The 131246-nt window shown below is 41.8% G+C and overlaps 5 protein-coding genes across 16 annotated transcripts; 2 read left to right on the plus strand and 3 right to left on the minus strand.

The window, feature by feature from the left end:
- Positions 1–7611: 7611 nt before the first annotated feature.
- Positions 7612–9972, minus strand: NAT8 (N-acetyltransferase 8 (putative)). 2 transcript variants are annotated; one of them, XM_047854540.1, is made up of 2 exons: positions 9165–9972; positions 7612–8467 (listed from the first exon to the last, which is right to left on the minus strand). In XM_047854540.1, exon 2 carries the CDS (start codon positions 8450–8452, stop codon positions 7757–7759), a length of 696 nt encoding a protein of 231 aa, XP_047710496.1. In that variant the 5' UTR covers positions 8453–8467; positions 9165–9972; the 3' UTR covers positions 7612–7756. The 2 variants fall into 2 exon arrangements, with proteins under 2 accessions (XP_047710496.1, XP_047710494.1); XM_047854538.1 differs by having other exon boundaries at positions 7612–8533.
- A 6076-nt stretch (positions 9973–16048) lies between these two features.
- On the minus strand, positions 16049–24037 carry TPRKB (TP53RK binding protein). 8 transcript variants are annotated; one of them, XM_047854547.1, is made up of 6 exons: positions 23757–23906; positions 21176–21256; positions 20702–20861; positions 19226–19348; positions 17720–17896; positions 16049–16259 (listed from the first exon to the last, which is right to left on the minus strand). In XM_047854547.1, exons 3-6 carry the CDS (start codon positions 20840–20842, stop codon positions 16173–16175), a joined length of 528 nt encoding a protein of 175 aa, XP_047710503.1. In that variant the 5' UTR covers positions 20843–20861; positions 21176–21256; positions 23757–23906; the 3' UTR covers positions 16049–16172. The 8 variants fall into 8 exon arrangements, with proteins under 8 accessions (XP_047710503.1, XP_047710502.1, XP_047710505.1 ...); XM_047854546.1 differs by lacking the exons at positions 21176–21256; positions 23757–23906 and adding an exon at positions 23913–24037; XM_047854549.1 differs by lacking the exon at positions 21176–21256 and having other exon boundaries at positions 20702–20801; positions 23778–23906.
- Positions 24033–64196, plus strand: CA3H2orf78 (chromosome A3 C2orf78 homolog). Its single transcript, XM_047854531.1, has 6 exons — positions 24033–24089; positions 46416–46546; positions 51905–52040; positions 56196–57561; positions 60557–61318; positions 62173–64196. The coding sequence occupies exons 4-6, from the start codon at positions 57465–57467 to the stop codon at positions 64089–64091; spliced, it is 2778 nt and encodes a 925-aa protein (XP_047710487.1). The 5' UTR covers positions 24033–24089; positions 46416–46546; positions 51905–52040; positions 56196–57464; the 3' UTR covers positions 64092–64196.
- Positions 34318–52358, minus strand: DUSP11 (dual specificity phosphatase 11). 2 transcript variants are annotated; one of them, XM_047854537.1, is made up of 9 exons: positions 52120–52358; positions 50370–50445; positions 47348–47479; positions 43345–43468; positions 39221–39281; positions 36683–36729; positions 36096–36171; positions 35682–35864; positions 34318–34790 (listed from the first exon to the last, which is right to left on the minus strand). In XM_047854537.1, exons 1-9 carry the CDS (start codon positions 52218–52220, stop codon positions 34595–34597), a joined length of 996 nt encoding a protein of 331 aa, XP_047710493.1. In that variant the 5' UTR covers positions 52221–52358; the 3' UTR covers positions 34318–34594. The 2 variants fall into 2 exon arrangements, with proteins under 2 accessions (XP_047710493.1, XP_047710492.1); XM_047854536.1 differs by having other exon boundaries at positions 35682–35867.
- An 861-nt stretch (positions 64197–65057) lies between the features above and the next one.
- On the plus strand, positions 65058–102673 carry STAMBP (STAM binding protein). 3 transcript variants are annotated; one of them, XM_047854532.1, is made up of 10 exons: positions 65058–65218; positions 78930–79147; positions 89022–89097; positions 89381–89476; positions 90552–90918; positions 93253–93377; positions 94256–94393; positions 99656–99768; positions 100549–100648; positions 102012–102673. In XM_047854532.1, the coding sequence occupies exons 1-10, from the start codon at positions 65141–65143 to the stop codon at positions 102066–102068; spliced, it is 1368 nt and encodes a 455-aa protein (XP_047710488.1). In that variant the 5' UTR covers positions 65058–65140; the 3' UTR covers positions 102069–102673. The 3 variants fall into 3 exon arrangements, with proteins under 3 accessions (XP_047710488.1, XP_047710489.1, XP_047710490.1); XM_047854533.1 differs by lacking the exon at positions 65058–65218 and adding an exon at positions 77023–77085; XM_047854534.1 differs by lacking the exon at positions 65058–65218 and adding an exon at positions 77076–77159.
- The last annotated feature ends 28573 nt before the right edge of the window (positions 102674–131246 follow it).

Consider the following 131246-nt stretch of genomic DNA (forward strand, 5'->3'; position numbering starts at 1 on the left):
TTAGTGGGGTCTCTGTCTGTTTTTGGAATCAAGGTAATGCTGTCCTCATAGAAAGAGTTTGGAAGTGTTCCTTCCATTTCTATTTTTTGGAACAGCTTCAAGAGAATAGGTGTTAACTCTTCTTTAAATGTTTGGTAGAATTCCCCTGGAAAGCCGTCTGGCCCTGGGCTCTTGTTTTTTGGGAGATTTTTGATTACTAATTCGATTTCTTTACTGGTTATGGTCTGTTCAAATTTTCTGTTACTTCCTGTTTCAGCTTTGGTAGTTTATATGCTTCTAGGAATTTGTCCATTTCTTCCAGATTGCCCTTTTTTTTTTTTTTTTTTGCGTATAATTGCTCATAATGTTCTCTTATTATTGTTTTTATTTCTGCTGTGTTGATTGTGATCTCTCCTCTTTCATTCTTGATTTTATTTATTTGGGTCCTTTCCTTTTTCGTTTTGATCAAACTGGCTAGTGGTTTATCAATTTTGTTAATTCTTTCAAAGGACCAGCTTCTGGTTTCATTGATCTGTTCTACTGTTTTTTTTGGTTTCGATAGCATTAATTTCTGCTCTAATCTTTATTATTTCCTGTTTTCTTCTGGTTTGAGGTTTTACTTGCTGTTCTTTTTCCAGCTCTTTAAGGTGTAAGGTTAGGTTGTGTATCTGAGATCTTTCTTCCTTCTTTAGGAAAGCCTGGATTGCTATATATTTTCCTCTTATGACCGCCTTTGCTGCGTCCCACAGGTTTTGGGTTGTGGTGTTATCATTTTCATTGGCTTCCATATACTTTTTAATTTCCTCTTTAACTTCTTGGTTGGCCCATTCATTCTTTAGTAGGATGTTCTTTAGTCTCCAAGTATTTGTTATCTTTCCAAATTTTTTCTTGTGATTGATTTTGAGTTTCATAGCATTGTGGTCTGAAAATATGCACGGTATGATCTTTTTGTACTTGCTGAGGGCTGATTTGTGTCCCAGTATGTGGTCTATTCTGGAGAATGTTCCATGTGAACTGGAGAAGAATGTATATTCTGCTGCTTTAGGATGAAATGTTCTGAATATATCTGTTAAGTCCATCTGGTCCAGTGTGTCATTCAAAGCCATTGTTTCCTTAATTTTATTTTTTTAAAGATTTTATTTTAAAATAAAATAGGAGGTCTGGGGCAGCCTAACCTGAAACCAGGGAAAGGGGGAGATGAGACCAAGAGAGCCTCCACTTATATCAGGAAGTCACATCAGGGAAACCCAAGGGTGCTAAATGCACTGGAAGAATTTTGAATCTGTCTCAAGTCATCCAGAGAGACTTTGGAAAGCCAGCCTTGAAAAGAATAGAAGATCTACTAAAGGGCACCAAGGAGACAACTTGAAAGAGAAGTGGAGGGGAGGACAAGGCCAGCCTTCTGTATGAAGTGACCCTCTCAGCACAACAAAGTAAAAGTCGTTGTTACAAAAACAAATTTTGATTAAATTAAGGATGCAAAGAAAATAGATAAAAATCCAAAAAGATAGAAGTTTACAAGCAGTAATTGAGAGTTAAGGGAAAAAAGAAATAAAAATCAACTATTGTATGATCCATTTATAAGCAGTACGTAGAACAGGTGAATCATAGAGACAGTAGCATAGTGGTTACTAGGGACTGGGGGAGGGGGAACAGAGCATTGGTACTTGGTGGGCCAAGAGGCTCACTGGGTTAAGCATCTGACTCTTGATCTCAGCTCAGGTATTGATCTCAGGGTCACGGGTTCAGGCCCCACATTGGGCTCTGCACTGGGTGTGAAACAAACAAACAAACAAAAGATAAATAAATGTCAACAGAAGAGAAATTTTTAAAGGCATGATTTTTTTTTAAGAAATAAAATAATTTTCAAAATATGTGATGAAGCCAGGAGTTTATAAATTAAGATAGTGTACATAGAACAGACTTTTTAGAAGAGGGAAAATAAGAATGGTCACAAAGCCTAAAAGAAGGAAAATTAAGCTAAAATAATTCAATAGACAAACCACAGACTGTCAGCGTGAGGACAAAGTACACTTGAAATCATTTGAAAGGAAAACAAGGTAGCAGTTTGAAAATATATGACAGAAAGAAAGAAAGAGAAAGAAAGGAAAGAAAGAAAGAAAGAGAAAAAAAGAAAGAAAGAAAGAAAGAAAGAAGAAAGAAAGAAAAAATGAAAGGCATGCTCTATAGGGGAGCAGTCAGAGAGAAGGGGCAGCCTATGTGACCTCCCAGATAGGAATGTGTGTGGTGGGCAGCACCAAGCCCCCAGTGACCTGGTCCTGTTCACCCTTCTCTGGTCAGCCCCTCACCAGGCAGGTATGTGCTGCTGTTCAGCTTCCCACGCCCATGGAGTCCCTCATATCCAACTGAAGTTCAGATTCAAAGATAGCAAGGTTATGCAGCATCATTAAGGATCCAGACTGCCTCTTGATGCTTCCAAGGAGAAGCTACTCGTGCCTTCAGTGGTTTGGGGAAAAGGACCCACCCCCTTGTTGCACCCAACAGACGACAGACCCCTTCCTCTTCCCCTCCCACCTCTCAAAATGCCCCATGGAGAGAGCTCTGCTGGGGACCCACTGTCCTGCCAAACATCACTCCCCTGAACCTCCAGGCTTCTCGTAGGATCAGAGCTCCAGCCCCTCATGTGGGTGCTTGCTCTTGCCTCCTGTTTCCTAGACCCACAAAGCCATGAGGGTGCTCACTTTTTCCCGTGGGCACTTTTCTACCTCACTGAGCATCTACTTCAAGCAGCTGGTGCGTCTCTGCTCTGCTTTCCACCCCAGTGAGTTAAGATGGCCCCATAGGGGAGGTGTTGGCTGGAGAAAGGAAGCTTCAGGTTCTGCTCTCCCCTATGGGCCTTCTCTAACCATAGCTCTAGGTGACTCGGCCTGCAGTGGTAGTGCTCCTGTTTAATTTCCTCTAATGCTCAAAGTCGATGCCATTTTGTCCAGTCAGCTGCTGGCTTTAAAACCCCAGTCTGTCACCTGATCACAAGTATGTATTTCCTGCATAGTTGTTCTAAAATAAACTTTGTAGGGGTGTCTGGGTGGCTCAGTCATTTGAGCAGACGTCTGACTTCCGTTCAGGTCATGATCTCACGGTTCATGAGTTGGAGCCCCGCATTGGGCTAGCTGCTGTCAGCCCAGAACCCACTTCATTTCCTCTGTCTCCCTCTCTGTCTGCCTTACTTGTGTTCTCTTGCTCAAAAATAAACATTTAAAAAACTAAAATAAAATAAAACTTCATATAACAAGACTCACATCAAAAATCTAAATTAGGTTATCCTCAGTATACAGAGCGGAGCATTTTCATACTGATTTTGTTCAGATGGTAACCACCTGGCTTGTAATACATGTAAAATTTATTTGTGAACCTCCCTGATGCTCACGATGCCGCCGCCTCCCCACCCCCCGTAGATTAAATGTTGTTTTTTCCTGCGTGGTTTTAAAAACAAATTAACTCTGGTCAAAAGGTGGAAACAACCCTAATGCCCATCAACAGATGAATGGATGAATAAAATGTGTGTGTGTGTGTACACACACACACATATTACTCAGCCTTCAAAAGGTAGTGAAAATCTCATACATGCTACAATATGGATGAATCTTAAAAACATGATAAGTGAAATAAGCCACACACAAGAGGACAAATAGTGTACGATTTCACTTAAATGAGGCACCTAGAATAGACAAATTCCTAGGGACAGAAAGTGGAATAGTGGTTGCTAGGGATTGGGAGGGGGGTGGGGAATTATTGCTCAATGGGTACAGGGTTTCTCTCCTGGGTATTGAAAAAAGTCTGCAAATAGTGACGATAATTGCACGACATTTTGAATATAGTTAATGCTACTGAACTACACATTTTAAAATGGTTAAAATGGTAAATTTTATGTAATGTATATTGTCACAATATTAAAAATATGAGAAGAAGAGGCGGAAGAAGAGAGGGGGAAGGAACACAGGCCAGCAGACCTTCCCACATGTTTTCAACTCACATGTGCACATGTGCACATGTGCATGTGCCAGGCAGAGGCATGTGTATGGCAGGCAAAACCAAAAAACAAATTTACCTACTTTGACCAAACTCATGTCAGTAGCTCCACTGTTACATAAAAGGAAACCTTGATGTCCTTAAAATTTTACTGAGTTCAGAATAAAACCTCATCCTTCAGATTGAACAAGTAACTTAGTAGCTGAAAAAAGGTGAAGGGAAGTTTAGAGTCAGCATTCTAGGGGTTTTTTTTTGCTGCTGGGTCCAAGTCACTGACCTGTAAAACTATCTTGGACCACACGCTCCCTCCTTCCTACTTTCTACAAACCCACACTTGCCCAAAGGGGTCCCTGCACAAGTCACAAATCTGTACTTTGCAATTCCCTGTAAGCCATGGCCTCAACTCTGCCTGCATTCCCATTGGCCCAGTTCAGGAAAAGCACTTTCCCTTCCTCCTTCTCTTCCTGCCCCTTCTTCTCCCCTCTCCCTCCTCTTCCTCTTTCCCCTCCTCCTTCTCCCGCTCCCCTTGCCCTCCTCATCCCTCCTCCTCTGTCTCACCGACAGTCAGCAATATCAAATCTCCACCAGAGTTCAGGCCCATAGGTACTGACTGTGACTTTTAGATTCCTCAGGAAAGTGTCAACCATCAGCTCTTTCTCCAGCAGAAGGGCACATAGGTGTCAAGCCTTCTCCATCAGTGGGGTTGGGGTCGCAGGTGGCTCCTTGCCCACCCTTGGTTGGGGCAGACTCACTGCTGGCTAGCCATAACTTCCATAATGACCTCTCAGCGTCTCTGCTCTCTCCAATCTTTTGTATCTTCCCTTTGGGTTTTAGAGCCATCTAAACTCTTCCTTTTTTTTTTCTATCTCTCAAACTTCTTTACAAGTGAATTTCACATAACATAAAATTAATCATTTTAAAGTGTACAAGTCAGTGGCATTTAGTACATTCACAATGTTGCCCAACAACCACCTATATCGAGACTCAAAACATTTTCATTGCCCCAAAAGAAAATTGGCAGCCATTAAGTCATCACTCTCCATTTCACCTTCCCCCCCCCCCCAACTCCTGCTAACCCCCTAAACTGTCTTGGTAACCCCTTTGGAATTTCCACATTTGGGTCTCAGATCTTATTTCTTATCTGTCATATCTGGTGCTTGGTCTGAAGCTCCAGTTTAACTTCCCATTATCCTTAGCCCACTATCTTGACCTAAATACCTAAATACCCTCCCTGCAATTCACAAATGCAGACACGTCACTTCTACGGCTTTGAGGCCCTTTCCTGAACTCTGCAGAAAAGCACTGCTTAAAACTCCACTGACTGTGAGTGTGGATCCTGTCTGGGGAAGATGAGCAAAGGCGTTATCATCCAGGGAGGGCCTGGCTTCTGTTCCTGGCTGTTAGAGCACCCTCTGTGAAACAGGCAATAGGGAGCAGAGGGGTCTCCTGACTTCCTCCGCCTGAGGTGGAGCCAGAGGCTCATGGGAGGGTGACCACCATGTTACATTAATACTGATGTGCTAATACCAATCTAGTGTGCGTAATAAACTTGGTATTCACAGTTTCTTTTAACAAGCTTCCAGGCAATGTCCTGCTGATCTGGGGACCACTCTTTGAGTAACAGGGACTAAACAGCAATAACTGCCAGAAAAAAAGTAGGATGAACTGCTTCTTACCTGCTCAGAAGTTATCTTTCCAACCCAATTACCCCTGCCACTCGGCTGAAAAGTGGAGAAGCACTTTTCAAACAAAGAGTATAGGTGGGAGAGGTGGAAGGCAGAGGAAGCATGTGTGGAGGCCTTAAGCAGAAAGACAGCTTTGGTTTATTGAAAGAACTGAAAGAACCTCAGGGTGATTGGGATAGTGAGTGCAGGGAATTGGAGCAAGTGATGGGCAAGCTCCATTCCTGGTTCCAAATTTTCAGGGGCACAAGCCCTGTCCCCTCTGGGAGACCCTCCCCCACTCTGTGGGGTAGGTGTCCTTTTGATATTCTTTGTCCAGTATTTCCACCATCCCCACACTTATGACAACATCACTGCACTTGCTCCTTCCTTGGTCTCTCAGCATCCATCCCCTGGCCTGTAAGCCCCTGGAGGGCATGGACTATATCTACCTGGGATGAGCAAAACCATTTAGTTGTCACTTAAGAAAACTTTCAAGGCATTGGGACCACTGTGGACCTCCCCCATCTCCAGCACCAGCTGGTGCCCACTTGGGAACTCCTCCTGAAGGGCTACATGGCTGAGCCTAGGACAGCTGGTGAGGGCTGGTGCCCTCCTCTTCCTACCCCTCAAAGAGGCTGGGCCCAAGGCCCTGCCATTAACTAGAAGCTGGAACACAACTGAGAGGAAACAGAAGCTTGATTTAAAACAGGGGGGAGGGGGGGGCACAGTGTAACAGGAGATTCTGACGGTCTTCTGAGAAACACACAGGGAAGGTACAAAGGCAGCAGGCCTGGAGGAGGTAGAATGCCTGGCAGAAGGGACTGAGCATGACCCAAGGCCAGAGAGGAAAGAGACTGAATGGAGGGCAACACAGTTGAGGCCCACGGTCTTGGGCAATAAAACATGAGTATTTGCAGTCACCCCATTCATTTGATGGAAGGTCCCCAGTTAGCTAAAATGTGCCTGTAACAATGCCAGTTGGCAGGTTCAGGCCTGATTTGTGGCCTGACTGACCCTTCACAGGAGATAAGCTATGGGCAGGCACCTTGCCAGAATGGGAGATGCCCCCAAATACCGCTGTGTCACAAGACCCAGACTGAAAGGGTGCCTGGACTTCCTGGGTCATCAGGGGACTCACTGGCTCCCTGGACTCAGCCTCTGGGTTGGGGGAGACCGGTGCCAATGATAGGCTAGCTGGGCAAAGTGCATAGGGCTGCATACACCAGCATGGGGCCTAAGCCCCACTTTGCCACTGTATCACAGGTTTGGGGACAAAAGGGTCATACCTGGGGCTTCTGTGAAAATCTTGAGTCTCTGAGCACTTGGGGACAGGAGGCAGGGTCCCAGGTGTGGTAGGTCTGGGAAACTCAGCAATCCCATTTCCTCTTGGCCAGACACACACATTCTCAGTTTCCCTTCAGGCCTGTTCAGGACATGTGACTGGGGCCTGGCCAGTGGGCCAGGCCCACTCTCTGTCCCAGGCTGTCTTCTTCCCTTTCAGTGTAGACAGTGGATGGGGGCCAAAGCAGGCTGATGGCACCGTCGGCCCCAGTCCCTCTCACAGAATTATCCTCTCCGTCTTCCTCGGCCCTTTGCTGTGTGCCTGCAGCTCCTCTCACTAAAGAGGCAGGGCCCATTTCTCTCCCTGGGTCTGGGATGTCATAGATGTGACACCCAGGAAGCTTGAAGACGCATTTGCCTTACTTTTTGCCCCTCTGCAATTACCTTAAAACCATGGCTGAGCTCGCCTGTTGGAAAATGAGAGGACCCAGTGGCCCTGTCACTCCAGCCCACCCCATGACATGTGCATTAGGCTATCTGAGACCAAAAGAGCTGCCAGTCAAGTCCAGCCTAAATTGCTGACCACAGACGCATGAACTAAAGAAATATTCGTTGGCGTTCGTTTTTCATTAGTTTGTTTTAATGCAACATCTCATGGCACTAGGTAAAGGAAACAGCAGCAACCCCAAAAGACTGAATGAGGGGCCACCCACTGCCAACTCCACTGGGTTCCCACGTGACCGAGCAGTAAGCTTTCACTGTGCTGTCACATTGAGACTCTGGGGTTTGCTTGCTACCTCAGCAGAGCTGGCCCTCTCCGGGCTGAGCCACAAGGAACCAGATCACGGGCCCCCTCCCAGACCCTGTGCCTCAGAGTCCCCAGCAGAGGGGAGGTGGTAGACAAAGCCAACTGTAGGAACAGCGACTAGCCTCCAGCTCATGGAGGAGAAGAATTGGTGTGTTTTCTGGAAGCCCATGTGCTGGTAGAGGGCCCGGGCCGAGTGCTGCAGCATGGAGGTGATGAGGATGACTTGGCTGTACCCCTGGTCCCGTGCGAACTGGAGGGCAGTCCTGACCAGGGCCTTCGCTATCCCCTGGCCTCGGTGCTCTGGGGCCACACACAGGTGAAGCAGCTGCAACTTCTCCTTCTGCAGGGTGGCAGGCAGAACGCCCATAATGCCCACCACCTGCCCCTCAGCTTCAACCACCCAGAAGCAGGAGCCAGGCTTGCCCAAGTAGGTCTTGGTGATGTCAGACATATCTGTGCGCAAAGACATGACTATAAACTTGGTCCAGGGGTATCTGGAGAGGAATCTCAGGGCAGCGAGGAGGATGAGGCTGGCTACAAGGGCCAGGACCCAGGAGCCAGAGAGCAGGAAGAGGGTGAGGGGCACCCCAAGCAAGAGCACCAGGGTTCGGGGCAGCTTCAGGATGTGGTAGAAGGTGGTGGGGATGTGCTCATTCATTCCCTGGGAGAACACATCCAGGACTCGTGTGCGGTCGTTCTCCCGGTATTTGCGGATGTGATAAGGAGCCATGGAAGACTGCTGAGCCTGAATCTCAAAGTCCATGAGAGAAAGAGAGAGAGCTAAGTGTCCCTGCACACCTTCTGGGCCACCCTGGGGAAGAGAGAGGAAGTCAGATGAGTGTCCCATCTCTGCCACCTCCCAGGAGTGGGGGAGACCCCTGCTCATGGGCATTTCTTTCTGCTTTTGCCCAAAAGGATGTAGGCCACAGCCACTGGGAGAAAGTGTAGGGTCAGGACGATTTGCATATGATCCTGGCTCCGTCCCTTTCTAGCTGTGTGACCTTAACATATTACCTAACTTCTCTGAACCTGTTTTTTTCATCCATAGAACCGGATCAAGTAAAAACCTGGCTTCTGGGATTGTTTTGAAGATTTAATAAAGTAACATACAAAGCTCTGATATACAAAATACCCTCCTCTCCACCCTCTTTCCCCTTTTACTGGCTCACTTAGCTTGTTGGCACTTTGGGGTGGCACCATGCAGCAGCCAGACCATGTGTCCCCAGACCTTCGGTCCCTCTCCAGGAACCATACGTTGTAGGAATCCTGTGTTCCCAAGTAAAAGTTTCAACAGACTCCTTCCCCCTTGACTGCAGATTTTTAGGCTGCTGGGGTTGTGTAAGAGTCAATCACCAAAAAAGGGGCAGCCTGGACATCCAGAAGAGAGTCTGGGGCTCCAGGCCTCTCTCCAAACACTGTCCTTTCTACCCGCGTCCTCTCACCTGCTACCACAACGGCCTTGAATGTCCAGAGCAGCCTCGAAGTGGCCTCTGCTCTCAGCCTCTGCCTGGCATCCAGGAGAGACTGCCCAGGGCCTGCTCCACCACCAGGGACCAGGCCTTCCCTGGATGGCCACCTCATTGGCTGGTTCTTGCACCTGAGAGGCTGGACTCTGACCGAGCAGGAAGCGCATTCTCCACTCACTCTTGTGATCATCAGAGACTCAGCCTGGAGTGGGGAAGCGGGGTCTGGAACAGCTCAGGGGGCCTTGCCCTTGCAGATGGCCTTCACTCTTCCTCCCGTGGTGGTTAAGGCCTGGAGTATCTCCCAGCAGGCACCTTGATGTGCTCTGGTGTCCACCCTCAGCCCCTCCACACAGCTCCTAGAAGCCTGGGGTTGCAGGCCTCACCGTGTGCTGTCTTCATGAGCTAGAGTCCAGGCTGAGCACGCAAGGGGCGCTCTCCCTGCCTAGGCGTCACCTGGTCTGAGGAAGACTGACCATGGGCAGTTCCCTGCACTCATCTCACTAGGCTCCATCTGCGTTCGTTCGTTCGTTCGTTCATTTATTCATTCACAGTACTATTATGTATGATGCAACTACTAGGTGCCTAGCGTACGTGCCTAGGATGTGTGTCCGATCGTTAGAGCCTGTGCCATCACAGCTGTTAAATAGTTTGCGCTGAGGTGAACTAAAGCAGGGAAAAACAGAAAATCCCTTCTCCGTGGAACGGATATGCTGTCGAGGGGGCTGCTTCCCTCCCCAAACTGAGTTTGCTCCTCTCCCCGCGTGCCCTCACCCTGCGGCCCAGCTAAGCCCCTCCCTCTATATTCTCACTGCTTCCTGAAGCCGAGACCACAGATCTATCTATCTACTCAAGCATTTGTCGGTAGTGTCATCAAATGCTGATCCGGCCACGCGCCGTGGGGGCGATTGGGCTACGGCACAGCGCCCGGCAGACCCTGGTTTCCCGTCCTCGAAGCTCCTCGCGAGATTCCGGGGATTGCGCGGCGCGCGCCACCTCTCACACCTGTGACGCGCGCGGGGCGGAGAGGTGCGGGCCGCAAGAGAGGATTAATAGGGGTTCCCGAGGAAGGACCCTTAAGTCGAGACCGGAGGGAGAGGTAGGCCTGAGCAGGGCTGAGTGAAGGAGAGCGTTTTGGGCTGAGGGAACAGAGGCGTGAAGACCCTGAGGCAGAACAAAGGCAAGGTTTCCAGGGAAAGGTGGCCAACATGGCCACGGAGAGAGGGAGGGAGCGGTGAGGGTGGCAACGGCCCGTGCGTGTGAGGTCTGTGCCCCAGTTGTGGAGTTTGGACTCTACTCCGAAAGCGACGGGAGGCCATTGGTCAGCTAAAAGCTGGGGAGTAACCTAGGCAGGCGCGTGCACGTGTTGCTGTGGCTACAGGTGGAGAGTGAATGGGAAGCGACAGTGGGAGCGCGCAATCCCCGCCCCCCACGGGCTAGTGCGGCACCGCAGCTGATAAAGGAGCCTCGGGGTAGAGATATGCAGGATGCAAGCAAGAGCTTCTGACCAAGGAGGGCTAGTGGGAACAAAAATAGAGCCCTGCTCCACTCGCCAAGCCGTCAGCGCCCCCCCCCCCCCCCCGGAGCTGAGTCTGGCCAAAGGAGAAGGTACCTATTTCTTACTTGCTCAAAGACATGACTCCCACTGAACTGTGCATCCAACGGGCAGCATCTGTATGAAAGGGGTGCCTTGTTCTGTGTTCACCAGGAAGCCACGTGGGCTAGCAGAGGCCCTACAAGAGTAAGTGGTGACTTGGACCAGAGTGAGGGGATGGTGAGAACCAGCCCACCTGTAGGTGCATCTGGGGACAGAAACGGCAGGAGTTTGTAATGATGGAGATGGGAATGAAGATGAGGAAGGGGTCAGAGATGATAGTCACATTTCTGGCAAGAGCCTCTAGAGGATGCTGGAGAGCGAGACTTGGAGAGAAAGATCATAACTGGGGCTGGTGGTACCATCCTGAGGCCTTCTGATCAGAAACCAAAGACGGGCAGGCTGGGATCCAGGCCCAGTGGATGGAGACTGCTGATGGTTCTGGGTCTTTGGCAGAAGGGTAGAGTTTAACGTGAAATCTGAGTGGTGAGCCATGAGTATTTGCTACATTTGTTTCATACATTTAATGTTTAAACATTTCAATGTTAAGTAACATTTGAACTAAGAATCAAAACGGGGGACAGAGAGCTCCAAAGTACAGTTGAGTTTTCCTACCAAGTCTGCTATTAACCAGTCAAAAACCTCATAGTCAAGCTGAAGGGTCAAAGGGCTGTGGTCTGTCCCCACATTCTCTTTCTCTGTATTCTCTCTGGTCCTCTGTAGCATCCTCAAAACCCAGTGACCTTGGTTTACATCCAGGCTTTTCATCCTCACAGCCATGAACAATGATCATGAGGATTTATTGACATGAAAAAAAAAAAGTCAAAATGTAACTCCAAGAAATAAAGGATTATAAAGCCGTAGGTTTTAACTCATTTTGGTGAAAATGTAACCTGAAAATAATGTACAGACACAAGCATGCAGAGAGAAAAAGTCTGAGTGATCATACCAGATGCTGGCAGCATCTGTCTCTGGATGGAGGGCCTGTGGCTCATTCTCTGTGTAAAAGATGAAGCCTGGAGTGGGCTGAGGTTCCAGGCTCTTGCTTTCAGATGATGAAACAGAGGCTTGGGAATCTACCTGGCTCTGCCTCAGCCGGATCTGGGAGCCTAGAGGGACCTATCTAAGATCATGAACTCCTAAATTGAAGGCAGAGGTGCTTATTCTATTAGTTCATGTTTTAATTAACTTTTAGTGTATATAATTCAGTGGCATTTTGTACACACACACTGTGTCGTATGGCCACCACTTCTGACTCCAAAGCCTTTTCACATCCCAAAAGGAATTCCCTTGCCCCTGTGCAGTCACTCTCTCCACCTGTTCTCTCCAGACCCTGGCAACAACTAACCTGCTTTCTGGATGTTTCATTGAAATGAAATCATATGATATGTGAACTTCTGTGTTCAGCTTCTTTTACTTTATGTCTTCAAGGTTCACCCATGGTGTAGCATGTATCAGTACATCATTGCTTTTCTATGGCTGAATAATATTCCATGGGAGGGATAGACCACGTTTGTTTATCCATTCATCCAGTGATGGACATTTGGGTTGTTTCCACCTTTTGGCTGTGGTGAGTAGTGCTGTTAGGAATGTTTGGGTACAAGTTTTTGTTTGAGCACCTGTTTTCAGTTCTATTGGTTGTATACCCAGTAGTGGAATTTCTGGGTCATATGGTAATTTTATGTTTAACATTTTGAGGAACTGCCAACATGTTGTCCAAAGTGGCTGCACTGTTTTACTTTTCCACCAGTAGTGAGCCCTATTTTATTTTACTACTTGCCTCAGCAATACTGCCTGGTACATAAAGGGAAGAGATTGTTGTTATTCACTGAGAAATCCGATGCCTGACACTGTGACGAAGCTATTTTCCTGTGCTCTGCTATTTGATGTTCATGACAACTAAGGACAAAGGTTGGTATTAATGTTCCCATTTTACAAATGGGAAACCAAGACCAGAAAAGCTGAGATGTCCTAACCAAGACCTCACAGAGTCACTGTTATTCCAAGAGTTGTGGATTGGAGAACATGTCACTAAAACCCCACACTTACATCTATGACACACATTCCCTACTACACCAGCGCAGCCCAGAAATGGGCCAGTGAGATGGATGATGGTAAATGAGTGGCATTACATTTTGGAAGTCTCAGGGAGAAGAGAAAATCAATTCAATTACATTTTAATTGAGTTGGCAGAATCTCCTCTAACCTCTCGTCGGGGCTCCCAGTAACCCAACATCAGGCCAATGCCCTGAACTTTTACTGAGAACTCATCACTTAAAGGAGACAAGTGAAAGAAAATAGTAGCAAATCATTTCAAGGGGAAAGAAGTAGGTAAGAGCATCCTTGGTAAGATGCTCAGAAATCCTAGGTCAGTGATTCCAGCTCTACAGAAATGTTCTGTAACCTTTCAATTCTCTGAGAAAGTGAGAAGGTCTCAGGCCCCAACACTCAAATTAGGGTAACTCCAGCAAATTTTATGCAGATGATGAAAGGGACTAACTCTGAAGGTGTGGGTGGGTAGAGGGGGATGAGAGATGGTGTGGGAGCCAGGTATGTTATTGCCCAGAGGCCTGAAGCAAGGTGGGAGGGTGGGGTGACAGGAGCCTGACCCAGGAGTTGAAAGGTTCAGAGACAAAGCCAGTGCACCTGACCTTACAGGGAGGGGTCAGGTTAATAAATACACTGGCCTCACTCTCTTCCCCTCTCCAATCTCAGCCTGGCCTCCCAGTGGCCAAACCCAAGCAGAAGCCAAGAGACCTCTTGCTGACATACAGGTCAGCCACCTGGAACACAGAGAAGAGGGGGTAAAGGTGAAGAGAGATCTGGAGGGGAACATGGGAGATCAGCGGCACAAAGGACTGTGAAAGCATCAATGACAGGCAAATTCGATGACTACAAACTGCTTATTCTAAGACTGGCCAAACTAGGTCATGCTTTCCTCATTATTGTGATGTGACTGCAGAGTGGCTGCCTTCAGCAAAGCCAAGAGCAGGGAAGTGGCTGCAACGGGGGGTGCAGAATGGCACCTTTCTGCTCTGAAGCCTTTAATGAGTTCAACTCTTCATCCCCAATAATTCCACTGTAGAGAAGCTATGTTAAAGAGAACCATGTACAAATGTTTATTTGCAAGTGAAGTGAAACATTGAAAGCAACGTAAGTGCATAAAAATAGAGGAAGTATGTATGTGATGTATTTCACATCAATAAAAAGAATGTGAGCATGATGGCAAGGGAGGGACAGTGGACTGAGGTGTTAGGATCTGGGGTCACATAGATTGGAGTTTTAATCCCAGGCAGGGGAAGAGAGGTCTTTGCAATGGAGATGTCTGGGGGAGCACCACCTTAACCGAGGGACCAATCTTTGTATCACCAATAATAGGGCCAACTGACATTGCCTCCTGATGATATGCAATGGCAAGGACACAAAATCTAAAATATTTAAGTTGACTTAAATCATGAACAAATCCAAACTGTGTGGAAAAAGACATCTAGGGTAGGTACTCTTCAAAAAATGTCAACATCATTCTTAACAAGATTGTTGTAGTGAGATGACAGATAAACACTATAGGCTGAAGAAACATGTCTGCAACGCACTTTCAAATCTTGCAGCAAAAGTGTGTGTGTGTACACAACCCTGAGCTCAGGAGAGCACTAGCAAGCAAATGTAGCAAAATGTTAACAACAAATAGTGAATTCACATGAAAGGTACATGGACTTTCACTGTATTATTGTCAGTTGTTCTGTAGGTTAGAAATGGAGTTCAGAGACTAAATCTGTTTTCTTGCTGGTAAAAAATCTCTTGGGATTGTAGTAAGGACTAAATGAGGTAGTGCATATACAATGCTAAGCACAGTGCACATGAGAAATGTTAGCTATGTACATATGTACTTTATTATTTATGATCATGATAGAAATCACTAAGTACTTCTACCTCCCTGCTTTCCAACATGGGGCAAGATCACACTTCTCCGTTCCTTGTGAGGTTGGCAGGGCCATGTAACTGGCTTTGGAGAATGAAACATGAGATAAGCAAACTGGGTTCCTGAGTCACTATCCTGTTTACAGATTCACACAATCTGGCTATGTAGACTGAACAAGACACAAATTTTTGTCGTGTGAAGCCAATGAGCTTTAGGGACTGTAATCAAAGCCTAACCTAACCCAGATATCCACAAAGCAAGGCCCTCAGGTCAAATCCTGTCCACCACTTGTTTTTGCCCATAAAGTTTCACTGAAACACAGCCGTACTCATCATTTATGGTCTGTGGATACCTTTGCACTATGATAGCAAGAGTTGAGTAGATACAGTGGAGACTTTATGGACTGCAAAGCCGAAAATATTTACTATTTGGCCCTTCACAGAAAAGTTTGCTCACCCCTGACCAAGCCTGTCTTGACTGCTATGATCAAAATATAAAGTAAAAAAAGAAAACCCAAAGCATTTATAAAACATGGCTTTATACTAGCTCTATGACCTTGAGCAAGTTACTTATTGTTTCTATAATCTTTTAGTTTCCTGGGTGTAAAATGGTGGTAATATTAAGTGTTTATAACATTATGATGAGTAAATTCTTGTATGTAAAATACTTGGAACCGGGAGGCTTGGAAGGGAAATACTAGATTAGCCAGAAGTAAGGGCAGGAATATGAGCTGATGAATATAAAATCACTAAGGCAAGAACCTAGTAAAAATCCAGTTATTCCAGTTAAATAAAAATAAACCTGAATAGATACAGAAGACTAGACAACAGCAACAAATAATAGCAACAGTGGTTATCTTTCAAGATATTAAGAGAGAGGACTAGGAATGGTTTGTTATACCATTCTGTGTTTTAAAATTTTCCATAATTGAACACGTTTTATTTTTTTTAATTAAAAAAATTTTTTTAACATTTATTTTTGAGAGAGAGAGAGAGACAGAGCATGAGCAGGGGAGGGGCAGAGAGAGAGGGAGACACAGGATCTGAAGCAGGCTCCAGGCTCGGAGCTGTCAGCAGTCAGCACAGAACCTGACGTGGGGCTTGAACCCACGAACCGCAAGATCGTGACCTGAGCCAAAGTCAGACACTTAACCAACTGAGCCAACCAGGTGCCCCTGTTTTTTTCTTTTAATTTTTTAATGTTTATTTATTTTTAAGAGAGAGAGAGAGGCAGAGTGCAAGTGGCGGAGGGGCAGAGACAGAGGGGTAGACAGAATTGGAAGCAGGCCCCAGGTCCTGAGCTGTCAGCATACAGCTAGATGTGGGCCCAAACCCACGAACTGCAAGATCATGACTTTAGCCGAAGTCAGACACTTAACCGACTGAGCCACTCAGGTTCCCTGAACATACACATTTTATAATCAAGAAAGAAAAATCAATGTTTTCTTATGAAAAATCTTAATATTTCTGTCATTTTACAAAACATCTTTTGTTGACATTCTACAAATGATACCATCCAACAATGTTCCAATACTTTCTTCTTGTGAAGACAGTTTATATATCTGTGAAAATAAAAGATGAATTATGACATGCTAATATATTCATGCACTACTAGTTTCCATTATACAAACATATATAAGTGAAATCATTTATCATTCAACTACTGGGATAATGACATGAAATCACAAATCACAAATGTGATTAAAATATGTAAAGTAGATGGCAATTCATCATTTATGTCAAAAGTTCCCTTTAAATTAGTTATGGTAATAACCCTCTACACATAGAAACTGAATCTGTACCAATTTTTTTTTTGAATCTGTGCCAATTTTTAAAGCATATGTCAAGATATTAAAGATCAAGCTTACACAGTATATTTGAAATGTAAAATAAATATAAAATATTCTGCACTTTTTTTTTTCTTCAGAGAGGAGACAGCATGAGCGACAAGCAGGGGAGTGGGAGAGAGAATCCCAAGCAGGCTCCATGCCCAGCACAGAACCCAATGCAGGGCTTGATCCCATGACCCTGGGATCATGACCTGAGCTGAAATCAAAAGTAGGGCACTCAACCAACTGAGCCACTAACGTGTCTCTGAAGTGATTTATTTATTTTTTTTAATGTTTGTTTATTTTTGAGAGAGACAGAGCAGAGTAGGGTCAGGGAGAGAGAGGGAGACACAGAATCCAAAGCAGGTTCCAGGCTCTGAACTGTCAGCACAGACCCTGACACAGGACTCAAACTCGGGAACCAGGAGAACATGACCTGAGCCAAAGTCAGAAGCTGAATTGACTGAGCCACCTAGGCATCCCTGAAGTTCTTTATTCTTTTTTTTTTTAATTTTTTTTTTAACGTTTATTTATTTTTGAGACAGAGAGAGACAAAGCATGAATGGGGGAGGGTCAGAGAGAGAGGGAGACACAGAATCTGAAACAGGCTCCAGGCTCTGAGCCATCAGCCCAGAGCCCGACGCGGGGCTCGAACTCACACATACCGCGAGATCATGACCTGAGCCGAAGTCGGACGCTTAACCGACTGAGCCACCCAGGCGCCCCTATTTATTCTTAATTAAAGAGTGCTTTTATCAACTAAATTTCTAACTAAATTTTACATAAACCAGCATCTTTAAAAAAAAATTTTTTTTTTAATGTTTATTTATTTTTGAGACAGAGAGACAGAGCATGAACGGGGGAGGGGCAGAGAGAGAGGCAGACACAGAATCCAAAGCAGGCTCCAGGCTCTGAGCTGTCAGCACAGAGCCTGACGCGGGGCTTGGACTCAACGAACTTCGAGATCATGACCTGAGCTGAAGTCAGATACTCAACCGACTGAGCCACCCAGGTGCCCCTATAATCCAGCATCTTCTAATTCTTTGCATCTGTAACTATTTCTCAAGTAATTTTTAATTACATTAACCTTTCTTAAAGAAAAACAAAAACCAGAAGGATCAGTGATCAACAAGCAAACAACATCAGTATTATTCTTCATCTATCACACTTTGTAAAAATACAGATTTACAAACCTTTTTGACTTCTGTAATATTTGTTATGTCAGGTAGATTTTTCAGAGAAACTTGATGACCTTCTACCTGAGATATTAAGTCTTCTTGATTTATATGTTTTTCTCCCTCTTCAATGTAAACAATTAGAATTGAAGTGTCATTTGCTGAGATACCAAATTTTTTCAGAGCTTCTGAAATCTAAGGAAAAGAACAACAACAAACAATAACCAGTAGCTTCTGTGTCTGAAACATCCCCCCATGGGCCTCCTTTTTCCTTGGTCAGGTTCTTATTTTTCATATCCTAATGATTCTACCTACAGTGTTTCTCTTCAACAACCCTTCTTGACACCCACCACATCTGCCTCTAGAGTACTCTCTGCTCAAAACTGTACCTTATTCCTGCACAATCAAGCCTACTTCTTGGCATTTCTTAACATCAACACTCCCTCCCTCTGGCCCCAAGTGACCCTCTAGCCATGCACACCCACCTTCTACCCAGACTGGACCATATATGGGTGTCCACCATTTCATACATTTTTTCCTATGCTCAAACTTTGTCCTCAGCCTGGAGTGTCCTCATCCCTCAAGGTCCAACACTAATGTCACTAATGTCATCCTTTCTCCTTACAGGAGTTGCTTCTTTGCTGTTTCCATTGGTTTGAAGTATTATTCCCATTATGTCACTTATCTTAGTGCATTTGATTTCTGTCTTGTTTACCTGCCTTCCTCAGGAACATGTTTCTCCTGCCCTAGAACTGTAACTGTAAGAGGGACAAGCCCAGCAGATGTTTACCGAAGTGAAGTTTCTCAAATTATTTCAAATGATGTCAAAGAAATTATAATTATCTGGTAATTTTTTCTCCAGGTACTGAAGAATTCTATTATCATGCATTCTATAAACTTTATAAAATTTCAAACATTATTTTAAACCATGCTACGGGTTTCCTAATTGTCCTTTGGATGATGTTAGTACCTGGTTGTGTTAATAGTAGTAGTAATACTAAAACTTCATCAGCAAAATTTAAGTTATTTTTTTCACGTGCCACAGGTAGAATATCTTTAGCTCAATAACTTTGATTACTACCAGTATTTCAAACCACAAACTCTTCCTGAGCCCTGGGTATATGAGTGAGCCTGTGTTAAAGGCTGTTCCAAGTACCAGGCAGGCTTCTGGTATATGGAAAAGACATGGATTCTATCCTTAAGGAGTTATAGGGAGAGTAAAAGATGTGCATGGTAACACACAAATATCCATGCTTAATGTTTTGCCATTTAAATTTATATATCATTTAGAGGGTTCTTCCTGACCCTATATGGTAAGAAGGACAGATAAAACTATCCTCATCTAATGTAGCTAAATTTTTCTTTACTCCTATGTGAAGTGACTCCAAAGCTTATTTGTCTAGGAAGAGGCAGTGCTAAACCTCAATCTTTCCAGAACACTCTTCACTATTACAGTCCAACACTGGGGAACACACATTAGCACAACACAATCAACATAAATAAAGTAAAATCCATATTAATTACATTGTTATTTGGGGAAAGGTTGAAAATAATTTCAGTTGATAGAGTTTTTGTCTTCATTTTTCCCAGTCTGTAGAGATGAACTGCTTTGTTTGAGGCCACAAGTATCTGAAATGGATCAACAATCTACCAAAGAGAACATAAAGAATCACACACGGAGAATCTGGAGCACTTGGGAGACACATGCCTTCTCTCTTGGTAACTCCAATGTCAGGCTGTTTGACTTCATCACAGTTTCTATGGACTATATTTTCAAAATTGCTGGGTGTTCAGTAAATCATAGAATGTTAAAGCTGCAAGGAACTTAAATAGTAAAAATTTAAAAAAGAACATTGGGGGGGCGCCTGGGTGGCTCAGTCAGTTATGCGTCCAACTTCAGCTCAGGTCATGATCTCGTGGTTTGTGAGGTCAAGCCCCGCGTTGGGCTCTGTGCTGACAGCTCAGAGCCTGGAGCCTGCTTCAGATTCTGTGTCTCCCCCTCTCTCTACCCCTCCCATACTCATGCTCTGTCTCTTTCAATAATAAATAAATAAATATTTTTTTAAAAATTTTTTAAAGAACATTGAGCACTAATATGGGGAAAGGCCATAGTCTAAACATTTTACCTGTATTATTTTAATTCTTAAAACTACCCTATGAAATCAGTATTATTATTCACACACAGTAGATGAGGAAGCCAAAGCAAAGAATGTTTGGGTTTGAATCCCAGCTGTCACTTCCTACTGAGGGACCTTGGGCAGATCCCTTAGTTTTATCTGTTGGATGCAGATAATCATAGTAGTTACTTCATAGGGTTGTTGTGAAGATTAAGTGAGTTAGTATACGGAAAGCACTTAGAACAATGGCAGGAACAGAGCAAGCATGGTACAAAGGTTGCCTACCACTTGCTCAAAGTCATAATAAGTGCCAGAGCTGAGATTAAGTCCTAGTAACATGGTTCCACAGTGTGTGCTCTTAACCACTACGGATGCCTCCTGTGCAGAGATTTTTCTAGTTCCAATGAGTAAATGAAGCTCCGGGCATTTGCCATTACATCAGAGTCAGAATACAACCTTTCATATCTCCTGGGAAGGGCCTAGCACTTTGGCTTCTATTCACTATTAAATTCAAGGTTGGCTCAATCTGACTCCACAGTTTAGACAAGAACTATTTATCCAAAGATGACAATTTTAGGCTAACCTGTAACATCATAAAAAATTAACATATTATTGGAGTGCCTGGGTGGTTCAGTTGGTTTGGCATCTGACTTCGGCTCAGGTCATGATCTCTTGGTTTGTGGGTTCGAGCCCCACAGTAGGCTCTGTGCTGACAGCTCGTAGCCTGGAACCTACTTCAGATTCTGTGTCTCCCTCTTTCTCTGCCCGTCCCCCACTCATGCTCTGTCTCTCAGTCTCTCAAAAATAAGTATAAAAAAATTTTTTTTAATTAACATATTCTTAAATGCCCCTTTATAGCTCATTTGTTCTTACTTGTACTTACCACCTTAGGGTTTATTAATGCACCATCAATAGCACCTTCCATGGCCTTTTTTCTCAAGTCTCCAGCATTTTTTACATCTTTAAACAACAGAAGGGTCACCCTGCATTCGGGAAACAGGTCCAGCTGATGCGTTAACTGCATTTCACAGACAAGCACGATTCTAAAAGACCAAAAGACTTCATCTGTTTAAAAGCTAATGGTATAATTCAACTAATAAACATCCTCAGTAACAAATATAACAAGATGACAGAACTGTTATACTAGAAGAATCCATCCCAAAAGCACATTTGGCATCCCCATGAGATGTCTACCAACCCTGCTGAGTTGTTCCTAGCTTCCTTTACTGAAAGACCAAGGTTGCTGCCTGCTTCTCTGGTTGTGCAGGCAGGCAGGCTTTGATGCATGGCTGAGGGGCAGCTTCTCTAACAGACAAGTAGGAGCAGAATGTCAGGAATTCTTTAGGCCACGGATTACCTATGGTGTTAACGAAACCTCACTCCAACTTAGCCTTTTCAGCTTTCTCATCTTCCCATTTTATGTATATTTTAGCAGAACCTAGACACAAATATTAAGAAAATTTTATTGAAGTACAACACTTGACTCAAAGATACTCATTTCACACATGACATTTAAGTAGAGAGGGGGTACAATTATTTTTAATGTTTTATTTATTTTTGAGAGAGAGCGTGAGCATAAGTGGGGGAGGGGCAGAAAGAGAGGGAGTCACAATCTGAAGTGGGCTCCAGGCTCAGAGCGGTCAGCTTACAGTCTGATGTGGGGCTCAAACCCTCGAACCATGAGATCATGACCTGAGGCAAAGTTGGATGCTTAACCAACTGAGCCACCCAGGTGCCCCAGGAGGGGGTACAATTATTAAAAAATCAATACAGGCCTTTTCTTAGACATAAGTTTAATAAGGAAAGGACAAAGACATAAAAGAAACATAAAGGACAACTTGACTAACTAGAAAGACAACCATATCCTTGAACTGAAAATCTAAGTATTGCAAAAATTTGATCTTTAAAACAATTTCAAAGTGTTAGTAAGTTATTTGGGGGTGGCAATTTGGTAAGTTCATGTTATCCTTTTACTTGGTAGTTTCCATTTCTAGGACTCTTTTCAAGGAATAATTAAAAACCTGAAAATTTACGTAATAAGATGCTCCTCTCATCATCCTAATAGCAAAAAATTGAAAACAAACTAGCAAATAACAGATTTGTTGCAACTAAACAAGCATTAAAAACTGTCATCTTGGAGACCAGTTAATTTGTGTGAAATAGCAATAAATAACATTAAGTAAAAACATCTGATTGAAAAACAAAACACAGGAGCACCTGAGTGGCTCAGTCAGTTAAACATCTGAATTCAGTTCAGGTCATGATCTTACAGTTCCTAAGTTCAAGCCCCACATCAGGCTCCTCCCTGGCAGTATGGAGCCTGCTTGGGATTCTCTCTCTCCCTCTCTCTCTGCCTCTCCCCCACTGGCATGCATACTCTATCTCAAAATAAATTGTAAAAAATACATAAAAAAAGAAAGACAAAACATAAAATGTGGCATAAACTGTGGGCTTTTCAAAAAGGAGCATAAAAAATATTGAAAGGAAGATACACCAAAAAGTTATCTCAGACTTGGTGGAATTACATCTGACTTTTTGTTAGGATAAAAAAATATATGTGTGAATAATATCCTGGCACACAGCAGTTCAAACTTTATTGTCATAGTAACATCCAATGGGGAAAAAAATGATACAGAAAAATATAATGAATACATTCCCAATTACACAAAAAGATGCACACAGAAAACAAAAAGATGAAACACACCAAAATATGGCCATCTTGGGTGGCAGGATTATTGGTAACGTTTATCATCTTCTATAAAAAAAAAATTGCACTGAATTTTCTACAGTAAGCACACAAAATAAGAGTACAGATAATCAGCAAGGAAAAAAACTTTCCATTATGTTTTTATACTAGGGGAAAAAAGGTCTCCTTGATGAGGTTTTGGGGTGATAGTGGGGTTCACAGCTGATGGTCAATAAAGAATTCATGAAGATGTCTTTGGTACAAAAGTGATTTTATTAAAGCATGGGAACAGGAATCCAGGGCAGAAACAGCTGCACAGGGGTTGTGCAGAGTGGCTTGTTACATACTATGAGTTTAGGGGAGGTAAAGTCAGAAGGGAAGTTTCCAGAGACTTTCTTATGCTAAAGACTCACAGATTACGGGAGGCCTAGCTATTGTCAAACTAAGTTGTTGTTTTTCCCCTCTAGCAAATCATTAACATTAAGACAGCAGGGAGTTCCAGGACTTTAGGCTATTGATGGGATTACGTTTCTTTTGTAAACTGGTAGAGACTCATCAATTTAACCATTTGTTTTCTGTCCTTTCCTTTGTTCTTGGGTAGACAGGGGTGTCCATAGAATGTCACACAGATCCCACTGGGGTGGGGGTGTGCTAGCTTATATTTTGCCCTCATCCCGCCTTATGGTCTCTCATCAGCCTAGCAAAAGTCAAAACATAATTCCCTCACTTGGGCCAGAAACTTAGAATCATCGTTGCTCTCAATCACAGCAAATCCAGTCATACTCCTAGCTCCCATAGTTACTCTCTAGTCTTGACGACTTTACCTCTTAAGTACCATTTTGACCCGTCCACTTCTCCCCAATACCCACTGCCCCCAGCCCAGGCCGCATGTCTCAACTACAGCTGTGGCTTCCTAGGGGTGGTGGCCTCGCAGTTCCAGCCCTCCTTCCATCCAACTTCCACCTGGCAGTAAGAGCGATCCTTTCAAAACGTAAACCATATCTCCTCCTTCCGCCGCTCTTGTGATAAAGCTCCCACTTAATGGCAGGGCGTTTCAAACCCTCCAGTCGCAGCCCTCTCGCCTGGTGCTGCTGCCAGCGCACCTGTCTCCGGACCGCGGTCTTTCCGCTACAGCCCAGTGGCCTCCCCAGTTTCAAATGCCCAGGCTCGCTCCCCAACTCTGCCCCTCCGACAGGTACAGCCCCTGACTTCTTCCTCCCTCCCTTCAACTCCGTTTAAAAAGTCCATTTACCAGGGTCCCAGGCCCTCTTACACGTGCTCCTCAGCCCTTTTCATCGGTTTGATGAATCCTCATTCAGCTGTGTAGCACTCAGAGAGCACGAGCTTGTCACTGCCGTACTGAGCCCCCGGGGCTGGCCCTCCGCCCGCCCTGCCGGAGAGGACTCACCTGCGCACTCTCGGTCCTCCCGGAAGGCCTTCCCCTCGGAAACAAACCCCTCACTTTCCGGAAGCTGGGCCGCAACCGCGCAAGTCCCTCCCGAGAAGCTCCTTCCTCAGCTTGAGAGACGCCGGCGGACGCAAATGGGAGCCAGGGCCCCCTCTGTCACTTCCGGCTATGGGGACGGTAAGGATCCGGGGACCGGACGCTGAGGTTTCAGGGCGCGACTCAGCCTTTCTCCAACGCGTTTTGGGCGTTGGAGGAGACATCGGTTTCTTCTTGTGCAAAGAACAGTGTTGGCCAGGATGAACTCCACATTCATCTCAGCTACATTTCTTCTCGGGGACGGACGGAACTTGTTTCCTTCTTGCAACGGTGCGGTCATTTAGGAAAGGTCTGGAGTGGACGGCGATTTGCTTCGGGTACTTAAGAGGTGACAGTACGTTGATGAAATCAACCTCTTCCTGCTTCTAGCAGGCTCAGAAATTTGTCATCTCTAAGTGTATCAGCCTCCAAGAAAGGAGGTAATCCCCTAAACAGGCTGCAGATAATTATTTTCCATGTTTTTTGTGGTTCCGGTTCATCTTGGTCCATACTTTTCTTTACACAGGAAAACAGGTAAATTTACACAAGTAAATAACAAATATACCGGTCGGGTGGATATGTGCTATGGAGAAAAAATAAAGGAAAGGGAGGAATGCCTGGCCGAGGGTATTGCTATTTCAAATAGGATGGTTAAGAGCTCACCAGAAAGGGCCCTTTGAACAGTAACTGGAGGAGGTCTGTGTAACTGGGAGAACAGCATTCCAGGCAATAAAGAGAGTTCAAAGGCTCTGAGACACATATGGCCTTCCCCCATTTAAGGGATAGTAAAGAGAAGCATGGGCTTAAACACAATGGGAATATATAGGTGTAAAAGATATTAAAAATTTTTTTAATGTTTATTTATTTTTGAGAGAGAGCATGAGCTGGGGGGTGGCGTGGGGCAGAGAGAGAGGGAGACACAATCCAAAGCAGGCTCCAGGCTTTGAGGTAGAGAGGCTCCAGGCAGAGAGCTCGTGGTGGAGCTCAAACCAACCCTGAGATCATGACCTGAGCTGAAGTTAGACTTAACCAACTGAGCCACCCAACTGCCCTCTAAAAGATATTCTGACAAAAGACTGGTATCCAGAGTACTTAAAGAACACCTACAACTCAGTAAGAGAAAACAACCTAATTAAGAATGGGTGACAAATTTGAACACTTTATAAAGGATCTGTGATTCAGGCCAATAAACACATGAAAAGATGCTCAACATCATTAGTCATCAGAGTAATGCAAATTTAAAACATAATGAGCTACTACTACACACCCACACAACTAAAATTTAGAAGACTGATAGTATAAGTGTTGTCAAACATAATTGGTATCCTTATATATTGCTGATCTGAATTCTATAAAATAGTATAACCACTTTAGAAAAGAGTGGTAGTTTCTTAAAAAATTAAATGTATATTTACTTTGCATTTCATTCCTTTGCATTTTCCAGGAGAAAGGAAAACACGTACCTAACAAAGTTTAATACGTGAATGTTCATAGCAACTTTACTCTTTTTTTTTTTAATGTTTATTTTTAAGAGAGAAAGAGTGCAAGCGGGGGAGGGGCAAAGAGAGGGAGACACAGAATCTGAAGTAGGCTCCAGGCTCTGTGCTGACAGTACAGAGCCAGATGTGGGACTCAAACCCACAAACCATGAGATCATGACCTGAGCCGAAGTTGGATGCTTAACAGACTGTGCCACCTAGGTGATCTGCAACTTTACTCTTAATAGCAAAAAACTGGAAACAACCCAATGCCCAAGAACAGATCAGTGGACAAACTGGTAAATTCATACAGTGAAATAGTAACAAAAAGGAATAAATTACTGATACTTGCAACAATATTTGCAACATGGATGAATCTAAAAACCTCTGAAAAAAAAAAGCAAGAAACTAGAATATAATATATTACTGAATGATCCCTTTTCTACAAAACTGTAGGAATTGCAAACTTATTCTAGACTGACTGGAAAGCAAAATAGTGGTTGTTGGGAATGGAGGAGTGGGAGACCTGGATGGACTGGAAAGGACGCCAAGGGAATCTTTGCTGTGAAGCCTGTTGATGTTCTGTTTCTTTAAGTAGTGGTAGTTATAAAGGGAGTATGACTTTGTCAAAATTCATCAAACTATGCACTTAAAAAATACATTTTATGGACAATAAATTATGCATTATGCCTCAATAAAGTTGATTAAAAATAGACATTTAAAGAAAAGTCGCTCCGTTTATAGCAGCTTATTTATAACCACCTAAAGCTGGAAACAACTCAAATATTCATCAGGTGAATGGATAAACAAATCATATATCCATACAATGGATTACAACTTGGCAATAAAAGGGAACCAACTATTGTGCCATAACAATAACATGGATGGATCTCAAAATAATCATGCTGAATAAAAAAAGTCAGACATAAAAATAGTACATACTGTATGATTCCATTTACATAAAACTACAATGATAGAAAGCAGATCAGTGGTTGCTTGGATAGGGGGCCTTTCCATCAAAGGAAAAAGGAAATTACAAAGCAGCACAAGGAAACTTTGGGGTAATAGATATGTTCTATATTAATTGTGGAAAGGGTTTCATGATTATATACATATCAAAAGTATGAAATTGTACACTTTAAATACTAAGTGCTCGTAGGGATGTGAGCAACTGGAATTCCTATACCCTGCTGATGGGGATGTAAAATAGTACAGCCATTTTGAAAAAATTTGGCAGTTTCTTCTAAAATTAAACACACGCTGACCTCATAGCAGCAGTCTCCCTCCAAGGGAAATAAATGCAGATGTTCACACAAAAACCTCTATACAAATGTTTATAGCAACTTTGTTCAAAAGTCAAAAACTGGAAGTCTATCAACTGGTAGATGGATAAACAAACTGGTATATCCATACAATAAAAAACTAACTCAGCAACAAAAAGGGAATCAACTATGGATCCCCCTCAATGACATGGATGGATCTCAAAGGCGTCATGCTATTTGAAAGAAATCACATCCAAAAGGCTACATGCTGTTTGATTTCACTTACATGACGTTTTAAAAAAAGGCAAAAAATACAGAGACAAAACAAATCAGCAGTTGTCAGGGCCTGGGGTTGGTGGGAGAAGTTAATTACAAAATGATATGAGGGAAGTTTTGGGCGTGATGGCAAGGTTCTCAACTGTGGTAGTAGTTATAAAACAGTATATTTGTAGAAACTCATAGAACTGTACATGAAAAAAGGATGAATTTTACTGTTAAGTCATCTCAGAGATAAAGATGATCCCTTTACTACAGTTGCAGGGGAAGAGATCACTATGTATCATGAAATTAGTTTAAAAGATCTAATTTGGTGTTGGTTAAATGAGAACTTTCACAGTATTATCAACCTTGTTCTCCTCTGCAGTATATAAATATGCATATCTGTATATCTTGTATAAATAGGTATATCTGTTTCCATCTGATAAAATGATTCTAATCTTGGAAGTGTTATGTGAATAAATGGGTTTTGAAGACACCAAGACTTCAAAAACTATTCCCAAGGCATGTGAAAATTACCTTGAATGCCTACCTATAAGTCGGTAGACTATCCTTGCTAAATTGTTAACTTGAATATAATTGACATTTCTATATTCCTAAAGATAGGATCTCAATGTCACATCAGTGGAAGAGCTCTGGTACTTCCCATTCTCATATGTATGGTTGAACAATGGTTAAAAACTGTGACTGCCAGGGACCCTGGGTGGCTCAGTGGGTTAAGCATCCAACTTCGGCTCAGGTCATGACCTCACAGTTTGTGGGTTCGAGTCCTGCATCAGGCTCTGTGCTGACAGCTCAGAGCCTAGAGCTTCCTCCTCTGCTCCTCCCCCACTTGCACTCTCTCTCTCTCTCTCTCTCTCAAAAATGAATAAGTGTTAAAAAAAAATTAAAAACTACAGAAACTGTGACTGCCAAATTTATTAACAAATGCTTGCGTATCTTACCTAGGTCCTCTGGAAAGCAAAACCTGAGGCAAGGATTAAAGTGCTGATGTTTTATGTGGGATATGTGCGAACAGACTGTTAGGAAAAAAGGGAAGTGAAGCAAGGAAAGAGGCAAAGCAATGTGAGGTAATGGACTGCCTTATAGGCAGGCTTCACAGTGAGCCAGGAAGACACACAGGTTGTTGGCATATGTGTTCACTCCGTGGGCTAGACTTCTCTGGAAGGCTTGAAAGGAAAACTTTTCCTGACGGTAGTCCACAGAGGAGAGAAAGGAGGGGGAAATTTGCCTGCCAGGCTCCCTCCTGTTCTCTATGTTCCATTAATTAAGGCTCCCCACAGTGGGAGCTGACTCCTCCACTCTTCTGATCATCCCTTCAGTGGCAGCTCAGAAAGCCAGATCCTGTGGCCTGCAGTATAGCATCTCCTGCAACTCTGAAGTGGATAAATGACATAAGAGAGAGGGCTGGTGTAGAGGCTGTAAGGGCCACGCAGGCCCAGTGTAACTTGGGCTCTTGTAGCTTAGGGAATGCAATAAGGTTTGCTGGCAAGGCAAAAAAGGAGAGTGTAGGCCAGGAGGGAGATGGCGCCTTCTTCTTCTTCTTTTTTTTTTTTTAAGTTTATTTATTTTGGGAGAGAGAAAGCACACAAGCAGGAGAGGGGCAGACAGAGGGAGAGGATCCCAAGCAGTCTCTGCACTGACAGCACAGAGCTGACACAGAGCTTAAACTCATGAACCATGAGATCACGACCTCAGCTGAAATCAGGAGTCAGACACTTAACTGAGCCATGCAAGTGCCCCCAGATGGCACCTTCATGAAGGAAGAGGGGATTGAGGGAATCTGAGACTGCTTGGAACCTGTGTGTCATGTAACAAGAGATATAAATGAAATGAATGCTAAATAGTGATACAAGATACCTTGTAGGAAAAGGAATGATTCAATAGTGGGTAGAGTTGGGAGAGAAGACTTTATTGAGATGGGCTTCAAGAAAGGGAATGATTTGCTTATAGAGGCTGCAAAGCCATTACAGGCAAGGGAACAACCTGGAAGACAAAGACATGGTACCCATTAATGTTCAACAGAATGTACTCAGGAAATTGCCTGCACACTGAAGAATGGAGTAGAATATAGCAGAGTTGTGTTTTTTTTAGTGTTTAGTTTTGAGAGACAGAGAGACAAAGCACCAGTGGGGGAGGGGCAGAGAGAAAGGGAGACAGAATCTGAAGCAGGCTCCAGGCTCTGAGTGGTCAGCACAGAGCCCGATGCGCGGCTCGAACTCACAAACTGTGAGATCATGACCTGAGCCGAACTCAGATGCTTAACCGATTGAGTCACCCAGGTGCCCCTAGCAGAGGTTTTAAAATCAGCTCGGAGTCAGATCACAGAAGGCCTTGACAGGGAGTTGGACTTGGACTCCAAAGGCCACAACCATCCAAAATTTCCAAGAGGGGAATAACACAATGAGCTTGTTTTCAGGACATAATTCTGGGGGCAGTTGTTAGAACTATGTTAGAAAGGTGGTTCAGACAGGTTCCTAGATGGGGTCTCCCTCCACATCAAGAGTGCTTGTGGCTGACATTACAGGGCCAAATCATGACTTAGGACGCTCAATGGCCCATGCTCCTGGGACATAATGCATAAAAATCAAGCTTACCAGACTGAGGATTAACCCCAAACCCAGTTTTATTGGCAACAGAGGCTCATTATACTGGCTGGACTGAACTCCTATCTGTATCTATACTTCCTACCCAAAATGAAAGTAAAGAAATTTTTACTGATTAAAAACTCACAAGAGAATGGGAGAGATACCAAATGGTAGATGAGAGAGAGAGAGAGAGAGCAATAAAATTATTGTCAAATGGAGAAAAATAAAATCTAAATGCGTGTGGCAAGGGGAAAGTAAACAAAAAGCAAATTGACATTATTACAACTCCACCATGAGACAACCAGAGCTGCCATCAGTTTTGAGGGCTTCAATCTTTTTTTTTTTTTTTTTTTTTTTTTTTTTTTTAAGTAGGATGCATGTCCAGCACAGACCCCAACAGGGGTCCTGAACTCATGACCCTGAGATCAAGACCTGAGCTGAAATCAAGGGTCAGATGTTCAACCAACTGAGCCACCCAGGGTTACATCTTAAGTACAAAAAGATGGGCAAAGGTCACCAAATATTTCAATAACACCTCTAATATGAGAGACAGGCATCAACAAACAGACAAACAAAAAGAAAACAGGTGATTCAGGAAACAGAAGGAACCTAAAAATAATTGATAACTTTGGAGAGAGAGAATACGTTCATTTAAAAAAAAAGTACTTGGAAAAAAAAGGCATTCAGAACATAATATATGGAAGGTAGAAAATAAAGCTGAAGAAATTCTCCTGATTAAAAAGAAATAGCCAAAAAGTTAAAAATGGAAAATAAGAGGAAAAGAATAATTAATTTGGAGGTACATTAAAAAAAAAATCCAATGTTCAACTAATAGAAGTTCCTGAAATAGAAAGGATAAAACTGAAAGAAAATTTCCCAGGACTGATACATACAACTTGCCAGGCTGAAAGGGCTCACTAAGTATATAGTGTTGCAAATTTTAAAATACCCACATTTTTAGACATATGAAATTTCAGGACATTTGAGGTAAAGATCCTAAAGCTCTCACAGAGAAAAATTACAAGTCACAAATGAAAGTTCAGGAATCAGAACACAGGGTTTCAAGAGCAACAACAAAATGTGGGAAACAATGAATAAATGCATTTAAAAGTGCCTACATACAAGTCTATAGCCTAGCAAATTATCAACGGGGTTGAAGAATAAAATAAAACCCATTTCAGACATGCAAAAGTCTTGAAAAATTTACATCCCATTAACTCTCCCTGGGAAGCTATAGAGGGATATATTCCCCCAAGCAGGGAAGTGCACCATGAAAGTCTCAGCTATGGGACCCAGGAAATAAAAGAGGGGTATAAGAAATGACCAGAGTGACAGTGAAAAGAAATCCCAGGACAACAGCTATGCTCCAGATATAGAGAACTATCAAGCTTCCCATCATGGGCTGAGTTGTGCCATCCCCCCATTCCCAACAAATTCAAATGTTGAAGTCACCCTAAACTTCAGGACCTCAGAATGTGATTTGGAGGGTCTTTATTATTATTTTTAATGTTTATTTATTCTGAGAGAGACAGAGTATAGCAGGGGAGGGGCAGAAAGAGAGGGAGAGAGAGAATCCCAAGCAGACTCCACACTGTTAGTGCAGAGCCCAACACGGGGCTCGAACTCATGAACCAAGAAATCATGACCTGACTGAAATCAAGAGTCAGATGCTTAACTGACTGAGCCACCCAGGTGCCCCTGGAGATAGGGTCTTTAAAGAGGCAATACGTCAGGGCACCTAGGTGGCTCAGTTGGTTCAGTGTCTGACTTCAGCTCGGGTCACGATCTCACAGTTTGTAGGTTCGAGCCCCACATTGGGCTCGCTGCTGTCAGCCTGTCAGCACAGAACCCACTTATGATCCTCTGTCTCCCTCTCTCTGTTCCTCCCCTACTTGCGCTCTGCCCAAAATAAATAAATATTTAAAAATAAATAAAGAGGTAATACGTTTAAATGAGGTGGTAAGCATGGGCACTAATGCAATACCACTGGTATATTATAAGAAGAGGGAATCTGGACAGTCACAGATGGAGGACCATACCAGGACAAAGGGAGAAGACTGCTGTCTGTAAACACAGAAGAGACCAACCTTGCTGGCACCTTGAGCTCAGATGTCTGGCCCCTTGAGCCGTGAGAAAATAAATTCCTGTTGTTGAAGCCGCCCAGTCTGGTACTTTGTTAAGGTAGCCTGAGCACACGAATATAGCATCCAACCTGGAAAAGACCAAGAGGGCTCCAGGAAAGATTTCAAACAAAAAAGGATCTGCATCTATCATATCTGTATGAGAACGTTACAGTGGTGTTGGGATTTGAGGGATGAACCAGTAAGAGGTGCAGGGAAAAGAAGCAAACAAACAAAGCAAAATGAGGACAGAAGCTATAGAAGAGAGGAACAGGATCCCGGCATGCTGTGGCTCAGAGGTGAACAACAGCTGCCTAGTAAACATGAACCTGGAATACTGACTGAACCATAAATTGGGAAATATACTGAAGGGATGAGGGAATAGAAGTGTGCATGTGGGTAAGTGATGTGCACGAACTAAATCCTCATCTTCCACAGCGGGAGGGTAACAGGTAGCATCACAAATGGAAAAATCAACAAGTGGCTAAATAAGCATAGTATTTAAACATGGAGGCAAATACTAGAAGATAATGCAAAACTACTCAGTGTTTGGGGAGTGATAGCCGGGGGTAGGGCAGACAGGGAACTATCCTTTTCCATGGTAATCTCAGTAGAACTATTTGAATTTTTTTTTTTTTAATTTTTAAATTTATTTATTTTGAGAGAGAGAGGGCACAAGAGGGGGAGGAACATAGAGGGAAGGAGAAAAAGAATCCCAAACAGGCCCTGTGCTGTCAGCGTAGAGCCTGATGTAGGGCTCAAACTCACGAACCATCTCCAACTCACGAACCGCGAGATCATGACCTGAGCCAAAGTCGAGAGTTGGATGCTTAACTGACTGAGCCATCCAGGTACGCCAGAACTATTTGAATTTTAAACTACTCATACATTTTTTAAAAATAAAAATGAAAACTCTAAAAGCTTAAAAGGCCCCTGAAGACCTCTGAAAAAAAAGGGAGTCGCTGGTCCCTTTTGCCAGAGGTCGTAACGATGGTGTGGTGCGAGTGGAAGCCACAACTCTAGTGTGGTGCAGAATGAGACGTGAGATAGCAAACGGAGGCTAATTTTTTTTTTTTTTAACAAACCATGTTGACAACTGAAAGGGAAGGGGACAGAGGGCGTGATAGGGTCACATGTTTCGAAGGTAGCAGTACTTATAATGATGGCACTTGTGCTGGCAATGTCCTCCTTAGAAACTGCTTGCCAAGGAAAACTATCAGCGAAGCTGGATTCCCATACCTGCCCCTGCTTGTTCTTTCACGCCTCACCAGTTGTCTTGCTCCAATTTCAGTCCAAGTGAGCCTTCATGATGTGTCCTGGGGAACAATTCTGCAAGAGCAACCTTTTAGCAAGAAGAACTACATGTGTCAGGCACAGGAACCTGTCATGAGCCATCACTTAGATGAAGGGTAGCAGCCTGACTAAGCTAATTAGACATGGACCAGGGCACTGGTTGAACTAGAAGAGCACTTCCTGAGAGTCAGGTTCCACATGTTGGTATGTAAAAGAGCATAAAGAAAATACCTATCACATGCAGCACGAGACATTCTAGGATACAAATCTTCAAAGTCAGAGGCTTTAAAAAAATGAAGCCAGGTCGCCCAGGTATTCACCAAGTGTCTATGGAGGCTTGGATGTCATGTTAGTGAGGCACCTTCTTGAGCAAACTAAGGTCTCTGGCTTCTTTGCAACTCAGAATATTTAACACCTCCCAAGTGATCCATCTGCATGTTCCAGAGGTATACCAGCGGAAAAGAACTTAGAAGTCAAGATCAAGGCACCACTCTGCTGTGAGGCAAGTGGAAAAAGATCCCAGTAGGTTTATGTTCAACAGAGAAGCAATAACACAAGGAGCCATGCTTGTCGTCTACAAGTTTTCCTATATCTCAGGCTTTAAATGTTGTATCTTCTTCTGTTCATTAAAGAACTTTTATGGTCTATAAAAGTTTTCCAGTTTTCCAAATAGTTCTACTCAGTAAATAACAATTACCCTGTCAGGCAGATTCCCCAGCATTCTGGTTTCTCAATCAGTTTCTCGCCCAACTGATAGTCAATTCCTAAAAGTTTACCCATTCCTGTGTTAGATGGCATATCTGACAATTCAGTGAAAGAAGTTGGTCAAATCCTACAACAGGCTTCCAAAGAAAGAAATGTCTAATCACAAAAATACAATTACTAATTTCAAGTAGTGATTAGGTCCTAAGGAGATGGTTGGACTTTTAGGTAGATTGTAACAGAAACCTTGAACAGTTAGGGGGAAAAAAAGATACCCTTAATGATTGGTCATTAATAGAATATGAGAAGAACACTAAAAATTTCTGCACATACACTCCTATCACAAAATTGGTCAGAAGGAAATCATGGATAAAGAAGACAGAATTTTAAGTTTTACTTATTTATTTTGAGAGCGAGAGCGTGAGAGGCGGGGGGGGGGGGGGGGGGGCGGGGGGGCGGATATCCCAGGCAGGCTCCACACTGTCAGCACAGAGCCCAACGCACAGCTTGATCTCACAAACCATGAGATCATGACCTGAGCTGAAATCAAGAGTCAGACATTTAAATGAACCACCCAGGCACCCCAAGAAAACAGAATTTTTGAAAAATAATTCACGAGGGAAATTCTTTATTACTTTATCAGTTCTAAAATATCATCTTCTTTAAAAAAATTTAAGACCGAATGACAGATTATTTCCTTTACTGTTGTAAATACTGCAAATTTCTCATCAAAGAGGTAAGTATCAATGTAATTTTTCCTTAAGTTTGAACACATGAGGGAGGAATGAAGCAGATTATAAACCTCATTTGATCTGATCTTATAAAAAGTCACTCCAGCTGTCTTCAGTCTTGCTCTATCCACAGAGAGATTTCCAGGATAGGTTTGTGTCATTCGGTCCATCCACAATAGGCTGGATAGGATAGTCCGTAGTAAGTGCCAGGATACCACCTTTTATTCTGGGCTACTTGACTGGCATTTGGCATTACATTCCAAGAGTACCTCAATTGTGAATAGTCCTCTCCAGGGGGCCCAGGAGGAGGGATATGGCCTCTCTGGGAAACATTTTGATTCTGTGAAAATTTTCTTAAACAAACAAACAAAAAAGCAATTAATTATTGTAGTTTAATAAAATATAGAAGCTTTATAAAATAATACATAGATATTCTGGCTCTACTGTTTTCTACCTGTATAACCTTAGCAGATAAGTTGCTTAATCTTTGGATTTCTTAGTTCTTTATAAAATGGAGCCAATACCTTCCATCTTCATAGGTTGTTTTCAAGGTAAATTAAGACAACATAGTTAAATTACCTACCACAACACCTTGGCACATGGTAGGTTTCCAGGAGCCATTCCACTTTTCCCTACACAGATAAATGCCCACACTTTTCTAATCAAATACTTTCTCCCCAAGTCTGGCAGAGTTGACATGAGACAGAATAAGGTATTTATTTTAAAAACAGGAAGCTGCTTTCACTTTAAATACATATGTAAATTAGTTATAAAGTATAGAATTCTAATTATGGGACATGTAACAAATTTGGAAAATTAAGATTGAAGTTTAATTGTTTCAAAAGCAAGATCAGTAAATACATCATACTGGAGTTTCACTACTTTCTCTATAATCTGTATTTACTCTTAAATAACACCCTTCCTTATTCTGTAAACTTTACCACTATTAATGCAGTCTAAGAATGCAAGATCCTGTTTGGTAATCACATCAAATTGTTGGCTTAAACTAAGTTTAGAATCAATGAAATTTTCTAAGGCATTTTTCAACTGCCTCTGAAAAGTCACATATTCCCCCATCTTGTACTTGATTTTTCAGCTCTAAATGCAAAATATGGAGCAAATGATACCTCCTGGTTGACACTGATCATCCAGAAAACATCAATTCCTCACCATTGCTATGTGTTTGCACTAAGTTATGATATAAATTTCTATTTCAATTCCAGAAAAGTAGACAGAACAGATACCTTACTGACTGCTGCAGATCTTGGGTCTGGCTGTGGAAATGCCAAGAAGGTACTGGATAGCCTTGGGTCTGATGTAGGTTATACCTCTGTCCTTGGTTAACAGACTTAATAGTGGTGTGGACTGGTTCCATCATATGTGTTGCGGCTTCAAAACCACTTGATCTGGATACACCGGAATCCCAACTCCTCAAAGAGAACATTTCCACACGGTATTACTGGTTTCCAAATTTAGTAGCCAATTTAGTAACTACATTTTGGTCCATGAAAATAACAATGCCATCCTCCCCCACTTCTCTCCTTGTTTAGATTCCCCAAGCAAGTAAGTAAGCCTCAGGGAGAGTGGATATGTACAGCTGAAATAATCTACAAACATATCTCCCTAACCACAAACCTCACATAAAAAATGCAACGTACCTTCTTATGGGGCCCTTCTGAAGGTCTTCAATATAGTTTTGTCTTTCCAAGCAATGTCCACGGCACCTATTGAATACTGAGGAGTGGATGAACTGTTAAAATTAACTGTACATGGGGCGCCTGGGTGGCACAGTCGGTTGAGCGTCCGACTTCAGCCAGGTCACGATCTCGCGGTCGGTGAGTTTGAGCCCCGCGTCGGGCTCTGGGCTGATGGCTCAGAGCCTGGAGCCTGTTTCCGATTCTGTGTCTCCCTCTCTCTCTGCCCCTCCCCCGTTCATGCTCTGTCTCTCTCTGTCCCAAAAATAAATAAAAATGTTGAAAAAAAAATTAAAAAAAAAAAACTGTACAAAAAGCAAGTCTTTTACAGAGAAAGTAGATCAAAGCTGAAATCCACTGACGAATTATTCAAGCTGTTATACCTCACTATCTCCAGATACATCCCTTTATAAACTTTTGGCAAAAGACTGTATTATGTCACAGCAAATGAATTACATACATTTCTTTTTTCCAAAATTTGAAAAATACATCCACATTTCCATCTTCAACTTTTATAAAAAGGGAAAAATAGTGACAACACTCATACTTACATTCAATTGCATCATCTGGCCTCATGCCTTCTACATCAATCAAATATCTAACAAAACAACATAACTGAGTCATTTATATGTAAGAAGAAAGAAATCAAGTTTATTCAAAAGAGGTCCAATTCCATTTACAAATACAGATATAAAAACCCTAAGAAAGTATCAGCACATCTAATCCAATTATTCAAGAATGATATACTATGACCACAAGAAGACTTCATTCCATGGATGCAAGGATGACCCAACTTTAGAAAATCTATTAATGTAATTAACAATTTAGTTAGTAAGTGAAAGAAGAAAATACAGGACCAAATTGGTACTTGTTAAAAAGGCATCTGATAAAATACAATAGTCCTTTTTGATCAAAATGTTTTATATACTAGAAACAGAAGACTTACTTAATGTGACAGAGTATTTATTAGGAACCAACAAATAGGAAAGAACAAATTGGGAAAAATATTAACATCGTATCTAAACAATGCTATCTAACCAACTGTAAAGGGCCAGAAGCTTAGGAGTCACCACCACTGTCAGCCATTTCTTCCTCACCCTCCTCTTCAACCCACAAATCCTAAAGATAATATTACCTGAGTATCTCTAGAATATGTCCACATCTTTCTACCAAAATGACCACCACACCCTCGTCCAAGTTACCATCATGCCCTGATTTCTACAAAAGCCTAACCTATCTTCTTGTTTCCACCTGCAGTGTAATCTCTACTCAGCAAAATAATCACTTGAAAATCCAAATTAGATTATATTCTCCACACCCTTAACAAAAAAAAGTTCAATGGTTTTCGATTACTCTGAAGATCAAGTCTAAAACCTTAAACACAGACCTGTGTGATCTAGTTCCTCCCCACACTCCATTTTAAACCTTTTTTTTAAGTAATCTCTACATCCAATATGGGGCTTGAACTCACAAACCCAAGATCGAGTTGTATGCCCTTCTGACTGAACCAGCCAGATGCCCCTACAGCTCTATTTTAAACTTAAAAAAAAAAAAAAAAAGTAACCTCGGGGTGCCGACGTGGCTCAGACGCATAAGCATCCAAATTTCAGCTCAGGGTCACGAGATCAAGCCCCACGTTGAGCGCCCCAGAGTGTGGAGACTGCTTAAGATTCTCTCTCTGTGTCTCTCTGCCCCCACCCCCTGCTTGCACACTCTAAAAAAAAAAAAAAAAAAAAAAAAAAAGTGAAAGTAATCTCTCTACACCCAACGTAAGCCTCAAGTTCATGACTCCAAGATCAAGAGTCACATGCGCCTCTGAATGAGCCAGCCAGGTGCCCCTCCAGCTCAAACTCATGACCCCGAGATCAAGGGTCACTTGCTCTACCGACTTAGCCAGCCAGGTGCTCCCCGCTACCTTTTTTTTTAAACTTCAGCTCCATTTTAACACCATACTTCCCATGGCCCAGCCTCTCTGGCTTGTTCCTCCAACACAGCATACGCTTTCCTATTATCGGTCCTTGCTGTTTATGCCCAGAATTCTCTCCCCAGAGTCCCTAAGAGGTTAATACCTCATCATCATCCTTCAGATATCAGCTCCAACATCCCCACAGAAACTTTCTGTAATCTCCATGCTAAAGTCAAATCCTCCCTATTAATATGCCCTCCATGAACCATGTCCCTCTCCTTCTTGGCATTTGTCAGAGTTGTAATTCCACATGCATTTGTGTGATTCTTGCATGTCTATTCTCTCTCTAGACTTGTTAGAGTTCCCGAAGGCCAAGTCAAGTCTCTCAAGTCTTTCTGCCAGCGTCTAGCACAGTGCTTACACATAACAGATGCTCAGTAAGTGTTTTCTGAATGAACAAATAGAAGTCAGTCCAGTGCAGCAGTCCTCAAAAAGCATAAAAGCATCAACTTCTCATTCAGAAATTCCATTCTAAAATTATCTCAAAAAATAGCATATACATTCAAATTTGTTCGTATAGAAATGTTCAATAATTCAATGTTTTAAATATCAAGAATTTCTGACTTTTATGTTCATCAGTAAGCAAAGCAATACAGCCTTTAAAAAAGAATGAGGGGCACCTGGGTGGCTCAGTCAGTTAAGCCTCCGACTTTGGCTCAGGGCATGATCTTGTGGTTCATGGGTTCCAGCCCGGTATCGGGCTCTGTGCTGACAGCTCGGAGTCTGGAGCCTGCTTTGGATTCTGTGTCTCCCTCTTTCTCTCTCTCCCCCTCCCCCACTTGTGCTCTGTCTCTCTCTCAAAAATAAACATTTTAAAAAAAATTTTAAGAATGAGGTTACCAAATACTTTCACAGGAAGATGTCCACCATGTTATATTATAAAACAGGATGTCTAAATATTATACTGTTAAATTACACATATATGCTTATTATCTGTCTGCATTTTTAAAGTCTGAAAAAATACGTATTCACTTATTACTGGTGGTAATCTTTGGGTGGGGAGCAAGACTTCTTTCTATTTCATACATTTCAAAGCTGACTGCATTTTTTGCAACTGGCTTGCACCTACTGTTGTACACGAAGCAACCTAAACACAGTCTGTCTCTTGGCGTTGGCAACTCACCTGCAGATGAGATAGCCAGTCCTGTTTAAACCATGAGTACAATGAACACCAATAAGTTTGTCTACAAAACAAGGAATACAGAGTTAAATAGGTGATGTAGATACACTAAAAACAAGTTCTCCAATTTTCTTTAGAGTACCATTTATTAGTTACCATAGCACTACCACTACCCTGAAAAGGAATAGCTGATGAGGAGTGAGTTATTTTAGGAACACACTAATAAAGAATCATCTAACATAAAGTCAAAATTCATGGTCTGGGAAATTTTGCTTCACCCCTCTTACATGCAGTCGTGTAAACTGGAGATGGCCTGGTCAGGTAAAATGGCACCGAGACGAACCCAGCTGTCTTAATCTAGAATGCCTGTCAGTAACTGATTAAATATAGAAAACGGGAGTGAAAAAGAAAACAGGCCACAAGAAAAATGAAATTTGTTTCGGAGTGAAATGAATGGAATGCTTTACTTTCGATGCTGAATATTAAAAAGAATAGTTTTGGTGGGACTCATGAGTTCCCAAAGCGCTTCCATTCCTCTGTCATTTGCTGCTCCACACATGCCACAGTCTATGTGCCCATGAAGCCCCCGGTTGAGCAGCACTGTCGGTATTTTACAATGAAAAGCAAGAACGGGGGTGCCTAGGTGGTTCAATCAGTTAAGCGACTGACTTTGGCTCAGGTCATGACCTCATGGTTCGTGGGGATCCTGAGTGGGGATCTGTGCTGACAGCTCGGAGCTGCTTCCAATTGGAGCCTGCTTCCAATTCTGCATCTCCCTCTCTCTCTCTGCCCCTCCCCTGCTTGTGCCCTGTCTGTCTGTCTCTCTCTCTCAAAACTAAACATTAGAAAAATTAAAAAAGAAAAAGTGAGAACTGGAGACGTAAGGCCAAGCTGCACAGCAGGCAGACAGAACAAAGACTAGGATCAAGTCAAAGATTTTTCCAACTGTGCCACAGTATTTCTTAGTCCATCATTTAAAAAATTATATAAGGGGGCGCCTGGGTGGCTCAGTCGGTTGGGCGGCCGACTTCGGCTCAGGTCATGATCTCGCGGTCCGTGAGTTCGAGCCCCGCGTCGGGCTCTGTGCTGACAGCTCAGAGCCTGGAGCCTGTTTCAGATTCTGTGTCTCCCTCTCTCTGACCCTCCCCCGTTCATGCTCTGTCTCTCTCTGTCTCATAAATAAACGTTAAAAAAAAATTCTTGGGGCGCCTGGGTGGCGCAGTCGGTTAAGCGTCCGACTTCAGCCAGGTCATGATCTCGCGGTCCGTGAGTTCGAGCCCCGCGTCGGGCTCTGGGCTGATGGCTCAGAGCCTGGAGCCTGTTTCCGATTCTGTGTCTCCCTCTCTCTCTGCCCCTCCCCCGTTCATGCTCTGTCTCTCTCTGTCCCAAAAATAAATAAACGTTGAAAAAAAAAAAAATTAAATAAAAAAAAATTTCTTAAAAATTATATAAGAAATTAAATAAAAAACAATCACGTGTAGTTATCTCGGCAAAATTTATGTCTGTGACTAGGAAGTGTCTGGTAGGAAAGCACATGGCCTCCCCTGCCTGGGTGACCACCTCCCTACCTCTAAATCTCATCTATTTCAAGTGATTCTCCATATGGAAGATGTGAACTTAAAATACAAACTCGCAGGGTTGCTCCCTTGCTGAAAAACCTCCATTTAGCACAGAATAAAGCCCAAACTTTTAACACAGCATTTAGAACTCTTCATAAACAGTACCATCAACCTGGCTCTCCAACTGAACTGTAAGTCCACAAGGATTTGAACTAGGACTTACAAGGACCTACGTGACCCACCTCTTCTTGCCCCTGCCAACCTACCAGATTCCATTTTCTACTGCTCTGCCCTCACACCTTCCGCATTCTAGCTACACTGGCCTCCTTCCTATTCCTCAAACATGCTGGGCACAGTCATGCCTCAGGGACTTTTGCACCTACTATTCCCTCTGCTTTGGAATACTCTGTCTCCCCCACCCCCCAAATATCCAATGGCTCCTCACTCCTTTTAAGGCTCTACTCAAATGACATCTTAATAGGCCTCCCCTGATCACCCAACACATTCCCTCACTTCTGTGTCCTATCTGTTTTTTTCCAAAGCACTTCTCACCATCTGACATTTCAGAGTTACTTATTTATCCCTCTCCCCCACTAGAATGCAAAGTATAAAAGAGCAGGAGCTTTCTTCTGTTCCTGCTTCCCAAAACAGTGCCTTCAACTTTGAAGGTGTCCTCTAAATACCTGTTGAAAATGAACATATGAATTCTACACCCTTTCACACGACCCTCTAGTCACACCAGAGGCTGCCGCTCCCCGGCACAAGTTCAAGCCCTGTGCCTTTTGCACTTATTCCCCAAACCTGGGCTGTCCTTTCCTCATTCTGGCAAAGTCCTCTTCCCCACAGCCCAACTCAAATGCTCCTGTCTCCTCGGTGAGGCCTTCCTCAACCTCTCCTCCATATTCCTGTTGCACTTAATTCTTTTGTTATAATTAATCCATTGTCTTAATTACCACATGTTTATCTTCCTAGGGAAGTTTCTAATGAACAGAGAATGCTATCACCTCTGTATCCCATGCCCTACCAACAAACCTCAGTGTTTACTGACTCCATTTATTTTCTGAGTCTCTACCAGTTCTAGGGAGTGGACAGTGTAGTGTCCTCCTCTTCTTCAGGGAGCCTGGAATCTGTGAGAGGGGACGCTTAGAACAGAGGTAGACAAAATGGATCATAAACAAGGTCCCAAGACTGCTAGAGCAGAGAGCACAGTGAAGTTAGCACCATACAGGCAGAAGACCAACATGGTGTAACACGTGAACAAACAAGATTTACAAACGTGTTCACGTGTACTCATACAGATCTTCTAACCCTCGCAGAACAGATGGAATACTATATACAGTTCCACACAAAGGAGCCCTGAAGCAGCGAGTAGGCTGGCCGCTGCACCCTAACATCTTACACAGTCATGTTTCTGACACAAGTTAATATAAATCAGATTATTTACCTCCTCCATAAATGACGTGGCTGTCAGAAGCAAGGCCAAGCCCGTGAAGTTTTAAAGTTAAAGTACAGGGAAGATCTGGGAACAAGGCTTAAGATATTTAAGTGCTAATGCCTGCATTAGGCAACCACGTTATAGTGTGAAAAATTATCTTAAAATTCTTGTCTCTTTCTACCTGTCATCTCCCATCCCCTATCTTCTCACCTGCATCTCTATTCTTTCTCCCCTACTTCCTGTTTGTGTGTGTATGTGTACATATGTGGAATATTTACTGTCATATTTATGTAATAAAGCATACACTCCTCAAGCTAAATTTAGAAAGAGAACAAAATGAACACTTTTTCCTGCAGGTCAGTGGCTTTTCAAAGACAAAAGATTCCTCAGTCTTAAAATATGGCAAATACCACATTCTTTCTGATGGCCAGGTGCCGGAAATAGTTAAGTGGATCCTTAAAATTAAGACACTAATAGCTTAATAAGATCTATTTTCAACAGAGTAAGGTAGATCTTAAAGCAGAAATAAGAAACACCAGCCTTTTAAAGTTCTTCCTGTCTGAATAAGAGGTGGTAGTGTCCTTCCTCAGTTGTACCCAAAGTGGAAAAACAGCAGAAACATCTTAAATACAAATGAGAAGGATGCCACTGCACTGATGCACTTTGCTTTGCTTTGCTTCTAGGGGTCTGTCTCATTCCAAACCTTTTCCTTTTGTTGTCTCTTTTATAGACCCTAAGACGTTGAGATTTTTTTCCCCTTGTTTTCAGCAGATGGTCACACAAGCCACACTCCCATACGCTTTGACCTTTGATGCAATACATCAGTTCTTAACCTTTCCCCCGTAACTCTCACCTCTGAACCAATAAATAAAAGAATGTGTTTATTTTATTATGTATTTCCCATTCAAAAGTTTTAGAGATGAGTAAGCTAGTTCACATTTCTCATTAAAACCACTTTTCAAACTAAATTGTTTGTGACCATACAAGGAAAAACTCACTCTATTAGCACCATCTGACATTTCTACCTTAACATTATCAAACACAACAGGCCTAATGTTAAAACTAAATATTCCAACCCCATTCAAAATGCATACCAATGTTCAAGTAAGAGGGAAAATAAACAACAAACTCACCATTGTCTTTATTTTCTTTCAAAAACTCATTAACAGCACATTTGAATTTAAAAATAGTGTCATCATCAGGCACCTGATGCCCAGTTGTATAAATTTTTAAGTAAGGAATAGTTTCTGGTAAGTCCTATAAGGCAAAACCATGAAAATGCATATTATTTCATTTGTAAGTAAAGAATTAAAAATTAGAGAAGCCAGAATAAAAGCCAAGAGGTTACAATAAACATAGTTTGTCAGTAATTCTGATAAAAAAGACATTTTTTCCCAAGCTGCTTCAACCAGGAAGCATCATCTGATTTTTAGTAAATCTACAGAATGAGGGGGAAAAAAAATGAAATCTACAGAATGGGTAGTCAATAGGATACAAAACTGAAAGCCAAGTCCATTTAAATGAATGCATAAAAACTAAAAATTATATGAATAGTTCTACTTAGTATTTTATATTTTGAGAGTCATAAAGCTGCTGTGATTTAAGTAGAATAGTAGAACAGAGTCAGAAAAACTTGGATTTGAACTGTGAGACTGAGCAAATTTCAGGCACTGTTGAGAGCTGGTATTCTCAGGGGCAGGAGAAATCAGACACCAATAAAAGAAGAGGTTAAGGGGCGCCTGGGTGGCTCAGTCGGTTGAGCCTCCGACTTCAGCTCAGGTCACGATCTCACGGTCCGTGAGTTCGAGCCCCGCGTCGGGCTCTGGGCTGATGGCTCAGAGCCTGGGGCCTGCTTCCGATTCTGTGTCTCCCTCTCTCTCTGCCCCTCACCCGTTCATGCTCTGTCTCTGTCTCAAAAATAAATAAACGTTAAAAAAAAAAAAAAAATTAAAAAAAAAAAAAGAAGAGGTTAAGTGAAAATCCTATGGTTCTGAATTTAAATGGAAAGTACCAACATGAATCTATGATTTATTTATATTAAAAACAAACACATATTTCCTAGCTCTGATCACAGAAAAAGCCTACAAACAACTGATGTCATATTCAGGAGCCATACTCAGAAGCTCCAACTGGGCAAAGATAGGGCCTCAATTTGTGCCTCAAGGAGAATAACTTCATTGAAGTCCAAAATGATACAAAAAGTAAATAAATAAAACTCATTGGTCACCATCAGAGGATATTAGTGGATCAACTCATTATTTTGACACCTGTTAAATAAAAGGAAAGAAGCACATGCCTCTACAACTAGGCAACCAAACAGATGATGAGGGAAGCTTCTCTCGATAGAAATATGCCCAGCTAATAAATGAACAAGGGACAGAATTCACTATTTTTGAAGCCCCAAATGAATTAATGGATGTGGGTATCAGTCATCAGTGACTGTAATACCACAGAAAGAGATAATCACTTATAGGTCTCCACAGAAGAACACATCATAACCTATGAAACTGTCTCGCAAAAAAAAAAAAAAAATTAAGTCTAATCTGGTCAAGCCTCTGGGTCCAACTACCAATTTACAGGAAATAAAAGACTGAAGAATATGTTAACACATGGGGAGGAAATCATCAAATCTAGATAGAACAAACTGGGTTCTTCAAAAATTAAAACTCAAGGGGGGAGAAAAAAAGTATGTGAGAGAGACATGGAAGGAGAACTTACAGATTAAATAAGACTTCAGAGACCTAATAATCAAAGGCAAAGGGTGAATCTTATTTGGATTTAATTCAAACTTTTTTTTCTTTTTTTATGTTTATTTATTTTTGAGAGAGAGAGACAGAGTGTAAGCAGGGGAAGGGCAGAGAGAGAGATAGGGAGACACAGAATCCAAAGCAGACTCCAGGCTCTGAGCTGTCAGTACAGAGCCAGATGCAAGGCTTGAACTCACAAACCATGAGATCATGACCTGAGCCGAAGTCAGACGCTTAGCCGACTGAGCCACCCAGGTGCCCCTTAATTCAAACTCTTAAAAAACACTTTTTATGACATTTAGAAGAACTGAAAATTTGAGCATTGACTGGATATTTGATGTTAAATAATGACAGTAAGGAATAAAAGTCGTATATTTTAAATATATATATAAAAAATGTACAGGTGAAATTATATGCTATATAATACATGGGATCTGCTTCAAAATTATATGGAATGGGGTGAAACCAGAAGGTGTACAGATGAAACCCGACAGCATCAATTAATAGAGATTAAAGCTGGATGAGTTCATGGGTGTACAATGAATGCCCACAGTATTATGCCTACTTCTGTGTATGTTTAAAAGTTGTGGTAATTATTTAAAAAATGACACTGGAGGGGTGCCTGGGTGGCTCGGTTGGTTAAGCGTCCGACTTCAGCTCAGATCATGATCTCACAGTTCTTGAGTTCAAGCCCCACATCAGGCTCTGTGCTGACAGCTCAGAGCCTGGAGCCTGCTTCAGATTCTGTGTCTCCCTCTCTCTTTGCCCCTCCCCTGCTCATGCTGTCTCTGTCTCTCTCTCTCTCTCTCTGTCTCTCTCAAAAATAAATAATAAAACATTAAAACCAAGAAACATGCAAAAAAACGACACTGGAAAAGTTTGGTGGTCTCAAAGGTTTCTAAACATAGAACTACCATATGATCCAATAACTGCACTCCTACCTAGACATGTAAAGGAGGTGAAAGCAGGAATCTGAACAACTATTGGTACATCAATGTTCACAGCAGTATTATTCACAATAGCCAAAAGGTGGAAACAACTCAAGTGTGCATCAACGTGTGAAGAGATAAACAAAATATGGAATATTACTCAGCCGTGACAAGGAATGACATTTTGTTACATGTATGAAACTTGAAAACATTATGTTTAGTGAAGTAGGTGAGACACAAAAGGACAAATATTGTGTGATTCCACTCCAGAGAGTAGCATACAGGTTACCTCCGCAGGAAGAGGAAATGGCATTATTGTTTAATGAGTACAGTTTTTGTTTAGGATGATGAAAAAGTTTTGGTTATAGGCAGTGATGATGGTGACACAATGTTGTGAATGTATTTAATGCCACAGAATTGGACACTTACGAATAGTTAAAATGATATTTACGTACAACTGGCCACATACACACACAAAAACAGGAATAACTGAATTTAAGTGTCAATTCTTCCTTTTTTGAGCCTCAGATTCATCATCTGTAAGATAAGCAGTTGTGGTCATCTATCCTCTGAGCTTAGTGCAGAGCAAGCACTCAGGAGATACCAGTACTACTATACTTCATCAGCAAAGGACTGTTGTGAAGATTAACTATGATAAGGTATGTAAAAGTACTTTTTAAATGGCAAACTGTTTTACAAATCTATTTTCTAAATTTTTTAATTTATTTTGAGAGAGAAAGAGCATGAGCAGGGGAGGAGGGCCAGAGAGACAGAGACAGAGAATCCCAAGCAGGCTCCGCACTGCCAGCAAAGAGCCCGATGCGGGACTCGAACTCACAAAACGTGAGATCACGAACTGAGCTAAAACCAAGAGTCAGACGCTTAACCAACTGAGCCACCCAGGCCCCCTACAAGTATTAATAAACGTTTAGTGTTACTGTCGTCCAAGGCCATGAAATTGGTCAGAAGGATAATTCCCTCACACTGATATGTCACATGGGCCAACAGATTATATGGGGTTCTGTTTTTTATCAGAGATACTAGGAAAAGGAAAGCATAAAACTTAGAGCTAATAGTGGTCTTTTACCATGATGTTTACATGCTCAGTCAACTGATTAAAATAAGTGCTAAAAGACACAGTGGATATTTACTTCTTTTCTTTTAGGCTGCTACTATTCTTACTAAAAATTTATTTCATTTTCAAAATATGGAACATGGAAGCTTATAGAATTTCTTAAGTACACACAGAGCCAACATTACAGTTCAATTCATGTCTTTAATCTCATTTTGAGACACCAATTAGAAGTATGTACTTAAGGAAACCGTTAACTTCCTTTTTTGAACTATTACCCATGAAAATAAGCCAGGATTCACCTTAGTGTAAGAAGATAACTATTGAATTACTAAGAATTATTATCGTATTGGAAAGTCGGTCCTTTTCAGTTAAAGGTTCCATTTACCTCTGGTTTATAATAGCGATGAGTGTATGTTAAGTCAATAATCAGTCCAAGTTCTTCATTCTGTTTTTGGAGTTTGTTAAAAAGATCCAAGGGGGAAAAACGTTCTTCTGGAGCAAGGTGCTTTTCAAAACTCTGTTAGAGAGAATGAAAGAAAAAGCAAACATGTGCTTAAAATCCTTTTCCATTTATTCAAGCCCTGTGATGCTCACACACAATGAAATTCAAAGAAAAGTTTCCACTGTGCTGGAATTTATAAGCTAGATTACAATCTTTTCTTCCAGAGATGAGGCGGGAGAAAGTAAGCTCATTTCTATGTATTTATTTCTGTGCTTACTTGTCTCATGTTTATCTCCTAACCAGACTGCAACTGCCAGAAGGCAGAGACTGCATCAATTCTGTCCATCAAATCTTCAGCTCCACCTGGCACATCTATAACTACTTTTAAATACTTCCTGAATACTTCTCTATATGAAGGGTGGCTTCTATTGCTAAATATTCTTTTACATATTTGGCTTATTTACCTACTCTGCTCATTGATCTGTTTGGTTATTCAAATGTCAGCCACACACTTTTTTTAAATTAATAGACTAGTTTTTAGAGCAGTTTTAGCTTCAGAGCAAAACTGAGCAGAAAGTAGAGTTTCTTCTTATACCCTCTCTCCTTTACCCCACACAACTTTCCCCACCATCGACATTCCATACCTGTAAGGTCCATGTGTTACAATCGATGAACCAACATGGACATGTCCTTTTCAAGGTCCACAGTTTACATTACAAATCACTTTGTGTTGTACAGTCTACTGGTTTTGACCAAAGAATAATGAGACATGTTTATACTTACAGTATCACACAGAATAGTTTCCCTGCCCTAAAAATTGCCTGTGCTCAACACTTTTAACACAGCTTCCTATCTGACAGGGCTCCATGATCCCCTTCTCCCAGTATTCTTCTTTTTCAGAATTTTCATGGCTATTTAGGTTTATTTTTCTCTATGAGTTTTAGAATAAATCTATTTGAGATGATGTTAAATTTATAATAAGTTAACTTAGGAAGATTTGACAGTTTGATGATATTAAGTCTTCCATGTAAAACTGTAAAAGTGTTGAAGAGTATATTAATTACAATGAGGCATACAATCTCTCCAGTAAGTTTCTTGCAGACTTGGAGCTGATGAATCAAATATCCTCTCCAGTCATGTGAACAACAACTAACTTTAGGAAGCCTTCCTGTCTGTTACCATTTCCCCCTCCTTTGAATTCCTAGGGATTTCTTGCCATGGCATTCATGTGACACTTGACATACTCTATTTCGTATTCCGGTATGCATAAGAAGTGACTGTCAAGTGACTGCTTTTCTTTGGGTGACTTCCATAAAACACACAGGAACTCAATGTCACGTTTTGCTTCCTAACTCTACAGCATGAAAAGGAACTGCACTGGGGGGGGGGGGGGGTGTTATGCAGCTCTGTAATCCCCTGTACAGTGCCTAAACAATCCCAACGCTGAGCCAGATAACCTGAGTATACAGAGCTAGGAGGAGGCTTTTTGTCATGACATCATACAGGAAAGATCTGTGGCTGTGTGGAGGAAGGGAAACGGAAGAGTCTTCCTGTTGTCTACCTTGCTGGTGTACTTTCAGGCAAGGGGCTACGCAGGGGCCCTTGTGGAAGCTCGGGAATCCACTTTTAGAGACCATTGGGTAAGGAGTTGAGGAATCAGGACAACTGCACAGAGAAAAGGAGGAATATAGGAGATAATTCGCAGCAGCTCCAAATGGGGGCTGGGAATGTCCATTCAATAAATATTTGTTAACGTTTACTATATGCCAAACATTATGCTTGGTGTTGATGGATGTGAATAAGAGCCATAAGATCATCTTTATGAGAAGACTAGTTTTTAAGTCCAGAGATGCAGAAGAACTGACACAGTAGATGAAAAAGGAACCCTGACCTATGAGTCACAAATTAAACAAAATCTCAACACATTCAAAGTGGCTTTTCCAGATACCAATCCATGCTATGCCGGGCAGTTTCATGAGTCTCTTCTTACCTTTTTTATATTGGTCAAATGCTTTCCTCACCTATTCCTTCCTCAGTTCTAACAAAGACACAGTTTTCAGAGTTTCCATGCTGAAATCGCGACCTTGCTAATCAAGGGCTTTTTATTTTTTAGTTATGATGATGGGAGTGAAATAGTCTACCATTTAGTAAATGGGGGTCACAGATGCTAGAAATCTTGCCAAATTCATAACAGTCCTACAAACGTGTCTCACACCTGAATGACTTTTGAATGTCCTATTCAACACCTCATATAGGTGAAAAACTGCGCATAGTTATCTAAGCCTTAGAACCTAACTCCATTTCACAAATAAACGCAAGAGGTTTTCTGCAGAGTTTTAAAGTACATTGAATTTTCCAAGATAGTAATCACGTTTCAATCACGTAAAAATTGTACTTTGTTTTATTTGAAAATCTACTAAGAGCTGTTCACTATCATGGAAATTTCTGACAGGCAGTAAAACCCACCTAGATTGGTCTGCATTTGCAGTGTTTGTATTCATGCTGCAAGTAACCAACTACTTTTTTATTTCTAATATAGTCATGCCCAAACATTTACATATTGAAATTAATTACATATTACTTTATTGTAAGTTACTTTATCTTATTTAGCGTTTACATTATAATTAGAGCATAGGTTGACTTTTTTTCCTTAAAATTAAGTAGCGAAGTAGTATTTAACTATAACTATTTCAGGATACTAAAGGGGATACACAACGTACTTGTTATTAAAAAGGGAAAATGGAGGGGTGCCTGGCTGCTCACTCGGAAGAGCAAGCGACTCTTGACCACAGAGTCATGCATTTGGCCCCTGCACTGGGTAGATTACTAAAAAAATAAAAATAAAAAATAATGAATAAAAACTTTAAAAAAAAAAAGGGAAGATGGAGCATGTCAGGGTTGAGAACCAGCATTCTATATCATGAATTCAGATTTGTGAAAGAATACTGAATTAACTTTTGCTTACCTTTTTCAAAGGAACTTTGAAAGCAATGAAACGAGTCCCAGGCATCCGTTGTCCAACTGGAAGATAGTCTTTCCACCTATTAATACATCTTTTGTTAGCCGAATTTTATGTTAGCCTGTACCCCAGCATAGAATGATGGCTCCTTGTAAATGGACACCATAGCCCACACAGACGTTCCCCTCTTCTCCCTGCTTTGAATTTTGCTGTTCCATGTACTCAACCCCACCTAGTAACAACTTATACTTTTCTAGACACAGGCAACAAAACAGTGCACAGGTCTCAACAAATAAGGAACATCGAAAACCAGACTTGTCCAGTATTTTCGTATCCCCGATAAAACCTAGCCCAGTCCTGAACACTCCGGTGTCATTACTGTATACCTGTTGATTAAAAGTTTAAATTCAATTCTTTGACTTGACAGTTTATTTTCAGTCCTTACACAACTGGTGCCATCAAATGCAGTCAGTAGGGAACTTCAAGTTCACATTTTAAAAGAAAACCTGATAGAAAAGGGACTGTGAACTTCACTTAATAATGTTAGGAGTCACAGTGAAGTCATATTTGAGCTGACTTCTGTAGGATGAGCTAGTTAACTAAGGTGAATTCAGTATAGCTGAAGCATAGAAAGTGAGGACAAAAGTGGCACAAGATGGGGCTGGAAAAGCAAGGGAAGAGTCTAGTCTATGCAGACTCTTAAAGACCATGGTAAAGAGTTTCTTTTTATTCTTAAAACCATGTTTTTGATTGATTTTTACAGGCAATAGTCCAACTAGTCTATTAAAAAGACTTCCTGTGGGGTGCCTGGGTGGCTCAGTTGGTTGAGCGTCCAACTTTGGCTCAGGTCATGATCTCACAGCTCACGAGTTCAAGCCCCACGTCGGGCGCTGTGTTGACAGCTCAGAGCCTGGAGTCTGCTTCAGATTCTGTGTCCCTCTCTCTCTCTCTGCCCTTCCCTCGCTCATGCTCTGTCTCTCTTTCAAGAATAAATTTTAAAAAACATTAAAATTAAAAAAAATAAAAAATAAATAACAAGACTTCTTGTGTGAAGAATGGATTGGAAAGAGACAAGAGTTAGATATATGTACACTACTTAGGACCTGCAATAGATCAGGCAAGTTCTGTATTAGGATGCTGACAGAGTAAAGATATTCAGGAGATAAAATGAAGGGGACTTGATGTAGGAGATGGGAGGAAAGGAAGATTTCAAGGAATAAAAGAGTTCAATGCACACATGAGCAAAGTCTTAAAATTAATCATTTGCACAGAAGAAGCTATCTCAAACGAAACGTGTTAGGAAGCAAACCTATGCCCTCTGTGATTGCTGGAAACAATATAAATCAACTTTTTCGGAGGAAAGTTCGGATGTACTGGTGGGTTTTTTTTCCACTCAAACTTGGTCCTCATTACTCACGTTTGCTGTGTCAAAACAACACAGCTCGAGGAACTGAGGGAGACTCCAATTTGGTAATTAAGGGGTGTCCCCGACACTGGCAGTCAGTCCCATCTTAAAAAGCCATTCCTGTGCATTTTAACAGAGAAGCAATGGCCAGAGCCTCGCTTTTAACGGAATGGGGAGAAATCAGAACCCAGCTGCTGTGGGCGGAGCAGCGTGAGGATCCATGCCTCCCAGTTTGGGTGGACGGGGCAAGCGCGTCGCGGGGACAGATACAGGTAAGAGACCACAAGACATGGAGTCCAGGCCGCCGAGCGCCAAAGTGGAGGGCCACGCCCAGGGGCCAGAGCAGATTACCTTTCCGGGACGTGGTTTCCGCCCCTCTTCTTGGTGGAGCGACGTCCAGAGTACGCGCGTCCTTGGCCCCAGCCGCCGCGGGCATGATGCCACTGGCTCATGTAGGCCCCAAGATGCCTCCCACCCAACAGCAAGAGAGTCAAAGCCGCCAGTCCAGCGCCTACGGTGCCAGAACAAGATCCCGGAGCGGAAGCGCCTAGGCAGCAACCCACGCAGTTCCCAGGCCCCTTGCAACTGCGCACGCGCCACCGACAGTCGTGATGACGTCAACACGCTGGCTGACGGAGAAATTTGATTAGTAAACAGGAGTCAGAGAGCGACAGTGCCCTCCTAAGCTGGGGGTCGGTAGCGCAGGTTCGATGAGCATGTAGGTACACCAGAATTCAAATAGTACAGGCCATGGAATGAGGGTTAAGTCCCAGTGCCCCAGTTCCTTGTGTGGTTCTTCCAGGTATTTTCCAACTGCTTACGTTTATTTGTAAATATATGGATATCTTTCATTTTGTACAAAAGCAGTATAGTATACATATCCTACAGTATATCTTGGGTACTGATTTTCCCAGTCAGTTTATGCATACATCCACTCTATTACTTTTAATGCCTGCTTTGCATAGTATTTCATTGATTTTAAGAGCCATAATCTATATAACCAGTCCAATAATTGTTTTCAGGTTTTGGGTTTTTTTTTTTTTTTTTGGTCCTCTGTAACAGGCTGCAGTATGAATGCCCTTATATATGTATACAACTATATCTAAATCCCTAGAAGTAGAATTTCTGGAATGAATGATATGTTGGATTAAAATTTGGAAGGATACTTCCACATTACCCTCCAAAAATATTGTATCAACCTACACTCCCACTCACAGTGAAACTTTTATTGGGTTCTTATCATGCACCAGGTATCACATTAGAGGTTGACCTTAGGTCTGTAGGGTTTTAGAAAATACAACAAACAAACAGACTGAAAGACAGGAGTGGAAGCTCAAGTCTAAGATTTCCACACAGTATCAGGCATAGGGAACTGTACCTGCTAGAAAAAGTCTGAATTCTGCTATAATTTAAACAGCAAAGGACAGCGTGTCCTACAGTAGGTATGGAGACAGACTAGAGTACTAATTCCAGGTAAACTGTAGATAATTATAATAGCTAATTTTTCGTTATTTGTATTCATTAGTTTCTAACTTGTGAAAGTGTCTTACATACACTTAGTAGTCTGGTACTGGGTAAACCGAGGGCCAGAAAGGTCAGAGTTATTGAATAAATGATCAAATGAATGGATAAAAAGATCACTATCTTTAACGTTTCTGGGACAGTCATATTCTAACCAAGTTTAAATCCACAAGCATTTACAATTTGGAAAACTTACACATAATTTAAAACAGGTCAATATTAGCAAATTGCTATTTGGAAAAAGAAAAGGTGTAAGTTAGCACAGCATATTTGCAAACTTACAAATAGACACATTCAAATTTGGTGCTAAATCATAAAATATTCTTTTGGAATTTATTTTTTAAAAAAACAATATTCAACAGGCATTCAGTGGCCAAAAAGTATGAATGGTACATATATCTACAGACATGAGAATATATAAAATGTGACGTAAGTCTATCAGAAACCATAAGGTATATTGGTCTTGCACTTCTTATTTTTTAATTTTTAAATTTTATTTATTTATTTATTTTGAGAGACAGAGAGAGTGAGCAGGAGAGGGGCAGAGAAATATGGAGAGAGAGAATCCCAAGCAGGCTATGCACTGTCAGCATGAAGCCCAATGTGGGGCTTGCACTCACGAACTGTCAGATCATGAACTAAAGAGAACCAAGAGTCAGTTGCTCAACCGACTGAGCCACCCAGGCACCCCTGGTCTTGCACTTCTAATTTGCTACAAGACACAAACTCAGTTATAGTTCACGCAAGAAAATCCAGATGTAGGCATAACAGGATTTCCAGAAAATATGGGAACCAGAAAAGAGTAGGCCTTTGGATGGGAGTAGGTCCAACATGAGGCAAAAGAGTACCTTGGGATGCCTGGGTGGCTCAGTCAGTTGAGCATCTGACTCTTGATTTTGGCTTAAGTCATGATCCCAGGGTCATGGGATGTAGCCCTGCATCAGGCCGTGCTGAGCATAGATGCTGCTTAAGATTCTCTCTCTCTCTCTCTCTCTCTCTCTCTCTCTCTCTCTCTCTCTCTCCCTCTCTCTGTCTCTCTTTCTCTCTCCCTCTCCTTCTGCCCCTCTCCTCCACTCGCTGTCTCTAAAAAAAGAAAAAAAAGAAAAGAAAAGAATGCCTTAATAGATATGTAGTATACTGGAATGGAAAATATAGGAGCAAGGGATATTTGGAACACCAAACAGCTGAGTAGTTGACACTAACAAAATCTACTAGTATCTGGTAGGGCCCCAGGTACCAAACCTCAGGTGTTTGAGGGATTCTAGTCTTTAACCCAGTCAAAAAGTAACAAAAGGGGAAGTAAAGGAGAGCAGTAGCAGTAGCAGATGGACTGGATATATTACACCAAGACAAGTCCTATTTATCCCAATGTCTGCAAAATGCAGGAAGAGGGTCTATAGGATAAGACCATACTCTAACCACAAATATAAGACTTTAGGTCAGGATAGGGCTTGATGCTAAGTTCCAGAGTGTTTGACTAAAGCTTTTTAGGTTATTCCTCCTCCATTTTAGAAATTAAGATGATTCTGTAGGTTAACTCAAATGGCTGAAAATCTGGAGAGAAGATAGAGAGGCTGGGAGCCAGGAAAGGCCTAACTAAGGGTCTGCCTAAGTAGAACTGAATGTTGGAACTAGATATTTTAATATGTAAATATTTCACTGCTACCACAATTTGTGTTACTACACTTCCTCCAACCTTACAGCACTCACCCTAACCTGCAGTAGCTATAGATTCCCTTGATTTCCATAGGAACATAGAGAAAAGAGAAACTGGTCTGGCTTGCCTATTATTTCCTATATATTGTTAGCCTCACATTATATACTAATATCATAGAGGTAGGCTATTTGAGGTATGAGTCTTAGAGGAAAAAAACGCTGAAAAACATTTATAAGCTTAAGCCATATCTCTATGCTGCAACACCCCTCACAATTTCTTCTCAGATAAGCATCATCCCCCATCACTGAACAAACTCATATCTCATAATAGGAAAAGTAGGCCTATAAATGAAACATTGTCTCTGGAGGTACCACCTGTGAGCTATCTTCTTGTGGGCTCTTGGCATCTTCTATCACATACCTCCTACTCTTTGGCCACGGGTACTCTTTGGCCCAGAAAAGTCCATAGGTAGGCTGATCTGGGCACTCCTAAAAGCTTACCACTGAGGAAAATGACTTGATCCATAGATTTCCTCCCCCAAACCAGCTTACTTCACATAAAAAGCATTAGCAGCTCAGAACTAACTCACTTCATCACAGGGACAAGAGTGGTTAGTAAGAAAAGTACTAACCCGGGGAACAAAAACAGAGGTAATCCAGGCCAGTTCCAGCTGGCTGCAGACGTCTTCTTTATGCTTGGGGGCACAGTATAACTCACCACAGGGCCTTTCTCATGGACCCTTTTTAAGTGTCTCCACAAAATCCAGCAGGTTGATTAGTTCATGATGCTTCAAAAGAATCATCAAGAGAAAAACATGCGATATGTCTTACAATGCTGGATACCTTAAAAATACAAGGGAAAAATATAGAAAAAATGGAGCATTTAAAAACAACTTATATCCTGTGAACATACCGATCAATGATATAAATGAGGTAATATGACACAAAACACAAAAAACACACAAAAAAATATATTTAAGATTATTCTTTTTAGTGTACAGAATTCATGGCAAATGCTGCACTATCTAGTTGCATAAATAAATATATTTATTTAACGAATATAAGATATTAAACACTAATATATGTTATATAATTTATATTATAATCAATATATTATATATGCATTGATATTATCATTGTTATGTCAATATTATGTTAATATATAAGTATGGATTTACACTTATATGTATATAATTGCATGTTCTGTTACTATAAAATGAGGCCAAAATGTGTCAACTTGTTTCTCACAGAAACCCAAAATCCACACGAGGCTCTTTTTTCCTGTAACCTTTCACTTTGCAAGTTCCCTATTCTCAATGAATGTCCTCTTCTTTCTGTAAACTATTGTACTCTTCATTTTGCCTGATCTTGCACCCAAGCATGGCAGGCAGAGAATCCTAGAGGCCCAAGATTCTACAGTGACTGTTTGCAAGGGGGGAAGAGGCTATGGTAACTGCCACACTGGATACACTTATGTGAGAATGAGAAAGGGAAAGTACCCTGAATGCCCGGAATGCCTCTCACGTATAAAACAGCTGGATGGGATTGCAGGATGCCTGTGTGGCCCAGAGATGGAGGGAGCAAATTATGGGCAAAAGAATTGCAACCAAATGCTGGAAAAGGAAAGATTTGCAATCATCTGTGTCTTCCAACTCTCTGGTATTTGCTTCTAACGGGCAGAATTCATTCTGCAAAGCATCAGGCACTGAACAAAAGACTCCTGCTGCTGGAGGTTGACAGGAAGTAACATCCATGAGTGTAAGAATGCAAGATCAAGACCCCTCCCACAAACAATGCCTATGATGAAGGAGAGGAGAAGAGAGATCTAAATTCAACCTTGCCCAGCACAGCCCAGTCCAAGGAAGGTAGGATTCAAGGAGACGAGCCTTGCACCACATTGTTCTCCACAAACTTCACTGAAGCACTGAACAAACTTCACCCTACTCTTTAACCAAGTTACAAAAAGAATTCCTTAATTCCTTCTTTTGCTCCTTAAAAGCTGCAGTAAGTTTACTAATCAGATCCACTAATATTATTTCAGAGCCCCTTTAATTGTTCAATCTAGATGTGCCTTTCCTTTCTAAGGATGTTAGTTAACTGGATATATAATTGTAAATGTAGAATACAGATGATAAAATATAATACATAGACTATGAATAACTATTAGTTCATTATATTAATGAACACCTCTAAGAGACATTGAGATGATTTCCCTAAGATAAGAATGTGAGAGAAAGTGAGACTATCACATCTGTCTTATAGGATTAGGTACCACTTAGGTGTTGTTTTAGTTCTCCTGCCACTCCTTCCACCAATCCCGTCTTCTTGTTGGGAATCTGACCTCCCTATTGGCTACCTCGTACCTTTAAACTGCCTGCTTTGTGACATCATTCTCCCACCAAACCCCCACCACCTGGTGGAATCTTGGGGTTTCCATGGAGTCACCTGTAAATAAATTTGGATCATCGCAAGTGACCAGTGACCAGTGACCAGTGACCGGTGACCTTCGTACTGGACACATGCACTCTTCGGCTTCAGCCACTCAGACATCCTCCAGTATCGTCTCCTCATCCCTTGTATCCGGAGTTGATGTTTCCTCTTCTCTGACCATGTCTGGTAAGGAAAGAAACTTAAAAGTTTTTCATTAGATTTTATTTTTGCCCCTAAATGTAGTAGTAGATTCAAATAGCATAGAATCATGGGAGAAAGTATTGAACTAAAACTCTGGAGACCTCACTTCAGTTTTGACTTTGGCATTTATTACCTGTGTGACTTTGGACAAGTCATTGACTCCTGAAACCTGTTTTTTCTTCATCTGTTATATGAGGATGTTAGATTGGTTGTTCTCTCTGGTCCCTTTCTTTTCTAATACTGAGTCTTAAAGGGCACCCATGTAGAAAATGAAATCAGAGGCTTGTTGAAGAGTGTTTCAACAGAAAGAGAGAAAACCTAGGTTATGTAGAAAACTAGCAATATTTACCAAGATATTTCATCTGTTAACAGTTCCTCCACTAATATTTTGACTTTAGTATTTTTAATTTAGTGCTGCTCAAAAAGTCAAATTCACATGTTTTCTAACTAATGTAGGTGTAAAGGGAAAACAGGAAAAGAGGATGGAGGAGAGTGGGCTCTAGGGAGGCAAGTCTTGAAAGGTAAGGAAGTTTAGGATTGTTTCCCTCAGCACAGGCTACCAGGAACCAAGGAGGAGGGGAAAATATAAGAATGAAAAGAAAGAGCATAGAGAAGCTCTCAAGGGGAGAGGGTGGGGGAAGAGGTAGTTTAGGGTGGAATATTGAAGGAAACCAAAGATTTTAAATTAAAGCAGAAAGAGCATAAAATGAAATCTGCTTATAGCAGGGCAAAACAAAGTTGATTTTAGCTAATACTTACATTAAGAGACTAGGAAGGAAAGTAAGGCCGGAATTGGGCATCACCAGGAAAAGCAACTTACAGAAAGGTCGTACTCAGTTGTTGTTTGCTTGCTTTTTTGTATTGCCTCTCTGAACACAGATGGCACTGAAAAGTTTTGAATGTAAACATTTTACGAAATATACTTTAGAAATGATGCTTCTTAAAAAAAAAAAAGAAATGATGCTTCTTATCCAAGAAATTAATAAAAGTGACTATCTAAGGGGCTGGAGGAAACCGAATATTCAGTTTTATTTCATTCTGCTTTTTTAAGCCATGTAGGTGTTTTGCCTATTAAAAACAAGACTCAGTTTATCTAAAAATTGGTATCTCCTAGACTGAATCATAAGAACTAATTCCTTTGTGTGATAAGTAGGTTCCAAGTCAAGGCTTCCTTTCATCTTCTCAGTTACTTTCTTCCCAACATGGAGCACACATCTGTTTTCATATCTCAGCAACCTAAGAAGAAAAGTCAAGGCCCACATCCCTAATTCCACATTTATCTAAAACAATTTTGTAGAGTCCTTTGGGTTTTCTTACATTAAACATTTTTGTCTGTCTGTTTGTTTGATTTCAGCGATGGTATTTTTTTATAGGCTTTGGGGATGACATTTTCCTGAATGCTGAAGATGATTAAAATATATTTTTAGATAAATAGAAAAACCTTCATGATGCTTTTTAAATGTTCTTCCTTTTGTTATATGATTATATTGAAATATACATTTGTATTAGACTTAGTATCTGTTACTTGCTGGGTAATATTTGGGAAAATGGGACTGAATGCAGTAACAATTCCTTTACACTTATTTTCCTCTCTGCTTTGTACCAGATTTCATTGTAATACTTGTCTACAAAAGCTGTGGCTACCTATTCATTCACATTTATGGCATTTGCTGCTTGTTATGCAGTTTTTACTGATCTATCCTTGTCTGTATGTCCTGGTTAGGAATTCATTCAAAATCACCTTCTGTTGTTGTGGGCTCCATTTTGTTTAGTAGTATTCAGCAAAATTGGGTAGGCAATATTCACTTCTGTAATATTGTATGTATGATAAAGAACTTGTTATATCAGTAAACTTATTATGCCTTGATGCTTGCTACATATCCCAGTTTTCATTAATATCTATATATTTCTTCTTAGTTCTGTAATGTGTGTTTTTCATGATTTTTCTGTCTTTTCGGAACATATCTTCCTTCATATAAATCATATGTAATGTATCACTTTTATTCATGTGCGAATTATTACTACTACCATTGTTGTTGTTACTATTACAACCACTTTATAGATGAGTAAACTGAAGCACAGAGACAGCTTAAATAACTTGATTCTATCAAAAAGCACTTTTTGAGAAACTTAGTTTCAGGTAGTCATTTTGAGGTAGGATCAGAAACCAGGCTTAAGAAGAATGACCCTTAAAAAAAAAAAAGGTTTTATTTTTAAGTAATCTCTATACCCAACGTGGAGCTCAAACTCACAACCCCGAGATCAAGAGTCACATGCTCCTCTGACTGAGCCAACCAGGAGCCCCACGAATGACCCTTTGAATTTACCAGCTGGACTGAGCTGTAAGCGAACTGCACAAGCAAAACAAGACCCTGAAGATTACAATGGTAATAGCTGTATCAGTTTCTAATGGGGGAGGAATCTACATTCATTGTATTTCTCCTGGTTTCTGGCAGCATAATGCTCAGAGTAGGGTCCTGGCAAGGATGTCACGATTATTAGTTTTTATAACCTGGTAATGAGACCTAACATAATGGGAGAACTTGAACAAGTCAGTCTGACCTCCCTGGCCTCAGTTTCCTCACTCGTGAAATGAGAATATAGAACAGAGGTTCTCTAAGGACCTCCGAAGACGGAAGTGCTTCACTTCTAGGAAACAGTATGTGAGTGGATGCTGGTGTAGGCTCAAGGGAAAGACAGGGCAGGGAGAAGGTTGCTTCTTGCTTATGGAATGATGTACGAAGCACACCACCTGGGTCTTCCACACATCTGTGCCCAAGTTGGGAGCACAGGCAGTTAATATAGAAGAGTACCTACCAAGCTACTTCAGCCCTTACAACCATCTTAAATGGTTTGATTTTTGGTATCTCAGCAACTATTGGTATTAGAGGCTTCTTGGTAGCAACAACTTTAAGATAATGTGTTTCCTCAAATATAGTGAGATCTCCCTGATTCTTCATAACCCTCTTGTTCCCTACAGAAAATTTCCAAAATCCATCTTTACTTGGAACTCCAAACTCTCTGCAGCTCTCTCTCCCTGTGGTGAGCAATGCAGCTTCCCTAGCAGGAAGTGTCTACAGCTTCTCCAGAGTCTCTGCTCCAGCAGTCAGTTCGGCATGGCTACTGCCATCAGCTTCTGGCACTTCTTTCCAGCCACTCATGGGTAGTGCCTACCTTTACCAACATTACAGTACAACTATGTTGTCTGGAGTTACTGCCCAGAGCCAGATCTCTACTTCAGCTGCTTCCTATCCAGGTATTTTTGAGTGGGATAGCACAGGGAGCACTGAAAAGAAGTCATCTTCACTTGGAGACTTCACTGTGACTGTCACTGACCAGGACACGGCTGTTTCTTCCATATCTATGGTAGCCCAGTATGATAAAACTTCAGAGGCCAATAACATGGTCCCTCTGTATCCATCACTTTCTGCCAGCCTTGTTCAGGGAACACCATCTCAGATTCCAAATCAGGGACACAGCCTATCACTTCCCTACCAGGAAGGAAGCCAGGTATATTACTATAATCAAGGCACGCTGGGACCTCTACTGTCTGGAGAACTTGGTCCCTACCTGCAGTCCTATGGCTCTGTGTCATACATGGGAAGTAAGGCCTCTGCCCCCCAACCAGAAATGGTCATGGTACTAAAGGAGGTTCAGCCCACAAATGTCCCACCACCAGCCTCCACCTCTGGAATCTACTACTCTGTATCTGCTCAACCCATCACAGAAACAAGTTTTCAAGGTGAGTAGAAATAGCAAGAGGGAAAGAATTAAGGTCGGCATTCAAAAACAGGGTCAAATCTTCAGCCAAGTAGTAGTGAATCCACAGAGAAGCAGAATTTAAGTCCTGAGACTTTAATAACCACTACCCTCACTCAGTGCTCTCCATTTTCAGACTCTGTATAAGAGCACTAAATAGGGGTGAGAAGGTGAGACACTGAAATGGCCATCTATGCTACAGGTACAAGGACCCCAAGTGCATACACAAGGGCTACCACACTTTTCACTGCCCTAGCTGATCAGTCTCCTGTACTACCACACTGTAATGAACTCCCTCCCCTGATCTATTGCTTCAGTCTCTTTGGAAAGCATTTCGGAACTCTTATTGTGATAGTGCCAGTTTAACTTTCCCTCACTTCCTTAATTTACACCAGGATTTAAGACCTTGTGTTCCGAGATGCTGTCCAAAGCAAGCAGGCAAAGAATCTATCCTTATATATTTTATCAGAAGGAGCTCCATTCCCTCTCCTAGTCCATGGTGTGAAGTGTTCTTATTCTCTAAGGAAAGTGGGGAGAATTGCAAGGATTCTATAGGCTTTGTAGAAACATTTCATAATTTAAAAACCACCTTAGCCTCTTATTTTACTTAAACTTTGTACAAAATACAAAGAAAAGCAAGAATCAATGACATCAAATGATCACTGGTAAGAACTAGAAGTCATCTCCTATCTCCTAGCACAGGGTTCTGTCCATGATCCTTAAGAAGAGCTGGTAGAACCGCCTTGCCTATTGCTGGAAGGTGCATGATTTCTGTCTTGGTGTCTGGGGGAGCATCTCACTTACCAGGGAATGACTTCTTCCTTGATTTCTTTGTAGTGATGGAGACTTCCCTGGGGATGGAGACTTCCCTGGGATTGCAATCTCCAAGTCAGACATTTTGTCTGCCACAAACTCCAGAATTCCCCAAGTCCTGCAGTAACAGAAATATCCAGGTACTTGAAAGCAACCCACCTCCTGAGCTTGGAGACATCTCAGTGATAGCTCCTGTCCAGAGTTCCAGTAATCTGCTGGCACTGCCTCCAGCTCCAAGCCAGGAACAAACTGAGAATAAGAATTTGAGTGATACTAAAACCAAGCTTTCAAAGCCTCTGGATGCCTACCAGATCCCATTAGAAAATCAAGATCCTCCACTACTTCCTTTAGAAATTCCTGATATTCACCAGCTCCTGGCCTGCATTGATCCCCTTGGCCAAGAGGAGCAGTCTGGTTCTGAAAACACTGATCTGGGAAAAAATGGCATGAGTCTTGAGGACCAAGGGACCCTTGAAAATGGTATTGTATCTAGTGGTGGTTTCGCAGACATCACTACTCTAGTGGAGGATATTCATCTTCCCCAGCTCTTTAATTCCTTGAACGACCTTGATCAATCCAAAGGTCCCAAGGTGATCAATGCCAAAGATACCAGAATCATCAAGTTGAATGAAGTGCAAGAAAAGTCAAGTGTCATAAAGTTGTCCTCTGATCAAGCCAGGAAGAATAAACACAAAGCTGCTGAGACTATCAATGGTGTTCCCAAGACCAAAATCCAGCCAAAGGACCCAGGATGCCTGTTAGGGGAAGAAGTGGTTATTTGCAATGCTGGAGATAGTGACAGGGCTCATGTGAATGCAGCCAAGCATTCCAACAGAAAATCTCAGAAAGCTGCATCCAGCAGGATCAGCAAAACTAAGAGCCATGGGCAGGAAAAGACCAAAAGGAGCAGAGAAAACAACCCCAAGAAAGCTGAAGAGAGTAAGCAGTCAGGAAACACAGTCAAGGCAGAAGAGAAGCCAACTATTCCCAAGATGAAGCGGAGGAGAAATCAACCTGAGCTTAGCCAAGAGACCTTTAAAAAGCCTCGAAGCTGCCTAGGCATGCACATGTTGGAGTCCGTACAGATTTTTCACGCGCTGGGGAAAAAGAGTGATAAGAAAATCAGACTCTCTTCCTCCTGGGCCCTGGGAAACTCCAGCAACCCTAAAGTTGCCCAGCCATCCCCAGTTATCAAACGATGGCTGGACACCCCACGTGAGGGTAAAGGTCCTGAAAAAAATAAAGTCAAAGTCCAGAAACAAGACAGTGGTGCTGACACAGAGTGTCCATCTCCATCCCAGTATGAGCTGCCACCTCCTGGGAAGGTCAAGTTGGTGCCTTTGCCTTTTCCAACCTTGGAGAAGCCTCAAGCTCGACCTGTTCTTCGGAGGCCACACTCTCTGGCCTCACGTCGGTCTGCTATGGCTTACCCTGCCCGGCCAGGGTCCACTAGCTCAGCTCAACCTATTGCAGTCAATTCATCCCGGCCAACCCCTGTCTCCTTGACAGGTCCTGCCAGACCAGCTCGGCCAGTTTCAACCAATCCAACCCGACCAGGTTTGACCAACCCTACCCGGCCTAGTGTCCCTCACTCTGCTGCATCCAGACCTGCACCCTACAAAACGTCATCCTGCACCTCTCTCCAGCAGGAACCCATTCCTACTGCTGTGACCAAACTCCAGTCCCCACCCAAACCTCACAATCAATTTCTACTCCAAGACTTCTGCTTTCAACCTATTCCATGGAGAAAACCCAATGTTCCTGAGCCAGTAATGTCGAAGCCCATCACAAAAGAACAGAGGCCAGAGCGAGAGGCCATGAAGCGGCAGGCTCAACAAGAGCGTGAGAATGCAGCCAAATACACCTCTTTGGGGAAAGTGCAGTTTTTCATTGAGAGGGAAAAAGATATGGAAATTGCTCGATACTATGGCTATGCAATATAAGAGCTGCTACGTTTGTTGGTACCACTCTGGGTACCAGCCATTTATCCATATATAGATAGATAGATATAAATTTCTCTATTTATTCAGATGTATTTTAAAACTTAATAAAACATAATAAACATAATTAATAGATGAGAAATAAAGAAGACTTTTTAGTTCTGAGATACTGTTAACTGTGGGTTTTCTTTGGTGGGGGTCGGGATAAAAGTCTGCATGAGAAAGAACCAAAAGTTGGATGGGAGAATAAGGGAAAGGGGATAAGAAGAAAAGAGGAAGGAACTTGGTCCAGGCCACGAAGGCTGAAAGGGGAGAGATTTTCTAGGTTTATAAAAAGCAGGAGTGGGGGAAATGGCAGAAGCAGGGTCTGAGGTTAGGGTTAAAAGAATAAATAGAATTGGAGATGACAGGAGATGAGTCAGTCTAGGTTGACCAGAATAAATGTAAAGCCTTTCGTGGAGGCTGGCCTTACATCTCATGTCCACCCTATAGTATTTTAGAAGACAAGAGATTCAAGACATACCTCCAAAATGTTTGGGTTGTCCAATCCATCTATGACTATTGCTGGGTAAGGTAAGTACAAATCATCCATCTACTGGATGGATGGCAAGGGCTCACATTTATCCTGGGGGCAGCTGATCACTGGAGCCTAGCCAAGCCAACTGCTGTAGCAGGAGGCCCGCCGAGAAGCCGAGGCACGCCGAGAACAGGGCCTGGATACAAATCACTGTTTATTAAACACCTAGGCACCAGGCCGGTGAACTCATTACTTCAGTTAACCAACACAACGACATGCAACGCTAGTATCACTGTGCCACTTTACTAGTGAGATTCAGCAATGGGCTTAGGTCACACTGCGGGCAGAGGAACGAGGCTTCGATTGGAGGCTTATATATGCCTCCAAAGCCTTCAGTATTAGCAAGCGCCAGCAGATGGCCAACCTGGCTTTCAGATCAGAGCATCCGGAAGTCACATGGTGGTCGAGATCAAACTTCCGGAGGGACTTAAACGTTAACCAGCGGGGCCTGCCAGGTCGTCCTCCATCGACGCCGATGTGCGTGCCCCTTTCTCTAAAACTGACCAACCGAAGCGCAGGAGGAAAATCCACTGGAGGGGTCCATTCCCACAAGGTAAGAGCGGTGGGCACATGTGGGAACTCAGTAGCGCTCCAACGGCTGTAGCACGCAGGTGTCAAAGGTCTAGAGGTGCTCCTTAGGACTTGGTGGGACAGCTAGAAAGAATTGGGGGGTAGAGAGAGTGAGGGCGTGGAGGGGGTGGGGCAGGAAAGGGAATGGAGTGGGGGGAGGGGAGGGATGGGGACAACGGAAAATCACCATGGAAAAATTGGCAATCTGCTTTTTTTTTTTTTTTTTTTGGTAATTTGCTTTTTAAAAATTATCTTGTATTGAGATATAATTAACATACCATACAATTCACCCTTTGAAACTATAAATTCAGTGTCATTAGAACATTTACAAGCATGTACAACCATCACCATTATCTAACCCATAACATTTTCATCACCCCAAAAAGAACCCCCCTGGACCATTAGCAGTCACTTCTCATTCTCTCCCCCCCTCCACTGGCAACTGGCAACCACTAATCTTTCTGTCTCTCTGAATTTGCCTTCTCTGGACATTTCATAGGTGTGAAATAGTACAATATGTGCCCTTTGCGTCTGACTTCTGTAATTAGCATTATGTTTTCAAAGTTTATCCATGTCCTAGTGTGTCCACTTCATTGATTTTATGACTATAATATTCTATTGCATGACTCTGCAACATTTGTGTATCCACTCATCAGTTGGTGGAGATTTGGGTTGTTTCTGCTAGTATTTTACATTTATTGAGTTTCTTCACTTCACTTCACAGATAATGACATAGGCTTGGAGAGTGTCAAAAGTTTGCCCAAGATTAAGAGCTAGCAATTGGGGGTGTTGGGGTTTGAACTCAGGCAGTCAGAATTCAGAGGTAATAAAGTCACATGACAGAACAAGGTACAAAAGGTATTCAGTGGAAATACCCAGCTGCCCATTTCCCTGCCCCCTTAGAGACATCTACTTTTGCCACACTGTATGTGCATCCTTCTAGAGAAACCATTTGTCTCAACAGGAATGTATCACAATGTATTGACTAATTTGCCCCACTGATTTCGAATGTCACTTTTAGAGCATACTAACTTCTTGTATGTATTTGTATTACTCTCTTCAGAGTTGTCCTGACTTTTTTGCCTACCTTTTATATTTGCTATTTCTCTGGAATTCTTTTTATCTTCTTTTTCATCTTTAAAAGTTTCCCACTTTTCTTATTTGTTTCTCTTAAGGAATTATCCATTATGTTCATTTACTCTTGTATTATTTTTAACTTAAGTCTTTATTTCTGATTTTTTTCTTTTATTTTTTTATTTTTTTTAAAATTTTTTTTCCCCAACGTTTATTTATTTTTGGGACAGAGAGAGACAGAGCATGAACGGGGGAGGGGCAGAGAGAGAGGGAGACACAGAATCGGAAACAGGCTCCAGGCTCTGAGCCATCAGCTCAGAGCCTGACGCAGGGCTCGAACTCACGGACCGCGAGATCGTGACCTGGCTGAAGTCGGACGCTTAACTGACTGCGCCACCCAGGCGCCCCTCTTTTATTTTTAATTCTGTCCTGAGCTCTATTATCCCTCCTAATTCTGATTTATGTTGGTCTTTCATCTTTTTTTTATTATGGTAAAATGTACACAACACAAAATTTCCCATTTTTTAGTACACAATTTAGCTATTTTTAAGTACACAATTCAGTGGCATTAAGCACATCCATGATGAGGTGAAACCATCACCACCAACCACATTTAAAATAATTATGTCAAAAAATTGAACAGGACTCGAGAAAGATGGAAGCAGCAGTATAGTTTTTGGATGTCCCCAGCCGTCTCATGGAAATATATCAAACAAAAACCAAATACCATTTCCAGAGCTTTTTCATCACCCCAGACAGAAACTCTGGAGCTATTAGATAATAACTTCCCTCTCCTTCCCTCCCTCACTCCACATTCTTTCATCTTTTATGTTGTTCCTTCTAATATCTTTTAGCTTGTTGTGAATTTTTTTCAATGTTTATTTTTGAGACAGAGAAAGACAGCGTGAGTGGGGAAGGAGTAGAGAGAAACAGAGAGGGAGACATAATCTGAAGCAGGCTCCAGTCTCTGAGCTGTCAGCACAGAGCCCGGCGTGGGGCTCGAATCCGTGAACTGCAAGATCATGACCTGAACTGAAGTCAGACACTTAACTGACTGAGCCACCCAGGCACCCCATCTTTTAGCTTGTTTTGAAATAGCATGTTCCAATTTTGATCTGTTTTGTGGTCCTGTCTTTTTGGATTTGCTTTCATTTTCTGAAGGGATGCTATTCTGCTCATTTTCTTATGCTACCTTTAGAGGCCGCTTTTAGACAACAGGCTTGAGTGATGAAATGTAGAAAGGACCCACAGTGACCACCTGGAGAAATAGAGACAAAAGGGCCCACAGTGACCTCCAACCCCTGGGCCGAATACAGACTGGCCCATCAGGTGACCCACATCAAAATATCCATAGGCCCTAACCAACATGTGGGCTACTTACAACCAAGCACAGTTAGCAAAAAGGAAAAGTTCCGTATGTCTCCACACCTCCTCACCTTCCCCTTTTAAATACAGCCCCCACACACTGTCTCCTTGCAGACAGTCTCTCCTTTGCTGTCCTGCTCACTGCTCCCTTGTGATGTGTTCAATACACTTCTATCGCCTTTGTTCTTCTGCCTCAGGTGAATCCTTTCACCTCCAGTGCCACTGGCTTCCACCTGCTTGTTGCCCCACATGTGGAGACCCCCCCCATTCTATTGTGTAGGACTTGATCTCAATCTCATTTCTGTTATCCACTTTTTAAGTGAAATCAGTATTAATGCACTTTGAAAAGGAGTTGTGGTTGAGGATCACTTTCCTAACTTCACAGAATTTGTTTTTTGTTTTTTGTTTTCTCCAAACGTAGCGTTCAAAAATGGATGGCTTCTTTCTGAGGTTTCCTGGCTCTGTTCCCTTCTCCAGACTTTTATAAAGACATTTCTCTTTGTGTCTGTTGTTGCTGTGAGAAGTTTCTCCTCTGGGTGGGTCACATCTGGAAGGGAGCTCAAGCTGCTCCGTTTCAAGACAGAGGTGGGGCGGGGCAAGAGCACCCCCAGTCCTTTAGACCCCCTCTGGGGCTCCTTGTACTTCCTCACTTTGTGGGTGGACAGGACTGCACCACCAGGTCTCAGCTGCTGTTCTCAAATTGCGAGTGAGTACCTGCTGGCAGGTTGAAATCTTCCTGCCCTCAAGGCCATCAGATGCTTCCTCCAGTCTGCAACTGCCTCTGGTGCAGACACCAGAAGCGGGCAAGTCTGTGACTCTTGATGGTACTCTTCCCCACTGTTGTGTGTGGGTCTCAGCCTGTCAGTAACCAATGTGGTTGAACCAGTCCTCTGGTTCTTACTATGATTTCAAGATGTCCTTTAGCAGCAACCACCAGGAATGTTTGAAAAAATAGAAGTTTATTCCTTACACAGTACACCTGGGGCCACACAGTGAGGTCTCAGAGACAGAGCACTGGGACCAGGGGTTCAAATCAGGACCAGGATCAAGGGTGGGGGCCTGGGGTTTCAAGGGCTCAGTCCTTAGTGGTGAATTTAAAATAGGAGTGGACAGGCATGAAGCCTACTTAAAAAATGGGGTGCCTGGGTGGTTCAGTCAGTCAAGCGTCTGACTCTTGATCTCAGCTCAGGTTTTGATCTTAGGGCCATGAGTTCAAGCCCTGGGTTGGACTCCATACTAAGTGTGAAGCCTCCTTAAACAAAACAGAAAACATGGGAGTGGGGATTTAAAACACAGGGAGAAAGAAAAGACAAGTGGCCTCAAAGGTCAGTTATTGAAATTGACCGAGATTTCTACGTCAAAGAAGCCTCAGTTGGGGGAAAGTGGCCCGGCTATTTATCCCATGTGTGGCTAGCACTGTGTTTACTGGGGTAGCTGTCTTTGAAGTGGATGCCTCTTTGAAATGAACTGGCAATCAAAGCTTAAGTCAGGCATTACAAAAAAGGAAAAAAGCAACTGTTAGGGCTTATGTTACACCCACCCTCTTGTTTTGGGGAGTTTCTAATTTCATGGTAAATGCTACCAGTGGGCCTTTGGTTTTGATCTATTTCCATGAAAGCCTTTGGGGAGATTCAAAAACTACGCTGCTGCCTCGTCTTTCTGAAATTCCACTCCATCATTTGGCATAAATTTTTAATTTGGGGGTTCTGTAATTTTCAGCTCCTCAAAGGAGAGCCCAATTTGCCCTATCCTCTTTAGGATTCTGGCTCGGACAAGGCTTTCTAAGTCTCCTCTAACATGGAACCTCATGTCTGTATTTGCTCAGTCCATGTTTGGAATTAGAAGTCAAAACATGGGTGGAGGGACATTTGACCACCATGAGAGTAGAGTAAGCAGGTGGAGGGTCTGGCGGCAGGCCCTAGTTGGGAATGCACGTATTTTCCTTCCCTTTTTTCTTTCTTTTTGTATTACTTCTCTAAACATGTACAAAATGGAACCACCAGTCTGCACTCGTCCCCAGCAAAAATTCTGGTCCATGCACTGCTTTCTTCATCATTTTTGTTTCCACACTCCATCTGTCTTACCTTCAAATTGTATCTAGAACTTGTCTACTTCCAACCGCTTTTCTCCATTGCCACTCAAGTCCAAGCCCCCATCATTCCCTGTCTGGATTATTGGCAGAGCCTCCTAATTCAGAGGTTCTCAAACTTCATATATTCACAGAGCCCTTGGTGTCTCACCTATAGGCTCAAAGAAATACTTAACAGTCCCATTTATTAAGTAGTTAGGTACCAAAAAGGTAGTAAGGATTTATGCCTGTAGTAGGCTAGATAATGGCCACCCAAGCTGATCAGGTCATAATCCCTGAAACCTGTTAATATCACCACCTCATTTAGAAAAAAAGATCTTTGTGTATGTGAGTAATTAAGGATCTTGAAGGACGCCTGGGCTTAGCGGTTCCTGAGTTCAAGCCCCACATCGGGCTCTCTGCTGTCGGTGCGGAGCCCACTTCAGATCTTCTGTCTCCCTCTCTCTGCCTCTCCTCTGCCTCGCACATGCTCTCTCTCTTGCTCTCTCAAAAAGAAACATTTTTTAAAAAGGATCTTGACATGGAGAGGTTATCCCAACTTAGCAAGGTGAATCCTAAATGCAATCGCATATGTGCATTTATATATGTATGATGTCTATGCCCAATGTGGGGCTCAAATTCACGACTCTTGAGTTTAAGAGATGCATACTCCACCGACTGAGTCGGCCAGGTGTCCTTCACGTGTGTCCTGAGAAGATTGAGGCAGAAGGAGATTTGATACAGATAGCAGAGGAGAAAGCAAGGTGACCATGGATGCAAAGATTGGAGTGTGACAGCCAACAGCCACAAGAAGCTGCAAGAGGCAAGGAATGAAGTTTTCCCCAAGAGCCTCTGGAAGGAGTGTAGCCCTGCTTACACCTTAATTTTGTCCCAGTGACACTTGTTTCAGACTTCCGACCTCCAAAACTGTGAAAAAATTAATTTCTGCTTTACGAGGCACCGGGTTGTGGCGATTCATTAGAGCAGCCACAGGAAAAATGCTCCAGTAACACAGCACAGTGTACAATAAGACGATGCTCCAACAACCGACTAGACGTCTGAAAAATAATAGCTGTAGGAGAAAAGAAAGATATTCTAATTTCACTCTTAAATAAGCACATTTACTTGCTGATGGAGGGTGCGTCACTGTTGGGCACTGCACAACATCTCAAACCTCGGAGTTAAGTCGAACACTGCCAGCCTCATCTCCCGCTCCACATTGATTTTCGAAGAGTACTGGCTTTTTGTTACAGGTACTGCCGAAAACCCAGCTGCAGAAAGATATGACAGCACTGAAAGGAAAATAGCATGACCTAATGTTGAAACTGTGAACCACCCACTAGCTGGAAGCTCACATGGTGTCTGACAGATGTCAAGTATTGCTGTGAACCCTTCAAAAATCTAGAAAATCCCGCTACACCCTGATGAATTTGCTGTGGCATCCTGGGGGCATCCCAGCATACCTTATGAACACAGTCCGTACTGGCTTCTCAGCTACCACCCTTGCCTCTCTAAAATTTGTCAACACAGTCACCTTAATGATCCTTTCAAAACATAAGTCAGATCTTGTCTTCCTTCTGTGACAGCACTCTCATGGCTTCCCATTTTTCTCAGAGTCAGACCCAATGTCCCCACAATGGCCTATAAGATCCAACCTACATCAGGGGTCAGCAAACATTTTCTATAAAGAGCCAGACAGTAATGTTTGTCTTTGTGGGCCAGATTGTCTCTGCCTCAGTTACTCAACTTTGCGGTTGTAGCAGGAGAGCAGCCACAGAAAATATGTGAGCAAATGGGCATGGCTGTGTCCCAATAAAACTTCATTTACAAAGACGAGTCACAACATAGTTTTCTGACTCCTATCCTACAGGACCTACTGCTGTGGCACCTTTTGCTCATCTCCACTCCAGTCACTCCGAGGCCTCACTGTTCCTTATGTACACCAGCAAGCTCCTGGCCCAGGGCCTTTGCACTTGCTCTTTCTTGCCTGGAATGCTTTTCTTAACCTCCAAGTCTTCACTCAAAATTTTTCAATAAGGGTTTTCCTGACTACACCATTTGAATCGCAACTGCCTCCCTGTGCTTCTCTTTTCCTTCCGTCTGTTCCATTTTCTCCCATAGCGCGTAGAATCTTCTAACATACAATGTAATTTACTTGTTTGTCATGATCATTGTTTATAATCCATCACTCCCTCACCTATCACTAACATGTAAGATCTTTGAGGGCATTGATTTCTGTTTTTTGTCTGCTTTATTCACTGATATATGTCCAAGGCCTTGAGCAATGTTTGGCACATAGTGAGTACACAATAGATATTAGTTGATTGACTGAATGGATACTTTTCAGAGTATAAACATAGGGGCATGCGATTTTTAATCTCCCATTCAAAGTTGTAGTGCCGGTTATATGGCAGTATTTTTGCAAAGAAATGTATAAACCAAATACAAAATGATAAAATCCCTCAACCTAAAGTGTCCAATTCAAATAGCCCTATAATTTGTTATGTGATTTAGCCTTAGTTGAAATTTACAATCTTCAGATTGTCAATCTTAACCTAAAACAAAAGGCTTTGGGTTATTAGGAACCAAATTATATAACTCACAGCTAACTAACAAATACCAAAGGAATAAAATATGTCTAAAATTGATCCCTTATGTATAGATTTAAGCATTAATTATAACAATACACACACATTAAAAACCTTTTCAAGCATGCATAAAACTCATTGTCCCAACTAGACATTTTTCTTGGCAATGAAGATACCAGTCTTCAAACAAACTATAGGTGGAGCTCCAATCCTGATTCAGCTTGATGTTACCAATTTTACCACAGCTGTCTTCTCAAGGAACAACACTTCATCAGGTGATTCCAACTTCAGCTCAAAAGGAACACAATTCGCATGCATGTGCAACGTTGCATATGTTGTAATATATAAGCGTTAAAGATCCCACTACACTTTCTGCATTCCACCCCCCTTCTTTGGGAACACTTCTTTCTACATTCTACATCTTTTTTTTAAAAAAAAGTATTTACTTTTAAAATTCTGTTTGCCATTTTATATCCCCAATGGGTTCACAGCAAAAATTTTAGCTGTGAACAATTTGTCTTTGGTACACATTCCATTTCTGCTTTCAAAGCACCCCCATTCCCTAGCAATGCTCAAGATAGGCTGCTTCAGTGTTTCAGTGCATGGAGTTCACCCAGAATCCCCTCGAGAAACTTAATCTTTTAAAGATTTTCTTTTTCTCTTCTGATGGCTTTGGGCCCTCATCCATGAGGGCCTTAAAACAACAGAAACTGAGTTTTTCTTGTTATTATTGTAGACTCGTTGCCTGACATAAGATTCGTGAACATGATACATGCTCAATAAATATTTGCTCAATTAATGAAGGTGTCTAGCCTTGGAGGTTTTCTGTTCCTAGTTCTTCTTTGATGTTTATTTTTGAGAGAGAGGGATAGACAGAACATGAGCAGGGGAGGGGCAGAGAGAGAGGGAGACACAGAATCTGAAGCAGGCGTCAAGCTCTGAGCTGTCAGCATAGAGCCCGATTCAGGGCTTGAAGCCACAATCTGCGAGATCATGACCCGAGCTGAAGTCAGACGCTCAACCGACTGAGCCACCCAGGCTCCCCTCTGGTCCTAGTCCTAACTGCCTTTTAGAGAAGACTTGGTCCCAAGAGCATAATGGCCACTGTTTTTCATTGTTAATTTCATTATAATTCGCCACCCATCCTTGTAATTAATTTTGGGGACAGTGAGACAACATTTATTTTAACAATATTTGAACATTCAGCAATCTTTCTTGAGTGTCTTCTGGGTCCCCAAGCTATTCTAGGTACTGGGATTACATGTGCGAACAAGTAAAAAAAAAAGCCCCTATCTTTCTGGAGATTATATTTTAGGGGGGAATTAAAGACAGTAATCAATCCAGATCATAAAAGACCAAAGCAGACAGTGGTAAGGACTACAAAAAGAATTAAAACAAGAGTGAGTGGTAGAGGGTGATTGGGTGGCTACTTAGAGTGTGTGGTCAGAGAACATGACATGTAAACTGATAAGTGAATGTTAAGATGGAGTCAGCCAAGTGAAAATCAGGGTAAGAGCAGTCCAGGAAGAGGAAACAGCTGTGCAATGGAACGGCAGATGTTCAGACAGTGTGGTGGAGGGCAGTAAGCAAGAGGGAGAGTAGAAGATGAAGTCTGAGAGACAGCAGGGACTAAGTCACTCTATAAACCAGGGTGAGGAGTTTGGATTTTTTTTAAAGTAGGTGCCACCCAGCATACACCCCAGTGTGGGACTCGAACTCACCACCTTGAGATCAAGACCTGACCTGAGATCAAGAGTCAGATGCTTAACTGACTGAGCCACCCAAGTTTGGATTTTTAATTCTAAGTGCCATGGGAAGTAATTGGAGGGTTTTTAACCCAGGAGCAATAGAACCTGATTTTTGTTACAAAAGCGTATTAGCTGCTGCTGTAAGATTGCACTGAAGTAGGTAAGAATGGATGGCATTCCTGTATTAGTGAGATTGCCCCTCTAGGTATGTGACTCACCACAGGGGTAACAAGGAGGCAAGTGATACGTGCCTAGAGTCTTCCTTTTTATCTTTCCCAGAAAGCCCATCTGGACATTTTCTCTCTACCCTGAAGCTATATATTGAGGTAAGAATTTTGCCTTTTAGGAGACTTTTGCTGCTACCCAGGAATGAGCAGTTAGGAATAAACAAACAGGAAGGCAGGAGTCTGTGACACCGAACTTTGCATGAGGTCATATGGAGAATGTTATATTCAGGGAAAATGTACTGACTAGGTACATCTGGGCACCAGAAAGAAAGACCACCTCACTTCCTAGTTTGGCCTTGGCCCTCCACGTGAGCTGCTGGAGCCTAATTGCTGACAGAATAGCTTGATGCTTAGCCTCCAATCTTTGGGGCAGGAGTCCTCCTCAGTTTTGCCAAGAACCAACGGAATTCTTGTAGCATTGATTTCCTGGATGCACATACAAAATCGTCCAGTTTGTAGCTTTTCCCGTTAATCAGGAATGTTGTGAAGAATGTCAGATGTTCACCTTGGCCAGGGTTTACTTGCTGTTTCTGATACCTCTAAAGCCAAGAGTGCTGACCAGTTGCCCCAGAGGCCAAAAATTGGTCAATATTTACAGATTCCCTTCCTGAATGAACCAGATACTGCTTACTACATCCTCTCAGCCATTATCTTAAGAATTGCCATCACCTGGGTATATCTCCTTTCTAATATCAAGGACAACCTGTGTGTGGTGGTTGCTGTGTTTGTGATTATGTGCACCCCTCTCTTACGTGCTTCCCATTCATGGCTTCTTAAAGGCTTCTCATCATAGTCTTAACATATAGCATGTTTGTAAACTCTGTTGACTTGTTACATTAAACATTACAAAGAAAAACCACCACTTGGAAACAGTGCTTAATGGCAGCAGCTGCCCCTGTTCCCCACCCCACCAGCTCTGCTTCTGCCTGTACTTGCACCATAACAATATCCACCTACTGGATTTGTTCACTGCTGTATCCCTAACAACCAGAACAGAAGCTGACACATAGTAGATACTCAACAAATATTTACTGAGTGAGAGATTGAATGTGTTGGATTTTGTCCTGTGTTCGCTCCTGCCAAGAGTCCAACTGCACTGTATGCCTTCGCTATGACCAGCACCCTCAGTGCCTCAATTTCTTTAGGCTCTACCCACTATGTTTACATTCTGAAAGGAAAGAGTCAGTAGAGAAAGAGTTTTGAAGACAGAACAGAGTGCCCTTTACAACTGTCTTCCCAGAGTTATCTTCAGAGGATCCAGGAAAATTGATAGTGGATCCTTGCACTGACATGCCTATTTAATGTTTATTATTTTTGAGACAGAGAGACAGAGAGACAGAGAGACAGAGAGCAAGCAGGGAAGGGGCAGAGAGAGAGGGAGACACAGAATCAGAAGCAGGCTCCAGGCTCTGTGCTGACAGCACAGATGCGGGGCTTGAACTCACAGACCATGAGATCATGACCTGAGCTGTAGTCAGCCGCCCAAGTGACTGAGCCATCCAGGTGCCCCTGACATGCCTATTTATGCTTTAAAGGAGAAAGAATCTGGCAAGTGCTTTCAGCCCGAAGTCTGGAAACCCAATGACCACATAGAATCACTTTGGGAAAATCCCAGACACACATACACAACAGAGGGCCAGAGAAATTAGAGATCTGGACACTGACCTGGTAGAAGGGCTAACACCTGTGCAGGGGCTTTAAGCTAGACTTTGAAGGATAGGTCAGGCCATCACATTAACGAACTTACAGACAGGGTCCCCAAATTTGGTGAGTAAAGTATCCTCAGAGAGCACAAAGTTTCAGAGTGGTGATATAAAAAGTCTCCTGAGAGAAAATGAATAGCAGGCTTGAAGAACCTCTTGGGAAAGAGACTGTGCATATATTCATACACACACATCTGTATACAGAATATGCCACTGTTTGGTGTAAATAACTATTTGGTGTAAATAACTGCCTGTCCTGGCTGTAGGGGCAAGAACTGTGTCATACAGATCTTTGTGGCTCCATTGCTTTGCACAGTGACCCTTGTAAACTAAACACTTGATTTCAATAAATTGTGTTCTAACATTAAAAAGTTAGTCTTGGGGTGACTGGGTGGCTCAGTTGGTTAAGCAACCGTCTTCCCTTCCAGTCATGGTCTCACCGTTCGTGGGTTCGAGCCCTGTGAGGGGCTGTGTACTGACAGCTCAGAGCCTGGAGCCTGCTTTGGAGTCTGTGTCTCTCTGCTCCCCCCCCCCCCCCCCAATGAATAAACGTTAAAAAAAAAAAAGTTGATATTAAGGTTTTTTTCTAGGCAATAGAAGTCTGATACCTCACACTATCAATTTTGTGTAGGTAGTGACAAAAGCAAGGTGAAGTTTTAAGGAGTTTTTCTTTCATGGATTTAGAAACCCTGGTCAGTTTAGCCAGGTACTTGAATCAGTAATTCCCTCCTTGAATGTTGATTTGTGAATTTGTGTGTGTGGTATAGGGACTATCTGGCAGGAAACTCGATCCCAAATCATTTTAATTCTAAAAACATAAGTTATCTTGGCCATTGGTTCCTTTAATTACTTGGCTTTCCCTTTCTTCCTTGTTGCTTTTCCTTTACCAAGATGGCCGACGTGGAGCCCTCTTCTCATTGGTCGTATTTTCGCAGGTGGCGGTTCTAGCCCCGCCCACCAGCTCGCCGCCCTGGATCCGGTGTTCCTGAGAGTATAATGAGTGGATCAGCGGGAGTGGGAGGGGCGGGCGCCGGATGTGACGTTTCCGGAAACTCCGAGTGTCGTCCGCGGGGACAGGTTGGGAAGGGTCCTGGGAATGGGGTGGGGTTGGACCACTGAGCTTGTTCGGACTCTGAAAGGGAACGGCCGCCGTGAGTGTGGGGCCTGCAGCCTTCTCCCCCCGCGCCCTCTGCCCGGTCCGCCGCGCGCGAGGCCACTGATGGCTTCTGTCCCAGCCAGGCCCAGTGTATCCCCGCCTGCCGCGCTCAAAAGACCCGAAAACCTTGGATAATTTTGCCCTGGGTTGGCAGCTTGGGTTTGAGGGCCTTCAAGAAGGGGGCCTCAAGCAGGTGTCAGGAGGTCCCTCTTTACTGAATACACCACCTCTGCGCATTCCTGCTACTTCCCTAGACCTCCTCCTTTCTTCCCCCTTGTTTGCGGGTGCCGCATCTCCTCTTTGGAGGGTTGCTCAGCCCTGTAGTACTGCTGGCCTCGGGAGGGGGTTCCATCCGCCTAAAGATCCTCTTCTCAAAGCTACTGAGGCGCAACAAGCATCCTCTGCTTCAGTTAGTTTTAATGGGCTCCGGACTGAGTTTACTAATGAGGCAACCTAGGAAAGTTTTAGCAGCTTTCTGAGCCTCTAAAAAGGCTTTGGGGAGATGGAATGCCTCTGCATCCTTGGTCGTCCGCACAGCTTTTGGACTACTCGTAAGGGTGACTAGATAGGAAGCTTGGGGGAAGTGTGACCTAGAGATAGAATTGGCCAAGAGAGACCTCTTGGGGAGGGACTGGAGTGGAAAACAGAAAACCAGTGGCTAGACAAAGGAAACAAATGTGTGGATTTCTGGACAGAATCCAGGACAGAATCCTGACTGGAGGAAAAAGATCTCTGTTGGGAAGGAGCAAATTTAAGATCGAAGACAAAATGGGTTACAGTAGACTTAGGGCCTTGAATTCTAGTATATACAGTTTGTATATACCAGAACGTGCTGGCTAGGGTGTGCTGTAACTCAGTGTGTAACAAATACCCAGATTCTTTTTGAAAATGATGGTAGAGTGTTATCTGATTGGAAGTTGGAATCTGATTCTAACAGCAGAGTATCTAGAAAGATTGTAGAATTACTGCGGTTTGAAATACAGGAAGGGAAAAAAACTCTTAGGGTTTTTGTTGGTTTGTTTTTTGCATTCCCAATTACCTTTGTGCCTGTTTGTTGTTTGAAGAATGCTTAGTCTTTGAAGATAGATTTGAGTAAATTGTTTTGTTTTGTTTTGTTTTGTTTTGTTTAGAGCTAAATTCCTTACCCTGATGTGATGAATGATGTTGTGGATTGACTGGAATAGTGGTTTAGTGAGCAGAACTAAGATTGTGAGCATTTGTTCCCAGACCAGTTCCCCTCACCTTGTATTCAGATGTGAAAAAGTGCACCATAGAAAAATGTCAGTTACTCTCATTAAATACAAATGATCAAAGTTGAAATCAGTTAAAAATCTTTATGAAAGTTCATTGAGCATACAATGTCAGGTACTGGAGTAGATGGAAATGGGTAGCTGGTAGGAGAAATAATGCCAAAAATATAAGATACCATCCTTCCTTTTATGGCAGGGCCACCTAATGGTAGAGAGAATGATTAACTTGAAGAGTAGAACCGAACACCCATTATAGTTTACTCCCTGTACCACGTAATTATGGCACAGAGATTGTAGGCTTTTGAGTCTGCCAATACTTCTGTCATTGTGATGTGGGCTTCCTTGAGGGTCTCAGCTTTCCTGTAGGAAGGAGACTTTCTTTGATACAAGCCACAGCATATGGTATTTTTCTCTTAATTTCTTCATAAGGTAGAAGTTTGTGGGATAACCAGTTACTGTGTACTAGGCTGTGATGGGGACCATGGTGCTGATGCCACCTGTTTTTTCTGTCTCAGAACTTCTTGGTCCTGATGTCTGACCATGGAGACGTGAGCCTTCCGCCCGAAGACCGGGTGAGGGCTCTCTCCCAGATGGGTAGTGCAGTGGAGATAAATGAAGACATTCCACCCCGACGGTACTTCCGCTCTGGAGTCGAGATTATCCGAATGGCATCCATTTACTCTGAGGAAGGCAACATTGAACATGCCTTCATCCTCTATAACAAGTATATCACGTAAGACACCTCCAGGTTCCTTTTTCTTTTCCGGTGACTGATGCCTCACTCATTCTGCTCATGTGCTCATTTATTCTGCCCAGAATTGCTAAAAGTAGAGAACTTTACAACATCATTAGCATTAATCATTTTTGCAGGCAGCTCCTACATACCGACTGTCCTTGACATAAAGAGTCATGAGTACTGAAAGTGTTATTTTCATGACTCAGTGATTTCATGAGTAAGAGACCTAGCTTTTTTGGCCTGTGCCCACATGGCCCAGCTGTTAGACAAGGGAGATGATGGTTAAACTACACATGTTTTGTATTGATGAGTGTTTTTCCTGTCCTCTATTGAGGCAGCTAATCATAGCATTATTGCTGAGGGGTAGCAGAGCCAAAATTCCTCACCTCTACTTATTTTGTCACAAATTGAGTGATTCAGGAAAAAGGTTTTTCTTCTTAACCTTTATTATAGTCACGCAAATCATCAAATAAGTATTGACCGCCTACAGTTCATGTGACTCATCATAAGACCTTTCCCTTGAGGTACTTAGCTTCTTAGGGTAGGCAGCATAAATAGATGTCAGTATAATTAACAGGGACAACTTCCAAATCCCCAGTGATAATGAAATGATGTGTAATTTAGGAAGGGAATACTGTTAAAGGATCTCATTTATAATCTCTGGTCTTGTTCTTTTATAATAATACCAAGGCCTTTAAAAAAAATAATAACTATAATGTGTGTGTATGGCTCTTCATAGTTCCTAAGGTATTTCACCTGCATTATTCCATTTGATCTTCATAGCTGTGTGTGCATTGAAAGGATACATTGTCCTTCCATTCTACATGTGAGGAAACGTGCTCTGGGCTTAGTGATCTGCTTTGTTCCACACTTTAGAGTGACAAAACTCAGATTTCCTAACTCTTAATTCGGGATTCGGTCTACAACATAGGCCCTGTTTTTGTTTGTTTTCTTTTTGGTAATGTTCTGTGAGTTGAAGCTAGAGTTGAGACCATAGTGTTGAGCCACACTGACTACTTTTGGTTATTTTTGGGTATTTTTTGAAAAGGTAACATGTACATATGGTGGAGAATTCAGAAGGCACAAAAGGATATATATATATATTTAAAAATGAAGTCTCCCGATCACTTCTCTTTTCCCCAAAATCTCAGTGCCCCTCCCCAGAGATAGTCACCCTTACTAGTTTCTTATATGTCCTCCCAAAAATAATCAATGTAATTCAATTGTATCATGTTAAGTTTTTGATCCCATACTACTCCGCAGCAGGGTTTGTCAACCTTGGTATTATTGACATCTGGGGTGGAATAGTTCTTTGTTGTGAGTACTGCCCTGTGCATTGTAGAGTGTTTAGTAGCATCCTTGGTCTCTATCCACTAGATGCCAGTAGCACCCCTCCCCCTCACTGAATTGCGGCAGCAGAAATGCCTCCAGACATTACCTGATGGTCTCTAAGGGGCAAAATTGCCCTGGTTGAGAACCAGTACTCTAAAGAAAAGTAGCACAGAAGCAGACTTCCTGGGATTCGTACTGTGATTTTAGAGTCCCTTTAGTAGAAAAGGGACTGCTGTTGTCTATGTTAAGTTTAGAAGTAGTGCCTGTGTCCTCAGAGATCGTGCAGTCCATCCATGCCATCGTGCCCTGTTGTGTGACCTCAGTGTTGATAAAGTTTCATAGAGTTATAATCGTATGTAATAATAATATATAATTATAAATTTTGCCTCTCTTTTGCTATTATGAGTTTTTTTATTCCTTGGCACAGTGGGCACAAAATTTATTTTCCCGAGAAATCTCCTTGACTACTGTCCCTTTCTTTTGCTGCTAGTAGAAATAATATTCCTGAATATTTCCAGTAATCTTGTGGAGAGTTCTTCCAGAATGAGGCCCCTGGGCACAATTCTTCAAAGAATCATAACTGAGAAAGTTAATTAGAATCACAGAATCACTCTACCAAGTATTTTCTGAAGGACCTTCTGGATTCTGTTGCCCCTTGCCCTCAGGCCATATTCATTCAACAAATATATATTGCATACACCTGCTACCTGCTTGGCACTGCTCTAGGTCTTGGATATATAGGAAGTAAAATGGCCCCTGCCTTTACTGGTGGCCCTTTCTAGTTATAGGAGAAGACAGTAAACAGGTAAGCAAATAAACATCTAGTCTCAAAGTAGGGCAAATGCTGTGAAAGGAACAAAGAGAGTGCTGTGACAGAGAATAACCAAGGGTGTCAAATAGAGTAAGGTCTGTCTGAGAAGGTAAGATTTAAACTGAAAGTTGAGGGGCGCCTGGGTGGCGCAGTCGGTTAAGCATCCGACTTCAGCCAGGTCACGATCTCGCGGTCCGTGAGTTCGAGCCCCGCGTCAGGCTCTGGGCTGATGGCTCGGAGCCTGGAGCCTGTTTCTGATTCTGTGTCTCCCTCTCTCTCTGCCCCTCCCCCGTTCATGCTCTGTCTCTCTCTGTCCCAAAAATAAATAAACGTTGGAAAAAAAATAATAAAAAAATAAACTGAAAGTTGAAGGATGCCATAGAGTTGGTCATTCCAAGAGCATAGACCAGAGTGTTTAAAGCAGGTGTAACTGCATTCAGAAGCTCTTGGGTAGGAATTACCTTAGTGTGTTCTAAGGATTGAAAGAAGATCATCATGTTTGGAGGGTAGCAGTTGAAGGGGGAGAATAAGATGAGGCTGAGGGCAGGTGGAGCAGGATCATGCAGACCACAGTAAGGAGTTTGTATTTTATCTTGACAGCGTTAGAAAGCCATTGCAAAGTTTTAAGTTTTAAGAGAGGTTATGACCTAATCTTACTTATATTCTGAATATATAAATTGGGGCTGCCATGTTGCAAATGGTGAAGGGTGTGTTAAGAGAAGGCAGGGAGATTAGTTAGGATACTCTTAATGGCAATTCAAGAGAGAGGCTGATGGCTTGGTGGAGTGTGGCAGCATGGAAAGAAGCAGGTGGATTTGTATTCTGGAGGTAGAGTCTATGTGACTTACTGACAGTTTGGGAGGGATGATGGTATCAAGATTGATCTCAGGTTTCTGCCATGAGTAACTTAGGATGTGCTGGCCTATTCACTGAGATGGGGAGAACGGTGTAGAAAAGGGGTTGAGTAGAGAGAATATTCAAGAATTCAGGCCTGGTTTTCTTGACATGTTAAGGTGTTAAGTTTAGGAAGTTGGATGTACCAGTCTGAAGTGAGGAGAGGTCTGGGTTGGAGATACAAACCTAGGAGTCCCCTGCATATAGACGGTTCTGAAGCCGTGAGAACCGCTGAGATCTTCTGGCATATAGGTCTTAATCTGGGGTCCTGGAACCCCACAGGGATTCAGAGGTAGAATCTGGACTCCATGAATTCGGTTGGGAAAAACTTTTCTTGTTTCCACTAACCTCTAACTAAAATTCAGCATTTCCTTCAATTTTGCACAGGAATAATAATATTCACAATGTCACCAATAGAAATCACTATTTTTATATCACATTACAATTGATGCTGATATCTCGAAATAGCATTTAACACTTGCCACTGCTTCTGAATTACAGTACTGTTATTGAAGCCACAGTTAGAGATCCTTTTTAAAATGTATTAATAATATATTAATAAAGAAGCACATGTTACAATTTTTATATTTTGAAAACTGTATTTCAGTAGAATTGGCTTCTTTTGTAATCCTTTATGTTTTGTATTATATCTTTAAAAAATTATTCTGTGGGGTCCATGAGCTTCATCAGATGCCAGAAGGATTCCTGACACATTCAAAGATCAAGAAAGCTCAATAATAAGACTGTAGAATAGGGGCTCCTGGGTGGCTCAGTCGGTTGAGCATCTGACTTTGGCTTAGGTCATGATCTCACCACTTGTAGGTTCGAGCCCCGCGTCGGGCTCTGTGCTGACAGCTCAGAGCCTGGAGCCTGCTTTGGATTCTGTCTCTCTCTCTCTCTCTCTGCCCCTTCCTAGCTCATGTTCTGTCTTTCTCTCTCTCTATCTCAAAAATAAAAACATTAAAAAAAATTTTAATAAAAATAATTAAAAAAAAAAAAAAAGACTATAGAAGAGACCTGAGGTTGGTTGGGGAGGGAGGGCGGGCCAGCAGAAGAGACTCAAAGGGAGGTTTGAGAGGCAAGAGGAAATCCAGGAGAGAATGGTGCATTTGCAGGAGAGTGGCCAGGCTGTGTGAGAAAGGGTCAGATGGGATGGGTGAAGTTTTGGGTTTGGTGTCGTGATGTCATTGGTGATCTTGGTAAACAGTTTCACCAGAAGGACTAAGAAGACATTAGATTGGAGTGGGCTGAAGAGTCAGTGGACAATGAGAAAGTAGAGACCGTGAGTCCCGTCCAGAGGTGGGCAAATATTTTCGTAAAGGGCCAGATAGTAAATAGTTCTGGATTTGCAGGCCATTTGATCTCTGTCACAACCTCTGTTCTTGTAGTGTGAAGACAACCATTAGATAACACATGCACGAATGGGTGTGGCTGTGTTCCAACGAAACTTCATTTACAGACACAGATGGCAAACCAGATTTGACCTATTAGCTGTATTTTGCCAAGCCCAGGCATAGATAACTCTTTCGAGGAGTTTGGTAGGAGGAGTGAAGTGAAAAAATGAGGAAGTAATTGAAGGGGGACAAGGAGTATGTGAATGTGTGGTGTGTATTTTAAGATGGGAGATTCTAGAGCATACTATTTGCTAATGGAAAGGAACCTGTGAAGAAGGCGAGGCTGATAGTACGGCACAAAAAGAGAGTTTAACTGTTGCAGTAAACTCTTGAATAGGCAAGTGGGGGTAGGATTAAGAGTACTTAAATTGATATTGTTCTGTGACTTGGGGTTGCTTTGAGTGACATGAATATCCATGTTAACGGCAAGATCAATATGGGGAGTCTGTCCCTGTACATGGTGCCCACTTACAGGACCATTTAATATGATGAAGTAGGCCCTGGAGGAGAGCTCAGTGAGAAGATGGTGGCATGAAGCAGCTCATTTACTTAATTTGCTAGATTCGGAGTTTAATTTGGGACTTTGTTGGATTGGCTTGACCTGAAGCGAAACGTGTAGCTACCTTCATTTTTCTTGCAGGTATCTTCAAGACCCTAATTCTGATTCTGTGAACTGACAAGCTGTAGGAGTTGCAAAAAAGTTCTGGCTTAATATTCTCAGTCTGTTTTTCCACCGCATTTTACTTGGTTAGATTCTTGTCAGTAACAGTGGCTCACTTTGGCAATTATTACTACTGAGGAGGGAGGAGGGAAGGGAGCAGGCATCTACCTCACCACTCCTCTGCCTCCCCCACTATTGCAAGTCATTGTTCTAGACCTTTTGTGGGTACTTCAATTCCGGATTTTAAAAGGCATGTTTGTTCTTTTCCCTGGGCAGTTCAGGCATCTTAATGATCTGAAGCACATTTCCCCCCCAGAGTAGGCATGCTTTGCCTTTTGCAGACCCCAGTATAGCAGGATCTTCAGCATATTAAATCAGTACATATTTTCATGATGAGCACAGACAATAATCCAGGCAGTGAATTCTTTCACAGCTTTTTATGGTCATTGACTAGGCTACACAGAAGGGAGTTACAGAGGACTTAGGCACTTCTCGTCTGCTGTGTGAGCCTCCTATAACACAGACCTGCTTTCTGAAAGTCGTCTGTCACCTGCATTGACGATGTTTTCCATTGGGATTGGGGCTTACAGACTGAAGAGGGTTTTCATCTGTGATCGTGCTCACTTTGCTCAGTAACTTCTAAGATAGGAAGAAATAAGAGGAGAGTCTTTTAGCCATCCACGTTACAGAATTTCTGCTTGGCTTTTTAAATTAGTTTTTTTTTCTCAAACTATCCAGCGAGGGAAATATTAAAGCAAAAAGAAGAGTCACATCCCCCAGAGGTGACCACTGTCCTTTCTTGTGTGTCCAGGAAAATGTATATGTCTGTGCAAGCACATAGGCTCACACGTTTATCCTTTTTTTCTTAAAGCTTGAATGAGATCATACAATATATTCTGTTCTACAGCTTGCTTTCTTAACAGTCATATCTTTCCATACTAGGACATACTGATCCATCTCATTCTCTTCAGGGCTGTTTCTTCTGCCTGGAACGGTCTTGTCCCAGGTCTCTTTATGGCCTCCTCCCTTCCGGTCCTTAATTAAATGCCATCTTCTTGGAGATGCCTTCCTTATCTGCCCTATCTAAAATCTTACTCCTTCTCCTGTCACTTCCTATTCCCCTTCCCTATTAATGAGTTTCTCCTGGCACTGATTATATATATATTGTTTTGTTTTATTGTCTGTTCCCCCCACTATAATGCACACCCTCTGCTGGGAGGGATTTATGACTGTTCATAGCCAAATCCCCAGCCTTTACAGTAATGCCTGATCCCATAGTAGATGCTCAGTAAATATCTGTCGAATGAATGAGTGAATGATTGTTGTTTTTCACATTTGAGTGCAGCATAATTTATTAAATATTCCCCTATTGATGGGCATTTAAGTTTTCATTTAAGTTTTTCTCTACTTTTATGACCAGTGCTATATTGAATAGTCTTATATCTTTGTACTGTTGTGTACGATAAATTCCTAGAGGTGGAATTGTGAGTTTAAAGGATATACAAATTTTAAAATTTGAATAGTTGTCTCCCCTCCCCACCCCCAAGAAAATTACAGTCCTATGATAATACAGCGTATTCTCAAATTACAGCCCTGTTAAGGGTGTCTAAGGACACCCATTTCCCAACACCCTGTGTATACTGGTTATAATCAACCTTTAAGCCATTTCCAATCTGATATATGGAAATGGTACCTCATCTTAATTTGAATTTCTTTCATTATAAGTAAAGTTGAATACCATTTCATATACTTACCTTTTGTGTTTCCTTTTCTGCATATCTCTTTTTATCCCCATCGTCCTAATAGTTTGCTTTGCTTGTGTTTTTGCCAACACATCTTTGCTTTGGTACGTTTCCCTTTCTAGGCTGCAACCAGATCTAACCCAGAGAACAGTATACTTCTGGGCCACAGGTATTCTACACCTAGAACACTTCTAGCCCTGGTGTTCACATCTTCATCTGTTCTTCTTGCTCGCAATTTTTGTTTATTCATTAGTGAAAAACAATCATATAGCATACAGAGCAATCATAGTAGATGTTGGCTAGGTTCAAGGCACTGTGCTCAGCACTTTTTTTTTTTTTTTAATCTCTTTAAATGTCACAGCAACCCTATCAGGTAGTACTAGTTTGTCTCCATATATATAACTCATCTATCTATCTATCTATCTATATACACACATATACATGTACATACACACACACACACATACATATAAAGAAGGGTAGTGAGACTGAGTAACTTGCTGGAATTCACACAGCTTGTAATGGCCAAGCCAGGATTTGAGCCCAGGCAGGCTGCGAACTAAACGCTGAGCGCTATTGACTCCTGTACAGGCAATGGGCAATGTTGCCAGTTCTGTTTTCAAGAGACCCTTCTGCCTGTATGTTCCCCATTCAGAAAATTGACTACAATTGTGGAAACAAGAGAAACGTATTCATGTACAGCTCTAGAAGTTTCATCTTTACTTATAAACTAGATTCCACTGCATGGTTCAAAATCAAAATGATAGAAAAAGGCGTATGGTGAGAGGTTTCACTCCCACTCTTGTCCCATCTGCTCTATTTCCCCTGCCGTCTACTTTCCTTAGTTTCCTGACTTACTGTGTACTTGGAAGTAAATGTATGTGTACGTACACATACAGAATTTTCCCCCTTTCATACTTATAAGATAGCATACTATATGTACTTTTTTATACTTTGGGTTTTTTTACTCAGCTCCTTCAAAGGTTTTAAGACCATTTTATTCCTCAGATATTTATTGAGTGCCTCTTCATCCAGGCACTGTCCCAGCTTTAGAGGGACATGCAAAGAAGCACAAGACACAGGAATCTCTGGCCTCAGGGACTTCACAGTTCTTCAGGCTGATAGCACAAGTGAATATAAAGTGTGGTGTTTATACGACATGGTACTATATTGGCTGATTCGGGCTTTCATACAAAGCACATGTAGCCTGCTAAAGTTATGAACAGGTACCTTGGTCTTTTAGGGCCAAGGGAGAGTCATTGAATTACAGGTCTCTTGAACACAAGAACTAGTCTTACTTATCTCAACATCTTCTTCAAGACTCTATTGGTGAACAAACAAATCTGTATTTATTTTAAATATAGACTTCAAGGAAACTTTTATATCTTTTTCATGAACCCAAAGGGAAGTGTTTTAGAATCATTTTGATTTTAGAATTCATCCTTGGCTGAAGGGTCTTGTCGAATTGGATTGAGATAAAAATTTCATGTGCCTAGTATAGAACCAAGGGAGGAGGGCTCATCTAAAAAGAGTTTGCTTTGGGGTGGCTCAGTCGGTTAAGCGTCCAACTTCGGCTCAGGTCATGATCTCATGGTTCGTGAGTTTGAGCCCCACGTTGGGCTCTGTGCTGACAGCTCAGTGCCTGGATCCTGCTCTGGATTCTGTGTTTCCCTCTCTCTGCCCCTCCCTTGCTCATGCTCTCTCTGTTTCTCAAAAATAAATATTAAAAAAAAATTTAAATAAACAAAAAAAAAATGAAAAGAGTTTGCTTTGGGCTCCTGGATGGCTCAGTCAGTTAAGCATCTGACTTCAGCTCAGGTCATGATCTCACAGTTCTTGAGTTCAAGTCTTGCATCAGGCTCACTGCTGTCAGCGCAGAGCCCGCTTCGGATCCTCTGTCTCCCTCTCTCTCTGACCTTCCCCCACTCTTTCTCAAAACTAACTAAATAAAAGCATTAAAATTAAAAAAAAAAATAAAAGGAGTTTGCTCTCGTGGGGGTCATCTTCTTTCCCCTTACTGAGCTGTCCTCCTCTGTTTACTCCCCGTGGGCAGAAAGTAGAAAAGAGTCAGTTAGTCCCAACTCTAGTACAGTATTTTAGAACTGTGGGCAAACTCCCCTCAATTGATTTGTTTTGGGCCTTAGCTTGTATATATTACAACTTACTTCTATTAAAGACGTCTTTGTTCAGTACCCCCCCCCCCCCCCCCCCCCCCGCCAACAGTTCTGGACATTCCAGGACCATGTGGAGGCAGTGTGATACAGTGGTTAGAAGAGCAGACTCTGGAACTGGTCTTCTGGCTTTGGAATTCTTAATCTGTTACTTTGGGTTGTGACAAGTTGTGACAAATACTTCTTTGTGCTTTCACTGTCCCCACATAGACATCATAAATGTTAGAGATCTGTGAATATTTTTCCCACTGAGCTTTACAGCCAGGGACAAAATGTAAAGAGAAAATCTAGCCCTTATATTTCTCTAAGAACTTTTTATCAGGACCATAATGCAAATTACAACGTAACACGCACATAGTATATACATAACACATGTACCATCTAAGCATCTTAATGCTTAGTATGATGCAAGGAATATTCTGCTTTGAAGGAGGATGGATCCCAAAGAAAAAGAAGCCAAGGTTAAGGTCACAGGGCTAATCATAGAACATGGGTTTCCTGCCCTTGGCTGCCAAACTGTTATTTGAAGAAGAATTTGTGACAGAGGCCCTTTCCTTTGGAAGCCTGTCACTGTAATAAGAAAAGAATCTCTTTGGAGGTATATTTTTGGGCACAAGGTAGGTTTGCTTTTCTCCCCTCATCGTTTTAGTTGTGGGAGTCTAGTGTTTCCTGCGCACCTAATTTGGGAGAGGAGGGAAACATAGGGTTGGAGGTGGGTGGGGAACATGGTCACTGGGTGTTTATTATCCCTCCCCTGAATGTCTGGAAACCCGTCTTGCAGTGGGTGCAGGACAAGGGAGTCGCCTTGCTTCAGAGTCTGTTGGGCATTTTCTTTGCATGATAATCATTCTGATCCGTTCCTTTAGGCTCTTTATTGAGAAACTACCAAAGCATCGGGATTACAAATTGGCTGTCATTCCTGAAAAGAAAGACACAGTAAAGGTGGGTCTTCACTCTCACTGTTGCCCATCTAAAAGCTTCAAAGCAGCACAGACTAACTTCAAGGTAAAAGTAGTGGTGTCCGCATCTGAGCATCAAATCCGCCAACGGGAAATAAGGCCATTTCACCAGATCAGTTGTGAAGTAGCAGGTATGGGACAGTAGGGGGTATTTTGCATTGTTTTTGGAAACGTTGCCATTGCCAAGTTGTCTTAAGTCACTTTACTTCTCTACTTCATTAGCTAGGAATTATCCTAATTCTCAGTTTTTGATTTTTGTGTCTCAGAAGTTAAAGGAGATTGCATTTCCCAAAGCAGAAGAGCTGAAGGCAGAGCTACTGAAACGATATACCAAAGAATATACAGAATATAATGAAGAAAAAGTAAGTATATAATAAAAAGGAAATTATTTTGCTTTCTTAGGCTGTGCCCTAGGATCGCGATACGATATTTTAACAGGTCTTGTGATTTTAGTGTCATAGTTTATTTTTTTCAGCAAAGGCAAGAAACTCAAAAGAGTAGAACACAAGTGTTTAGGCTGAGGATTCTAACATATTTAGCCTGCTTGTCCTGGAGGGTGATTTGAGGGACAGAAAATCTGTTGCTTATGTGCTATATCTAGAGGGAGAACCTAAGAGCAGTGAAACATTTCACTGAAACGTAAGTTTTTAGATCAGTGAATTTTGGGGTATTGATTCACATTTGGTTATACCTGTTTATAATACTTGTTTTTCAAGCTATTTTCAAATGCTTCTTGTTAGGAAGAGTTAGTTAGAGCACGTGGAGAAACTCCCAAGGCACTGCCTGTGGTCTGTGTCAGATGTGAAACTCGCACTGCCGGCAACTCCAGACTATTTTGTAGCACTCTGCTGAGCCCTGTTCTGGACTCTGATGTTGAAAATCAGCAGAGAGGTAAACAGCTATGAGGCATATATTTCTAAGGTACCGAGTGAGTGAAAACCTTAATGAGGGTGATTGTTACTTGATGTTTCTTGTTAGTTTAAAATGTCACTTCGTACTGAGCTAGTCACCAGCTAAATTTTGGAGGCTTCCTTTTGGGTTAAAATTCTGTAAAGACCCCCTTACTTCGGATACAGAATGTATACATGGTAGAGTTATAGAATAAAACTGTGTCTGGTACAGATTATGCAGTGCGAACAGTAAGTTGCATCAAGATTTCAGTTGAGAAGAAAATGTCTTAGTAAGAGCCATTGGGGAAGAGTACTGAGGGGGTCGGGACCGTCACTGTCCTTGAAGAGTAGGTCTGCCGTGGCCTGGTAGACACAAGCGGTGACCACTTGGGCAGACGTGAGCTGCCGAGGGAGGCACAGATTCCGTGTTGGGAAATTGGGCCAGAGCAGGGGCACGCTTTAGGAAATCCCTGCCGCAAAGCCTTGTCCCCCCGAGATGTGAAGTCACCCAGGTGTCAGTTGTTAAGCCTAACTCCTTTCTTTGCAGAAGAGGGAAGCGGAACAGCTTGCCCGGAATGTGGCCATCCAGCAGGAGCTGGAGAAGGAGAGGCAGAGGGTGGCACAGCAGAAACAGCAGCAGTTGGAGCAGGAGCAGTTCCATGCCTTTGAGGAGATGATCCGGAACCAGGAGCTGGAAAAGGAGCGACTGAAAATCGTGCAGGAATTTGGGAAGGTGGACCCTGGCCTAGGGGGCCCACTGGTGCCTGACTTGGAGAAGCCCTCCCCAGATGCGTTCCCCGCTGTACCTGCCACGTCCACACAGCCTGCGGACTGTAATACGGCGGGAAGGCCTGCCAAGCCACCCGTGGTGGACAGGTCCTTGAAACCTGGAGCGTTGAGCAACTCAGAAAGTAGTGAGTCCACTTGTTCATGCCCTCTTCCATCTCAGGGGCAGCCAAACAGAGTGTCATTCTGAGGGGGTTGCCTAAGATTACCTCCATTATCCCACTCATCAGGCTCTGGTCACAGAAGCCCCTTTGATCGGTATTGCCATACTGTATCCTGTCACGCTGGCCATAGTATGAAAGTGGCCTTTGCTTAAGCCGTGTAACTTACCTGGCCCCAGGTCGATATTCGGAAGAGCTCACAATGTCCTTGAAAGTCAGACCCTCAGCTTTTAAGGATTATATAGAGACTCAAAATGTTCAGTGAACCAGAGACCACTGTTGGTTCTCTGGAAGGGAAATTTCATAGCGCCACTTTACAATTCAGCAGTTGGCCTTTAAAAAGTGAAAAAGGGTTACCGAATGCTGTTTGCCCTGGATGTGTTCCCAATCCTTAAGGAGCTTGGTCATGGTAAATACTATATGTAGTCAGTGATAATTCAGTCTAGTCATAACAGCTATTAGCAGTCTTTCCTCCTCTCACCAAAGCTTGCCTATCTGAGAAAATAACAATAGTGGCAAAATGATGATTATACCTTGATTATTAGAATAGATCTTTTGGGGAAGGAATTTCAAGTATCACATGAGGAAGTCAGCTTTGCAGAAGATCCACTTCAAAGGGCAATGTGAGAGTGGGCAAGGGATGCCAGACCCCGAAGCCTGGCCTTTAGGTTTCTCCCACATACTTGGCAGGCTAATCTCCCACCACTGCCTGTTCCTTCCCATGTATTCCGTGCTCCAGTCAGATTGGACTCTCATGTTCCCGGAGCAGCCCCTGGACTAGCTTATCCAAAGAGGTGTGTTAATATTTGCCCTGAACCTAAAATCTCCCTTCTCTATTTCTGCCTTCCCTGCTCATCTTAAAGTTTTGCCAGGTCTCCTTCCCTTCAATCAGATTGATTCTGTTCTTGAAACTCTCAGGGCTCTTATTATCTGTAATGCAGTTGACATCATTTACCTGATAGTGTAGTCATTTGTCAGTAACTAGATTTTAACTTTTTACTGGTTGGGGCTTGAGTCTTATTCATATTTGTGTTCCCTGGAGGTTAAGCACAGTGTATGCACTGGAATTGCACTCAGGAAGTGATTATGGAATTGAAAGGAAAGGACTGTGCCAAGCCTTAATTCAGAATCCTCAGATATTGTCATCAGACTATCATGTGACTGTGTGGTCCCTGGTTTGTTACCTCTACAGCAATTCAGAGCTCGCTGTTGAATGTGCAGAAACAAAACATCCTTTTGCACTTAAAAAATTTTTTTTTGTAATCTTTATTTATTTTTGAGAGAGAGATGGAATGCGAATGGAGGAGGAACAGAGAGAGAGGGAGACACAGAATCCGAAGCAGGCTTCAGGCTCTGAGCTGTCAGCACAAAGCCTGACACAGGGCTCGAACCCATGAATGGTGAGATCGTGACCTGAGCCGAAGTCGGACGCTTAACCGACTGAGCCACCCAGGCACCCCATGTACTTTTTGTTTTTTTTTTTTAATGAAAAGTGACCATGAAAAACACCCTTATTTGAGCCTGTGGGCTCTCTCTCAGGGCTTTTCCGTGGTGTCCAGGGACTGGGTCTATCCTTGGCATTCTGAACCAGGCTTATAAGCTGCTCTGTGCATTCATGCCTCTTTTGAGGACCAGAATGTGTTTTTCGTGGTTTTGTTTTGGCACTTTAGCGTTCTTCTAAATGAATAAATTCAGCATTAAGTAGTTATCCAAAGTATTTTCTGTTACCCAGGATATCTCTGGTGTATTTCTTTATAAGTCGTACTCTCCAATATTCTTATCTGAGATAAAAGACTTAAAATAAAAATAAAAGCTCAGTGGAGTGAGGAGGTTATTTTTTTTATCCTCTGTGTTAGACTATGACAGAGAATTCCTGGATAGCTCAGGAACTTGTTTGTTTTCTTTTGTTTTTCAGTTTTTGTTTTAGTTTTAAGTAGGCTCCATACCCAGCATGGAGCCCAATGTGGGGATAGAACTCATCACCCTGAGATCAAGACCTGAGCTGAGATCAAGTGTCAGATGCTTAACTGACCAAGCCACCTAGGCACCCCAAGAACTTGTTTTAAGTAGTAGGTTACCCTCATCTTGAGTGATTAAAGCCTGTTTTCTTAAAGTAATGTACTTGCAATGGCTGTGCCCACAACCCTCTTCCTTCTGTCGTTAGGCTGAGATCCCCACTCACTGCCCATAGTTCGAGGAACCCCAGTGATTTGGCTTTGCCCTCCCAGGACTGCCTACTCTGGGGCCTGCTTGGGAAGCCTCTCCCTGTGGTCTTACACTTTTCTCCTTTCTCCATTACAGCTCCTACAATCGACGGACTGCGCCATGTGGTGGTGCCTGGGAGGCTCTGCCCGCAGTTCCTCCAGTTAGCCAGTGCCAACACTGCCCGGGGAGTAGAGACATGTGGAATTCTCTGTGGAAAACTGGTAAAAAACAAACGCTTTCCTGAGCTGAGCCTGTTTCTTCCCCCTTGGCCTCCTGTGACTCTGAGAGAAGATATCCAGGGTCAGTTACTCTTTGCAACGATCCCTCTGCAGAAGGAACCGTGGATAGCATAATGCAATGTTACTTTGGATTTGGTGACCTTGCATTTCATTGATTTTCTCAGTCCCTTGAATCGAACTGATTATTTTAATTCTAGTAGTAAGAAATAGCTAATTCTAAACTTGGGAGACCAAGAGTCAGCGTTACCTATATATCAGTTTCTGAGTACCTGCTTTATGGTAGGCCTGGGAATATAACATATGTAAGGCTATGAGCCCAGCATGCGTCCACAAAACCTACCAAAGCATTTTGGAGCAATGGGAGCTACACCCCCGAAGAGAAATAGCACGCTGAATGGTATACGCAGTAGAGCACTAGGAGTTGGGAGGAAGGAAAGATCACTGAATAGAGGCACTTGAAGAACCCATTACTAACTACTGAATGAATAAATGAGTGAAGGCAATAGACTAACACTGAGCCTTTGAGGATGAGAAGGACTAAGAGAAACAGTAAGAGGGAAGCTACTCTAGACATGAGCAAAAGAAGAGAAATGGTACTATCCTGGAGCTTCTTGGGAATCACAGGCAGACACTTGTGGCTGCAGCCAGAGGCACCTGTGGCTTTGCAGAGTGCCCTTTGCAGTGCACATGAGCAGCTAAGGTTGGGAACCGCTGAGGTGAGGGACTCAAGGAGCACGAGGACTCTTGCTGGGGTGGGAAGGGCCTTCGCTTGTATAGATGTTTAACTTGCCACAGCTGTGACCACGTGGGGTTGCACAAGTGCCAGGGAGTGGTGACAGGCTGTTTTTCTCCTTTGACAGATGAGGAATGAATTCACCATTACCCATGTTCTCATCCCCAAGCAAAGTGCCGGGTCTGATTATTGCAACACTGAGAACGAAGAAGAACTTTTCCTCATACAGGATCAGCAGGGTCTCATCACACTGGGCTGGATTCATGTAAGCAATTCCGAGCTCTCTGAGGGTTAGTCCTCTCTTCTCTCACCATGTGGTAAACACACTGCTTGTTTCTTTGAGCAAAGTGAATTGCATGCAGATTATTTAGATGAAGGTTTTTCCCTCTTTCAGATGCAGACTTGACGTTCCTAGCATACTTGACTGCTTCCACTCCAGTATTGATTTCTGGAAACTACTTAGGGCTTTTTCATTTTCATTTTAAAAAAATGGTTTAATGAAAATGAACTTCTTTCCCTGAAGTCCCAGTTTCCTTGTGAGTGTGAATGGTGATAAAATGCTGGCCTAGAGTATATATGGATATTGACTGTGGAGGTTCTGCCTACTTCATACAAATGGTGTTCCTGAAAATATCCTGAAAATATTTTAATGAACCAAGGAAGTTAATTAATTCAAATGCTTGCATTTGGTCTTTGTTAAAGCATAAAGCAGCATACACCTTTATGTAAACCAGTAGGGTCCTTAATATAGTGGATTTTCAAGTGTCTTCTGTAGCCTTCTGGTGATATTTAGGTAAAAGGTAATTCTATCCCTAAAGAGTATTTCTGCATTTTCCTTTCTATTCCTTTTCAGCCGGTCACTCCACAAACCAAGCTACTTTTCGTGTTGTGTGATAGGCTTACATACAAGCAAGTCAGCTCGTTTCTGGATTTGGGGAGATTACACATACCTGTATGTTACAATTTGGGAAATACTGACCTGGGAGGCAGTCCCATGTGCCTGTGTCCTTTCTCCATTCTGTGACATTAGTATTTGCCTTCTATTGTGTATCTTCCATTATAGTATATGGGAAGTAGAGAACTTTTTTCTTATCTGCTGGGGGATACAAATTTGAGAAAGACACGACTTTAGTCTCATAAAGTAGATTAGACAAAGAGACAAGTAGTAAGTCTTCCCGGGAGGCAGAATGTGCCAAGTACCTCGAGAAGTACAAACAGCACAATCAAATCGAGGAGGGAAGGACTGCACCTGGCAGGATTTACTAAGATTTTGACAAGATAGGCTAAGGGAGAATTCCATATGCAGGGGGCAGCACTGGAATAAGCAGACTGTGTTCCTAAGACGTTGAGGTCCAGTTGGGGTTTATGTCAGGAATCGTAGTAGATAAATAGGCTTTAATGTGATAACATTGGAGCAGTGTTCTTGGGGGGAGGATCTTGGGTGGATAGGCAGAATAGTTCTGCTTTTTAGTAAGTGGGGAACTTTTAAAGGTTTTTGAGTAGAGCAATGAATGATATGATCAAAGCCATTCTTTAGTATATCTAACATAAAGGCAGTTTTAAAGTAGGTCGGGGCAGGGAGATCATTTAAGAGGTTAGCGTGCTGATAAAATCTAATGATGAGAGCTAGGGTGATGGCATTGAATTTGGGAAGGAGATGAATGTTGAATTTCAGAGGATGTGGAGAATGAGTGAGAAGATGATGAGTAAAAGCCAGTGATGACAGAGAGCAGGCCTGACTCACAGGGCTGGCAGTGATTATCCCATAAGCAGAAACAGGGGCTCCAGGAGGATAGCTTACTTTGGAAGCAGGGCTAATTGTGTGTTCAGTTCTGAGCATGTTGAATTTAAAGTGTATGTGAGACATTTTGTCAGTGGAGGTAGTTATCAGGCAGTTGGCAGTGTGGCTGGCGCTGGGGGGCAGGGTCAAGGTGGGAAAGAGATCTGGGAGACCTCTGCATAGAGCCGACCTGAGAAGCCTTGGCACTGGAGAAGAATGGAGAGCAAGCTTGGGGTCAGGCCACCCAGGGGAGCGCAGGGAATAGTTGGTAATGAAGCAAAGAGGCGTGAGAGCAGGGCAAGGACAGTGTAAAGGCACAGAGCCAGAGGAGGAAGAGCACTGCAAACGTTTAAGAAGTAATGGGGATCGGGGCGCCTGGGTGGCGCAGTCGGTTAAGCGTCCGACTTCAGCCAGGTCACGATCTCGTGGTCCGTGAGTTCGAGCCCCGCGTCGGGCTCTGGGCTGATGGCTCGGAGCCTGGAGCCTGTTTCCGATTCTGTGTCTCCCTCTCTCTCTGCCCCTCCCCCGTTCATGCTCTGTCTCTCTCTGTCCCAAAAATAAATAAACGTTGAAAAAAAAAATTAAAAAAAAAAAAAAAAAGAAGTAATGGGGATCAAGGATGTGGTCATGGTGAGACGGGCACTAATTTTTTTTTAAGATTTTATTTTAAAAAAAATTTTTTTTTTTCAACGTTTATTTATTTTTGGGACAGAGAGAGACAGAGCATGAACGGGGGAGGGGCAGAGAGAGGGAGACACAGAATCGGAAACAGGCTCCAGGCTCCGAGCCATCAGCCCAGAGCCTGACGCGGGGCTCGAACTCCCGGACCGCGAGATTGTGACCTGGCTGAAGTCGGACGCTTAACCGACTGCGCCACCCAGGCGCCCCATTAAGATTTTATTTTTATGTAATCTCTAACGCCCAACATGGGGCTTGAACCCACAACTCTGAGATCAAAAGTCACGTGCTCCACCAACTGCGCTAGCCAGGCACCCCTACACACCAATTTTTTGAAGAGTTTAGCTCACGGGGAAAGGAAGAAAATGGGATGGTGGCTTAAGGAGTAGCCAGGTTGAGAGAATATTTGCTTGATTTATGGTTTAGCATAAAGGTTTGAACATGTGTTTTGTTTTGATTTTGTTTTTTTGAAACCTTTGTATTTGAAATATATAAGAAAGTACATAAGGGTAAATGGATATTTCAGTGAATCATGAAACAAAACATCTGTGTACGTGCATGACGCAGGTCAAGAGATAGAACATTGTGAGAGGCATGGTCCCACCCCCATGCTCTTGCCCTGTCCGCTTCCCCTCTGATACAGGCAGTCTCTCTCCTGACTTTTCCAGAAGTCCTTTGCTTTCTTTATAGTTTTACTACCCTAAATGCATATCCCTGAACTCAACAGTTTAGTTTTGCCTGGTTTTGAGCTTTATATAAATAGAATTATATGATACATATTCTTCTGTATCTGGCTTCTTTTGCTCAACATTTTTAAGGTTTACTTACATTCTTGTATGTAGTTGTTTCAATATGTTTGTACACCCAGTGAGCCAGCAGAGCTTAATGGAGCATAGTGGAGCCAGGAGAGGAGATGTAAAGGGGCAGAGACAAGGGAATGCGAAGGTAGGAAAGTATTAAATCAAAAGTACAAAAAGGGGGCTCATCTTCATATGGGGGAGAAAACACTCATCCCTCTGAGACAGAATTGAAGGAAGAAAGAAAGATACAGAGATTTTGGAGGTCTGTTTGGAGGGGTTGATGGAATTCCTTTCATTCAACAGTGTTGCAGTCTAGATTCACTGCCTGGCAGGAGGGAGACGGGTGGTTTTAGGAACTGGAGGAGATGGGGGAAAGTTTGGAATAATCACGGTTTAGACTGCAGATAGAATTCAGCCGCAAATGAATAAAAGGATTTCTAAATCAGGGTTCAGCTAGGAACAAATTTAGAGCTGAAGTTTATAGTATTTCAGCTCTTTTCCCCTATGATAATTTCTGTGCCATTCCTTCCTAACTGGAGATTAAAAACAAACAAACAAGCAGGCTGTAAGGTTTGCTCAGATCTTAAAATTGGCAAGAGAATTATGCAGAAGATCAGTTCTTCCTTCTCTACTTTGCCAGCTGTAAAATCAGGTTCCCGGGTCAAAAAGTTTGTATGGTCATGTATTGATCACCAACTACTGTGTGAGCCTCCAGTCCAGTATTCGGGAGACTCCTTCATCTGGCTTCAGCCCTGCCTTAGCTCGTATCCCTGTCCTATGGCTGCTCTGCTCCCATCCAGGCACCGAGGCTGCCCCCAGCATCTGCTGTTCTTGTTCATTTCTGCTCCCTTGGTTTATTGTTTTCTCTTCATAAAAATGCCTTCCTCTGTCTCCAGCATGATGGACAAAACTATTTTTTTCAAGAAATCCAATTGTTAAGGGAAGGAGAAAGAGAAAGCACAATAGAGGGGAATAGAGACTCAAGACAGGGTTTTTTGATTTACTTTAACAATTATTTATTGAGCTCCTATGTATCCCTATATTGTCTTTCTACTTTAGATCAGAGGCCTGGATCAGCTTGTTCCATGGCCTCGTTTGTTCCCAGTTAAAATTCTTTGTTCTAACTGTGGGATGAAAGGTGTTGGCACAGGCCTTTTGTCCCTAGCAGTCTGTAGGATCATATTATTAGGTAGAAACTTTTTTTCCTTTGTAGTCACCAAAGTTCTTACCTGCCCGATGAGGATCTGCATGTGGATTTGCTGTCAGCACTCAGCTAACATGTTCCTGTCCTGCAGGCCTCTTCCACAGTGAGCTGGTCACAGCATTCTGTGGGGTGGTGCTTCTCAGATGATGCTGCACATAAGAATCATTGAATGGCTTTTTTAAATTTCAGGATGGCTATTTCTAGGGGTGGGGCACAGGAGCCTGTGCTTTTGACAGGCTCCTCAGGAGCTTCATTTTGTACATGGCAGGTTTGAAGATGCTGATCAAGTACACTTATTTATTTTCTGTGCTTTCTGTCAGTGAAGGTTGGTGGTCTTTTTGAGTCATATTGGGTTGTCTTTTTCCATTCTTGTTCTCTACAGTCACACCCTTCTAAGATTAACATAAGGCATTATATGGTTATTCATTTGTAAAAAAGAATGTGTTCAATAAAACATTAAATGATTGAAAACAATAGAAACTGAATGTACATTTCGATGGTGCTTTAACTGATTACCCTCAAATTTCAGTATCTTGGTCCTTTTCCCAAACAAGATAGGGTCCTTTGTATGATGTAACTACTATTGTCCCCTGCTTCTCCTATCCTTGGATGGTATGCTTTAGCCATAGGACAGCTTTTGTCATTGCCCGTAGAGCTCCACACTCATTCTTGACCTTTTAACACTTCTGTCTGGAAGAGGAATCATTCATCCAACTGTGGTTTGTTAAGTCCTTGACTTTTATCATTTTGAAATATTGGACAGCATATACCATCTATTCCAGAATGGATGACTCTCCATTGCCCTGAGAGAGCTTGTGAGGGGCCAAATAAGTCTTGATGATCAATTAGAAATTATGAGTTTCCTCTCATACTCATGTTAACCTATATTTGTTTACAGTGCTCAAAAGTAATGAACTTCAGGCATACCCTCTTGTGGCTGCCAGTGACTTTGTACTTGTGAGGGGATTGTGGCCAGCTATTGAGAACCATTTGGGTCTGTTTCCTTTATGGGCCAGGCTTGGCTGTTTCACTCAGAGGGTCTCAGACATGTTTTTCTCTTCTCAGACTCATCCCACGCAGACCGCCTTCCTCTCCAGTGTTGACCTACACACTCATTGTTCCTACCAGATGATGTTGCCAGAGTCAATAGCCATTGTTTGCTCCCCCAAGTTCCAGGAGTAAGTACATAGATGTGGTTCTGGGCATTACAAGGAGACAGTGGGGAAAAGCCTCCAAGGAAAAGTTCTCTATTTGGAAGACCTTGTTCTGTGTAAAGTATATAGACTGTGGTATTAACTGGCTGTTCTAAAAGGTTTCCTTTTAAGCACCATATCCGGATACTCCTACTATTCTTGTTTAAAAAGATATCAAAGCAACAATTTCAATGCTTTTCTTTTTCTTTTTTTTTTTTTTTTCAACGTTTATTTATTTTTTGGGGACAGAGAGAGACAGAGCATGAACGGGGGAGGGGCAGAGAGAGAGGGAGACACAGAATCGGAAACAGGCTCCAGGCTCTGAGCCATCAGCCCAGAGCCTGACGCGGGGCTCGAACTCCCGGACCGCAAGATCGTGACCTGGCTGAAGTCGGACGCTTAACCGACTGCACCACCCAGGCGCCCCTCAATGCTTTTCTAAGAAAAGGACATAAGAAATTTGAAGTGTTTGACTTGAAGCAATGGGAATTTCAAAAGACTGATGTCAGATTAGAGAATTTAAAATCAAACAAATTATCTCAGTTAAATTCTTTTTCATTCTAAATCCTGTTATTTACTATGAATTCTCCCAGCAAAACTAGTGTGGTGGCAGTGATGAGTCATTCCCTAACTCTGATTCATTCACCAGAAAAGAGACCTGTGTGCCAGCATAGTTTTGAAGCTGTCTCAAAATGAGTTCTGTGTGTGTGTTTGGGACTGGGTAGACACCTTTGCTTGATTTGGGCCTGCTTTTTCTTATTGCAGAACTGGATTCTTTAAACTAACTGACCATGGACTAGAGGAGATTTCCTCCTGTCGCCAGAAAGGATTTCATCCACACAGCAAGGATCCACCTCTCTTCTGCGTATGTATCTGTGTAGAAGAAATCAGGGCTGTGCTTCAAGCAGGGAGGACGGTCAGAGCTGATGAGGTGCATTGTCTTTTCTGACCCACATAGAAGATCAGCCTCGTCACTTATCTTTGCAAATCTTCCCAATAAGGACATACATGGGAAGCAGTGTGGGATAGCAGTGGATTTGAGTCATAGCTCTGCCATCGAAGGACTGTCTGACTTTGATCAGACTTCATCTTCCTGGGCCTCAGCCTCTTATCTGTAAAGGGGAATGACAGTGATGGTAATACCTACTTGATAGGGTTATTGAGAGGATTAAATGAAGTAATATGCAGAAAGCACCTGGTGCAGGAGCTGGCTTGTTAAATGTTAGGTTTTTTCCCTTTGTCAACACCAGTTGCTAAGCCTGTACTTCAATAAGGGATTTGAATTCAAAGGAAAAAAGCCATTTAAGATAGGTAAAATATATTTGATTTTGCAATTTTGCTTAAATAATAGGGATTTTTATGACCTTTCTAGGAAGCTTGTTTTCCTAAGTTGTATTCTGTGAATAAAAAGTTTCAGTTGCTGTTAGAGCAGTATGCTTCAATTTGCCCCTCAAATCTAATGTGATAGGCTGCTTCACTCCTTGCTGGCTGAGGGGGGTTATTTCTTTTGGGTTCATTAAAAAGTGACCAGTATGGAAAAGGGACTCAGAACCTTGTCACATAAAAGGAACTGGTGATGTTTAGAAGTGAAACCTCAGGGAGGCTCTGAAAACCGGCTTTAAGTTTCAGAAGAATTGTTGTATAGAAAGGTATCGAGTGCATTTCTTAGGACTCCCAGAACTAAAACTAAGACCTCGTGGAATGAGTTTTCAGCTGAGCATGAGAAAGCACTTTGTGACAGATCCGTTGAAAAATAGGTCAGTCTGCCTTAGAATGTAATAAGTGTCTAGGTACCAGGATGATGAAACAGAGGCTGCAAGAAAAGTGCCCAGGTTTTCTGTTATAAAGGCCTCTTTGCATGCCAAAAGTAAGCATTCCCCATGTGTCAGTGGGTACGCTGTATTAGCTGGTTGACATAGTGACCCCCAAAAAACTAACGAATTCAGCAATTCTTTCAAATAAGTCTGTATTTTGTGAATGTCTCTAGAATATACATTCATTTGAAAAGTGAATGAAGATATATGGGCCCACGTTGATTCAGGCTATGTACAGGTAGGGATTAGAAAGTTACTGATTCCCAGACCCCTTACCATAACTGCCATTTAAGTAGCAGCCTGGCTTCCAGACTGGGAACCACTGGTCAGAATAAGCATGTTAAGTAAGTTTTAAACAAATGACTTCTTAGAATTTTTTAGGACTTTCTCTTTCTTTCTTTTTCCCTGTTGTAGAGCTGCAGCCACGTGACCGTTGTGGACAGAGCAGTGACCATCACAGACCTTCGATGAGAACTTGACTTGAACACCTCCCAAGAATTATAAAACCATACCAGTGTACTGTAGCCCCTTAATTTAAACTTTCCAGAAAGCTCTGAAAGCTTTTTTAGACAGAATTGAAAGTGAGTATCACCTGGGGGAAAACTGATTTTCTGTTTCTGGTTTGAAAAAAAATAATTGGCTGTATTTCTTAGGCAAGTGTGGAGAATAGCATGACCATGCTAAGACAACCTTTCAGTCTGGCTGCAATTAAAAAATTAAGTTGTTAAAATGGTGTAGTGAACACTTACATACCCTTTGTTCTAGATTCACCAGTTGTTAACATTTTTTTTCTTCTCAAGCTAGCCTTCTGGTTTCTCTGCCAACTTGTTTATTGTTTACCTTTGGAATTTTTAAGGGCATCTCTGCAGAAATTTGGAAGCCATTTAGAAAATCTTTGGGTTTTTCTGTGGTTTATGACAATATTAATGAAGCTTATTACATGGATGAGGGACAGCCCACCTTGACCAGATGGTGGGGCTTGAAAACCCTGAAGAATGATTTTTGTCAGGAAGTATTGTTATTTAACAAATATTTCAGGATATTTTTTCTTCTACAATAAAATAACCATTAACTTATTTTGTGTGTGTGTGTGTGTGCTCTAGAGTGATCTGTTTGATCAAGTGTTGTCTAAACAGGCTAATTGAAAGGTCTGGTTGTTTGGGGAAAGGTGAGGGGAAAATGGAATTTGAGCTGTGCTGGTATTGAAGGTGTGTCCCAGTTCACAGTGAACTGTTGAGTGGTTTTTGTCTGCCTGTTGCGTCTTCCAGGGCTGTGAAATTCTCTGTTCTTTTGGTGTTGTCTCAAGTGGGTCATCCCATTCACTTCCTCCGTATGCCCTAAAAGCTTTCAGCTAAAGATAATAGAGCCTTTGTTTGGAGTGCCAGGTTATACCAAATGAATGATTACATTCCCTTGCCACCCCACCCTACCGATTTTATGATGTTGTTTATTCTTTTCTGACTCAGGCAACATTTAGGAAGGGGTTTGAAGCTACAGTTGATTCTATATTTTCCTTTCTATGAGCTGAGCCTAGTGTTGTAAGGTGGCCTAGAAATAATGGCACTGCTTGTGACCCCTCAGGTGACGGCAAGAGGGTAAATACCTTGCATAAGAGAAACATGTTCCTTTTTATATTAAAATTCTATAGGAAAAATTCTGCAAACGTATGAAGTTTGGCTTCATTTTGAAGTTTTGTGTCCTGCATATGTTAAGTTCTTTATCACTTAGGTTAGTGTCCTTGAACTTTTCCCCTGGAAGAACCAAGTCTCTATATTCTTCTTCTCTTGGGTTCTTAACTCCCAGGTATCAGAAATTCTTTTTTCTGTAGTTCCAGTGTAAGTGGGAACATGGGGCCAAGTGAGTCTGGGAAGGAGGAAGAGTGCTTGTCCTATCACTGCCTGCCTTTCCCTCCAGCGGCCCCAGAGGCAGCCTGGGCTGTTCCACCTTGCCTTGACAGTCCTGTCATTGCCCCAGTTTGGTGCTTTCTCGGAAATTCATCCTTTTCTTTCCATGCTCAGGGCTTTATTGCCCCTTACTTGGACTAGTGCAATAGTAGGTTTTTACCAGGTCTCTCTTCTCTCTCTCTTTCTCTCTCTCTCTCTCTCTTTTTGGTATTTCTTGACTCCAGTCTCTTCTGCCCAGTACAGTCAGGAGAAGCTTCCCATATTACAGCCATCCTCATGTTTCCTCTCTTGCTCCAAAACCTGCAATATCTTTGCATTGCCTAAGACCTAAATTTAGCCTTTACTCAGAACTTTCTGCATATGGCCACATAACGCTCTTGTCCCTGGCTACACATTCAAATACACATTAAAAAACTACTGATGCTTGTGCTCAACCCCACACCAATGAATTCCAAATCTCTGGGGCGGGGTCCCAGACAGTGTTTTTTGTTTTGTTTTTCTTTTGGTCTCTAAAGCTGCTAGGGTGCAGCCAGGGTTGAAAAGCACTGCAGGAGTCATAGTTCAGGGGCCACTATACCTAAGAATTGGGAGCTCTCTTATCCATCTCTACACTTCAAGGACATTCTACAAAAGTTTGTTGAACCAAAGTGAACTGAATATGTCATGTGTCACAACTGCATTGATCATTTACTTTTTACCAAATGGCCACTTTTCTTTTCTTTCTTTCTTCCTTTCTTTCTTTTCTTTTCTTTTTTTTTTTTTTTTTTTTTTTTTTGCCTCTGCACCTGTGTACAAGAAATCTCAGAGGCTGCCCAGGAGCAGAAAACCAGTCAGCAAATGCCCCCTTTGCACCTGCTGCAGTGTAGCCACTCTGCACAGGGTGGTTTCAGTGTCTCTTCCCCTTAGCTCTGAGGGAGAGATGTGGTATCAATCCAGCACCCAAGGAAGCAGGGGGACAGGGCAGGTGCATGAAAGAGAAAAGGAGCCAGAGTTGCAGGGAAAAGGGGAAAGGATTCCATATTGTGAATAAAAGGGAACCAGACCCTGAAACCTGAGGAAAGCAGCTTATATTGAAAAAGTAGCAACTGCTCAGTGGAAAGACTGATTCCTGAGCTCCTGAAAGCCTTTCCGCTCTCCCAAGCCATAGGAAGGAGCACCATGCATACTGGTCTGGGCTGAGTAGGGAGGGAGGGCAGTGTCTGGTTGCTTCCCAGTTGGCTTCAGAGGCATAGACCCTCCCAAGTGCCATGGGCCGGGTGCAGACAGACTCTGGGGAAGCTGTCCTCCTGGGATTCGGGGCAGGGCTGTGTTTCTTCAGATGATCATTTTCACGTACTCCGTTAAACATCACCAAAGAGGAAGAAGAAATCACTTGCTTTGTCGGGTAGCAGTCACCTTAAAAGGCAACATGGGGGGGCGCCTGGGTGGCGCAGTCGGTTAAGCATCCGACTTCAGCCAGGTCACGATCTCGCGGTCCGTGAGTTCGAGCCCCGCGTCGGGCTCTGGGCTGACGGCTCAGAGCCTGGAGCCTGTTTCCGATTCTGTGTCTCCCTCTCTCTGACCCTCCCCCGTTCATCTCTGTCTCTCTCTGTCTCAAAAATAAATAAACGTTAAAAAAAAAAAACAACATGGGGATGAAGCATTGCCTAGTGAGGCTAGTGTGGTGGATATTTGTTGCTTGAGAGGCTAGGGTCTGAAAATTTCATTTTGGCACCCCCAATTTTAAAATCACAATGCCTACCCCCTTTGACTGTTGATTGCTACTGAAGGGTTTTAGCTGTCCAGGTGGAAGGAAAAAATTTTTGTGTGGGGTTTGGGAGAAATGGCGACCCCTGGGAATGAAGCTTTAATGGCGTGAAATCCCAGTGAATCCTGCAACTTTGGGCTATTTCAAATAGATTTTGAGAACAGTTTTAGGACCAAACCAGTTGTTTCCTAAAAAACATTTGTCAGTTGGTATTGTGTCTCCTGACTCCTCCCCCCCGGTATCTCAGCGTTTTAACCCCACCTGGGTTTGGAGACCAGTTTGTCTAAGGATCTTTCACACTTGTGACCAGGAGTGGAACTTCTGAGTCAAAGCTCATTTCTTTTTGTGAGGAGCTTTGCCTGGGCACTGAGAAGGCCTGTTTGGATCAGGACCACTGAAACATTATTCTCTGGAGAGGAAGTGCCACTCCGAACATTTAAGACCTCACTTTTAGGTCCAGCGCTTTATTCACCCACAAGTCACTTAACTTCCCAGACTTTTAAAAAAATCTATAAAATGGGGTCAGCCTGATACGCCTACCCCAAATGAAGACAAAATGAAATCCATGTGCAAGCCCGAGAGCCATAAAATGCTATAAAGATTGAAGGTACCTGTTTTTGGTGTCTCCAGAAATGTTGCTTCTACCTACTAGACTTTTATACCACACAACTTCCAGCTAGAAGACTCTTGAGTCAGACTTGCATTCTTTATCACTGGCTGGACCTAGGCTCCAAATAGCTTAACCTCCCACTTGGTTGTTCCAGCTACTTTTTGAGGTGAAAGAAGAGGAAGAGAACTTTGACCCTCTTCATGAAGTCTGCGTTCCTTAATCCAGGGTTGAGTTTTTGGGTTGACTTTAGCCTACTTGGGGTTAGAAGCAGGGCCGTAGGCTTATAGGCTGTGTCCAGTATCATTCACTGTGCCTGTTGGATCCAGAATCCAGGCCGGTTGCACTGCACAGCCATGGGCTCTTGTGTCCTTCTTTGGCGATCAAACCTACTTCCTGTAGGTCTTTGTTCAAGTTCTGCCTCCTCTAGCTCCTTCTCTCACTGGTAAATTCACTCCGAGGGTTCCTTCTTTGAACTCCAGTGGCATTTATAGGCTGTTTCCCGTGACTTGATTGCGGATTTTTTTGCTGTTTTGCAGTGTTTTCTCACTGTCTTCCTATGTAGGTCGTGTCTGAACTCACGTAAATTCTGTAAGGGCAGGGATCATGCTTGTTTTCCAGCACTGTGTTGAGTGCCTTTCAGTCAGCGTAGCACTTCCTTACTTTCTTTTGCTTAGCCCTTCCTTGAAATAGAGTCTTTGGTGTTGAATTGTGTGTTAGGAAGCCAGCTGGACCTGTGCCCTCATTGAGAAGATCTGTCTCTACTTTGCGGGAGGCCATCTTAATGCCTTGCCTCAGATGTTGCTTTTGGGGCCTGTGCTGCCACCCCAGTGTCACCTTGTGCCGAAGGTTTGAATATGAGCAAGAGCTCTCAGCAGAGGGAGCCGGCAGTTGAGCTCTCTTCCAACTGCCAGGACAGATGGTTATCCTGCCCAACAGGCTCCATTCTCTGGGTAGTCAAGAGAAGATGCCAGGAAGGCTGAAAGGGGGGAGGTCAGAGAGGCAGGAGGAGACCTGTAGATAGTGGCACCACTATCTTATCACAGAAGCCAAGGAAGGCAACAGTTTAAAACAAGTGGAGTTGCATGGCGCCAAATGGCTCAGGAGGGGTTTTCTGGGCTAACAACCAAGATGAGTTCATGGGATGTGGCAGTTGGCAGTGGTCTCCCCTGACAACCCCATCTAAAGCGCCTCCACCCCATCACTCCACCACACCTTCCTTTAACTCTCTGAGTAGCACTGTCATTAGCTAAAATCATCTTGTTTATTTCTAGCTTATGTATCTAAAGTATACTCCTTGAGAACAGCAACTTTGTCTTGTCCACCCTTGTATTCTCAGCTCCCAGAATAGTGGCTGACACTCAGAAAGATAGGAATACGTGCACAGACTTGTCCAAAGTCACCCGGCTACTGAAGTGGGACATCTTTGGAGGTGTTGGGGGGAACAGAGCAGTAAATGTGCATATGTTTTGAATACTGATTTTAAAGATTGTATGATTTAAAAATTCACAAGTTAATCATAGAAGATTACCTCTTAAGAGGTAAAAGAAGGAAAGCACGTGAGAATAAAATCTGCATATATAGCCATTTAGTTATTTAGAGATGAATGATAATGCAATATCATAGGTGAGAACATCTGGAATTTCTACAAAGTGTACAGAGTTGGAAATTTAGAACTTTAAGTGCTTTCACTATTTAATAAGAAAGAATAAAAAAATGAATCAAGCATTTGATTCAAATGAGAAAAAAAGAACAAAATATAGACCAGGAAAGCCAAGAGAAAAGAAACACATACCATGGCAGAAATTATTGAATTTTAAAATAGGAGAATTGGTAGATACATTCATAATGTCATTTTTTGAAAAAACAATGAAATAGTCAAAAAGGAAAAACAAAATTAGAAATGAACAAGGGTATACAACAAATGTATAAGAAAGTACTATGTGTAACTAGGTTAATGAATTTGCTACTTAGTGAAATAGGTGATTTTCTGGTAAAAAAAAAATTATAAGGGTGAATGAAACCAAAATTGTCTTAATTATCTTAAGCTAAGTGGAAGACCTGAAAGATCAATAATCAATGAAGAAATGGAGAAAAGTGTACAAGTATTATCTCCATATGCTTCTATGAATGAGTTCTTTCAAACTTTCAAGGAACAGGTAATTCTCATGCCATTTTCTTTATCATATCACCATTCTGATTTATTTTAATTAATTATTTAAATTGAGGTATAATTGACATACAACATTATATTAGTTTCAGGTGTACAACATACTTATTTGGCATTTGTATATATATTGCAAAATGGTCCCCACAATAAGTCTAGTTAGCATCCATCACTATAGATTGTTAGAATTTTTTCTTGTGATGACAGTATTATTAATTATAGTTGCCACATTGTACATTATATCCCATGACTTATTTATTTTATAGCTGAAAGTCTGTATCTTTTGACTCCCTTCACCCATTTCACTCACCCCCCCCTCCTCCTCTGGCAGCCACCAATCTATTCTCTGTACCTATGAGCTTGTTTTGTTTTTTAAGATTCTACATATAAGTGAGATCATATGGTATTTGTCTCTTTCTGACTTATTTCACTTTGCGTAATGCCCTCAAGTTCCATCCATGTTGTTAAATGGCAAGATTTCATTCTTTTAAATAGCTGAATAATATTCCATTGTGTATGTGCATGTGTGTGTGTGTGTGTGTGTGTGTGTGTATTTCACAATGTGTAAATGATTATGTGTATATTACAATTTAAAAATTCTGTTTTGTGGCTGAATAATATTCCATTACGGATATATATGTATATGTAAAGGATATATATATATATATATATATATATATATATATATATATATATGTAAAGGATATATATATATGTATATATATGTATATATATATGTATACATGTATATATTGTTTAATCTGTTCATCCATCAGTGAACATTTAGATTGTTTCCATATGATGGCTATCGTAAATAATGCTGCAGTGAACATGGTGGGTGCGTATATCTTTTTGAGCTAGTGTTTTCATTTTCTTCAGATAAATACTCAGAAATGGCTGCACTGATTTATATTCCCACCAACAGTGCACAAGGTTCCCTTTTCTCCACATCCCTGGAATAAACCCTACTTGATCATGGCGTGTGATTCTTTTAATGTATTGTTGAATTCACTTTGCTAATATTTTGTTTAGGATTTTTGTATCTATGTTCATCAGAAAATTGGCCTTTAATTTTCTTTTCTTGATGTGTCCTTGTCTGGTTTTGGTATCAGGTAATGTTGAACTTTGTAAAATGAGTTTGGAAATGTTCCCTCCTCTTCTGTTATTTTGGAAGAATTTGAAAAGAATAGGTATTAATTCTTTGAATGTTTGGTAGAACTTACCTGTGCAGATGTATGGTCCTGGAATTGTGTTTGTAGGGAGTTTTTAAATTACTGATTCACTCTCCTTACTAGTAATTAGTCTATTCAGATTTTCTCTTTGATTTGGTCTTGGAAGATTGTATGTTTCTTAGAATTTATCCATTTCTTTTACTTTGCCCTATTTGTTGATATGTAATTATAGTAGTCTCGTGATCATTTGTATTTCTGTTATATCAGTTGTAACATCTCCTCTTTCATTTCTGATTTTATTTATTTGAACCTTTTCTCTTTCCTCTCGGTGAATATAGCTCAAGACTTATCAATTTTGTTTACCTTTTCAAAGAACCAGCTGTTGGTTTCATTAATTTTTTTTTCTATGTCTTTTTAGTCTCTATTTATTTCTGCTCTGATCTTTATTTTCTTTTTCCTACTAACTTTGGACTTCATTTGTTCTTATTTTTCTAGTTCCTTGAAGTGTAAAGTTAGGTTGTTTGAGATTTTTCTTGTTTCTTGAAGTAGGCATTTTTTGCTGCTAACTTCCCTCTTAGAACTGCTTTTGCTGCATCCCATAAGTTTTGGTGTGTTGTATTTCTATTGTCATTTGTCTCAAGGTATACTTTGCTTTTGCTTTTGCTTTTGATTTCTTCACCAACCCATTGGTGGTTTGGTAGCATGTTGTTTATCTCCACATATTTGTGAATTTTCTAGTTGTCTTCTTGTAATTGATTTCTAGTTTCTTACCATTGTGATTGGACAAGATGCTTGGTATGATTTCGGCCTTTTTAAATTTGTGAAGATATGTTTTGTGGCCTAATATATGATCTATCCTGGAGAGTATTCCATATGCACTTGAGAAGAATGTGTATTCCATTGCTTTGGGATGGAATGTTCTGTATATATCTGTTAAGTTAATCTGGCCTAAGTTTTGTTTAAACCTGATGTTTCCTTATCAGTTTTCTATCTGGATGATCTATTATATGAGTGTGTATTAAAATCCTCTATTATTATTGTATTGCTGTCTATTTCTTCTTGTAGGTCTTTTAAAATATTTGCTTTATATATCTAGATGCTCCCAGGTTGCATGCATAAATATTTACATATGTTAAATTCTCTTGTTGGATTGACCCCTTTTATCATTATGTAGTGCCCTTTATCTCTTATTACAGTCTTTGTTTTAAAGTCATTTTGTCTGATGTAAGTATAGCTACCCCAACTTTCTTTTGGTTTCCATTTACATGGTACATCTCTTTTCACCCCTTCATTTTCAATCTGTGTTTGTCCTTGCATCTGAAGTGAGTCTCTTGTAGGCAGCATATAGAGGAATCTTGGGGTTTTTTAAATCCATTCAGTCACTCTGTCTTTTGATTGGAGAATTTTGCCCATTTATTTAAAGTAATGATTATCGTGGTAAAAAATCACATAGCATAAAAATTGCCATCTTGACCATTTTTAAGTGTACAGTTGAGGACTGTTAAGTATATTCATATTCTTGTGAAACAGATCTCCAGAACTTTTATCTCTCCTTTCCTCCCTCTCCCTCACTCCCTGGCGACCACCCTTCTATTTTCCATCTTAATGAATTTGACTTCTTTGGATATTTCATATAAATGGAAGCATACAGTATTTGTCTTTTCATGACTGATTTGTTTTACTTACCATAGTGTCCTCGAGATTCATCCGTGTTGTAGCATGTGTCAGAGTTTCCTTTTGAGGCTGAATAATATTTCATCGTGTGTATATATCATTTTGTTTATCCACTCATCCATTGATTGACACTTGGGTTGCCTCCACTTCTTGACTATTGTGAATAGTGCTGCTGTGGACTTTGGTGTATAAATATCTCTTGCTGTTTTAACTGTTGTAGAGCATGGGAAAATAAGAAAACCAACATAACTCATTTTTATGAACACAACCTAATCATGTACACACACATATATACACACTTCACACTGCACTCAGTAATATAGATGCATGAATCCTAAATGAAGCACTAATGAATGTATCCTTATAGTAAAGGAACAATAACTACCAGCATTTATTGTCCATCCCGTGATGCATTAGACCTTAGAACACATTAGGGTTCTAACCACTGGGTGGTTCAGCTGGTTAAGCATCTGACTTCAGCTCAGGTCATAATCTCACGGTTTGTGAGTTCGAGTTCCACATCAGGCTCTGTGCTGATGGCTCAGAGCCTGGAGCCTGCTTTGGATTCTGTGTCTCCCCCTCTCTCTCTGCTCCGCCTCCACTCATGTTCTGTCTCTCTCAAAAATAAATAAATATTAAGAAAAAACTTAAAAAAAAAAAAAAAAGAACTTAGAACACATTAGGGACACCTGGGTGGCTCAGTCGGTTAAGTGTCCAACTCTTGATTTTGGCTCAGGTCATGATCTCACAGTTGTGAGATTGAGCCCCATGTCATGCTCTGTGCTGGGTGTAGAGCCTGCTTAAGATCTTCTCTTCTCTTCTCTTCTCTTCTCTTCTCTTCTCTTCTCTTCTCTTCTTTCTCCCTCCCTCCCTCCCTCCCTCCCTCCCTCCCTCCCTCTCCCTTTCCCTCTGCCTCTCCTCTGCTTATGCGTGCTCTCTCACTTGTTCTCTCAAAGAAAAAAAAAAAGAACTTAGAACCCAATACCTCACTCAGCTAGTAGGGCAGCCCAGATCTATCCAGCTCCAGAGCCCTGATGCATTTGGTGAGTTTGTTGAGAAGATAACGATGGCCCCATAAAAGAAATCCATTAATATCACATTTCACAGAAGTAGGTCAAAGGAAAAAAAACCAGACTTAAGAGTCTCTCATGGGTAATAAAGTATTTGAAGATGAAAATCAACACTTGTTCTTTATTTTTGAAACTCCCCTAATAAATTAGGAAAAAAAAGAAGCTTTATTAACATAAATCTGAAAGAACACCCAGCATCATTCTTTTTTTTTTTAATTTTAATTCCAGCGTAGTTAACATACAGTCTTACATTAGTTGCAGGTGTACAATATTGTGTATAACAGTGATACAACACGCTCAGGATACCTCATTCTTAATAAAGAAATAATGTTGTCAGGGATAAGACAGACCCATTCTAACCCCTATTCTCTCACAGTATCCTGAAAGGATAATGAGCCGATGTAATGAAGCAGGATAAAAAATTTACTATTGGAAAGGAGACACAAGTTTTAGCTGCAAACTAAGTATCTAACTAGAAATCTAGAGAGAATCAATCCTGAAAAATGGTTAGACCTAATAGAGAGCAGCAGTCGTGCCCTGAAAACATCTAACATAGCTTTCCAAGCACAAGAAGCCACCAGTTGTGACTGAGAGAAAGAAATCTCATTCACCCTAGCAACCAAAACTATAAAATACCTTGGCACAAAATTAACAGGAAATGTGCAAGACATACAGGAAGAAGACTACTAAGCTTTGCAGAAGGACATGAAGAAAATAAACGGGAAGGCAGATAGGCCATATTCCATGAGGGGAAGACTTGGTGCTTCAAAGATGTTCATTCTTTTTTCATTGATCCGTAAATTTAAAATGCAAGTCTATAACAACCTCATTTTTTAAGACTTGGAAATACTATTCTAAAACTAATCTGGAATAAGTGAAATAACCATTTTTAAAAATTGAAAGAAGAATGTTGGGGGAAATTTTATTACTAGATAACTTACTATAAACCTGTAAGTTAAAGCAATATCGTCCTGGTGGTAGACTCATTTAAACATTAGCAAACTTTAATGTTGAAGGAGTTAAGATTTAAAGAGAAAAGTTGCCAAATACCACAGAACCTTAAATGAGTGGTATCAGACTTTCAAACCCATACTCTTAACTACAATGCAATACTGCCTTCCTAAAACATACATAGATACACGTATTCATAAAACGATGAGAAAGAAGCACACCGAAATATTAATATTAGTTATCTGCAGATGAGGGAATTATAGCGTGATTATTCTTTTTTTCCCTTTCTATCCTTTTCTTGAATTTTCCAAATATTCTGTGGAGAACAATATTGCTTTTATAATTGAACAAAAAGGACAATGCCTGCTATTTTCAGAAACCAAAGCTCCACTGCCCCTTCAATGTGGGAATTTGGCCAAGATCTTATTCTTGGACAGCATCAGTGAAAGGGCCTTGGGAATGCTCTTGGGCGCAGCAGCAGAGGCATGTCATATATGGAAACCTTCCATTAGGATGACCTCACTACTGGAACCCATTCAACATAAACCTTGCCTGCAAGAGCTAGCAGAGATCTTTGGACAAAACCTGGAGGGTGGAGAGCTGAGAAAGAACTGACCTAAAGAAGAGAGAACTGGGCTTTTGGCCTGTAGAAGTCCTCTGTATCCATCCGGGCTCAGCAGGTCTCTGTGATTAGTTCCTAGGGAAGGATTACTTTCCCCATCTCACTTTCCTCCAAAAAAGAACTCCTGCAATGGCCGAAGGGTTATTTTGTCTTTTTCCTGGGCCTGAGTGAGAACGTAGGTTGTTACTTGTGTTGGAGAAACAGTAATGGGTTATTAGTGGGTGAAAGAAGTGGAAACATCACCTAGACTAAAGGAAGTAAGACTATTCTTAGATATTCCTCAGCCATTCCCTGTGGTTATTTCCCGATTCCTGGCAGTCTCCTCTCTTTACCTCACCTTGCCTTCAAAACAGCATTGGTGCCTTTGCCACCGTGAACAGCTCTTAACGGCTCTGCTTGCCATGCTTAAACATCTGTGTCTAGAACTTGTCTCACTCAGCCTAATGTTCTATACTTTTCCCATGGCTTTGGAGTTAAAAAAAATTTTTTTTTAAGTAGGCTTCATGCACAGCACAGTGCCCGACACAGGGCTTGAACTCACAACCCTGAGATCCCAACCTGAGCTGAGGTTTAGAGTCAGCCACTTGACCAACTGAGCCACCCAGGCACCCCTTATATTATTCTTAATTGAACCATGGTAGACTCAGGATAAGTTTATACAAATATTTTAGTTCCCAGTCTTAGTGTTGTTGTGTAAGCACAAGGCCTCTGATTATGGCCTTTGGAACTTAAGTGTGGCCTGGGAAGAAACCATATAATGAGAATGGAATCCTGTGTTAGTCTGAACTATTTTCATTCCACTGGCAGAAAGCTCAATTCAAACTGGTGTTCAGGCACAGCTGGATCTAGTGCCCACTGTCATCAAGATTCATTTTTTTGTTTTGTTTTAAAGATTTTGTCTTTTTATTTTTTTTTTAATTTTTTAAGGTTTATTTACTTTTGAGAGAGAGACAGAGACAGAGTGCATGCAGGGAAGGGGCAGAGAGAAAGACAGAGACACAGAATCCGAAGCAGGCTCCAGGCTCTGAGCTGTCAGTACAGTGCCCGACGCGGGGCTCAAACTCATGAGCCATGAGATCATGACCTGAGCCAAAGTTAGACGCTTAACCCGCTGAACTACCTAGGCACCCCAGATTCTATCTTTTTTTAAATGTTTATTTATTTGAGAGAGAGGCAGACAGAGCACAAGCAGGGGAGAGGCAGAGGGAGAGGGAGAGAGAGAATCCCAAGCAGGCTCTGCACTGTCAACACAGCCTGACGTGGGACTTGATCTCAGGAACAGTGAGATCATGACCTGAGCTGAAATTAGAGTCAGTCGCTTAACTAACTGAGCCACCCAGGTGCCCCTGTTTTAAAGATTTTGTTTTATTTTAAAATCTGTACACCCAACATGGAACTTGAAATCACAACCCAGAGACCAAGAATCACATGCTCCACCAAATGCCCCAAGACTCATTTTGAAGGATATACTCAGTGTTTGTTCGTTTAAGTAAGTTTTCTCAATGTGGTAGCTTTGATGGCTTTTATACTCAGTGTTTATTCATTTAAGTAAGTTTTTCTAATATGGTAGCTTTGATGGCTATAGGTTTATATACTATATAGGTTTATATACTATTGTTTTGGTGAGTCCAACAAGAAAAAGAAAACTTCTGTGTCTAAAAGTTCCCCCAAAAAAGTCCTGGAATTGAGTTGTTGGGTCATGGGTTTGGTCATGTCTTCATCCTAGGACCAATCACCAGGGCCAGGGGGTTAGAATATTTTGATTGGCCAGTCCTGAGTCATGTGCCTATACACCATGTGAACCACATGCACTGAGAGTAGGGGAGAATTCATCCTCCAAAGAAAAATCACGATGACATCAAGAGTAGAAGGAGGAGTGGATGCTGGGCGAGCAAAGACAACAGATGTCTGCAGCAGGTGCCTAGGAAAAAGCTAGGGCCTACCTTCACCACTGTGGGCAGTATGACCTGAGGTGAGCAAACTAAGAGAGAACTGGGAACACCAAGTGCTACAAGCTTTAGATAATAGCACCAAAATTATGAGGTAGTGACCCCTTCACTCCCAAAAAGGCGTGTCACACATCCAGGCCATGAATCTTTCATTCATTTGATTTGCATTTAGTGAGCACCTACTTTGTGCAGAGCACTGTTCAAAGTACACAGAAGTAAATGCTGTGCTCTCTGTCTTTAAGGAGTGAATAATGGGGTAAGACAAAGGAGCCATATTCCCATGAAATAGCACGAGAGCAATATCTTCCTAACTGATGAGCATACACAGGATGGGCAGCAACTTCATGTATGGGTGTTGAGGGGACCCAAGCAAGGAAGAAATGAATGTTTTCACTTTATTTATCCTCTACTTTTATAATTTAACTCATACTCTTTATACTTTATTTGTACTCCACCTTTAACTGTTTCAATAAATATTTACCGTATGCCTACTAAGTGCCAAGTCCCCAGACTCTAGATACCAATAGAAAGGTTTTCCAGGATATGTAAAATATTAGAAAGAGAAAATAAATCGATTGAACATGGGGGCAAGTGAATATAGAATACAAGGATGCAGCGACACGGATCCGGTAATAGAGCAAAAAATGTAATCTGTGATCAATTACATTCCCAGTATAGATGAGCCGCATGATATGTGATGTCACAAATAATATAAAAATTTGTTCAATGAACCCAAGCAACACAATAGAGTGTTCTGTTTTGCCATGTAAAAGATGGCACAAGATATAGTAAAATATGTGCATATTATATATATAACATAGTAAGGTACAATATGTAGTAAAGCACAATATATAGTAGAAAGTAATTCTGCTGGAACTCAGGTGGGTGCAGGCATTGGGGCAGTATAGAGTTCAGCCCAAACAACTAGCTGTCTGCTAACCTAGCTTAACCTAGATGGTGGACTGCATGAATTTTAAACAACTCCAAGTTCCTTTTCAGTGACATTTTAATATTTAATGACAGTGAACTTGGAATCGTAATCTTTGGCAAGTGCTTGGGGGTGCAGCTGCCAATCTTTATTGGTGGCCGAGTAAGATCTGAGGCTCTCAACTTTCAAACTGTTTTTGTTTGGTTTTAACACAGCTCACCAAAGTTTTAGTAAGACAGCCTGTGGGTCACTTACTACATCGATTCCCCTTTCACAGCAGAAAAGGAACTGGCAGTAACCACAAAGGGTGTCTGTACAAGCCAATATGGGGAGTCAAAATTTGGACTATGTGGTTGTCTCCTTATTTATGAACTTGGGAAAAACATGGGAATACCTACATGGGGAATACCTACCCAAAACCAATCTTCGAGGTTTTGATCTTGTAGCCTTTCTTTCTTGCCATAATTGGCTAGCAGGGTCTGTTGTATATACAAACCATTCTTTGTCTAGGAAAATAAAGCCCTGTCATCAGAGTAAAAAAGAATATCTTCCTTCCTTTTTTTTTTTTTTAATAGCAAGGGGCTATGCAACCGGCCCATCCAAAGATAGTATCAATTTTTTTTTTTTTTTTTAATGAGTGGAAAAGTACTGGTGTCAGAATTCATCCTGGATCAGCCCTCAGGAAAACTGTCCTCCCCCCACCGCTCTGGCCCATGAAGTAGAATAGCAGTGCTGAATCAATTTGTCCATGGCCCAGACTGAGGAAAGGTCAATAAAAGTTGCAGATAATTTGATATTATTCTTGCCACTGTAGGGCAAAAATTATAGCAATGACCTGTGGTGGAATTGCTTTTTAAAGCCTATCTGTTCCTTATATCCAATGCTCATCTGAGAATCCTGGACTTTCACCACTTGTTACAGAGCTTTATAGAATTAATAAACAAATCGACGTTTTAAAAACATTTTTAACATGTATTCATTTTTGAGAGGCAGAGAGAAACAGAATGTGAGTGGGGGAGGGGCAGAGAGAGAGGGAGACAAAGAATGTGAAGCAGGCTCCAGGCTCTGAGCTGCCAGCACAGAGCCCGAGGTGGGGCTTAAATCCACGAACAGGGAGATCAGAACTGAACTGAACTGAAGTCAGACACTTAACTGACTGAGCCACCCAGGCACCCCACGAATCAACTTTTAATTTGAGTTAGAGGATGCCCAGGTTGTTCTCACTCAAGAAAGATAAACTGGATTCTGGGTTTAGCTCAACACAGCTAAGTCCAAAGAGTAAAAAAATAAATAATAAACATAATCAATAAAACTGGGGATGGGAGCCCATTGTCCAAAGGAAGTATTAACAACTCCAGAAGCAAAAAGTTGCTCATGGGTGCTTTATTTAGATCGAGTTTTTAAATTGTCTGGGCAGTGAATTGGGCTCTAGTCAGAGATCGGCCTCATATTTATAAAAATTGGGACAGTTGACTTTGTTTCGTGAAAGCCAGAGGAAGTGAACTTCCCAGGTGTTTGGTCCCACACAAACTCAGTTTCCAGAATAACAGCTCCAAACCTTCCCGAGTCTGCTGTTGTTGCCAGAGTCCATTCTCACCACAAGGTGTTATTGAAGTAAAGTATTTTTAAGACGGTGAAAAAATGTATTCTAAACTTTAACTTGTATGAGGTCCTGAGTGGCCTTTTTCTATTTTGGGTTCTCACAGCTTCTTCATTTGATGTGTTAACGGTTATTTCAGCTAGCCAAGAATTCTTAAACCAAATGTAGGATAAAGCAGGACCTGCATTTGCTATAACATTTTGAAATTAAGACTGATTCTAAATTATCTGCACAGTGTTGTGATGAGAGAGCCTCATCTTCGGACACTTCTAGTAGTTCTCAGCTAATCCCAGGTTGCAAGTATATTTTTCCCCTCAGCACTAGGGGAGGGCGTAATGCTGAGGTTACGAGCGGGCTCCAGAGCCAGACTGACCTGGGATGGATTCCTGGCTTCCTCACTTACTGGCTGTGTCATTTCAATAAGTGTCTTATCCTCTCCAGCTTCAAAGTCCTCAACTTTATGAAATGTGAATAATACCAGGAGCAAATGAGAGAATGCATACACACAGAGGCTTAGGACAATTTGGGGCACATAGACACAACTCAATAAGGGGCAGTATCGATAATAACAATCATAGTAATAACGATGAGGCCTAAGCCAATAGTTTGCTGTGAATCACACTTTGGGGACAGGGGAAACATCTTTCTCTTGCCTAGAGAGATGGGCAGAAGATCCTAATACCCCAGGGAAACCATAGCCCCTGATCACAAAATGAAAGGGGACAGTTCCTGCTTTCATTTAAAAGCCACCCTTCTGGGTGGGCAGGTCCGAGGGTCAGGGAGATCTTGACTTTTAAAAGAACCATCTAGCAGGAAGGCTATCAATCCTGCTTTTAAAGCCCTCTAGTCCCATCCATCCCCCCATCCCTGCCTCACTATAACTCTCCTCCAGCTCTTCCTATCTGAGGATGAAGGTAGGGACTTGGGACACCACGCTCCAAGGGTTGATGGGAAGGACAGGATGACTGTAGGAGTCAGAGGAAGGCACTGCCTGATAATAAATAAAGGAAATAATGGGGATCCTGGGGGACTTCCCAGGCCAGCCCAAGGTTGAGACACTTAGAAAGTCTAAAGGGGTATAGTCTGTTTCTAATTCCTCCAGGGTCAGGGTCATCCCAGAGGGAAAAGGAAGGACATGTGTCTTTTTACTTAGATGTATGGTAGATTTCAACATTCTCTCCTTTGGCTGTTACTTCTCCATTTAGCACCGACTGTCAAATGCTGGCTTTCTCGTAACGATCACATGTGGAGTTTCCCGTGGGTCCCGTGCAAACTGCACCATTCCACCCAAGTTCACACTTCTTGATATGGGAAGTCTGGCCTAGTTGAAATGCTCTTATCCTCCCTTATCCCCACCTTCTCCAGTGATACACCCACATTCTTTCTCTTGGGTGGGGCATTGGCAAGAACACTCCAGTCCAACCACCTTCCCTGTGCCCATTGGTCCTATGAGGACACCCCAAAACTGAGGGTGTCCAGTCTGCTCCACACTTCCCCACTGTCTGCCCTATTATTGCCATCCCACTAGCATCTTCAGGTGGGCTCAAGGCAGATCAGTACAGCCACTGCCCCAGTAGACACCCAAATGGAAAATGCAAACTGTTAAGGGCACCTGTACCCTCCAAACTGTCCTCTTGGAATCCCCCCTTGCTTGCGGGGATACAGCCCTCCTTCTCCACAGAATAATCGAAGAAGCCATTATGTCACTGCTCTTCCCCAAGGCTGGGGACTCAGCTGGGAAGACTCAGTCTACTTCTTTCTCTGCCTTTCCCACATAGACACCTGGGGGTTAGGACACCAGAAAGTAAGTTGGCTGAGCTGCCTCTCAGTCAGCCCTGGGGGAGGTGTTGGGTTCCATTTCTGGCCATCTCCTAGAGCCTATTGTTTGCATTTGGGGCCATAGCAACAATTTCAGGGAAACAAAAATGTTCACTCAGCAGTCTGTACCAGATAAGATTTAATCCTGTTATTCAAATACTGTATATCTTTCTTGATTTTTTTTATCTCCTTGTTCTATCAGTTACTGAGAAGTTGTGTTACTTCCAGCATGATTGCAAATGTATCCATTTCTCCTTTTTGTTTAGTTAATTTTTGCTCTCTCTCTGTCCCTGTGTGTGTGTGTGTGTGTGTGTGTGTACATACAAGTGCTACTAGGTGCATACAAATGTGGAATTGTTACATTTTCTGGTAGACTGCTGTCTCTTTCCTTCAGGACTACACCTTGCCTTAAAACATACTTTGTCTCATATTGGTATAACTTTCTTTTGACTAGTACTTCTTATTTTCAACTTTACTGAATCTTTGTATTTAAGATGCATCTCTTGTAAGTAGTGAATTACCAGTTTGATATCAAATATCCAAACTATCTTTAAGTAGGAATATTTACTCAATTTAAGTTTAGTGTAATTACTGATGTATTTGGGTATAAGCTCACCACTTACAATTTGTTTTCTTTTTTCTTTCTTCTTCCAGGAAGATGTCTTCTCTGTTAAGGTCATTGCTACCTGGATGAGACCCATCCCTTTTGTGGTAGATAATCTGCATAACTCAAAGACTACTGATTTAAATGTTAGTATCATCTTTTCTTTTTTTTTTTTTTACAAGATGCATACTAAAATTTTTTTTTAATATTCATTTTATTTTTGAGAGAGAGAGAGACAGAGTGCGAGTGGAGGAGGGGCAGGGAGAGAGGGAGACACAGACTCTGAAGCAGGTTCCAGGCTCTGAGCTGTCAGCACAGAGCCTGATGCAGTGCTTGAACTCACACACCACGAGATCAGGACCTGAGCTGAAGTCAGACTCGTTTAACTGACTTAACTCGCTTAACTGACCGAGCCACCCAGGCATCCCACTGTTAGTTTCATCTTTAAAATACTTCCAGGGGCGCCTGGGTGGCGCAGTCGGTTAAGCGTCCGACTTCAGCCAGGTCACGATCTCACAGTCCGTGAGTTCGAGCCCCGCGTCGGGCTCTGGGCTGATGGCTCAGAGCCTGGAGCCTGTTTCCGATTCTGTGTCTCCCTCTCTCTCTGCCCCTCCGCCATTCATGCTCTGTCTCTCTCTGTCCCAAAAATAAATAAATGTTGAAAAAATAAAATACTTCCAGAGAAGGTCACCTGGGTGGCTCAGTCAGTTAAGTGTCCAACTCTTGATCTCATCTCAGGTCATGATCTCATGATTTGTGAGTTCAAGCTCTGCTGACCATGCAGAGCCTGCTTGGGCTTCTCTCTCTCTCCCTCTCTCAAAATAAATAAATAAACCTAAAATAATAATAATAATAATAATAAACCTCCAGAGAAACACCTACATCAATGTTTGGCCACATATCTGGGTACTGTGGCCTAGCCAAGATGACACATAAGGTGACCATCAGGTCCCAGTGGAAAGAAAGCCCAGAGTGTTTGACAGGCCCCTCCCTATGGTGGCTCTGAACTCCCTAGCCCCATAAGTCTGCCAGAAACATTGATAAGTTTCTTAGTCTCTTAGTTACTGCTTCTTGCTCAACTTCTTTTTTTTTTTTAAGATTTTATTTTTAAGTAATCTCTTCACCCAACATGGGGCTTGAACTCACAACCCTGAGATCGAGAGTCGCATGTTCTTCCAACTGAGCCAGCTAGGCACATTGCTTTTTGATCAACTTCTTCTTCTTCTTTTTTTTAATTTGAGAGAGAGAGAGAGAGAGAGAGAGAGAGAGAGAACGCTTGCGAGCCAAGGAAATGGTCAGAGAGAAAGAGAGAGAATCTTAAGTAGGCTCCATGCTCAGCACAGAACCTGATGCAGGGCTTGATCCCACGATCCTGGGATCATGACCTGAGCCAAAATCAAGAGTCGAACACTCAACCAACTGAGCCACTTCTTGGTCTCTTCCCTGTGCTGCTCTAACATGGAAGGATGTCTCCAGAGGAAGATGGCACAGAATATCAGATTTGCCCAAATGAGATTCCTCTCTCTAGAAGACTGGCCTTTTATGTCCTACCTGCTTTGGTAGTTCTGGGTGACTACAAACAGGTATGTTTTCATAGTTTATTTTAGTGGGAGGATCATTGAGATGCTGAAAAGGGCATTTTATGAAATCCAACTCCCAATGAATAGCTCTTAAACCTAGAATGGAGCAATATGTCCTTAAGATGAAAAATAATGCAAATTATATTGAATAATACTAGAGTAGGGTCCTCAGTGTTGTACTGGGAAAGAAGATGCTTCAATATTACCTGTGTAGCTAACAAAGCACAGTCACCTGGATCCCCCCTCAGACGTAATGAACCAAAACCTGTGAAGGTTGGAGGGGATGGGTTAAGAACACTGAAGTAGACACATTTTCATTAAAGACAAGAATGCCATTTGTAAGGGCAAAACATTAAACATTGTTCTGAAAGTTCTAAATAGTGTAATAAAAATAAGAAAATAAATCAAAGGTAGAGATATTGGTTGAAATATTTTCAGACAATAGATTATCTACCTAGGAAAGAAAAACTTCAAACTAATGAGTTTAAGATGACTAGATAATGTGTGTATAATATATATGTGTACATAATAAAATGTTTATATTTCCTATACATCAGTAATGAGTTGGAAAATATAACAAAAATGTATGGGGCACCAGGATGGCTCAGTCAGTTAAGCGTCTGACTTTGGCTCAGGTCATGATCTCAAGGTGTGTGAGTTCGAGGCCCGATAGGGCTCTGTGCTGACAGCTCAGAGCCTGGAGCCTGCTTGGGATTCTTTGGCTCCCTCTCTCTCTGCCCCTCCCCCGCTCACACTCTGTCTCTCTCTCTCTCTCTCAAAAATAAATAAGTATTAAAAAGGAAATATGACAAAAATGTTAATGTAGTAGCAAATAGGGGTGCCTGGGTGACTGAGTCAGTCAAGCATTCGACTTCACCTTAGGTTGTGGTCTCTCAGTTTGTGGGTTCAAGCCCCTCGTAGGGCTCTCTGCTGTCAGCGTGGGGCCCGCTTGGGATCCTGTGTCCCCCGTCTTTGCCCCTCCCCTGCTTGTTCTCTCTTCCTCTCAAAAATAAAATAAACATTTAAAAAATACATATACAGATAGTAGCAAATAAAAATACAAAAACCTAGTTAATAAAAACAGAACTGTGCAGGACCTATATGATGAAATCTTGGTGATGTTATTGAGGAAGATAAAGAAAGTTTTGAATAGGTGGAAAGACATAAGTGGAAAGTCCGACAGTATAAAGATATAAACAGTATATAAATTAGTATAAAATTCAGTGTAATTCCAGTTAGGATCTCAAATTTTTTAGGGGGGATTTGGTGAAAGAATTTCACAAAATGGTTTTAAAGTTTTTCTGGAAGAACAAATAAACAGTAATAACCAAGAAATATTTGAAAGAGAGTAACAATGCAATATTTATTTCTGCATATATTAAAACCTAGAGCTGAATGAAATAAGTCATACAGAGAAAGACAGATACCATATGTTTTCAGTCTTATGTGGATCCTGAGAAACTTAACAGAAGACCATGGGGAGGGGAAGGAAAAAAAAAGTTAAAGAGGGAGAGAGCCAAACCATAAGAGACTCTTAAAAACTGAGAATAAACTGAGGGTTGATGGGGGGTGGGAGAGAGGGGAGGGTGGGTGATGGGCATTGAGGAGGGCACCTGTTGGGAGGAGCACTGGGTGTTGTATGGAAACCAGTTTGACAATAAATTTCATATTAAAAAAAACAAAAAAAAAAAACCCGCTGGTTTAAATTAAAAAAACAAAAACAAAAAAACCCCTAGAGCTGTATTTGAAATGGTGAGATACAGGGATGCCTGGGTGGCTCAGTTGGTTGTGCATCTGGCTCTTGATTTTAACTCAGGTCATAATCCTGTAGTCATGGATTGAGCCCCGCATCAGGAGTGTGGGCTCTGCTCGAGATTCTCTCCCTCTGCCTCTCTCCCACACTTGCACGCTCTCTCTCTTTCTTGAAAAAGAACAAACAAACAAACAAATAAAGTGGTGAGGTGCTAACGCAGAAATAAGTAGGCAGATAAAGGAAGAAAGCAGAGTGCAGAAAGAGAACATTTCAAATCACGGAGATGGTGTTGACTGGTTTGTAAGTGATATTGACTAGTTAACAAATAGTGTTGGGTAGTAGCTCTTGGGGGAACAGAGAAGACAGGAAAGTCTGAACCTATCTCATAGTTTATATTAGAATAGATTTCAGCGGGATTCAGTAGAAGTTTCAGTATAAGATACGAAATAACAAAAGCGTCAGAATAAAATGTAGGTGAATATTTACATAATTATGAGTTGAGGAATGATTTCTTTAAACATGACCCAAAGGTACATACCATGAAGGGTAAGGCAGATATTTTTATGTCGGAAGTTAAAACTTTATCGGAGTAGTGTTTATCTTGGGAGGATTATTGACTGTGAGAAGTTACATGAAAATCTGATTTGGGTATGGTTACGTGGGTGTAAAGATTCACTGCACACTTAAAATTCACTTGTCTGTATGTGTGTTATTCTTCAATTAAAAAAAATTTAAGTAAAACTTCTGGTTGGAAAATACCAAGAAAATAATTTTTGAAAAAATGATAAACTAAGAATAAATATTTGCAACATTCACAATATACAAAAGGTTAATTAATATCTCTAATATGTAGTTATTGTAAATCAATAAGAAAAGATTAAACACCCTAATAACAATTAAAAATGCACAAAACCTAATACATATTGACAATAAGCAAGAAAAGATGTGTAGCTCATTGATAACCAAATAAATGTGAATTTAAACCCAAGATAGCATTATTTTTTACCTATTAGATTGCAAAGATTAAAAGGTTTGATGCTCTTTAGCTAGGTTGTAAGGAAATGAGCACTCTTGGGGCACCTGGGTGGCTCAGTTGGTTAAGCGTCTGACTTTGGCTCAGGTCATGATCTTAGTCTCACAGTCTGTGAGTTCAAGCCCTGCGTCGAGCTCTGTGCTGACAGCTCAGAGCCTGGAGCCTGCTTTGGATTCTGTGTCCCCCTCTCCCTCTGCCCTTCCTCTGCTCACACTGTCTCTCTCTCAAAAGTGAATAAACATTAAAAAAATTAAAAAAAAAAAAGGAAATGAGCACTCTTGTACTTCAGTGGGAGAATAAATTGCAATTACTTTCTGGAGGTCTGGCTTAGCAAAATGATTTATTTTTTATTTTTTATTTTATTTATTTTTTTAATTTACCTTCAAGTTAGTATATAGTGCAACAATGATTTCAGGAGTAGATTCCTTAGTGCCCCTCACCCATTTAGCCCATCTCCCTTCCCACAACCTTCCAGCAACCCTCTGTTTGTTCTAAATATTTATGAGTCTCTTGTGTTTTGTCCCCCTCCCTGTTTTTATATTATTTTTGTTTCCCTTCCCTTATGTTCATCTGTTTTGTATCTTTTTTTTTTCATAAGAAATTTTTTTTTCGTTTTTTTTAATGAAATTTATTGACAAATTGGTTTCCATACAACACCCAGTGCTCATCCCAAAAGGTGCCCTCCTCAATACCCATCACCCACCCTCTCCTCCCTCCCACCCCCCATCAACCCTCAGTTTGTTCTCAGTTTTTAACAGTCTCTTATGCTTTGGCTCTCTCCCATTCTAACTTCTTTTTTTTTTTTTCCTTCCCCTCCCCCATGGGTTCCTGTTAAGTTTCTCGGGATCCACGTAAGAGTGAAACCATATGGTATCTGTCTTTCTCTGTATGGCTTATTTCACTTAGCATCACACTCTCCAGTTCCATCCACGTTGCTACAAAAGGCCATATTTCATTTTTTCTCATTGCCACGTAATATTCCATTGTGTATATAAACCACAATTTCTTTATCCATTCATCAGTTGATGGACATTTAGGCTCTTTCCATAATTTGGCTATTGTTGAGAGTGCTGCTATGAACATTGGGGTACAAGTGGCCCTATGCATCAGTACTCCTGTATCCCTTGGATAAATTCCTAGCAGTGCTATTGCTGGGTCATAGGGTAGGTCTATTTTTAATTTTCTGAGGAACCTCCATACTGCTTTCCAGAGCGGCTGCACCAGTTTGCATTCCCACCAACAGTGCAAGAGGGTTCCCGTTTCTCCACATCCTCTCCAGCATCTATAGTCTCCTGATTTGTTCATTTTGGCCACTCTGACTGGCGTGAGGTGATACCTGAGTGTGGTTTTGATTTGTATTTCCCTGATAAGGAGCGACGCTGAACATCTTTTCATGTGCCTGTTGGCCATCCGGATGTCTTCTTTAGAGAAGTGTCTATTCATGTTTTCTGCCCATTTCTTCACTGGGTTATTTGTTTTTCGGATGTGGAGTTTGGTGAGCTCTTTATAGATTTTGGATACTAGCCCTTTGTCCGATATGTCATTTGCGAATATCTTTTCCCATTCCGTTGGTTGCCTTTTAGTTTTGTTGGTTGTTTCCTTTGCTGTGCAGAAGCTTTTTATCTTCATAAGGTCCCAGTAATTCACTTTTGCTTTTAATTCCCTTGCCTTTGGGGATGTGTCGAGTAAGAGATTGCTACGGCTGAGGTCAGAGAGGTCTTTTCCTGCTTTCTCCTCTAAGGTTTTGATGGTTTCCTGTCTCACATTTAGGTCCTTTATCCATTTTGAGTTTATTTTTGTGAATGGTGTGAGAAAGTGGTCTAGTTTCAACCTTCTGCATGTTGCTGTCCAGTTCTCCCAGCACCATTTGTTAAAGAGGCTGTCTTTCTTCCATTGGATGTTCTTTCCTGCTTTGTCAAAGATGAGTTGGCCATACGTTTGTGGGTCTAGTTCTGGGGTTTCTATTCTATTCCATTGGTCTATGTGTCTGTTTTTGTGCCACATCTGTTTTGTATTTTAAAGTCCTCATATGAGTGAAGTCATATGATATTTGTCTTTCTCCGACTAATTTCGCTTAGCATAATACTCTCTAGTTCCATCCACGTGGTTGCAAATGGCAAGATTTCATTCTTTTTGATTGCCGACTAATACTCCATTGTATATATGTACCACATCTTCTTTATCCATTCATCCATCGATGGACATTTGGGCTCTTTCCATACTTTGGCTATTGTTGATAGTGCTGCTATAAACATTGAGGTGCGTGTGTCCCTTCGAAACAACACACCTGTATCCCTTGGATAAATACCTAGTAGTGCAATTGCTGGGTCATAGGGTAGTTCTATTTTTAGTTTTTTGAGGAACCCGCATACTGTTTTCCAGAGTGGCTGCACCAGCTTGCGTTGCCACCAACAATGCAAAAGAGATGCTCTCTCTCTGGATCCTTGCCAACATCTGTTGTTGCCTGAGTTGTTAATGTTAGCCATTCTGACAGGTGTGAGGTGATATCTCATTGTGGTTTTGATTTGTATTTCCACAATGATGAGTGATGTTGAGCAGCAAAATGATTTATAATTAAAATGTGCATTCTACTTGACCAAGAAATTTCTCCTTTTGGAATGATCCAAGGAGATAACCCCACAGGTACACAAGCATAAGTAAAAACATACTTATTGCAGTATTGTTTATAATAATGACAGATTGGAAACTAGTTAGATAGCCAGTCAGAAAAGGACTGGTTCAAGAAATACATTGAAATATATACAGCCAATAAAATAGATGTTGCTGAAAATATATATACCTATGGACACAGAAAAAAGAAATTCCAAGACATCGTGTTAGGTAATAAAAGTGGGATTTGCTTATTTCTTCATGTAACAGATATTTATTGAGTGCCCACATATGTCAGGCCTTCCTCTAGTCACAAGGGATACAGCAGTGAGAGAAAAAAAAGTAAAAGCAATTACTGCCTTCCTGGATCTAATATTCTAGTGGCAAATGAAAAATAATAAAAACTGAAATAAATTATGTAGTTATAAAGCAGCATGTACAGTACAATAGCATTTTTCTAAATGTGTATTTGTATTGAAAATGTCTGCAAAAAGTTTAATTCATTGTGGCTTTCTGCATGGTGGGGATTTTCATTTTCCACTTCATACTTTTTTTCCCCTGACATGTTTTGAGTGAGTATTCCTTTTTAATCAGAAGAAAAGAAATGAATTTCTAGTTTGACAAAAAGAAAATGGCAAAAGAGTGTCTGAATAAATTATATTTGCTATTTCCTTCCCCACAAGAAATGAAAAGATCAACAACTCCCAAGTGGAAGAAACTTTTTGACATTAGAAAGAAGTGCTCAGTTATATATCAAAGCCACAGTGATATGGACCAACATTGCTGCTGGGAATGCAAAATGGGTACAGCCATTGTGGAAGGTTGTTTGGAAGTTTCTTACAAAACTAAACACATCCTCACTGTATCATCCTGCAGTCACACCACTTGGTATACAAATGGGTTGAAAATTCATGTCTATACAAATACCTGCTCAAGGATGTTTGGAACAGCTTTAAACTTGGAAGCATCTAAGATGTCCTCCAGTGGGTGATTGGATAAATAAACTTGTGTGTCCATCCAGACAGTGGGGCTGTTATTCCTTACTAAAGATAAATGAGCTATCAAACCATAAAAAGACATGAAGCAACCTTGAATGCATATGATTAAGTGAAAAAAACCAATCTAAAAAAGATTCACAAAAATAAAATAAAAAATCAAAAGGCTACATAGTGTGTGATGCCAACTATATGACATTCTGGAAAATCAAAACTATGGAGACAATGAAACAATCAGTGACTGCCAGGAGTTGGAGTGGGTGAATAGGGATGAATGGCTGGAACACAGAGGATTTTTAGGACAGCAAAACTATTCTGTATGACACTGTAATGATGGATACATGTCATCAGACATTTGCCAAAACCTATGAAAGACACAGCATCAAAAGTGAACTCTAATATAAACTATGGTCTTTGGGCAATAATAACATGTCAGTGTACGGTCATCGATTGTAACAAATGTACCAATCTGGTTGGGGATGTTGACAGTGCGGGAGGCTATGTGTGTGGAGGGGTAGGGCATATATGGTAAATCAGTGTACTTTCTGCTCAATTTTTCTGTAAGCCTAAAACTACTCCCAAAAATAAATATTTGTTGTTGTTGTTATTATTATTATTATTCTTTGGAAGACACAAGAGATACCACCTCACACCCATTAGGATGGCTGCTATCAAAAAATGTGGAGAAATCGGAACACTTGTACACTGTTGGTGGGAATGTAAAGTGGTGTAGCTGCTGTGGTACACACTGTGGTTGTTCCTAAAACAAACAAAATAGAATTACCATGTGATCCAGCAATGCCACTTCTGGATATATGCCCCAAAGAATTGAAAGCAGTGTCTTGAGGAGGTATTTGTACATTCATGTTCATAGCAGCATTACTCACAGTAGACAAGAGGTAAAGATAAACCAAGTGTCCTTCAATGGATGAATGAATGAATAAATGTGATATGTACATGCAATGGAATATTACTCGGCCTTAAAAAGGAAGGAAATTCTGACCCATGCTCCAACATGGATGAACCTTGAGGACATTATGCGAAGTAAAATGAGCCAGTCACAAAACGACAAATACTGTATGATACCACTTACATCAGATACCCAGGGTCGTCAAAGTCACATGAACAGAAAATAGAAGGGTGGGTGCCAGAGACTAGAGAAAGTTGTTGTTTCATGGGTACAGAGCTTTATTTTTGCAAGATGAAAACGTCGTGGACATCATTTGCACAGTAAAGTGAATAAACTTAACCTTACTAAACTGTACACTTAAAAATGGTTAAGATGGTACACTTTGTGTTATGTATAGTTTACCACAACTAAAAATAAAATAATGAATAAAAAAAAAAGCACCCAGCTTTCCTGAGAATGTTATGAAATACAGACAACAAAAAGGAAAGACCTCTGATTAAAGAAACGCCAATAAGGTGCATGCTGCCAGACAAAATCAAAAGGCAAATGTTAAACTGGAAGGAAGATACATATTTGCAACCGATGGGATAGGCTAAAGGCTAATCGTAATCACTGATGAAATGTACCAAGAACTCTTATAACTCAAGAAGATTAAAGTGAACCATCCAATGGAAAAATAGACAGACATGAACCGGCCATTCTCAGAAAGACCAAAAAAAGAAAAAAGTTAATAAATGCCACATGAATTCATTGTCATTAGTTATTAAAAATTTTTACATTTTAATTTTAGAACAAGAAGGTGCCAGGGCACCTGGCTGGCTCAGTCGATAGAGCATGCCACTCTTGATCTCAGGGTTGGGAGTTCAAAACCCCACATTGGGCATAGAACCTACTTAAAAAAATAATAAAACAAGAAGGTGCTAAGTTTCTCCTTTTGTATTGGGAAAAATTTGAAAGATGTTTCTTTAGGGCACAAGGAGATCCAGAGAGGCTCAGCTGGACAACTATCCACTAACGCAAACAAGATGCAAACATCTATTTCCAATTTTTCTTTAAAAAAGAAAAAAACATTGTATTACTTTTATAAGCAGGCGGGAAAACAATTCTAAGCTGAAGAGTCATAGGAAGATTAGCATGTTTCCAAATGTAATAAACAAATATAATGGACCAAAAAAATAATTGAAAAACATCATTGATGCTCAGTGTCTGGTGTGTGAAGAAGGAAGTGGTCTCAGACACTCTTGGCAGGAGGGTAAACTTGTCCAACCTTTTCAGAAAACAGTTTGGCAGTTTCCACCAATATTTCAAATGTTCTTGTCTAATCAAATAATTCTGCTTTAAGAAAATCATCATATAGATACACACATACATGAAAGCACATAAAGTTTTATTAATTTTGGTGATGTTTATGTAAGTAAGAAATTGGAAATGACCCAAGAGCCCATCAATAGGATATGTTTAAATAATTTATACTATATCCCTACTGCAGAAAACTATGCTAACATTTAAAAAATTACCTGAACTGATTTGGAAAGACATCCAAGAATATTAAGAGAACATGGCAAGTTTCAGAACAATTGTAAAGGGGCACCTGGGTGGCTCAGTCGGTTGAGCCTCCGACCTTGGCTGGGGTCATGGTCTCCCAGTTTGTGAGTTCAAGCCCCACATCAGGATCACTGCTGTCAGTGCAGAGCCCGCTTCTGATCTTCTGTCCTCCTCTCTCTCTGCCCCCACCCTCAAAAAAATAAAAAGTAAAAACAAAAATTTAAAAATTTCTTAAAGAATCGTTGTAAAAACATGTTATAATTCTATTTTTATGAAGTAATATAAAAATATAGAAAAATCTAAAAAAATTAGCAGGAATACACATCATACTGTTAACTGTGGTCATCTCTGATTCAGGTCTGAGATTGCAGGAGATGTTTGCTTTCTAAAATACACATTTTTGTACTCTT

Source organism: Prionailurus viverrinus, chromosome A3 (genome assembly GCF_022837055.1).
Source record: "Prionailurus viverrinus isolate Anna chromosome A3, UM_Priviv_1.0, whole genome shotgun sequence".
Taxonomy (NCBI): Eukaryota; Metazoa; Chordata; class Mammalia; order Carnivora; family Felidae; genus Prionailurus; species Prionailurus viverrinus.

Bases quoted from the DNA above. Each gene is read 5' to 3' on its own strand.
- DUSP11 (XM_047854536.1), bottom strand. From the start codon at position 52,220: ATGAGCCAGTGGCATCATGCCCGCGGCGGCTGGGGCCAAGGACGCGCG. The intron at 50,446-52,119 runs GTAATCTGCTCT...ATGTATTAATAG, and splicing joins GGAAACCACGTCCCGGAAAG to GTGGAAAGACTATCTTCCAG. The intron at 36,730-39,220 runs GTGAGTTGCCAA...TTGTTTTGTTAG, and splicing joins ACTGGCTATCTCATCTGCAG to ATATTTGATTGATGTAGAAG.
- STAMBP (XM_047854532.1), top strand. From the start codon at position 65,141: ATGTGCGTGCCCCTTTCTCTAAAACTGACCAACCGAAGCGCAGGAGGA. The intron at 89,477-90,551 runs GTAAGTATATAA...CTTTCTTTGCAG, and splicing joins CAGAATATAATGAAGAAAAA to AAGAGGGAAGCGGAACAGCT. The intron at 100,649-102,011 runs GTATGTATCTGT...TCCCTGTTGTAG, and splicing joins AGGATCCACCTCTCTTCTGC to AGCTGCAGCCACGTGACCGT.
- CA3H2orf78 (XM_047854531.1), top strand. From the start codon at position 57,465: ATGCACTCTTCGGCTTCAGCCACTCAGACATCCTCCAGTATCGTCTCC. The intron at 57,562-60,556 runs GTAAGGAAAGAA...TGTTCCCTACAG, and splicing joins CTCTTCTCTGACCATGTCTG to AAAATTTCCAAAATCCATCT. The intron at 61,319-62,172 runs GTGAGTAGAAAT...ATTTCTTTGTAG, and splicing joins CACAGAAACAAGTTTTCAAG to TGATGGAGACTTCCCTGGGG.
- TPRKB (XM_047854541.1), bottom strand. From the start codon at position 21,105: ATGCATCAAAGCCTGCCTGCCTGCACAACCAGAGAAGCAGGCAGCAAC. The intron at 20,862-21,016 runs GTTGGTAGACAT...TTGGTCTTTTAG, and splicing joins GCTAGGAACAACTCAGCAGG to AATCGTGCTTGTCTGTGAAA. The intron at 16,260-17,719 runs GTTTGTAAATCT...TTATTTTCACAG, and splicing joins ATATTACAGAAGTCAAAAAG to ATATATAAACTGTCTTCACA.
- NAT8 (XM_047854538.1), bottom strand. From the start codon at position 8,485: ATGGACTTTGAGATTCAGGCTCAGCAGTCTTCCATGGCTCCTTATCAC.